Source organism: Bos grunniens, chromosome 7 (assembly GCF_055505025.1).
Source record: "Bos grunniens cultivar Pamir isolate PY7600 chromosome 7, Bosgru_T2T1.0, whole genome shotgun sequence".
In the NCBI taxonomy this organism is placed as follows: domain Eukaryota; kingdom Metazoa; phylum Chordata; class Mammalia; order Artiodactyla; family Bovidae; genus Bos; species Bos grunniens.
In genome coordinates, this window is record NC_141171.1 from 3,338,744 (window position 1) to 3,482,922 (window position 144,179).

General features: G+C 42.8%; 2 protein-coding genes, 1 long non-coding RNA gene and 3 pseudogenes across 7 annotated transcripts; 3 read left to right on the top strand and 3 right to left on the bottom strand.

Annotated features, from left to right (window-relative positions):
- Positions 1-9,529: 9,529 nt before the first annotated feature.
- On the top strand, positions 9,530-10,660 carry LOC147368023 (uncharacterized). Its single transcript, XM_086408051.1, has one exon. It carries the CDS (start codon positions 9,621-9,623, stop codon positions 10,548-10,550), a length of 930 nt encoding a protein of 309 aa, XP_086264177.1. The 5' UTR covers positions 9,530-9,620; the 3' UTR covers positions 10,551-10,660.
- A 3,320-nt stretch (positions 10,661-13,980) lies between these two features.
- Positions 13,981-46,343, bottom strand: LOC147368024 (uncharacterized; annotated as a pseudogene).
- On the bottom strand, positions 45,906-53,191 carry LOC147368025 (uncharacterized; annotated as a pseudogene). Its single transcript, XR_015168483.1, has 2 exons — positions 53,127-53,191; positions 45,906-48,055 (listed from the first exon to the last, which is right to left on the bottom strand). The product of XR_015168483.1 is annotated as an uncharacterized LOC147368025 (transcript).
- A 6,726-nt stretch (positions 53,192-59,917) lies between these two features.
- On the bottom strand, positions 59,918-92,729 carry PRSS38 (serine protease 38). 4 transcript variants are annotated; one of them, XM_086408094.1, is made up of 5 exons: positions 92,518-92,729; positions 92,171-92,333; positions 91,359-91,418; positions 60,915-61,054; positions 59,918-60,442 (listed from the first exon to the last, which is right to left on the bottom strand). In XM_086408094.1, the coding sequence occupies exons 1-4, from the start codon at positions 92,696-92,698 to the stop codon at positions 60,916-60,918; spliced, it is 543 nt and encodes a 180-aa protein (XP_086264220.1). In that variant the 5' UTR covers positions 92,699-92,729; the 3' UTR covers positions 59,918-60,442; position 60,915. The 4 variants fall into 4 exon arrangements, with proteins under 4 accessions (XP_086264220.1, XP_086264219.1, XP_086264218.1 ...); XM_086408093.1 differs by having other exon boundaries at positions 91,359-91,630; XM_086408092.1 differs by lacking the exons at positions 59,918-60,442; positions 60,915-61,054 and adding an exon at positions 75,354-79,983 and having other exon boundaries at positions 91,359-91,630.
- LOC147368027 (uncharacterized) lies at positions 59,969-65,837 on the top strand. The gene is made up of 2 exons (XR_015166405.1): positions 59,969-60,106; positions 65,218-65,837. It is a non-coding gene; the product is annotated as an uncharacterized LOC147368027 (long non-coding RNA).
- A 49,876-nt stretch (positions 92,730-142,605) lies between the features above and the next one.
- LOC147368028 (RNA-binding motif, single-stranded-interacting protein 2 pseudogene) lies at positions 142,606-143,589 on the top strand (annotated as a pseudogene).
- The last annotated feature ends 590 nt before the right edge of the window (positions 143,590-144,179 follow it).

Genomic DNA, 144,179 nt, shown 5'->3' on the forward strand with positions numbered 1-144,179 from the left:
CTTGCCCTACTCTGGGTTCTCAACTGGGCAGGAATTGGCGGACAGCTAATCCCTGCACCATGCGGCCACAGGGACCGGAACCTGTGGGGCGCAACCACTCCTGAGCTTCCTCACAGCATGGCGGGGTGGGGAGGGGTCCCGGCAAAGGGAGAGTGAGAGAGCACAGGTCCCAGCCGAAGGCTGCGTCCCCTTCTTGGAGGTCACCCTGAGCGCCCTTCTGTGTCTGAGAGCACTCACACGGTCCTCACTCTCACAAGAGAGCTCCCATTTCCTGGCAGGGAAGTGCAAGGGTCTAGTCCAGTACGCAGAGCTTAAGATACCAAGGTGCTACTGTGGAAAACTCGACGGGCCCGCATGTACAAGGGCGCACTGCACCGGCCTCTTAGTGTCCACACCACAAGAGCCTATTGCCGGCAGCTGCCCTGGCAGTAGAGACCCCACCCCCAGGGTGAGCTCTGCCAGCTTTCCTTGGCCTTTGTGCCCTTCATACTTGTCTTTTCTGTCCCATTCTGTAGCAGGGGCCTTGCAGGCAGTTCTGTTCTCTTGTCCTTGGAGGGTCCTGTCCCAGTATCTTCTTTTGAAGTCCTGGTTCTTTCTTCTTGGCCGTTGTTAGATGTCCTGTGAAAATTCCATCCTTGGTCTGCTGTCTGACTCTCCACCTGGCCCAGCCCCACACTGCCTTGGCTGAAGTTCCGGTTGGCTTTGTTGCCTCTGCCATCCTAGGACCCCAACAGGACTTGGCATGTGTGAAGGGCTGGTGAGCATCTATGGGGCCCACAGCAGCCCAAGTTGCCAAAGTGAGGGGCCCTCCCGGGGGGTGGCATTTACTGTGTATGTTTCTGTGGACTCCCTCCAATGCCCTCCCATAGCCACTTTCTCCTGCCCTCGTGTGCAGGCTTCTGGATTATAGCTGCCTTGCTCACAGACTCCCCTACTCCTGGCCTCCTGAGCCCTGGTGTGCTCAGGAACCTCACAGAGCACCCCCGCCCAAAGTCCGAAGTAGCCTGGGGCAGGCTGACCCCACCTCCCACCCCAGCCTCCTTAATGATGCCTCACACTCAGAGAGGGTCCTCCACCCTGGGCCCCTAACAGGCAGAGGTTGAAGGACACCAGGGTTGGAAGACAGGGCTGCCATGGCCCCAGGGACCGGACTTGTGTCAGGGACATCTCACGAAGGGCTCTATCAGCCTCTAAGCCCCAGGGTCACACCAAGCTAGGGCCTTCTCAGCTCAGGGCCTGAGCCTGGACTCTGCCCATCTACAGCCAGCCCCAGTGGGGAGGCCTGGGGTCCTAGGGGGCAGCCTCTTGAGTCCCACCTGCCCCTGATGGCCACATTCTCCTGCCAGCCTGGCCTGTGTGATTCAGGCCAACTCCCTAACCCTGTTGGGACCCTCAAAGTATGTGAGACCCCAATGTGGGTAGCACCCCAAATTCAGGTTCTGCTGGCCATTGATTGGGAACTCAGGACAACTGGCTGAAACTGACCAGACTGTGCTTGAGGCTCTAGAAGCTGGAGCCTGGTACATATGGGGCCCGTTCAGGAAGGCTTCAGAGGAGGGGTCCCCCGGCCTGGAGAGGCACAGCGTGTACATGGGTGAGTGGACTCAGGAGCGTGTGCTCTGGGCACACGGGGTGGCTGCCCTGTAAACTGGTGGTTCGGGTCTTCACGCTCTCCCAGCCCTAGAGGGAAAGGGCAATCCCTGTTGACTCCAGGACCTGGCTGGCCTGCGTGTCAAGACAGATGATGCTGTGAGATTTGTGCAGGTCCAGGTGTTTTACAGGGCTTTGCTCACAGACTCTGCAACTGCCTTCCTCGCAGACAAGGGAGCTGTCCCAGGGGGATGCCATGGGGAGGATATCTGCAGCTTCCCCAGCACTCACGTCGCCCTGTCTCCCTGCTGCAGCCAGCAGTTGTCATGAGTTCAAGGGCCATGTCTCCCTGTGACAAGGCTACCTGCATTGGTTTGGCCTCCTCTGGTTCCCACAGTGGCTGCAAGCCTTCCTCTGCTGCTCGCCCACAGGGCAGCCCCACCTGCAGCATACCCCGGCACCACCCTGGTCCAAGCTGCAGATTCTCTGGAGTTCAGGGGCATGCCTGACACCACCCTGGTTCTGCTTCCTCAAGAAGGCTCAGCGTCCTGGCTGCCCAGGCTCCCCGTGCACTCAGCACAGCATAGGCGCTGACATGTGTGTTATTTCACCTGCTGGATCCCGGCATTCCAGCGCAGGGCCGGGGAAGGTCATAAAAACGTTGCGGTAACCTATATATTATTTTTATGCTGGTGCTTAACATGGTGACTTTGACACATGTGCGGGAGCCCTGTTGTAAATCAGGCCCCTGGGCCCACAGTGTGCACATGCAGGGCCACCCGCACCTCTCTCATGTGCTCTGACCTGGCGGCTGCCCCTGAGTCTTTGGGCTGACACTTGAGGTCCTTGGGTCGGTCTGGGGTCCATATGCCCGCTGCCTCCACCTTGTCTCTAATAAAGCTTCCCTGAGTTCAGGAGCAGGGAGAGGGGCTCAGCTGGTGACAGACTCCACCAGCTCCAAGCCAGAAATTGAGGGAACGCCCATGCTGCACTTGGCAGCTATGCACACACGTGGGTGCTGGTGTGCATTCTCCTGGGTGTATATGTGAGTGTGTGTGTTCTCCTGGGGGCTGTGCATTCTCCTGGGTGTATATGCGAGTGTGTGTGTTCTCCTGGGGGCTGTGCATTCTCCTGGGTGTATATGTGAGTGTGTGTGTTCTCCTGGGAGCTGTGCATTCTCCTGGGTGTATATGTGAGTGTGTGTGTTCTCCTGGGAGCTGTGCATTCTCCTGGGTGTATATGTGAGTGTGTGTGTTCTCCTGGAGAGGGGAGTGTATTCTCCTGGGTGTATATGTGAGTGTGTGTGTTCTCCTGGAGAGGGGAGTGTATTCTCCTGGGTGTATATGTGAGTGTGTGTGTTCTCCTGGAGAGGGGAGTGTATTCTCCTGGGTGTATATGTGAGTGTGTGTGTTCTCCTGGAGAGGGGAGTGTATTCTCCTGGGTGTATATGTGAGTGTGTGTGTTCTCCTGGAGAGGGGAGTGTATTCTCCTGGGTGTATATGTGAGTGTGTGTGTTCTCCTGGAGAGGGGAGTGTATTCTCCTGGGTGTATATGTGAATGTGTGTGTTCTCCTGGAGGGGGGAGTGTATTCTCCTGGGTGTATATGTGAGTGTGTGTGTTCTCCTGGAGGGGGGAGTGTATTCTTCTGGGTGTATATGTGAATGTGTGTGTTCTCCTGGGGGGCATGTGTTCTCCTGGGTGTTTGTGCATGCATAAAGAGTGTACACACTCTACGTGCATGAGTGTGTGTGCATTCTCCTGGAGGTGTGTGCAAAAGTGTGTGAGTGTGCAAGTGTGTGTGTGCAAGGGTGGTTGAGCAAAGGCATAGCACTTCCATTCACTCTAGGCCAGACTTCACAGTTCTGCATGAGTTGCCCTCTGCCCAGATGGGCCAGGACTACCTCTCCAAGCCTTATGTGGACAAGGCCCCCAGACCCTCAGGGCATCCCCTAGCTCCCAGGGTAATGGCTGCAGGCTTTCCCCTGGACAGACAGATGCGCAGCTGCTCCCCAGAGCTCTGGGGCACTGTATGGAGTCAGGGTCTCCTCACTAGCTCTCTGGGCCTCAGTTTCCCCATCTGTGCACAGGACTGGTGCTGGCATTGGTAGGTGAGGTAAGGGGGATGGGGAGAGAATACCACTCCATTTCTGAGCAAGGAGCCTGGAGAAGCCACAGTGGAGAGGTGGACAGGGCTGGATGTGCAGCTCTGTCAGGAAAAAGGCCCTGTGAATGATTTGGCCTTCCTCATGGGTGGTACATATGGCAGGTCAGGGCCTCGGGCCTTCCTTACCTGGCCCCTGACTGTGGACTCTGTATGCTGCCCTATGATTCACTGCACTGGGCTGAGGCCCCAGGCCCTGAGTGCTGTGGCCCTTCCTGCCCTGGCACCTCCTGTAGGCTCCTGGGAGCCATGGCATCCAGCATTGCGTCCTGAGCCCACTGCCCTGGTTGGGTGTGCCCTCGTCCTCTCTTCCCTCTGCCTGGGAACCAGCTCTCTTGCACCTTTGAGGGGTCCTCATATCACACCGTGGCTATGGTACAGGTGGACAGATATCCCTACCGGCTTTCTGGGGGGTGATCGGGCATAGGACTGGGAGCTCTAGGACCTAGCCGCTCTGTGAGCTGCGTGCCTTGGTGGGCCTGGCACGACCCACCCTGAGGGTGGCAGATCACGCCCATGGACACCTGGAAAACCACCTGGCCGTGGCTTTAGGGCAAATGTGTTCTGGGTGAGCAAGAAACAGCCCCAGACTGAGGGGCCAGCACAATGGCCAACAGTCATCTACTGCCTGTTTTTGGAGTCTGGTCAGCAGTTCTGGCTTGAGCCTCTCACTAGCAGCTGTCTTCCGAGAGGTCTGACTTGTGACTGCTGGGCTGGAGGGCTGGTGGCCAAGGCCTTGGTGTCTCTCCACAGCAGTGATTGAGCAACAGAGTGGCGGTTGTCCCCCGGGCAGGTGTCCAGGGGCCTCGGCAGTGTTCATGTCACCTAGGAGTCGGTTGGTTGCACGACCACCCCTAGCTCAGGTTAAAATAACCCCCAAGGGCATGAGGGCTAGGAGGCCCATCTTGGAGAATGGCTGCTTTCATGAGAGAAAGCTCTTCATTGACTGCTTAGTAAAAGTATCTGGCAACTGACACCGAAGGGATGCCAAGCAGGGTCTGTGACTCGGGGCTAGGCAAGCAGCGGTCTCCTAGAAAAGGTTTCATTCCTTCCTGAGCCCAGGAAGGATGGTTGGAAATCCCAGGCCCAATACTGAGGACAGCATGGAGGGGCTGGGCCCAGGGTAGGAAATGCTGCTGATGCCTCCCGTCGAGAGAGCCCCCGGCTGCACCACAGGGGCCAGGGTCTGCCTGTGTCCCCTCTGTGCCCTCACCCTTGGTAGGTCCTTCCTTTTCCTGCCCTCTCTCCCTTCTGGAGTCACTGACCTTCAACTGGAATGCAAGGGAGGCACCCTGGGGCCTTTGGCCTTGGAAACCAGTCCACAGATTAGGGTGTCCTTGGAGGATTCTTGCCAAGAGGCTCTGAGGACCCTGGGGGGCTCGGGGGAGGGCCCAGGGACAGCCTGGTCCCAGATATTCTCTGAAGGATAGGGGTGAGATCAGAGGTCCTTCTGGAGAATGAAAAGGAGGCGGACAGAAGCCATTCTGGGTAGCAGAATAGCCAGCTCTCTCCATCTCCACCCAGGGGGCAGCAGAGTGGTTGGGATGACGTTTCCAGGAAACCTTAGGTGAGTGTGGCTGAGCCTGCGGCAGGGCAGGAGCTTGCTAGAGCTGAGCTTGGAGGTAATAGAGGGAAGGCAGCTTGCCAGTGCCTTGGGGAGGAGAGTCCAGAGGCAAACAAAGCAGGATGGAGGCGGGGCTCTGAGATCCAGAAGGCAGGCCGAGGCAGGGGCTGTAGGGGGCTTGCTGGTTGGAGGGAGGTGGGAGGCAGGTAGTTCTGGCTTGGAAGCGACCACCTAGGAAGGACCTTTCCTGAGTGGGGGTCCTGGGGAGGGCGTGCTGGCCCTGAGGGTTTGTGGCTTAGGGGGAAAAGGGGGAGAGAAGTGGCTTCTCCCCAGCTGGCAGGAGAGTGGCCAGGACACAGCTGGCCTCAGGGATGCTTGGCTGGGTCCCAGGGTGGCTGGGTGGGTACAGAGAGGAGGAGGTGAGAACAGGCCTCCCGTAGGGGTGCTGAGTGCAGCTCCTTGGGATGTGGGGACACGCAGGTGGTGGGGGGCGCTGAAATGACAAGCTGCTTGCGCAGAGTGCTGGAGAGGAGGCCCTCCGTGCCGGCAGAAGGACAGGACCCCGGGGAGACAGACACACCTGTCAATGCGGCCCTGCTGCTGGGCTGAGGTGGATGGAGAGCTGGCCCTGACCCTCCACCCTCCTGTGCTCTGGTCTGTGGGCATCTAGGTCACGGACATCGGGGCTCTGGACACCTGGGGCCTGGTACCTCTGGGCCTAAGGCAATCTCATCTGTCTAGCTAGTCCAGGCAGCGCTGTGGTTTGGTGGAGGTGACATGTCTCCTGCGCCAGACCCAGTGGGCTGGGCTGGGCCTATTCACACAGGATTGGCTGAGGATGTTTGTGTGGTGGGCATTGGGGGCAGCAGAGATTAGGTCTGCAGAAAAAGCAGAAAACCTTATGAAACAAATTGACAGTAATTTGGAGCAAATGTCTGATGCTGAGGCTCAGATGGGGGGCCCTCCCCAATCTGAGGGAGGCCTCACATTCCCACCACGCCCCACACTACCCTGCAGCAGCCAAGCATCGTCCCATACACCACTATCACCCCACACGGCAAGCCCTGTGCTAGGGGATGGAGACCAGCCTCCTGCTCCACCTAGTCACCCCCACGGGATGCAGGAATGATCCCTGAGCCCCAGTGCCCAAGTGTGACTTGGCGCTCCCAGGCCCCAGGGGGCATCTTGTCAGGGCCCAGGTCGGTGGCCCCACCTTGCTTCTGGATTCCCGGGGCTGTCCTTCACTTTGCCCAAAGTGGAGGGGACCGTGCCACCCCTCCCATCCTACTCAGGTCTGCTCTCCAGCTGACCCAGGCTCTGTGTGCACGCGTCTGGGGGCTTCCAAGGCCGGATGTGAGATCAAGGGGACCCAGGAGAGTCGGGGCAGCTTGCGGCACCGGTGGCCTGGTGAGGGGAGCTGGCCGAGAGCTGTGGCACACACTCACGCATTTTAAAAGGAGACAGGAAGTGGTATCTGCCTCCACGCCACTTCATCTTATTAGAAAGAAAGAGGAGAAAGACAAACTGTGGCTTCTGCAAGGGCCACACAGGTGGCAGGAGGCAGCTGGGGGAAGGGGGATACAGACTGCTCACTGAAAGTAGCCCCCCTGATGATGCTGGCTCCCACCCCTCACAGGGTGGCCCAAGCGTGCAATGAGCACCAATGAGTCCACCGGCCTCAGCCCAGGTCACCACGCTTACTGTCTACCTGCCGCCCCGGGTTTTGGGACTAAAGCCCAGGGGTCTTTGGGGGTGAGTCTTGCCTGCCCTTACCCTCCTGGCATAGTTCTGGTTGAAACCTGACTTGTCATGAGATCTCTTTAAGCCACCACATACCCTCAGTGAAGGCTCTGCTGTAGCCATGGGGCCTGTCAAATAGTGGTTTTGGGGTGGTGCTGACCTCTTCAGGGACCTGCCTCTGACCTCTCACCTCCAGGTCTACCCGGGGGTCAATTTGCCCCTGGAGTCCAGCTCTCTCCTGTCACCACCTCAGACAGACCTTGGTGTACTTTGCCCTGTCTCTTTGGAGCCTACCTACAGGGACCCCAGAAGCCACAGGTCCGGGTGTGTGTGTGAGCGGTTGGAGGCGGTCACAGTGGGAAAGAGCTGGAGGGGGCCACAGCCCAGCCCAGCCTAAGCAGTGGAGGCTCGCAGCTCCCTCCCTGCCACCCCCGGCCTCCCCAGGTGGCACACCCATGGGCCTGATGGCAGGCAGAAAGGGACTGCTCTCCTGGACTGCTGGGAGGAGGAAGGAGGCAGAGACGAGGGGGAAGAATCAGACTTGATGTCCTTCCCTGGGCTGGGCCTGGATTCTGGCTCCCATTCCAGGGACTGTCTGCTCCCGGGTAAGGGATGGGCTCAGGCCACGGCAGTGGGTGGCAACCCAGAGACCCCAGTGGGGCCCAGGGAAAGAGACGGGCTGAGGACCTGGAAAAAACACTCTCACTGAGAACACAAACAGGGCTCACCCTCTGCCAGATGTTCCTGGAAAACGTTTAGGACCTGTATCAACATATGAAATTCCTATCAAACTTTCATTAATCGGAGCCCTTTGCTGTCAGTCCCCACCTGATCCCTCTGGACGTTCCTGGGAGGGGCCTGAGCCTGGGTTACTGGGAGGGCTTGAGGAAGGGCAGGGCTGCCGCTGTCCCACAGTCAAGGCCAGGTTGGCTGCGGCTCCCCAGGCTGCAGCAGCCAGAACCAGGCCCGCTGAGTGACCGAGACCGGAGATGGAGTAACTGTTGTGCTTCCGTGGGTCATGAGCCCACACTTCCCATGCTCAGAGCGGCTCCTCTCCCACCCACCCAACCCAGGACTGCTGTCAGCTGCTTCCAGAGGTTCTGGACTTTGCACAGTGGGGATGCTTTAATGGAGTAGGAGACTCATAAAGAACCAAAAGCCCCACTTAGGACACTTAGGACCTCAGAGCTGGGCTGGCTCCACAGTTAGGGAGAGGGAGGCTTAGGCAGGACTTCTGGAGGGAGGAGGTCCTCAGGAGGGAGTTTCTGGGGAAGGGCTTCCTGGGGAGAAGGGTCCCATGGGGGCTCTAGTCAGCCCCTCCTCTCTAGGACTAAGCCACTGGGACCCCTCAGACCTGGCTATCCACCGGTCTCCACCCCACTTCTTCCCATCCTGCACATGCTCCCTCCCTTTCCAGGCCATCACAGGATGGAAGTTCTATCCTGTTCCTGGAGGGAGAGGGGCTGGGCTCATTTTGTCCTAGGAGAGCATCCCAGAGATCTTCATGGGGTGGGAGGAGATGGGAACCAATGCCGTTATTCCACACGGAAAGATTGGCTGCTTTCTCTTTTTTTTTTAGTTAACTTATTTTTTATTGAAGGATAATTGCTTTACAGAATTTTGCTGTTTTTGAAGACTGTTTTCTTAAAGACTGTATGTATGTATGTATGTATGTGTTTTTGCCAGCTCTGGCCAGGGCCAGGGAGATTGTGTTGCAGGAGAACAGCCCCCGCCCCATCAGGGTCACCCCAGCTGACTCAGAGCTCTCTGAGATGGAGACGGAGGGAAGGAACACTGTGTGGTCCCCTCAGGTTCTGTCCTGGCCCCAGCCTCCAAGTTCCTGAGGCTGGGTCTGTTTTGGGCATTAAGGTAAGTGGAGAGTTGCAGCGGATGGGGAGCATGGGGCGGGTGCAGTGCTGTTTTTGTGATCGGCAGGGCCTGTGTGTGCCTGGGCCCCTGGGGAGGAGAAGCCTGAGAGAGTCCCTCTCACTGAGACCTTGCTGGGTGGGGTGGGGGCACAGAGCAGCCCACGTTTCCTTAACCCCCACAGTGCCTCTCCCTACTTGGGTCTTTTCTTCTGCTCTGGGGGATGTGGGCCAGGCAGAAAGGTAGAGTGCAGCCAGGATTCAAGTTGGGGGCTGGGGGTTATTCAACTGATGCCCCGCTCCCCCCCTCCACATCCGTGCTTTGGGAGTTCCTGAGACTCAGTGGTCAGTGAGACCTTGGACTGTGGATTAGAGGGCCGGCCTGACCAGGACAGAGCTGGGGGTGCAGGACTTAAACTGGGCGTTTAAGTTTGAACTTAAGAAGTTCAAAGAAGTTCTGGGACAGTTAAGGGTAGAAGACTCCCCTGCCCCCCGCCCCCCCCCCCCGCACCCTGCAAACTCCACACACACAGGGGTGGTCGGGGAGTACAGACACAGTATGTTGGTGAAGGGCTCCTGTTGCCCTTTCCACCCATTTCTCTGGGATCAAAGTCTTTCCTCTCACCCTTCTGAAGGCCACAGTAGGGTGTCAGTCCCCAGCACTTATTAAGCACTGACAGTAGGCAGCACCCCAGCAACGATGACCAGGAGGAAGGAGAGTCCTGGTGAGAGAGGTCCTTGCGTGGACCGGTGGGGTCCAAGCCAGCATCCTGGTCTGCATTCCACCTTGTTACTCATTTACAGATGGGGAGAGGGTGCATGCCTTGGGGTGTACAGGCGTTTTTCTGGGACAGACTCCTTCAGCATAAGGGCTGGCAGGACAGCACACCCACAGCAGCAGGCACTGTGCCTGCGGTCTGCACAGAGACTTACATTAAACTTAAATCTGCAGCTCCAGGCCCACCCTGCTCACAGCAACCTCATCCTCTTTGTCCAACATCCCTGGAGCAGGGAGAGCCCGAAACGGAAGGAACCAGAGGAAGACCAGGTGGTGGGGAGGCTCCCAGAGCGGCAGGGAGAGATGAGGGGCTTTGGGATACGGAGAGTCCGCAGAAGAGGGAGGGGTGGGACAAGGGGAGGGGCTTGCGGGGAGTCCTGGGAAGGGGGCCGGGCCAGGAGACCCAGTTTCAGGGGCTGGGGGGAGGGAGGGGCCGTCCCAAGAAGGGATGGGGCGGAGGATCCCGCAAGCCTGGCGGCAATCCCAGCCGCATCGGTGGTCACAGCAGCTGGCCAGGGGCGGGAGTGGGGCTGGCCGCCAGGGTTCAGATGTTCTCTGCGGTACACTGGGATGTGGTGTAGGGGTGGGGCCAAGGACAGTGCCGACCGCCAGCTCAGCCCAGAGCTGCAGACAGGGGCCCTTTGCCTCACAGATCAGGAGGTCCTGGAGACCCTGGGAGGGGAGGGGCTTGCCTGGGACTGGGAGGGCGTGTTCCAGACCCCAAACCCAGCGTCCTGCTTAATCCAGACGGAAAGGGATCCCTCGTTATCGAGGCTGCCGTCCCACACTTCAGATCCTGCCTGGGTGCCGGGAGAACCGGAGACCTTGGTCACTTTCAGGAACTTCAGCTGAACTGGCCTGAGGAACCATCCACTCAGAAGTGATGGGCCCTGCAGGAGATCCAAGTGACCCTTGTCCCAGGAGGGAACTGCCATCCTAGACTGGAAGCACAACCAAAGGGACAGACTGGGGTCTAGGCTGGCTCTCTATGACCCTCCTGTCCCCAGCCAGGGGCAGGAGCAGGCCTGGCCTGGACATTTGTCTCATTGAGTAGGCAGGGAGGGGGGGATGCCTCCCTGTGAAGTGAAAGGCTTGGTCCTGAGCTTGACGGAGCACAGCCTTCTCTCTGACCCAGGTACAGCTGGCCTTCCTAACCGTTGGGCCTGATGGAGGGTCTTCTCAGGCTGTTCTGTGAAGAGGGCTTGTGCTGGACCAGAGGAGACCTTTCTGCTTTTGTCTCCTGCTCTGTCCCCACGCTTTCTTGTCCATCTGCGCAATGGCCCTCCCCAAAGGACACACCTGCCCCAGGGACCTTCCAAACTCTGCCTGGTGCGGACAGGGTCCTCGGCGGACAGGGTCTGGGGAGGGGCCCCAGACGTGGACACTGGCTTTGAACACTGTTCGTAACGCTGAACGTGCTATGATCTTTCTCACAGGTAAGGATACCACTTCATAGAGGATCAAATAGTTTGTTACACCCAGGTCGTGACAAAACCAGCTTCAGGCTCCCTCTGGGTCCTCTCACCTGTGAGGTACAGGGAGGTGGCCGGCAGAGCCACGGCTGTGAGAATGCAGGTGTGTGCAGGTGTGGGGAGAGAGCAAATCTGCCAAGTTGGCGTGTTCAGGCTCTCGCCACATGTTTTGTAAATAATGACTATGTGACAGCTGAGCTCATTTGTAGCACTGCGCATGCGGGTCACGGGGTACTCGCTCCGTCATGGCCTACTTTGTGCTGTAGAGATATGTGAACTCCTCCTAGAAAGTGGTGGCACTCTACTGCTTCAGCACAGCTATGTCCATTGGGTCAACCAGGAGAAGAGAGACTATAGCGTGTCTGCAGCTATGGCTACTGCGTCAGCCAGGAGAGAATGAATGTGTCTGCAATTCCTAGGGCTCCTCAAGTCTCCTTCCAGCCTCTTAACTCAGGCCTTGCCTACCCTGGGTTCAGCAAGCAGTGCATACAGTGTGAACAGCAAGACAATTGGAGTCACGAGCAGGATCAGCAATACAGCCGGTAAGGCTGGCATGTGGGGCTGTGTTACCCCTCAAGCTAAATGCTGAGACACGGCTAGGTCTTGGGGTGGGGGGTGGAGGGGCTATCTGACTTTGGGGATTTAAGGGCCTGAGAGCCTTCTGTTGAGCTGTAAGAATTTCTGACGAGCACAAGTCTTGTTGACCCCTGCCCTAACCCACCCTTGACACTCCTGTGAGGGATTCAGAACCCGGAGGCGAGTGAGGCGTCAGCAGGTCTCACCACCCCATGACTCAAGTGCTCTGCACATGTCCCCATCAGACAGAGAGACAAACAGAGGTTCAGAGGCTGAGCTACCAGCCTGGGCTACAGTGGAGGTGGTGCTGGATAGTGAGGCAAGGCTGGCCTTGGATGCCCTCCCTCTCCTCCCACCTCATAATCCCCCCTGACCCCACTCCTCTGTCAGCATCGCATGCAGCCTTGCAGAAGAGCCTTTAGCCTGCAGTTCTCCTACCCCATCAGTGCAAGGGAAGCCTGCATTTGTCCTGGCATCTGCATGGGTGTTAAACACTTAGACACTATGTGTCCCGCTGGAATTGGACAAGCTTCTGGCCACACCCGAGTGGCCCACCCACCCACAGCTTGGTACCCCTGAGCTGGTCTAGAACCCCAGAACTTTCCCAGTGGCTGTATCTGGAAGGTGTGAGGATGGTGGCCAAGTAGTATTCTGCCTGCAGTGTGCCCAGGACCCTCATCCTGCTCAGGAAGTGTGAGCAGGACACAAGACTACCTGGCCCTTTGGTTTGTCTGGTTTCACTTTTTGGGGTTGGTATGTCTCATGAGGACTCATGCTGGACCTGAGTGGAAGAGGTAGCCTAACTTAGCCATCAGGGACCAGACCGTCCTGGAGAGACCTGTGTAGCTCCACTTTGAGACTGAGGCCAGGCCCTCCACCCACGCTGTCCGAGCAGCTCCCAACCCTGAGTTGGCCCCTGACCTCCGACCTGTCCAATCTGGACCTGGGCAGCCTCTGCTTCCCCTAGTGCCTAGATCCCACACAGGGACGGGAGCTTGTTCCGATGACCCTCCTCCCTGCCCCATTCTGTCTTCTGACCCCCTGCTCCAGACTACCCCTGGCCCCCTCCTCTCTCTTCTTTTCTTCCTCTCTCTGTTTCTTCCTTCCTCCCTTTTCCCTCTCCTCACCTTTTTTCTCCTGCCATTCTTTTTTCTTCTGCCCCGCCTCCCTCCTTCCTCACCTCCCTCTTCCTCCCTTCTCCTCTTGTCCTATTTTCCATGCCCTTCTCTTGCCCTGGCCCAGGGCCTAGGACCCTCTTGCATGGTTGAGGGCTCAGACAACAGAGTCCCTCACCCTCACTGTGGAGTGCCCCCACCGACCCTAAGTCTTACTGCACACCTACACGTGGGGTGCACAGATGCCTGCTGCAGAGAAGCAAGTTGATATGGGAGACTCGGGGGATGTCCCTCATCCCAGCATGCCCAGGCACGGGAGGATAGCCCACTCTCGGCCCAGACTCTCATGTCCCTTGGAGACTGGGGATAAATCAACTTCCATGGCTCATCCTTGAGTAGCCTTCAGAATCTTTGGCTAATGTTAGAAACTACTTTATATACAGTATGTTTTGAAAATGTCCAGGAAAAGGGATGTTGGTCAATGTTTAAAGGCCACGTGACAAGCCCCTGCTTCATGAGCCTCTATTTCTCCCCACAGCTGAGCCCGCTCCAGGATCTGACAGCGGTGCTGCCTCCCTGAGGGGCGTGGCCACCCACCCAGGGACCCCACTGACAGGTGTCCTGCCCTCTCTCCTGGACGCAGGCCTGCCAGACCACCTCCAGCTTCAGGACTGGGAAGGGCCAGGAGTGCACACTGGCTCCGCCCACTTTGGCCCCGCCCACACCATGGAAGCGCCCGGCCCCAAGCCTAGTCCTGTCGGCAATTCAGAGAGAGCCCGCCCACCAGGGCCCCATCCGTGACCTGGCCCCTCCCCAGCCTGGCCAGCCCGCAGAGAGCCCTGTAGACTCACTGCAGACTCGCTGGAAGCAGGAGTGGGTGTTGTGAGCACCAGCTGTGGGTGAGGACGGAGCTGCTGTACATGGCAGGTACGGGGGTCCACTTACTGCCTCGATGACCTGGTCTTGAGTCTGTGGGGCACACAAGTGCTGATGTTGGGGCGCACATGGGGTAGGGGAGGCGTTTTTCGTAAGCATGCAGCATTCATGAATGTCCGCCTTATAAAGAGACCTCAGCATCCTAGGCCCCTCGGGTCTTCAGAGACCGGTGTGCGTCTGCTCTCACTGGGATTGGCAAGGAGGCCGAGGGGATGACAGGCGGACAGGCTGCACCTGCTCCTCGTACACTTGCTTGTCGAGCCCGTCGGAGCCTCCAGGACGGCTGCCCATCGCCTGGGGACTCCTAGGCTGGGGTGGGTGGGTAAGATGGACAGGATGCGGAAATACCAAGCTCACCAGCAGGCAGCCAGCAGACGAGGAGCAGGGGCCCAAGAGAGGCTCACACCCAGGAGGACGGTGCCGCGGCCACGGGGGAAGGTCCCTGAGGGGCCCCTGCTCCTGGGAAGGCTCCGGCCGTGCGTCCTAACTGTCTTGGCCGTGTGCGTGATTTATGACATGATTTTGTGATATGCAGGTTTTGCACGTTTTGATTCCCGGCTACATTTTTTTGTGATGGTTGTAGCTGCTGCTGTAAATAGTGTTTCTCTAGTATTTTCTGTTTGCTGCTGAATAGAATCCAAATGACTTCTTATATGGTCTCAAATCCATGCACCTTACTAAATTTCTTTAGAAACTCTCCAAAGACATAGGGACTGAAAAAATTATCTTGTGATATTACCTTCTGATTGAATTGTTTTGCAGAGACCTTGGCCTATATGACACATGGTGTTGGAAATTGTTTCTTATGGCTTAAGAGATGGGGAATTTTTATGGAGGCTGCCAGCACCTGGGAAGTTTTGCTGCTGCTGCTGCAGCAAGAGGGCATCTGCTCCCCGGGCAAGCTTACGTGATGCCTTTTCCATCAGTATTGGTCTTCTCTGCTATGAGTTCTCTCAGAGTCAGATATTCCTTTTTCTTGGACATCTGGCCAATATTTGCCTGATGTATCTCTCCCTGTGTTCTTGCTTTCAACTTCTCTGCGTTCCATTGTTATATTGTTTTGCCTGAAAACAGCATAGAACTGGGAGTTATAGTTTTTTGTTTTAACCCAATATGATCCTGTCTTTTAGATGTTAAGAACGGCCCAGTATTTACGTGAATATTGATATATCTGGATTTGTTTCTTTCAATTTGTCTTCATTTCCACTTTAATTAGTTCTTTTCTACTTTCTTGCCTTAATGGAGATTTTTGTTTTGATACTCCCTCCCACCTTTATTGATTTTTCTCTATACAGGCTTGAAATTTATACATGCTGATTCTAGTCCTTTGGTGCTGCCTCTTGAGCTGTTTAACCTGACTATTAAGTTAACAGAGACTTAAATATTTGATTACCTCCAAGGCAATAAAAGTACATTAGAATGTTTTAGCTCCAGTCATAGCTTTTCCAACTTAGTATTACTGAGTGTTTTAGTTCTTTAACCTCACAAATTAGATGTTGTTTTATTGTCTTATGGACAGAGGTTGTTTGGATTCGTCCACGTATTACTGTTGCGTTTGTTGATCATTTCTTCTTACACACTGGACTGTCCTTCCAGGATTATTTTCCTTCTTCTCAAAGCACATACTTGAATTCCTTGAGAGCCAACTCTGGTGTTAAATTCCCTCCGTTTCCCTGAAGTCATTTTATTTTCCCTTTGTCCTTGAGGAGTAGATTTGCTCAATACACAATTCTGTGTTTGCATTAATTTTCTTTCAAAACTTTGTAGCTGTTATTCTCATGAGCTGAATCTATTGCTGCAAAACCAATTACATCAAAACTTAGCTGTGCCACGTCGTGGTAGGTCGCTTCAGTCGTGTCCAACTCTGTATGACGCTATGGACTGGGCTTCTCTGTTCACGGGATTCTCTAGGCAAGAATACTGCAGTGGGTGGCCATGCCCTCCTCTAGGGGATCTTCCTGACCCAGGAATCGAACCGGAGTCTCTTATGTCTCCTGCATTGGCAGGCCGGGGTCTTTACCACTAGCACCATCTGGGAAGCCCTAAAACTTAGTTGCTTAACACAAAAATAATTTTCCATGGTTTCTGTAGATCAGGAATCTGGGAGTAGCTTAGCTGTTCTGTTCTGCCTTAAGATCTGTTGTGAAGTTGGATATTGTTTGAAGGCCTGGAGATCTGCTAGAAGCATGGCTGTTGGTTAAAGGCCTCAGTTTCTCTCCATAAGAACCTCTCCATAGGTCTTCTAAGTGTTCTCCTTCCAGGGTGGTTGACTTTCTCCAGAAGTTGCAGTCCAAGAGATTGAGGTGGAAGTACGAATGCTCTTCAAGTTTTAGCTTTGGAAGTCGCACATCATCACTTCCTCAATATCCTTTTGGTTACAGAGCCAACCCTATTCAGTGTGGCTGCTGCAGGCAAAGTCGCTTCAGTCACTGAGACTCTTTGCAACCCTATGGGTCATAGCTCTCCAGGCTCCTCTGTCCATGGGATTCTCCCGGCAAGAATACTGGAGTGGGTTGCCATTTCCTCCTCCAGGGGATCTTCCCGACCCAGGGATGGAACCCGAATCTTTTACATCTCCTGCATTATGGGTGGGTTCATTACCCTAGTGCCACCTGGGAAGCCATTCAGTGTGGGAGAGGCTACAGAAAGGCACAAGTGAAGTGAGGGCTCAGTTCAGTTCAGTCACTCAGTCGTGTCCGACTCTTTGCGACCCCATGAATCGCAGCATGCCAGGCCTCCCTGTTCATCACCAACTCCCAGAGTTCACTCAAACTCGTGTCCACTGAGTCAGTGATGCCATCCAGCCATCTCATCCTCTGTTGTCCCCTTCTCCTCCTGCCCCCAATCCCTCCCAGCATCAGTCTTTTCCAATGAGTCAACTCTTCACATGAGGTGGCCAAAGTACTGGAGTTTCAGCTTTAGCATCATTCCTTCCAAAGAACACCCAGGGCTGATCTCCTTCAGAATGGACTGGTTGGATCTCCTTGCAGTCCAAGGGACTCTCAAGAGTCTTCTCCAACACCACAGTTCAAAAGCATCAATTCTTCAGCGCTCAGCTGTCTTCACAGATTCCCAAATAAATCCTTAATCACTTTCTCTTAAGAGATTCCAGGTAGACACAGATTAGATCCTCCCACTGTATCCCTTTGTGCCGCTTAATCTCTTTTTTGTGTTTTCCACCTTCTCTTCTCTGCTGCATTCTGGGTAAATTCACTGAATATGCCTTCTGCTTCCTGACTTCTCTCTTCAATTGTGTTTAATCTGCTGCTGAACCCAGCTACTGTGTGCACATTTCTTTAAAATTTCAGTGATTATATTTAACTTTTTAGAAGTTACATTAAAATATTCTTTTTAATATAAATTTATTTATTTTAATTGAAGGTTAATTACTTTACAATATTGTATTGGTTTTGCCATACATCAACATGAATCCGCCACAGGTTTACACGTGTTCCCCATCCTGAACCTCCCCTCACCTCCCTCCCCGTACTGTTAATTCCTGAAGGTTTGCTTTTATACTGTGCAATTGCATCCTTTATTTTTCATTTTAAAAAAACATTTCACTTGAAAAAATAACATCCGTACAGAAAATTTCACAAAACGAGATTGTACAGCTGAAAGTTATCATAAAATAAATGCCTTTATGGTGAGAACATCACCCAGATCAAGAAATAGAATGCATCTTGCAGCCCAAAAGTATCCTTATGCTTCTAATAAGTCTCTCTTTCTTCCTCCTTGTAACTTTCTGTAGGCAACCACTATTCCAACTTTATAATTTTATTTGCTTTTTTAAACACCTACATTCTTAAACACCATAGTTTTATGCCTGTTTTCTGAACTTCATGTAACTGGAACTACACAGTACATGTTTTGTTGTGTTCAGCTTCTTTTATCCAATATTAGAGCTGTGAGAGTCATGCGTATTGTTGCTTGTTGTAATTTATTTTCATTGCTGCATTGTATTCTATTGTGTGAATACACCACTCTTAAAAATACCTTCTTCTGTTGCTGAATGTGTTTTTTTCCCTGTTTGGGTCGACTGTGAATAATGAGGCTATGTTTTGCCAAATGTTTTACTTTCATTTCAGGTTCAAAGGATTCATTAACCAAAAAAACAACTCATTACAAACAAACAATTTCAATATTTAATATACAATCATCTAACTTAATTTTAGTATACAGTCATTAAAAGAAAAGAGAAATAGAATCAATAGAGAAGAGTAATAGCACATACATCACCGAATTGGGCAGATCAACACCCAGACTTAAAACAGCATGCTGGGAGTTGTGTGTGTGTGTGTGTGTGTGTGTGTGTGTGTGCACGCACGTGTGCATGTGCTTAGTCAGTCGTGTCTGACTCTTTTGTGACCCCATGGACTATAGGCTGCCAGGCTTCTCTTTCCATGGAATTTTCCAGACAAGAATACTGGAATTGGTTGTCATTTCCTTCTCCAAGGGATCATCCTGAACCAGGGACCCAACCCACATCTCTTGTGTCTCCTGCAATGGCAGGCAGATTTTTACCACTGTGCCTCATGGGAAATCCAGCACGCTGGGAAGTCCCTCAGTAACAGCACTCTGGAGTCCTGATTGGGAGAAGGCCCTGGGTAGTGTGTCCACTCCATGGGTGAGACTTCAAATTGCAGTGCTGGGGGCTCCCACTTATAATCCCAAGCAGCAAACTGACACCATTAGTTTGTGTGCAAAAATGCAGCTCTGGTTTTACTAACATTTTACAAGGCTGTCTGTTTTTATGTTGTGAGTCATATGATTTTGCTAAACCCTGGGTGCAGTTGGCCAGACCTCCAGGGGCTCAAGAATGCCAAGACCCACACCTGAATAGGTGTGCTTGTGGGCAGACACGGAATCCGGGCAATGTCCACACAGGCCAGAAGCAAGATCAGAGGTCTGCTCTTCTGCTTCTGAAGCCTGAACAAGACTTTCTCCATTTTAATTTCCCTAACCGGCCATGAACATAATTTATTTGTATTTCTTGTTGTACGTGTGCATGCATTTCTTTGGGGGTATTAACCTAAAAATGGATTGCTGAGTCAAAGGATGGAGGCATATTCAACTTTAGCAGATAGTGCCAAACAATTGAACCAATTTAAATTTTTTCTAGAGTGCACAAGAATTTTCATTGTTCCACGTGGCTAGTTTTTTTTTTTTTTTAATATTAGGTATTGTGGTGGATATGGAGTTGTATCTCATTATTATTTAAGCTTGTATTTCCCTTATGAGTAATGAATTGGTTATTTAAATATCCTCTTTCAAGAAGTGTCTATTCAAGTATTACCCATTTCTCTATTGGGTTATCTTTTTCTTGATTTTTTGGAAGCTCTTCATATTTGTCAGTTTTGTGAGTAATATTTTCTTAAACTTGATGGTCTCTCACTGATTCAGTGTGTGGGTGCTCAGTTGCATCCAACTCTTTTCAGCCTCGTGGACTGTAGCCTGCCAGGCTCCTCTGTCCATGGGCCTTCCCAGGCAAGAATACTGGAGTGGACTGCATTTCCTTCTCTAGGGGATCTTCCCAACCCAGGGATTGAGTCTCTTGTGTCTCCTGCACTGGCAGGTAGATTCTTTACCACTGGGCCACCTGAGAAGTCCTGGGCCACCTGAAGAGTGTCTTCTGATGTCTTCAGTAGCGTCTTCTGATGAAAAGAAAATTTTAATTACAATGTTCAAAATTTCATATTTTCCCTCATGGTTAATGCTTTGTGTGTGTGCATGTGGGTGTGTGTGCTTAGTCACTCAGATGTGTCTAACTCTTTGTGACCCCATGGACTGTATCCTGCCAGATTCCTCTGTCCATGGGATTTCCTAGCCAAGTATACTGGAGTGGGTTGCCATTCCCTTCTCCAGGGGATCTTCCTGACCCAGGGATTGACCTCGGGTCTCCTGCACTGCAGGCAGATCTTCACTGTCTGAGCCACCAGAGAAGCAGTAGTAGTATAGGAGGAGGAGAAAGCTAAGCCAGGATATGTTCTGCACTGAAGCCCAGAGAGAAGTCCTTGTACGAGAACTGGTGGCAGAGTTGCTGCAACCTTAAGACAAAGGGCTGGCCATCCTGGTCAGATCCTCCATGGTCCCAGGCTCAGGTCAGCCTTGCAATGGGGGTGGTGCTAGCTTCCCAGACCAGGCACTCCCACTTGGACAAGGATAACCCTCTTGAGAAGAGCAGCTGTTAACTGCTCCAGCCAACACTCACAGCAGCTGGCTGTGGGCACACCAGCTGCTACAGAGGATCTGGGAGAAAACCAAGGGAATCTACCACATCCTCACTGCTCTTATTAAATCCGCTCTATCTGGCTAGCTTCCTTGAGATTTTGTTGGTCACACGTTCTTAGGAAATGTTGAAAAGGACAGTTAGTGGGATACACCATGCTCCTGCTGCTGCAGTAGGTCCTAAGCCTGAAGATACTCCTCATCCTCAACCTCCCCATTCGATGTCCTACTGACATTTGCTAGCCTTTGTGGTTTGCCTGGGGGCAAGGGATAACTCAGATTCTCATCCTTAAAGAGTATGAGACACTCCTCAGGCTATAGTGACTTCATTTGCCACTTACAATCACAACTAGGCATTTGAAGAGCAAAGGACACCCCTGGGGATTGCCTGGGTCTAAAACATATTCTTTCTGACCCTGCCTCCATTATGTAGCCCCAGCCCAACTCCTCAGGATGATCAAGGTTCATTAGCCCTGTCAGCAGAGGTACTCAATTTGGTGGAAGCTATCACTTGAAATCTAGTGGGACTCTTACTGCACTCCCTGGTAGAATTCTCTTTTTTCAAAACCTAAGATCTCTGCACCATAGAGCAGACATTGATTTAAAGTACATGCCACCTGTAAAAGAGTCGGTGGGAATTTGCTGTATGGCTCTGGGAACTCAAACTGGGGCTCTATGACAACCTAGAGATGCGGGATGGGGTAGGAGGTGGGAGGGAGTTTCAAGAGGGAGGGGACATATGTACACCAATGGCTGATTCATGTTGATGAATGGCAGAGACCAATACAATGTTGTAAAACATTATACATATATATATAATTATATATATATATACATTATACATATATACATATACATTATATATACATATATATACAACATTATATATATAATGTAAAAAATTATCCTTCAATTAAAAAAAATAAATTTTAAAAAATAAAGTACATGCCACATTCTGAGACATAATGCCCCGTCCTTGCAGAGTTTTTACATCTAAGCTGGTACCTCATCTGTATCTTTTGGAGGCCAGTCAAAGACAGCTTCTGACTGGTGGGAGAGGTGGTGGGTTCTTTGGTCATGTTTTAAAGGGGACACTTTGGTGAGAGTCTGTGGGATCCTGTGGAGGTAAATCAGACATTGGTGAGCTGAGATTTGTGTTGGCTGAACCACTGCAAGTTGGAAAGGCAAAGTCAGTCCCGGTCAGAATGAAACCTGTCCAGCTGCGGGCAGTGTGGGCCTGAGTTGGCTGGCTGGTTTCTTTAGGAGGTTGTGCAGGGTCTCAGCTTTGGTCTCCCGCTGGCCTCCATGAGCTCCCTGCCCAGCACTTGATGGTGGTTGACTCTTCTGCAGTGGCTGCGCTCAGGTGGCTTCAGCATGTGACAGAAAAATCTCACAGTTTTGTGCCCTCTCCCCAGAACTCCTGCTTCCTACACTCCCAATTTGCTCCTTACCTAACTTAACCATTTGCTGCTCATATTTAGCTGGATTTCCTGCTGCCTCCATGGGTCCCTTATACTTTTATCTTGGGCCGCAAGGTAGATGGTCTTAGGAGGAGGTCCATGCATTAGGAGGTACCCATCACCACTGTTTTCAGGGTTTTCTCTGGGTGCAGCAGCCAACCCATCTTGATTTTCCCTTCTTTGTCAGCTAGTCTTAAGGGCCCCCAGCAGGCCAGGAGGGCTGAGGAAATGCTTCTGCATGACAGCCGGACGTGGCTTAAAGAACCCAGCTAACTGTTCTTTCAGCTTACTGCCCCTTCTGGACCTGCCTGATGGTGATTAGCAGGGCCCATCTAACCTTATGACTTGGAGGGCTGGCAGTACTCAGCTTGTCATGGACAGTCCGGGCCATGTGGCCACTCAGATTCCATGGTCGGATGCTTGCTTTCTGCCAGTGTCTGGTGCGTGTCAGGAACTGCAAAATCGGTGGATGGGAAGAGTGTGCCCTGAACCTCCCAACTGGAGCTGATCAGATGTTCCTCACAGTGTCTTTCTGCACCTCATACCTCTCTGGTGCCATGGGATCTGGTGAGCTCCATGATCCAATTGGTAAGCCTGGTCATACTACAGCTGGGACCTGACATAAAACCATTTCCTGTCTGGGCTTCATGTGGTGTAGTCTCCCCAAGTGCAGAGCGTGCTGCCTCCAACAACCAGAGGGACATTGTGTTTCCTTCTTGGTGGGAGGAGGTGTGAGGTGCAGTGTTTTACCCTTCAGTTTGGAAGAGAAACACCAGTAAGTCCCAGTGGGGCCTTATATCCCATTCCAATGGGGAAAGTGTCTGAATCTCTTTAGGATTTACTGCCCGCCCCACGCCTGCAGAGTGTCTTTCCAAGGATCCAATACGCTTGGCTTTAGGGAACTTGAAGAGTGACCACCAGCTGGACATGGAGAAGAACCTGACTTGTTATTGGTCCCTGTACACTCCTTCTCCATAGGGAAGGCTGCATGGCACTTCAGGTCTCTAGCTGTCAGAGCGAACTTGGACCCTGTGTTCCACATCCTTGAAAGATCTGGGTGTTCTCCTTTTCCCAAGATATAACTACTCTGTAAATGGTCATACATCCTGTTGGGAAAGACTGGAGGAGTCACTACTGTACATGCTTGTCAAAGTATGCAAGGGCCTTCATAGGACACACGTTCTGGGTCTGAACACTGGCTTAGACCTGGAAGCAAGGGCAGAGATTAAGCTTTCCACTGGGATAGCTGCCTCATCCTTCTTCTCATTCTGATTTTTTTTTTTTTGGTGTGTAAGCTATCTATAGTGCCTCAGAAACACCAAGTTCTTACCAAGTTCATCTCCATAGACACTTGAGGGTCAGAGCCCCTAGGCTGCCATTCTGACCTTGCTGCCCATGATGGTACTTGTTCATCCTGCTTCTGATAGTCATGCATTGCCCTGACCTCCTTTTCCCAGGGCCCAACATCCCCATGGTTACCAGAGAGCCCAGTTTGGGAACAGAATCTCCTACATTTGGCTCTGCCCACAGAGGAGGGGGCTTTCTGGGTGGCTTTAGTGGTAAAGAATCCACCTGCCAGTGCAGGAGACATAAGAGACATGGGTTCGATCCCTGGGTTAAGATCTCCTGGAGGAGGGTATGGCAACCTACTCCAGTGTTCTTGCCTGGAGAACCCCATGGACAGAGGAGCCTGGCGGGCTACAGTCCACGGGGTCACAAAGAGCTGGACACAAGTACAGTAATTTAGCACGCACACATGTGTGCCACAGTGGAGAGCTCTCTGGGACACACCCTAGGCCCTTGATACATGCCCTGTTTTCGAAGTCCTCCTGTAGAATGTGGCAGCTAGTGGTTTCTCATTTCATATAACTGACATATTCTAGCATGCCCACTTCTGTAAAAAGGACATTGGAATTTTGATGGGCATTTCATTTAATCTGTAGATCACTTTGGGTAGTTTTGGATTCTCCTGGGAATATTTTCTTAATAAGCTGCCTGTGCAACAATTCTCATCTCAGGGTCTACTCCTGGGGAGACTGGCCTAAAACAAGCTATTTCACTGATTTTATTTATTTTTATTGAGGTAGAATTCACATAACATAAAATTAACCAGTAACCATTTTGAAGTGTACAATTAGTGGCATTAATGGCAACCCACTCTAGTACTCTTGCCTGGAAAATCTCATGGGCAGAGGAGCCTGGTAGGCTGCAGTCCATGGGGTCGCTAAGAGTCGGACATGACTGAGCGACTTCACTTTCACTTTTCACTTCCATGCATTGGAGAAGGAAATGGCAACCCACTTCAGTGCTCTTGCCTGGAGAATCCCAGGGACGGGGGGGCCTAGTGGGCTGCCGTCTATGGGGTCACACAGAGTCGGACATGACTGAGGTGACTTAGCAGCAGTACATGCATACAAACTACATCCTTTATACATTTGTGTGCCCATTATAATAGATTTATAATTACTGTTTTATGCACATGTCTTTTCAATCGCATAGGAAAATAAGAGGAGTCACAGCTGTAAGCCAGTAATGATGGCCTCTATGTTCACCTGTGCGGTTACAATGGACAGTGCCCTTGTTTTCTGCACAGCCTCAAACGACTGTCCAGCGTCCTTCCGTTGTGACTTCAAGTGGAGCATTTCTTATAGGCCAAGTCTACTCATAACAGACTTCCTCACCTTTAGCTAATCTGGGAATATCTTTTTTCCTTCATTTTGAAGGATAATTTTGCCTCTATGGAATATTTTGTTGACACTATTGGTATTTAAATTTCAGTGACTATGTATGTTTAATTCCCCAAATTATATTTTCTGCCATCTGTGTTTACTTCAGAATATCCTGTCCTTGCAGCCTAGGTTGCTTCTCCATCCTCTTATCTCTCTGAATATATTAAATATACTAATGAAAGTCCTTCTAGGAACTGCTCTATTAAAAATTTCTATTGGAGTATAGTTGACTTACGATGTTGCGCTAGTTTCAGCTGCACAGCAAAATGAATCAGTTACATGTACATATGCATTTACACACATCCACTGTGTTTTAGACTCTTTTCTCATATAGGCCATTATAGGATACTGAGTAGAGTTCCCTGTGCTGTAGAGTAGGTCCTTCGGTTCAGTTCAGTTCAGTCCAGTCGCTCAGTCGTGTCCGACTCTTTGCGACCCCATGAATTGCAGCACACCAGGCCTCCCTGTCCATCACCAACTCCCGGAGTTCACCCAGACTCACGTCCATTGAGTCGTTGATGCCATCTAGCCATCTCATCCTCTGTCGTCCCCTTCTCCTCCTGCCCCCAATCCCTCCCAGCATCAGAGTCTTTTCCAATGAGTCAACTCTTCGCATGAGGTGGCCAAAGTACTGGAGTTTCAGCTTTAGCATCATTCCTTCCAAAGAACACCCAGGGCTGATCTCCTTCAGAATGGACTGGTTGGATCTCCTTGCAGTCCAAAGGAGTAGGTCCTTACTAGCTATATATTTTATATATAGTAGTATGTATGTATATCAATCCCAGTCTCCCAATTTACCCGTCCCCCCCACCCCCTGGTAATCATAACTTTGTATTTTACATCTGTAACTCTATTTCTGTTTTATAGGCAAGTTAATTTGTAGTCTTTTAAATATTTTACATATAAGTGATATGATATTTGTCTTTCTATGTCTGACCTCACTTAGTGTAACAATCTCTAGTGCGTGCCATGGGTGTGTGCTAAGTTGTTTCAGTCGTGTCCAACTCTGTGCAACCCTATGGACTGTATGTAGCCCGCCAGGCTCCTCTGTCCATGGGATTCTCCAGGCAAGAATACTGGAGTGGGCTGCCGTGTCCTCCTCCAGGAGATCTTCCCAACCCAGGGTTCGAACCCATATCTCTAATATCTCCTGCATTTGCAGGTGGGTTCTTGACCACTAGCGCCACCTGGGAAGGCCCTAGGCCCATTCATGTTGCTGCAAATGGTGTTATTTTTGAATTTTTTATTGCTGAGTAATATTCCATTGTATATACATACCGTATCTTCTTTATCCAAGAAATCGGTCTATTATTCCTTTTCTTTCAACCTAAGTTCTGTTAGATTTACCTTCTTTATGCTATTTCCCAACTGATTTTTGTTTGCATACATATCAAGTTTGTTTTTCTTATTATGTCTGTCTCTGTGTGTTGAATAGTAAAGAGTGGTTTCCACCTATACTCTAGCTACCATCTCGAGGCAGAGGGTTCTCCAAGCTCATTCCTCTGCTCTCCCAGGAAGCCACGGTCTGAGTTGCTTAGACGCCCGCCCATCTTGGTCTCCTCAGGTCTTTCCATTGTGTTCAATGGAAGCGTTGAATACAAACAGACCCTAAGTAGGAAGACTACAGGTATGACCAAGGAGCCTAGACTGGTGAACAAAAAAGGGTGGTGGTTAGGCGTCCCCTGGGAGCTGACCAAAGGCGGGATGGGGCAGACCAGGCTGTGGGGAGCAGCTCACTGTCCACTGTGCATTCAGCTGCCTACTAACTCACAAAGGCTCCAGAAGCCAGAGTTGAAATCCTCCTACATGCAGGTGTGTGGTATCCCTGACACTGGTCTGCAGAACAGGGGGCTCCTCAGAGTGTCGCCCTTGAGGGTCCCCTCCCACAACCCTTGCTGGGACAGGCGTGCACACACGCAGGACCCCTACCCAAAGGGGCCGGCAGGGAGCGGCCCCGCACGCAGTCTGAGATCTGCACGTGCTGCCACTCGTGGATGCCAGGTACTCTGCTCACCAGTCCTTGTCCCACAAGCACCCCTGCAGCTGCTCCTGCAGGGCCTGTCTGGGCATGAAGCTGTGCCCTGAGTCCCTAGAGCCAGGCCTTCTAGGCCCCTGTGATCTGTGCACGCTTGGACTCCCTCTGAAAGCTTCCCATGCTCAAACAAGTGAAATGTTGGAAACTGCTGGATTCAATGTTTTTGCCACTGGAGTTCAGCAACTCCAAGTCAGGTGTTGCTCACTTCGTAACTGCCTGCAGAAGGTCATTCTCACACAGACAAATTGGGAGGTAGGAGCTTACTCCCAGGCTGACTGTGAAAGGTCCCCTGGGCAGTGGGATTGCTCAGTGGGTTGTGACCGAGAAAGCAGCCTCTTATCTTACACTGTTGGTTCTTGGAGGAAGCCTGAGGTGTGAGCTGAGCTGGCAGGGGACTGCCCGGTGCTGGGCCGATGCCCGGCCTCTGCAGCCAGGCCTCCCTGAGTGCACGGTGTGGTTTAGGTGGACGCACTGTGATGTCTGAATCATGATTTCCTGTTAAACTTTATCAAAGGTGTTCAAAATGCTCCCACGTCTTTTCTTTTTTGTTCTTTCTATGTTAAATAATAGTTATGGTTTTTCTACTGTACAACTATCATTGCCTTTGAAGAAGTAATAACAAAATGAAGAGCAAACAAAGGAAATAAAGTCCCTTTATTTTCAGAGAATTGATGACCTAACTCAGAAACCTAAGAAGAATCTACAGACAAATATTGCAACAGTTGGAGTTAATCAGATTTAATAGTTTGGAGATCAATATACAGATTAATTGGGACTTCCCAGATGGTGCTCGGAGAAGGCAATGGCACCCCACTCCAGTACTCTTGCCTGGAAAATCCCACGGATGGAGGAGCCTGGTAGGCTGCAGTCCATAGGGTCATGAAGAGTCGGATATGACTGAGTGACTTGACTTTCACTTTTCACTTTCAAGCATTGGAGAAGGAAATGGCAACCCACTCCAGTGTTCTTGCCTGGAGAATCCCAGAGACGGGGGAGCCTGGTAGGCTGCCGTCCATTGGGTCGCATAGAGTCAGACATGAATGAAGTGACTTAGCAGCAGCAGCAGCAGCAGCAGGTGGTGGGGCTAGTGGTAAGAAACCCATCTGGCAATGCAGGACAGCTAAGTGACATGGGTTTGATCCCTGGGTCAGGAAGGTCCTCTAGAGGGCATGGCAAGCCACTCCATTATTCTTGCCTGGAGAATCTCATGGACAGAGGAGCCTAGAGGGCTACAGTCCATAGGGTCGCAAAGAGTCAGACACGACTGAAGAGACTTAGCATGCATGCATACATACAGAATAATTACACTTCTCTCTTAAAGAGCAAGCAGCTAGCTGAGACTTTCAAAGGCAGCCACTGAGGGACTTTGTGCTCTTCAGAGGCCTTGTCAGACCAGGGGTCAAAAGTTGATTCCAAAGCCCACCGAAGGATGGCCCTACTTGGGTAGGGGGTGTGCCTGGCAACTGCACACCCAGGAGCTGGTGGCAGTGTGGTGCTATGGCATCACTATGAGCACAAGAGGCAAGAGCACAAAAAAGCCACAGCCCATGTGCCTGCCTTCCCTGCACTCTCATTTGTAAGAAAATTGCATGATCAGTACCTAATGTGGCCTATAACAATTAAAAATGGCCTGTCCTGGAACAGACGCACAGGCAACCTGACATGAAACCATACACCAAGACAGGCACCCAGGGAACAGCAGAAATTTAAGGTAGATGCAGGGAGGAAGCTGCTGGCCCACGCCACCATGGCCCCTGCCCGTTAATGGTGAGAAGCAGCAGAGCTCTGGATGGACGCGTTGGGCCTGAATACCACTGAGACCAAGGAGGTCTCCACAGGAGGGAGTCTCCCTGCCAGGCCTCTCAGGACTGCAGCTGTGCAGGCAGCAGGCTTAGTGGACAGCTGAGATGCTCTGCAAAAAGAATAAATGTTTCACAGTCTTTTGGTGTTGGGGAAACAAAGGCCAGTCAGTGGGAGGGGTACTGGAGAGAGCCCTGGTGGGGTGAGTTGAGGACCAGGAAGAACTTTCCAAGGGCCTTTGCCAGTTCTGGGCACCCTATCAGCCAGGCTGTGGCTTGGCTGCAAGTGGCTGGAAAAGAGGGCCCAGCAGAGTCCTGGCAATTTGTTGGGTTGGGTGAGAAGCTAGAAGAGCTGCGAAGACAGTTCCCTGAATAGGAGAAATTCTGAAATTTCAGACAGCAGATTAAGGTCCAAGACAAAAATCTCAAGACTAACTAATTTTCCAGCTGTAGGCCTTTGGGGGAACATAGGATTTCTCTGAAGTTCCTGGAGCTGTGACCAGACTGCACAGAGCTTTGATCCCGGTAGCTCCCCATGGTCATCAAACCATGCCTGCTGTTGCCCAGCAGAGCAGACCAAAAGACCTGTAGCTTCCAACGTGCTTATGCAGAGGAATCTGGCATTCAAGCAAAATTTACTAGGCAGTGAGAGAGAGGATCAAGTACCCTCACTTCAGAGGGAAAACAGACAGTGGATAGTCTTGCCTTTGCAAAGCATTCCAGAGTGTGAGGAAGAAGCCTGTGTTGCTAGAAGCCTCTCATTTCTCCTGCCCCCGAGGTCTGGGTGTCTCTTTTGCCTGAGTGCTTCTCAGGGGCCTCTAGTGCCAGGGAATGTGTCCATTTATGGGGGGCTGTGCTTACAGGTCCAGTTGCCAAATACTGGGAGACTCAGACATCAGCCATCCCCTTGAACACTGGGAGGATGTCCCTGCTTCATTCCTTTTCTCTTTAGGACTTCTGTCCTGTAGGGTGGGCAGGCCCACCTCATCTTGGTCATTTATCTATGCATTTCTTTATGGCCATTTATTGCCACACCAGTCCCCTTAACCCACTCCTGAAGCAATTATTTTCATATTTTCAAGGTACATTTTTATTGAAATGTAACAATGTGTAAATTGTTATTCTGTGATGATGATAAAGTTAGATGTGATTCACATATAAAATTAACCATTAACCATTTAAAAGTGAACAATTCAGGGGCATTAAGTACATTCGCACTATTGTGCAAAACCCATCTAATTGCAGATGTTTTCATCACTTCAAAAGCAAAACCATACCCATCACCAGTTGCACTGGGATGCCACCTCATCCCCGCCCTAGGCAACCACTAATTTGCCTTGTCTATTTGGATTTAGCTCATGTGGCCATTTCACATAAAAGATATCACACAGTATGCATCCTCTTGTGACTGTCTTCTCTCACTTCACATGGTTTTATTTTAAATTTATTTATTTTTGATTGAAGGATTATTGCTTTACAGTGTTGTGTTGGTTTCTACCACACATCGACATGAATCATCCATAGGTATCTATCAGTTCAGTTCAGTTCGGTTGCTCAGTCGTGTCCGACACTATGCGACCCATGAGTTGCAGCACACCAGGCCTCCCTGTCCCATCACCAAGTTCCAGAGTTCACTCAAACTCATGTCTATTGAGTTAGTGATGCCATCCAGCCATCTCATCCTCTATCGTCCCCTTCTCCTCCTGCCCCGAATCCCTCCCAGCATCAGGGTCTTTTCCAATGAGTCAACTCTTCACATGAGGTGGCCAAAGTACTGGAGTTTCAGCTTTAGCATCAGTCCTTCCAAAGAAATCCCAGGGCTGATCTCCTTCAGAATGGATTGGTTGGATCTCCTTGCAGTCCAAGGGACTCTCAAGAGTCTTCTCCAACATCACAGTTTAAAAGCATCAATTCTTTGGTGCTCAGCTTTCTTCACAGTCCAACTCTCACATCCATACATGGCCACTGGAAAAACTATAGCCTTGACCAGACAGACCTTTGTTGGCAAAGTAATGTCTCTGCTTTTGAATATGCTATCTAGGTTGGTCATAACTTTCCTTCCAAGGAGTAAGCATCTTTTAATTTCATGGCTGCAATCACCATCTGCAGTAATTCTGGAGCCCCCCAAAAATAAAGTCTGACACTGTTTCCACTCTTTCCCCATCTATTTCCCATGAAGTGATGGGACTGGATGCCATGATCTTCATTTTCTGAATGTTGAGCTTTAGGCCAACTTTTTCACTCTCCTCTTTCACTTTAATCAAGAGGCCTTTTAGTTCCTCTTCACTTTCTGCCATAAGGGTGGTGTCATCTGCCTATCTGAGGTTACTGATACTTCTCCCAGCAATCTTGATTCCAACTTGTGCTTCTTCCAGCCCAGCGTTTCTCATGATGCACTCTGCATATAAGTTAAATAAGCAGGGTGACAATATACAGCCTTGATGTACTCCTTTTCCTATTGAACCAGTCTGTTGTTCCATGTCCAGTTCTAATTGTTGCTTCCTGACCTGCATATAGGTTTCTCAAGAGGCAGGTCAGGTGGTCTGGTATTCCCATCTCTTTCAGAATTTTCCACAGTTTATTGTGATCCACACAGTCAAAGGCTTTGGCATAGTCAATAAAGCAGAAATAGATGTTTTTCTGGAACTCTCTTGCTTTTTCGATGATGCAGCGGATGTTGGCAATTTGATCTCTGGTTCCTCTGCCTTTTCTAAAACCAACTTGAACATCAGGAAGTTCACAGTTCATGTATTACTGAAGCCTGGCTTGGAGAGTTTTAAGCATTACTTTGTAGTGTGTGAGATGAGCACAATTGTGTGGTAGTTTGAGCATTCTTTGGCATTGGCTTTCTTTGGGATTGGAATGAAATCTGACCTTTTCCAGTCCTGTGGCCACTGCTGACTTTTCCAAATTTGCTTGCATATTGAGTGCAGCACTTTTACAGCATCATCTTTCAGGATTTGAAATAGCTCCACTGGAATTCCATCACCTCCACTAGCTTTCTTCGTAGTGATGCTTTCTAAGGCCCACTTGACTTCACATTCCAGGATGTCTGGCTCTAGGTCAGTGATCACACCATCGTGATTATCTGGGTCGTGAAGATCTTTTTTGTACAGTTCTTCTGTGTATTCTTGCCACGTCTTCTTAATATCTTCTGCTTCTGTTATGTCCATACCATTTCTGTCCTTTATTGAGTCCATCTTTGCATGAAATATTCCGTAGGTATCTCTAATTTTCTTGAAGAGATCTCTAGTCTTTCCCATTCTGTTGTTTTCCTCTATTTCTCTCCATTGATAGCTGAGGAAAGCTTTCTTCTCTCTCCTTGCTAGTCTTTGGAACTCTGCATTCAGATGCTTATATCTTTCCTTTTCTCCTTTGCTTTTCGCTTCTCTTCTTTTCACAGCTATTTGTAAGGCCTCCTGAGACGACCATTTTGCTTTTTTGCATTTCTTTTTCTTGGGGATGGTCTTAATCCCTGTCTCCTGTACAATGTCACAAACCTCTGTCTGTAGTTCATCAGGCACTCTATCTATCAGATCTAGTCCCTTAAATCTATTTCTCACTTCCACTGTATAATCATAAGGGATTTGATTTAGGTCATACCTGAATGGTCTGGTGCTTTTCCCTACTTTCTTCAATTTAAGTCTGAATGTGGCAATAAGGAGCTCATGATCTGAGCCACAGTCAGCTCCCGGTCTTGTTTTTGCTGACTGTATAGAGCTTCTACATCTTTGGCTGCAAAGAATATAATCAATCTGATTTCAGTGTTGACCATCTGGTGATGTCCATGTGTAGAGTCGTCTCTTGTGTTGTTGGAAGAGGGTGTTTGCTATGATCAATGCGTTATCCTGGCAAAACTCTATTAGCCTTTGCCCTGCTTCATTCCATACTCCAGGGCCAAATTTGCCTGTTACCCCAGGTGTTTCCTGACTTCCTACTTTTGCATTCCAGTCCCCTATAATGAAAAGGACATCTTTTTTGGATGTTAGTTCTAAAAGGTCTTGTAGGTCTTCATAGAACCGTTCAACTTCAGCTTCTTCAGCATTACTGATTGGGGCATAGGCTTGCATAGGCTTGCATTACTGTGATGTTGAATGGTTTGCCTTGGAAACGAACAGAGATCATTCTGTCGTTTTTGAGATTGCATCCAAGTACTGCATTTCGGATTCTTTTGTTGACCATGATGGCTACTCCATTTCTTCTAAGGGATTCCTGCCCACAGTAATAGATATAATGGTAATCAGAGTTAAATTCACCCATTCCAGTCCTTTTTAGTTCGCTGATTCCTAGAATGTTGATGTTCACTCTTGCCATCTCCTGTTTGACCACTTCCAATTTGCCTTGATTCATGGACCTAACATTCCAGGTTCCTATGCAATATTGCTCTTTACAGCATCAGCCCTTACTTCTATCACCAGTCACATCCACAACTGGGTATTGTTTTTGCTTTGGCTCCATCCCTTCATTCTTTCTGGAGTTATTTCTCCACTGATCTCCAGTAGCATATTGGGTACCTACCAACCTGGGGAGTTCCTCTTTCAGTATCCTATCATTTTGCCTTTTCATACTGTTCATGGGGTTCTCAAGGCAAGAATACTGAAGTAGTTTGTCATTCCCTTCTCCAGTGGACCACATTCTGTCAGACCTCTCCACCATGACCCGTCCATCTTGGGTGTCCCCACATGGCATGGCTTATTTCATTGAGTTTCATTGAGTCAGACAAGGCTGTGGTCCATGTGATCAGATTGGCTAGTTGTCTGTGACTGTAGTTTCAGTCTGTCTGTCCTGTGATGCCCTCTCACAACACCTACCATCTTACTTGGGTTTCTCTTACCTTAGTCATGGGGTATCTCTTCACGGCTGCTCCAGCAAAGCACAGCCACTGCTCCTTACCTTGGACGAGGGGTATCTCCTCAGGGCCTCCCCTCCTGACCTTGAACATGGAGTAGTTCCTCTGGGCCCTCCTGTGCCCGCACAGCCACCGCCCCTTGGACGTGTGGTCGCTCCTCTCGGCTGCCACCCCTGAGCTCAGGCGTGTGGTAGCTCCTCTCGGCCGCCACCCCTGGCCTTGGACGTGGGGTAGCTTGTCTTGGCCGCTCCTGTGCCGTCGCAGCCTGGCACTCTGTGTCGCCACCCCTGACCTTGGGCAAGGGGTAGCTCCTCTTGGCCACGCTTCTGCGCAGTCCATCACAGCTGGCATTCCATCGCCATAGGTATCTATATCTATCTATCTATCTAGATGTTACCCCACCTTGAACCTCCCTCCCACCTCTCCCCATCCCACCCCTCTAGGTTGTCACAGAGCACTGGATTTGAGCTCCCTGCATCATATGGCAAATTCCCACTGGCTATCTATTTTTCATATGGTAATAGATATGCTTCAGTGCTACTCTCCTAATTCATCCCGTCCTCTCCTTCCCTCATTGTATCCACAAATTTGCTCACTATGTCTGCATTTCCATTGCTGCCCTGCATATAGGCTCATCAATACTATCTTTCTAGATTCCATATATATGTGTTAATATATGATATTTATTTTCTCTTTCCAACTTACTTCACTCTGTATAATAGGCTCATCCACTTCATTAGAAGTGACTCAAATGTGTTCCCTTTTATGGCTGAGTAATATTCCATTGTATGTATGTACCATAGCTTTTTTATCCATTCATCTGTTGATGGACATCTAGGTCACTTCCACGTCCTAGTTATTGTAAATAGTACTGCAGTGAACCTTGGGTACATGTGTGTCTTTCAATTATGGTTTCCTCAGGGGATATGCCCAGTGCTGGGATTGCTGGATAATATGGTAGTTATATTGTTAGTTGCTCATAATAGTCTTATGATCCTTTGTATTTCTTTATAGTAATAACTTCTCCTCTTTCATTTCTAAATTTATTGATTTGAGTCTTCTCCCTTTTTTCTTGATGAGTCTGGCTAGTGAGTGGTCTATTGATTTTGTTTATCTTATCAAAGAACCAGCTTTTAGTTTTATTGATCTTTTCTATTGTTTTATTCATTTCTTCTTCATTTATTTCTGCTCTGATCATTATGATTTTTTTCCTTCTACAAACTTTGGGGTTTTTTGTTCTTCTTTTTCTAGTTGCTTTAGGCATAAGGGTAGGTTGTTTATATGATTTATTTCTCATTTCTTCAGATAGGATTGTATTGATATAAGCTGCCCTCTTAGAACCACTTTTGCCACATCCCAAAAGTTTTGGGTCATGTTTTCATTGTCATTTGTTTTTACATATTTTTTAATTTCCTTTTTGATGTCTTCACTGACCTGTTGGTTATTTAGAAATGTATTATTTAGCCACATGTGTTTGTGCTTATTACAATTTTTTCCCCTGTAGTTGATATTTAGTCTCATAGCATTGTGCTCAGAAAAGATGCTTGATATGATTTCAATATTCTTAATTCAATATTCTGTGGCTTGATTTGTGATCCAAGATGTGGTCTATCCTGGAGAATTTTCTGTGTGCAGGTTCGGAAAGGTATATTCTGCTGTTTGGGGATGGAATATCCTGAAGATATCAGTTAGGTCTATCTGGCCTAGTGTGTGATTTAAGGCCTGTGTTTCCTTATTAATTTTCTGTCCAAATGATCTTTCTGTTGGTGTAAGTGTGGTGTTAAATACCCATACTATTATTGTGTAACTGTTAATTTCCCCTTTTATGGTTGTTGTTGCTCAGTTGCTCAGTTGTGTCTGACTCTTTGTGACCCTATGGACTGAAGCATGTCAGGCCTCCCTGTCCTTCACCATCTCCCGCAGCTTGCTAAAACTCATGTCCATTGAATCAGTGATGCCATCCAATCATCTCATCCTCTGTCATCCCCTTCTCCTCCTGCCTTCAATTTTTCCCAGGATTAGGATCTTTTCAGAGTTGGCTCTTTGTATCAGGTGGCCAAACCCATGGCCTGCAAGGAGATCCAACCAGTCCATTCTAAAGAAGATCAGTCCTGGGTGTTCATTGGAAGGACTGATGTTGAAGCTGAAACTCCAATACTTATGCCACCTGATGAGAAGAGCTGACTCATTTGAAAAGACCCTGATGCTGGGAAAGATTGAGGGCAGGAGGAGAAGGGGATGACAGAGGATGAGATGGTTGGATGGCATCACCAAATCGATGGACATGGATTTGGGTGGACTCCAGGGGTTGGTGATGGACAGGGAGGCCTGGCGTCCTGCAGTTCATGGAGTCAGGCACGACTGAGCAACTGAACTGAACTGAACTCATGTGGGTCTTTTCTTCTCTTGTGTTTCTTGCTAGAGAATTTCCTTCAGCATGTGTTGTAAGCCTGGTTTGGTGGTGCTGAATTCCCTTACTTTTGTTTGTCTATAAAGCTTTTGATTTCAACATCAAATCTGAATGAGATCCTAGCTGGGTAGAGTAATCTTGGTTGTAGATTTTTATCTTTCATCTCTTTAAGTATATCCTGCCACTCCCTTCTGGCCTGCAGTTTCTGTTGAAAAGTCAGCTGTTAATCTTACAGGGATTCCTTTGTATGTTATTTTTCACTTTTCCCTTTCTGCTTTTAATATTTTTTCTTTGTGTTTAATTTTTTTAGTTCGATTAATATGTCTTGCTGTATTTCTCTTTGGGTTTATCCTGTATGGAACTCTCTGGGCTTCCTGGACTTGGGTGGCTATTTCCTTTCCCATGTTAGGGAGGTAATCCCCTCAAATATTTTCCTCACATTCTTTCTTTTACTATTCTTCTCCTGGACCCCTATAATTCGAATATTGGTGCATTTACTATTGTCCCACATGTCTCTGAGAGTGTCCTCAATTTTCTTCATTCTTTTTTCTCTATTTTGCTTCTCAGCAATTATTTCTGTCATTCTATCTTCCAGCTCAATTATCCATCCTTCTGCCTCAGTTATTCTGCTATTTGTTCCTTCTAGAGCATTTTTAATTTCAGTGATTGTGTTGTTCTTCAGTTCGTTTTTTATTTATTTCTAACAGGTCTTTGTTAAATGTGTTAAATTTCTTGCATTTTCTCCACTCTATTTTTGATATTTTGAAACTTCTTTACTATCATTACTGTAAATTTTTTTCCAATAGGTTGCCTATTTCCTCTTCATTTAGCTGGTCTTGTAGTTTTTTACCTTACTCCTTCATCTGTAACATAATTTTTGTCATTTCACTTTTGTCTGGATGGACTGTGTTCCTGTCTTGTTAGTTGTTTGGCCTGAGGATTCCAAGAGTGGAATTTGTGTGAAGTTGGGTAGAGCTGTGTTTTGGTGTTGCAGTGTGGACTTCTGGGATACCATACTTTGATTAACATTCCTTGGGACCTGACATTCTCTGTTACTCCAGCAGTTTGGATTCAGTGCTCCTGCCTCAGGGGCTCAGACCTGATCTCTGGCTCATGGACCGGGATCCCAAATGCCATGGGTTGTAGGGGAAAAAAAGAAAAAATAGAGTGAGAAGAAAAAAGAAAAGGAGAATAATAGCAGAGAATAAAAAATAACCCCTGGCCACCCCCAGGGCTTCTCCTGTCAGCCTGTCCACAGGATAATGCCCACCAGCATCTTGTGAGCATCCTAGGTGTGGGGAGACACAGACTCTATGTTTTCCCTCACCACCGTCTTAGTTCTGATAATGCCCACCAGCACCTTGTGAGCATCCTAGGTGTGGGGAGCAGACTCTGTGTCTTCCCTCACCACCGTCTTGGTTCTGCCCCTTAACATGTGTTTAAAGTCCACCCATGTTGCAGCGTGTATTAGAGTTCTGTTCCTTTTTATGGCTGAATGATATTTCATTGTGTGAATGAACCACATTTTGTTTACTCATAGTTAATGGACATTTGGATTGTTTCCACCTTTTGGCTATTTCTCAGTGCTGTTGTGAACATTTTTGTACAAACATTTGAATAGCTGTTTTAATTTCTCTTGGGTACATACCCAGGAGTGGAATGCTGGTCATATGGTATAACTGCATGCTTAACTCTTTACGAATGACCAGACAGTTCACCTCAGCCACTGAGCTTGTGCACATGCATTTTTAGTTTATATAAACAGTTTATGCTTTAGCTTTCTTTCTGTTTTATTGATACTTTTTTCTCCAAAGTTGCAATGTGTAAGGTCACCTGTGGTGTTACATGTACCCCCTAGATCCCGATTTCTTTTGCCTCACAGCTCTCTCCATGGTAAAGTCACCACATTTCACCTACCTAATGGTGGGCAGCCAGCAGTTGCCACCCCCATGTCCTAGTTCCCAAACTGCAGTGATTCAGATACTCCTCTGTGTCTTTCAGGATCTCTGGGGGAAGGAGATACAAAAAGAGATTTGTTGGGTCCTGGAATGTGTATATATCCACCTCAAGGAGCAGCGCTTGTGTGAATTGGCAGGCCAGTGACAGTGAACATTCCTAACAGCAGTGGTTGGTGAGCATCTGAGCATCTGCCGGTATACTGCACCTTGTCAGGCTCCTTTATATGTAAATTGAGCCTTCAGGCCTCAGTCCATTTTCTACTGGAGTTGTTGCCTTTTCCAATTTGCAAGATTTCACTACGTATTTATTCACCTGTTTGTTTTAGAAATTTAAGACTTCTTACAGCCTTCCAGCTGTCCATTAACCCTGTCCAAGTGATTATTTTTGCCCAGTGGGTTTGTGCTTTGAAGCTCTTGTATCTCCATACAGATTTTTAAAATATTTGTTATAGCTCTTTTTAAAAAGCCATTGGTAGTTTGAGAGGGAAGGCACTTATTCTGTAGATTATCTTGGATAGTATGGTCATTTTAACAGCATTACTTCTTCTAATCCAAAAACATGATTTATATTTATATTTCTTTGTGTTATTTTCAATTTCTTTCATCAGCATCTTAGACTTTTAAAGTACAGGTCTTTTGCTTCCGTCAGTTCAGTTCAGTCGCTCAGTCGTGTCTGACTCTTTGCGACCCCATGAATCGCAGCATGCCAGGCCTCCCTGTCCATCACCAACTCCTGGAGTTCACTCAGACTCACGTCCATCGAGTCAGTGATGCCATCCAGCCATCTCATCCTCTGTCGTCCCCTTCTCCTCTTGCCCCCAATCCCTCCCAGCATCAGAGTCTTTTCCAATGAGTCAACTCTTCGCATGAGGTGGCCAAAGTACTGGAGTTTCAGCTTTAGCATCAATCATTCCAATGAACACCTAGGACTGATCTCCTTTAGAAAGGACTGGTTGGATCTCCTTGCAGTCCAAGGGACTCTCAAGAGTCTTCTCCAACACCACAGTTCAAAAGCATCAATTCTTCAGTGCTCAGCTTTCTTCACAGTCCAACTCTCACATCCATACATGACCACTGGAAAAACCATAGCCTTGACTAGACGAACCTTTGTTGGCAAAGTAATGTCTCTGCTTTTGAATATGCTATCTAGGTTGGTCATAACTTTCCTTCCAAGGAGTAAGCGTCTTTTAATTTCATGGCTGCAATCACCGTCTGTAGTGATTTTGGAGCCTCAAAATATAAAGTCTGACACTGTTTCCACTGTTTTCCCATCTATTTCCCATGAAGTGATGGGACAAGATGCCATGATCTTCCTTTTCTGAATGGTGAGCTTTAAGCCAGCTTTTTCACTCTCCACTTTCACTTTCATCAACAGGCTTTTTAGTTCCTCTTCACTTTCTGCCATAAGGGTGGTGTCATCTGCATATCTGAGGTTATTGATATTTCTCCCGACAATCCTGATTCCAGCTTGTGCTTCTTCCAGCCCACCATTTCTCATGATGTACTCTGCATATAAGTTTAATAAGCAGGGTGACAATATACAGCCTTGACATACTCCTTTTGCTATTTGGAAGCAGTCTGTCATTCCATTTCCAGTTCTAACTGTTGCTTCCAGATCTGCATATAGGTTTCTCAAGAGGCAGATCATGTGGTCTGCTTTCCCGTCTCTTTCAGAATTTTCCACAGTTTATTTGATCCACACAGTCAAAGGCTTTGGCATAGTCAATAAAGCAGAAATAGATGTTTTTCTGGAACTCTCTTGCTTTTTTGATGATCCAGCGGATGTAGGCAATTTGATCTCTGGTTCCTCTGTATTTTCTAAAACCAGCTTGAACATCTGGAAATTCACAGTTCACGTATTGCTGAAGCCTGGCTTGGAGAATTTTGAGCATTACTTTACTAGCATGTGAGATGAGTGCAATTGTGTGGTAGTTTGAGCATTCTTTGGCATTGCCTTTCTTTGGGATTGGAATGAAAACTGACCTTTTCCAGTCCTGTGGCCACTGCTGATTTTTCCAAATTTGCTGGCATATTGGGTGCAGCACTTTCACAGCATCATCTTTCAGGTTTTGGAATAGCTCAACTGGATTTCCGTCACCTCCACTAGCTTTGTTCATAGTGATGCTTTCTAAGGCCCACTTAGAACCATTCAACTTCAGCTTTTTCAGTGTTACTGGCTGGGGCATAGGCTTGCGATTACTGTGATATTGAATGGTTTGCCTTGGTAATGAACAGAGATCATTCTGTCGTTTTTGAGATTGCATCCATGTGCTGCATTTTGGACTCTTTTGTTGACCATGATGGCTACTCCATTTCTTCTAAGGGATTCCTGCCCATAGTAGTAGGTATAATGGTCATCTGAGTTAAATTCACCCATTCCAGTCCATCTTGTTTGCCGATTCCTAGAATGTCGATGTTCACTCTTGCCATCTCCTGTTTGACCACTTCCAATTTGCCTTGATTCATGGACCTAACATTCCAGGTTCCTATGCAATATTGCTCTTTACAGCATCGGACCTCGCTTCTGTCACCAGTCACATCCACAACTGGGTATTGTTTTTGCTTTGGCTCCATCCCTTCATTCTTTCTGGAGTTATTTCTCCACTGATCTCCAGTAGCATATTGGGCACTTACCGACCTGGGGAGTTCCTCTTTCAGTATCCTATCATTTTGCCTTTTCATACTGTTCATAGGGTTCTCAAGGCAAGAATACTGAAGTGGTTTGCCATTCCCTTCTCCAGTGGACCACATTCTGTCAGACCTCTCCACCATCACCCGTCTGTCTTGCTGGCCCCACATGGCAGGGCTTACTTTCATTGAGTTAGACAAGGCTTTGGTCCATGTGATCAGATTCGCTAGTTTTCTGTGATTATGGATTCAGTGTGTCTGCCCTCTGATGCCCTCTCGCAACACCTACCGTCTTACTTGGGTTTCTCCTTCCTTGGTTGTGGTGTCTCTCTTCACAGCTGTTCCAGCAAAGCGCAGCTGCTGCTCCTTACCTTGGACAAGATGTATCTCCTCACGGCTGCCCCTCCTTTTTATTTTTAATTTATTAATTTTTTGGAGGCTAATTACAATATTGTATTGGTTTTGCCATACATTGACATGAATCTGCCACGGATGTACATGTGTTCCCCGTCCTGAACCCCCCTCCCACCTCCCTCCCTATCCCATCCCTCTGGGTCATCCCAGTGCACCAGCCCCAAGTACCCTGTATCATGCATTGAATCTAGACTGGCTATCTGTTTCACATATGATAATATACATGTTTCAGTGCCATTCTCCCAAACCATCCCACCCTCGCCCTTTCCCACAGAGTCCAAAAGACTGTTCTATACATCTGTGTCTCTTTTGCTGTCTCGCTTACAGGGTTATCGTTACCATCTTTCTAAATTCCATATATATGCGTTAGTATACTATATTGGTGTTTTTCTTTCTGGCGTACTTCACTCTGTATAAAAGGCTCCAGTTTCATCCACCTCATTATAACTGTTTTAAATGTATTCTTTTTAATGGCTGACTAATATTCCGTTGTGTATATGTACCACCGCTTTCTTATCCATTCGTCTGCTGATGGACATCTAGGTTGCTTCCAATTGGCTATTCCAATTGGTTGCTTCCATCTGGGCTATTATAAACAGTGCTGTGATGAACATTGGGGTACACGTGTCTCTTTCAATTCTGGTTTCCTCGGTGTGTATGCCCAGCAGTGGGTTGCTGGGTCATATGACGGCCGCCCCTCCTGACCTTGAACTTTGAGTAGCTCCTCTCGGCCTTCCTGTGCCTGTGTAGCCACTACTCTTGGACAAGGGGTAGCTCCTCTTGGCCGCTGCCCTTGACCTCGGACGTGGGGTAGGTGGCTCAGACAGTAAAGCGTCTGCCTACAATGCAGGAGACCTGGGTTCGATCCCTGTGTTGGGAAGATCCCCTGGAGAAGGAAATGGCAACCCACACCAGCATTCTTGCCTCGAAAATCCCACGGACAGAGGAGCCTAGTAGGCTACAGTCCATGGGGTCGCAAAGAGTTGGACACAACTGAGCGACTTCATTTCACTTTTAAATTCAGACACTTGTTTTTCTCTCCGGTGTGCATTCTGGTGTGATGTACTTTTTTTTTTCCAGACAAATTCTTTACTATGAAATAGATTTCATTTTCTATGTTTTCCTTAACATGATACAACATAGCATGTTCATGGGAAACTGCCTTTGAATCCAAGATATCTGTGCTCTATTTTACTGTTTTATAAGCTGTTTCACTCTCCTACAGGCAGGCTCTGTGAGACCAGATATATCTACTTACAATTTTACCAGATAGTCTCAACTTTAAGATGAGGGGACTTGACCTCATCCTAAATATCATCCAAATTCTTCCTGCTCTGTGAAAATTTTCCTAGTAATGGTATTCAAAACTTTTTTCTCTTTTACTTTTACCAGAGTCTTTATTGTAATTAATACACATTTTAAATTACCTATAATTGGGTTAATTACATGAACGTATATTTTCCTTCAGCAATTTATGAAATTTGGGTAGCTCATACTCCCAATAGGTAGCATTAGAGTTATACAACACATATTTGATAAATCTGTGGAATGTTCATTCATTCTGGGTATGAATGCACTACGTAAAAATAAAATTAAAATTAAACATATCTTTAAAGAAGAATTTAACACTCAAATGATTGACAATTTTTCAAAAATATTTGTTGTTTTGTTGTTTGGTCGTTAAGTCATGTCTGATTCTTTTTCGACTCCATGGCCTATAGCCTGAGAGGTTTCTCTGTCCATAGAATTTCCCAGGCAAGAATACTGGAGTGGGTTGCCATTTCCTTCTCCAAGGTGTGATGTACTCTTAAGAGCTGCCTTATGCTTTCAATTTTTCACCATAAGGATAATGTTTGCCATGGGTTTGTCATACATAGCTTTTATTATGTTGAGGTATGTTCCTTCTATTCCTGCTTTCTGGAGGGTTTTTATAAAATTGAAAGCATTCCCCCTAAAGTCAGGAACAAGAAAAGGGTGCGCACTCTCACCACTACTATTCAACATAGTTTTGGAAGTTTTGGCCACAGCAGTCAGAGCAGAAAAAGGAATCCAGATTGGAAAAGAAAAAGCAAAACTCTCACTGTTTGCAGATGACATGATCCTCTACATAGAAAACCCTAAAGACTCCACCAGAAGATTACTAGAGCTAATCAATGAATATAGTAAAGTTGCAGGATATAAAATTAACACACAGAAATCCCTCACATTACAATACACTAACAATGAGAAAACAGAAAGAGAAATAAAGGAAACAAGCCCATTCACCATTGCAATGAAAAGAATAAAATACTTAGGAATAGATCTACCTAAAGAAACAAAAGATCTATATATAGAAAACTAGAAAACACTGGTGAAAGAAATCAAAGAGAACACAAATAGATGGAGAAATATACCATGTTTATGGATTGAAAGAATCAATATAGTGAAAATGAGTATACTACCCAAAGCAATCTATAGATTCAATGCAATTCCTATCAAGACACCAATGGTATTTTTTACAGAACTAGAACAAATAATTTCTCAATTTGTACGGAAATACAAAAAACCGAATAGCCAAAGCAATCTTGAGAAAGAAGAATGGAACTGGAGGAATCAACCTGCTTGACTTCAGTCTCTACTACAAAGCTACAGTCATCAAGACAGTATGGTACTGGCACAAAGACAGAAATATAGATCATTGGAACAAAATAGAAAGCCAAGAGATAAATCCATGCACCTATGGACACCTTATCTTTAACAAAGGAGGCAATAATATACAATGGAGAAAAGACAATCTCTTTAACAAGTGGTGCTGGGAAAACTGGTCAACCACTTGTAAAAGAATGAAACTAGAACACTTTCTAATACCATACACAAAAATAAACTCAAAATGGATTAAAGATCTAAATGTAAGACCAGAAACTATAAAACTCCTAGAGGAAAACATAGGCAAAGTACTCTCTGACATAAATCACAGCAGGATCCTCTATGACCCACCTCCTAGAATATTGGAAATAAAAGCAAAAATAAACAAATGGGACCTAATTAAACTTAAAAGGTTTTGCACAACAAAGGAAACTATAAGCAAGGTGAAAAGACAGCCTTCAGAATGGGAGAAAATAATAGCAAACGAAGCAACAGACAAAGAACTAATCTCAAAAATATATAAGCAACTCCTGCAGCTCAATTCCAGAAAAATAAACGACCCAATCAAAAAATGGGCCAAAGAACTAAACAGACATTTCTCCAAAGACATATAGATGGCTAACAAACACATGAAAATATGCTCAACATCACTCATTATCAGAGAAATGCAAGTCAAAACCACAATTAGGTACCATTTCATGCCAGCCAGAACGGCTGGTATCCAAAAGTTTACAAGCAATAAATGCTGGAGAGGGTGTGGAGAAAAAGGAACCCTCTTACACTGTTGGTGGGAATGCAAACTAGTACAGCCACTATGGAGAACAGTGTAGAGATTCCTTAAAAAAACTGGAAATAGAACTGCCTTATGACCCAGCAATCCCACTGCTGGGCATACACACCAAGGAAACCAGGATTGAAAGAGACACGTGTACCCCAATGTTTATTGCAGCACTGTTTATAATAGCCAGGACATGGAAACAACCTAGATGTCCATCAGCAGACGAATGGATAAGAAAGCAGTGGTACATATACACAATGGAATATTACTCAGCCATTAAAAAGAATGCATTTGAATCAGAATGCACCTCATCAGTTCTAATGAGGTGGATGAAACTGGAGCCTATTATACAGAGTGAAGGAAGCCAGAAAGAAAAACACCAGTACAGTATACTAATGCATATATGTGGAATTTAGAAAGATGGTGATGATAACCCTATATGCAAGACAGCAAAAGAGACACAGATGTATAGAACAGTCTTTTGGACTCTGTGAGAGACGGTGAGGGTGGGATGGTTTGGGAGAATGGCATTGAAACATGTATATTATCATATGTGAGATGAATCACTAGTCCAGGTTTGATACATGAGACAGGGTGCTCGGAGCTGGTGCACTGGGATGACCCAGAGGGATGGGATGGGGAGGAAGGTGGGAGGGGGGTTCAGGATGGGGAACACATGTACACCTGTGGCGGATTCATGTCAATGTTTGGCAAAACCAATACAATATTCTAAAGTAATTAGCCTCCAATTAAAAGAAATAAATTTATATATATATATATATATTTTTAAAAGAGCTGCCTTATGGACAAAGGTTTTCCCACATTCATATCATTCATAAGGTCTCTCCCCTGTATGAATTCTCAGGTATACTCCAAGAGTTGAATTTTGGGCAAAAGCTTTCCCACATTCATTACACTCATAGGGTTTCTCTTCTGTGTGAATTCTCTGGTGTGCACTAAAGCGTGACTTCTTGGAGAAAGTCTTCCCACACTCACTACATTTGTAGGATTTTACACCTGTGTGAATTCTCTGATGTAATCTGAGGGTTGAATTATGTGCAAAAGTTTTCCTCCATATATTACATTAGTAAGATTTCTCCCCATGTGACTTCTCTGATGTGCACTAACATATGACTTTTGAGAAAAAGATTTGCCACATTCATTACATTCATAAGATTTCTCCTCTGTATGAGTCCTCAGATGTACTCTGAGGTGGATGTCTTGGAGAAAGTTTTTCCAAATATATTACATTCATACACTTACTCCATTTTGTGAATTCTCTGATGTGCCCTGAGGGCTTAATTATCTGCAAAGTTTTCCCACATTCCTCACATTTATAAAGTTTCTTTCCTGTGTGAGTTTTCTGATGTGCACAGAGGAATGCTTTCTCCTCTGGGAGAAAGTTTTCCCACATTCATGACATTCATAAGGTTTTTGCCCTTGTAAATTCTCTCATGTCCACTGAGGTATGATTTCTGAGAGGTTTCCCACATTCACAGCATTCATAGGGATTCTCACCTGTGTTAATCCTCTGATGCGTACTGAGGTGTGTCTTCTGGGCAAAGTTTTCTGAAATTCATTACATTTGTAGAGTTTCACCTTAGTGTGAATTTTCTGAAGTGCTCTTATTAGGGGAAGCACACTGACGGAAGGGCTTCCATGGTGGCTCAGATGGTAAAGAATCTGCCTGCAACTACCCAAAGCAATTTATAGATTCAGTGCAATCCCTATCAAGCTACCAACAGTATTCTTCACAGAGCTAGAACAAATAATTTCACAATTTGTATGGAAATACAAAAAACCTCGAATAGCCAAAGCGATTTTGAGAAAGAAAAATGGAACTGGAGGAATCAACCTACCTGACTTCAGGCTCTACTACAAAGCCACAGTTATCAAGACAGTATGGTACTGGCACAAAGACAGAAATATAGATCAATGGAACAAAATAGAAAGCCCAGAGATAAATCCACGCACATATGGACACCTTATCTTTGACAAAGGAGGCAAGAATATACAATGGATTAAAGACAATCTCTTTAACAAGTGGTGCTGGGAAATCTGGTCAACCACTTGTAAAAGAATGAAACTAGAACACTTTAAAAAAAAAAAAAAAGAATAGTGGAGTAGTTTGCCATTTCCTCCTCCAGGGGATCTTCAAATCAGCATCTTTTGCATCATAGGCAGATTACTGCTGAGTCATTGGGGAAGCCCCAAATAGTTCTCAACTGACAAATATTTCTTTTCCTTTTTTTGCAATTACAAAAAATGTAGCAGGAAATGCATCATTTTGTTCCTGTAGAAACATGTTCCTGTAGAAAAATTATTAGAAGGCAAACTGCTGAGGGAAAGTGTGTGTGCATTTTTAATATTAATAGATTCTAGAAAATTGCCGTCTTGAGCCGCTGTACTGATGAGCAGTCTCCCCTGATCAGCTTTCAGGCTCAAGGCCTTGGGTCTGCCTACCTCTCTCCTAACTGGGGGCCTGGGCCACAGGTCACCAAGTCTCCGAGCCTCAACGTCCCCTCCTGTTGCATGCAGGTGCCATCAGCTCCCGCTCTGCCAGCAGGGTGACTCCTCTGAGCTCTTGTAATCCTTCTAGTTCGATTACTGTCGTATGGCCATATTTCAGGCATTTTTTGAGTAATATAATATGAAATGTTAGTAAAGTGCGACTTTAGGTGCAGAATTTGACATAGGGAGTTTCCTCAAATTGAAACCCTCTAAGAGACCCAGCCGGAAGCTGGAGGCTAAACCAACCCAGAGCTGCATTCACACCATGGCCAGGAGAGGAGGCAAGTGAGTGGTGAGCACTGGACATTTCACACACACAGGCCTCAACCAGGACAAACAAGTTGCAACATTGTTTCCCTTGGGACACCCCTGCAAAAAAAAAAAAAAAGAATCTGCCTGCAATGCAGGAGACCCGGGTTTGATCCCTGGGTTAGGAAGATCCTCTGGAGGAGGGTATGGCTACCCACTCCAATATTCTTGAATGGAGAATTCCATGGACAGAGTAGCCTGATGGGCTACAATCCATAGGGTTGTATAGAGTTGGACACGACTGAAGTGCCTTAGCACAGCACAGCACAGCACTGACTGAAACCATCCACCCTGGCCAGACACCATAGTAACCATTTGTGTGAGTTATTTTATGACAGGAGGTCCTAGTAAGGAACATGGAACTAACAAGCCACCACCAACCAGAAAAATTGGGGAAAGATCAAAAGGAGATGCCACGTGTCCTACCACCTCCCAGAATCCTTCTCATTGGCATCCATCTTGGCTGCACAATGCATGTGCCACCAGGAAGGACTCTGAGTCAGAGTGATTGGCCAAAGAAAGCCCAGAAACTAATCCCATCACCATAAAACCTGAAACTGTGAGCCACGTGCAGAGCAGTTCTCCTGAGTTCCTTACCCTCCTGCTCTCTGCCTGGCCGCCCCTTTCTAATAAAGTCTCTTGCTTTGTCAGCACGTGTGTCTCCTTGGACCATTCATTTCTGAGTGTTAGAAAAGAGCCCATCCTTGGCCCCTGGAAGGGGGTCTCCCCTCCTGCAACACTCTGAAGTTTGAATTATGGGCAAAAGTTTTCTTATATTCACTACATTCATATGGTTTCTCACCTGTGTGAATTCTCTGATGTGCTTTGAGGACTGAGTTATCAGCAAAAGTTTTACCACCTTCATTACATTTATAGAGATTGACCCCCATATGGGTTCTGGAATAATGAATAGGATGTGAATTTGAACAAAAGGATTTCCCATATTTCTCACATTCAGAAGGTTTTACACCTGAGTGGGTCCTCTGATGTTGAATGAGGTGTTCTTTCTGATAAATGAATTTCCCACATTCGATAAGTTCAAATGACTTCTCTCCTATGGCAAATTGCTGATGTACATTGAGGGATGAGTTTTGATGGGAGGATTTCTCATATTTATCACTTTGGTAGAATTTCTCTTCTTTGTGAGTTCTCTGATGTATTGTAGGGTCTAATTTCTGGTAGAAGGCATTTGTAAATCTATTATAAACACAGAATTTATCTTTAGTTTGTGTCTTCTGGTGTACTGTATGGGCTGAACTCTGGCTCAAGTTCTTCACACTTAGTGCTTTCAAAAGCACTTTGTTCTATAACAGTTCTCTGAGGGTGAGTGAGGGGTAAATTCCTACTGAAGTTATTCCCATTTTCATTACATTAATAGTGTGTCATAGCCATGTGATCTTCATTGTATTCCACAATGGAGGTTTTGTCGTAGGATTTACCACATTCGTTAAGATCAAAACATTTCTCCTTTGTGCCAGTTCTCATGCAGTTAAAAAGAGTTGCTGTACCAGTCCTCTGTGACAACCTAGAGGGGTGGGATGGGAAGATATGTGGGAGGGGGATTCAAGAGGGATGTGACATACATATATACCTAATGCTAATTCATGTTGATGTATGGTAAAAACCATCACAATATTGTAAAGTAATTATCCTCTAATTTTTAAAACAGTTGCTTTATCACAGTTTTCCCTAAATTCATTATCCTTACAGGATTCCTCTCCTGTTAGCAACCTCTTAGCTGTAATACAGACAATCTTATTATGTAAAACTTTTCCATATTCATTACATTCAAAAGATTGCTTCAGGGTTTGAAATTTATGATCATCTTTCACATATCTGAGAGCTTTCACATTTTTATCATATCTGTAAGAGCTCTCCCATATGAGTTTTCTCATGCTGAATATCCAGCTGCAAATTTTCACATACATTTATGTTGTCAGTCTTCTGTCATGAATAGTTCCTATTACCAATAATTCAGAAACAACTGGAAAGTTCGTATTACATGTGCCACTTTTTGTTGTTGTTGTTCAGTTGCTTAGCCATGTCCAGCTCTTTGCGACCCCATGGACAGCAGCACACCAGACTTCCCTGTCCTTCACTATCCCACGGAGTTTGCTCAAACTCAAGTCCTTTGAGTCGATGATGCCATCCAACCATCTCATCCTCTGTTATCCCCTTCTCCTGCCCTCAATCTTCACCAGCATCAGGGTTTTCTAAAGAGTCGGCTCTTCACATCAGGTGGCCAAAGTATTGGAGCTTGTTTTGGCATCAGTCCTTCCAATGAATGTTCAGGGTTGATTTCCTTTAGGACTGACTGCTTTGATCTCTTTGCAGTCCAAGGGACTCTCAAGAGTCTTCTCCAGCACCACAATTCAAAGGCATTCATTCTTCAGCATTCAGCCTTCTTAATTGCCCAACTCTCACGTCCATACATGACTACTGGAAAAACCATAGCTTGGACTATACAGACCTTTGTCAGCAAAATGATGTCTCTGATTCTTAATACACTGTCGAGGTTTGTCATAGCTTTTCTTCCATGGAGCAAGCATATTTTAATTTCATGGCTGTAGTCACTGTCTGTAGTGATTTTGGAGCCCAAGAAAATAAAATCTATCACTGTTTCCATCTTTTCCCATCTATTTGCCATAAAGTGATGAAACTGGATGCCATGATCTTAGTTTTTTGAATGTTGAGTTTTAAGCCAGCTTTTCCACTCTCCTCTTTCATCTTCATCAAGAGGGTCTTTAGTTACTCTTGGATTTCTGCCATTAGGGTGGTATTATCTACCAACCTGTATTTTGAAAAGCAGAGATATTACTTTGCCAACAAAGGTCCATCTAGTCAAGGCTATGGTTTTTCCAGTGGTCATGTATGGATGTGAGAGTTGGACTGTGAAGAAAGCTGAGTGCCGAAGAATTGATGCTTTTGAACTGTGGTGTTGGAGAACTCTTGAGAGTCCCTTGGACTGCAAGGAGATCCAACCAATCCATACTAAAGGAGATCAGTCCTCGGTGTTCATTGGAAGGACTGATGCTGAAGCTGAAACTCCAATACTTTGGCCATCTCATGCGAAGAGTTGACTCATTGGAAAAGACCCTGATGCTGGGAGGGATTCGGGGGCAGGAGGAGAAGGGGATGACAGAGGATGAGATGGCTGGCTGGCATCACCGACTCAATGGACATGAGTTTGAGTGAACTGCAGGAGTTGGTGATGGACAGGGAGGCCTGACATGCTGTGATTCATGGGGTCGCAAGGAGTTGGAGACGACTGAGCAACTGAACTGAACTGAACTGATTTGCTTATTTACATACTTTGGCCACCTGATGCAAAGAGCTGACTCATTAGAAAATACCCTGATGCTGGCAAAGACTGAAGGCAGGAGGAGAAAGAGATGACAGGGGATGAGATGATTGGATGGCATCACTGACTCAATGGATGTGAATTTGAGCAAGCTCTGGGAGATGGTGGAGGACAGGGAAGCCTGATGTGCTGCCATCCATGGGGTTGCAAAGAGTTGGACATGACTGAGCGACTGAACAATAAAACTTTAATACCTGAGGTTACTGATATTTCTCCTGGCAATCTTGATTCCAGCTTGTGTTTCACCCAGCCTGACGTTTCACATGATATATACTGCATATAGTTAAATAAGCAGCGTGATAATTATATAGCCTTGATGTACTCCTTTCCAAATTTTGAAGTAGTCCATTGTTCCATGTACGGTTTTGACTATTGCTTTTTTGACCTGAATGCAGGTTTCTCAGGGGGCAGGCAAGGTGGTCTGGTATTCTCATCTCTTTAAAAATTTTCCGACCCAGAGGGATGGTACGGGGAGGGAGGAGGGAGGGCGGTTAGGGATGGGGAACACGTGTATACCTGTGGCAGATTCATGTTGATGTATGACAAAACCAATACAATATTGTAAAGTAATTAACCTCCAATTAAAATAAATAAATTTATTTAAAAATTTTTTTCCACAGTTTGTTTTGATCCACACAGTCAAAGGCTTCAGTGTAGTCAATGAAGCAGAAATATATATATTTTTGGAATTCCTTTGATTTTTTTATGATCCAGTGGATGTTAGTAATTTGATCTTTGGTTCCTCTGACTTTTCTAAACCCAGCTGTACATCTGGAAGTTCTTGGTTTACATACTGTTGAAGCCTAGCTTGAAGGATTTTGAGCATTACCTTGCTAGTATGGAAATGAGCACAATTGTACGGTAGTTTCAACATTATTTGCCATTGCCCTTCTTTGGACTTGGAATGAAACTGACCTTTCCCAGTCCTCTGGCCACTGCTGAGTTTTCCAAATTTGCTGGCATGTTGAGTGCAGCACTTTCATAGCATCATCTTTTAGGGTTTGAAATAGCTCAGCTGAAATTCCATCACCTTCAAGAATTGTTGGTTGTAATGCTTCCTAAGGCCCACCTGACTTCACACTCCAGGATGTCTGGCTGTAAGTGAGTGATCACATCATTGTGATTATCTGGGTCATTAAGATCTTTTTTGTATAGTTTTTCTGTGTATTCTTGATACCTGTTTTTAATATCTGCTTCTGTTAGATACTGCTTCTTTAATACTGTTTCTGTCCTTTATTGTGCCCACCTTTGCATGAAATGTTCCCTTGGTATCTCTAATTTTCTTGAAGAGATTTCTAGTCTTTCCTGTTCTATTGTTTCCCTCTGTTTCTTTCCATTGTACACTTAAGAAGGCATTCTTATCTCTCCTTGCTATTCTTCGGAACTCTGCATTCAAATGGGTATATCTTTTCTTTTCTCCTTCGCCTTTAGCTTCTCTTCTTTTCTCAGCTATTTGTAAGGCTTCATCAGACAACCATTTTGCCTTTTTGCAGTTTTTTCCCATTGGGGATGGTCTTGATCCCTGCCTCCTGTACAATGTCACAAACCTCTGTCCATAGTTCTTCAGGCATTCTGTCTATCAGGTCTAATACCTTGAATCTATTTGTCATTTCCACTGTATAATCGTAAGGGATTTTATTTAGGTCATACCTGAATGGTCTAGTGGTTTTCCGTACTTTCTTCAATTTAAGTCTGAGTTTGGCAATAAGGAGCCTATGGTCTGAGCCACAGTCAGCGCCAGGTCTTGTTTTTGCTGACTGTATAGAGCTTCTCCATCTTTGGCTGCAACAAATATAATCAGTCTGATTTTGGTGTTGACCATCTGGTGACGTCTGTGTGTAGAGTCATCGCCTGTGTTGTTGGAAGAGGGTATTTGATATGATCAGCACGTTCATTGGCAAAACTCTGTTAGCCTTTGCTCTGCTTAATTTTGTAATCCAAGGCCAGACTTGCCTGTTACTCCAAGTATATCTTGACTTTCTACTTTTGCCTTCCAGTCCCCTATGATGAAAAGGACATCTTTTTTTTCTTTCTTTCTTTCTTTTGGTGTTATTTCTAGAAGGTCTTGTAGGTCTTCATAGAACCATTCAACTTCATCTTCTTCAGCATTAGTGGTTGGGGCATAGACTTGGATTACTGTGATATTGAATGGTTTGCCTTGGAAACAAACCGAGATCATTCTGTTGTTTTTGAGATTGCACCCAAGTACTACATTTTGGACTCTTGTTGACTATGAGGGCTATTCCATTTAAGGGATTCTTGCCCACAGTAATAGATACAATTATCTACTAATATCTATATAATTATCTACTACTGTGGGCAAGAATCCCTTAAAGAAATGGTCATCTTAATTAAATTCACCCATTCCTGTCTTATTTTAGTTCACTGATTCCTAAAATGTCGATGTTCACTCTTACCATCCCCTGTTTGACGACTTTCAATTTACCTTGATTCATGGACATACCATTTCAGGTTCCTATGCAATATTCTTCTTTACAGCATTGGACTTTACTTTCACCACTAGACACATCTGGGCATCATTTCTGCTTTGGCTCAGCCTCTTCATTCCTTCTGGAGCTATTTCTCTGCTCTTCTCTAGTAGCATAACCTACTGACCTGGGGAGGTTCATATTTCAGTGTCATATCTTTTTGCCTTTTCATACAGTTCATGGCATTCTCAAGGCAAGAATACTAAAGTGGTTTTCCATTCCCTTCTCCAGTGAACCACATTTTGTTAGAACTCTTCGCCATGACCCGTCTGTCTTGGGTGGCCCTACACGGCATGGCTCATAGCCTTACACAAGGCTGTGATCCATGTGATCATTTGGGTTAGTTTTCTGTAAATGTGGTTTTCATTCTGTCTGCCCTCTGATTGATGAGGATAAGAGGCTTGTGCAAGCTTCCAGATGGGAGGGACTGGCTGTGGGGAAAACTGGGTCTTACTCTGGAGGGCAGAACCATGCTCAGTAAATCTTTAATCCAATTAAAGCTTTTAGCAGCTAGTTGCAATTTTAGTGTTCTTGCAAGAGAAGATGAGCGCACATCCTTCTGCTCCACCATCTTGCTGGTAGTATGGAGCTCCCTAAAGCCATTTTTAAACACTGGTTGAAACTTCTAGATGTATGTTCTGTTTGATTCTCTGTAAATATTATTGAGATCATGCCTGAAAAACAAATTCTCTCACATTAACTGTGTTGATGAACTTGTACTCACAGCGTAAGAACGTGGGACTTACCCAAGGTCAACAAATTCATCAAAACAGCCCGCTGTGCCCACCCTGCTGGCCCTTTCCCTACGCATTGTCACCTTCACTTCTGCTTCTTCAGTTGGTTATTAGAGTGTCCTGGTTCTCATAAACTGCTTCATCTTTTCTGTTGTTATTTTCATTCTTTGTCAATTGGTTCTCATAACTGTTACCCTTATTTCCTTCATGATTTTGACATGAGTTTTGTTTTCATTTGGATATAGTAAGACAAGTTTTGTCTCTAAGAACTTTTGTGTGTGTGTGATTTGCAGTTTTGGCTTCTTTTTTTTTTCTTGGTTATTGTTTGACTGGGTTACTCCCTGCTGTCATTATTTGAATTTTAGTTTGATCAATAATACTGAGAAATGTACAAATTAATCTGCTATTAAGGCCTCCATAAGAGCAATTCAAAATGCAGTTTAAGTTGCCACTTTGTTCTCCTGAGTGGTGGTCTCTGATGCACTGATATATGTGTGTGGGGGTTGTGTCATTGGAGCACTTACTTTTCCAGGCAGTTTGGTTGCATCTGCAGCCATCATGTGTGCTGTTTCACCAGGAACCAGAAAACTTTGCTAAGGCAGATTAGGAAGAGGAACTGAGGCATGAAGATCAGCTTGGATGCATGAAGCACTCAGCTTCCATTGGCCACTTTACCATGTAAGCTTTCTGCCTGATTGACACAGAGACTTGGGTAAGTTGTGTTTCATCAATTTCCATTCCAACAGAAGATGTTTGGTATGTTTACTACTGCACATGCTGCGTTATTAACTCTATTCCTGACAGGGTAGAGCTTCCATCTTGACCTGTGTAGTGAAAACTTAACTCTCACTTGCAGACTAGCTTGTGTCCTACATACAGGGCCTGAGTATTCCTGGCAGCATTGCTGTACCCAGATGGCTAGCAATTACTTACCTCTTTACAGAAGGATGTATACAATGTAAATAAGAATACATCCTTAGCTGAATCCCCAGTGGCCCCGGATGAGAATGAAGGAGACACAGGGAAAGATATCAAATGAAGTTAAGAGTTTATCTTAACATATTGCTGTTAAAATACTCGTGTTACAGATCATAATGATGGGAATGCATCACTCTGGCCCTGAGTGCAGCTTTGTCTCAGCTTCATGCCAAAACACAAGGCCAATGACAGCAGAGACTAATTGCTTTGGTGCCTCTTGTCACTCCAAGGCCCTGACAGTGCTTGGTTCACAGCAGTGCCCAACAAATACTTTGTGACTGGTACCTGGAATGAATACGGGTATGTTTTGTACTAAAGAATTCTGGTGTTCAGCTGTGTGAAGAGAGCAAACTGGTCAAGATGGAGTGTTCAGGCTCTCTTGCCCCACGTTTTGTAAATAATGACTATGTAACAGCTGAGATCATTTGTAGCACTGCACATGCGCGTCAGGAGGTGCTCACTAGATCATGAGCTACTTTGTGTTGTAGGGATATATGAGCTTCACTTAGAAAGTGGCGGCACTTTATTGCTGCCTCACGGCTGTGTCTGCTGGATCAGCCACAAGAGGAGAGAATATAGCACATATAGTGCTATGGCTGCTGCGTCAGCCAGGAGAGAATAAACACGTCTGCAGTCCCTATGGTTCCTCGACTCTTCTTCCTGCCTCTTAGCTAGCGCCTTGCCTACCCTAGGGTTCACTGAACCCTAGGTTCAGTGAACAGTGCAAACTGGATGATCAGCAATATAATTGGTGTAGTGGGCAGGATACCCAGCAGGTAGGGGAGCCTGAGGCTCCACTCGATGGAGGAAGCCAGTGGCCACCATATAGCGTGTGGTACCATGTGGCTGCGATTCTCTCAGCCTGGGATCTGGTGGAAGACTGGGAGGTGGTGGACAGTTCACTGCACAGCATTGAAAAGGTGTTACAGGCGGTGAGTTCCCATTTGCCAAACAAGGCTGCACAGACTGCCTGGCACTGTGGGGTGGATTTTCCTGACCGCCCTGAAGGCGAATATGGACAGTGCTCTCAGTGATGCTGTGCTGGTGCGCGATGTGTGGAGATGCTCGGCAGGACTAGAGCAATGTATATTGGCGTTAGAGCAAGAACACCGTGGCTCTGATGAATCCAGCATCTCTGACAGCGAGGCAGTAAGTGACACTGATGATGAAAGTTAATGAGACTGTGGGTTCCCACTTGGCAGTGAGGCCCATTCATGTACAGCAGAAAGTGAAGCATGAGCACCTCATGTGGCCTGGGGGAGGCATCCTCAAGGGGCCCCCAGGGTGACTGAGTTCACGACAGTTAAACCATATACTCAGGCAGAGTTGGTCCACTTGGGTAAGCAGTTTTGACAAGAGCCAGGGGAACCTTGGCAGCTTGGCTTTTGTGACTCTGGGACACAGGGGTGGGCCCGGCACCTGTCGGGGGTTTTGTGGGTCCTTACTGAGAGAGGTAGAGGGATGGCTTGCAAGATGCCATTTTGAAAATGTAAAGACCCTGAAGGGGGCCTGAACTGGCAGGGGTCCCAAATGGGTTATGCGGATGCAAATATGGGCTGATTTGTGCGAAGGCATAGTGTAAAGGCTGTGTCCTGGGATGTAGGTTTAGTAGAACAGTACACTGTAAAGGCTGTGTTCTAAGATGTGGTACTAATTCTGATTCTCTTGCAGATTTAGAACAGTGTGAAAGCATTTGGAATCATGTGGGTGGGCTGTGATTGCCACAAAGATCCCCTCCTTGAAGGGGTGGGCCCAGTGCCTGTGGGCGATTTTGCGGGTCCTTAATATAAAAGCTCCACAGAGGCAGAGTTGTCCCTGTGGAGGCTTTCCTGAAGTCTCACATAGACAGACAGTGGACTGGACTTGGCCGTGGAAGATAAAGGCACTGCACATGTGGTGGGTGGCCCTTCTAGCCCCGTGAGGGCAAGAGCTGCAACACGAGTTCCAGGTGATACCTGGCCTTGGGTTTTGCTATGTCTTGGGGATGCAACTGTTTGTTGTTGTAGCTACTGCTGTTGCAAGATATAAATCCAAGGGTCAGTGTTACTCTGCAAGGGAGTATCACAGAAGATGGACTGGGCACTGAATGTGAAGCAAGAGACCCTGAGGGGGAGACAGCAAATTGGTATGTTCAGGCTCTCTCACCCCATGTTTTGTAAATATTGACTATGTAACAGCTGAGATGATTTTTAGTGCCACGCATGCGCGTAAGGAGGTGCTAACTTGGTCGTGAGCTACTTTGTGTTGTAGGGATATATGAGCTTCACTTAGAAAGTGGCGGCACCTTACTGCTGTCTCACAGCTGGCTGTTGGATCAGCCACAACAGAAGAGAATATAGTGTGTGTACTGTTATGACTGCTGCATCAGCCAGGAGAGAATAAATCTGTCTACAGTTCTGTGGCTCCTTGAGTCCTCTTCCTGCCTCTTAGCTTGTGCCTTACCTACCCTGGGTTCAATGAACAGTGTGTACAGTGAGATACAGTGAGACAACTGGCATCACCAGCAGAATCAGCAATACATCAGCCCTTCCAAAATTGCTGGGAAAAAAGTCTACTTGGTCAGGGTGTATACTGTTTCTAAGACCAACTTTATATGACCATGTCAAATCGCACTTTTGAAAATTTAAACATCTTCAGTGATTTAAAGTGACACATTTCCCATACACTGATTTTCCAACAATGTTATTGTTGTTTAGTCACTAAGTCGTGTCCAGCTCTTTGTGACCCCATGGACTGCAGCAGCATATATTTGGGCTCAATTCTGAGTGTTTTATCCACTGTGTGTATGCACAGACACAAATTGTCAAGTTTATGGAATATTATTATTGTAGCATCTTTTCAGTTCAGTTCAGTCACTCAGTCGTGTCTGACTCTTTGCGACCCCATGAATTGCAGCATGCCAGGCCTCCCTGTCCATCACCAACTCCTGGAGTTCACTCAAACTCACGTCCATTGAGCCGGTGATGCCATCTAGCCATCTCATCCTCTGTCATCCCCTTCTCCTCCTGCCCCCAATCCCTCCTAGCATCAGGGTCTTTTCCAATGAGTCAACTCTTCACATGAGGTGGCCAAAGTACTGGAGTTTCAGCTTTAGCATCAGTCCTTCCAAAGAACACCCAGGGCTGATCTCCTTTAGAATGGACTGGTTGGATCTCCTTGCAGTCCAAGGGACTCTCAAGAGTCTTCTCCATCACCACAGTTCAAAAGCATCAATTCTTCGGTGCTCAGCTTTCTTCACAGTCCAACTCTCACATCCATACATGACTACCGGAAAAACCATAGCCTTGACTAGACAAGCCTTTGTTGGCAAAGTAATGTCTCTCTTTTGAATATGCTATCTAGGTTGGTCATAACTTTTCTTCCAAGAAGTAAGCATCTTTTAATTTCATGGCTGCAGTCACCATCTGCAGTGATTTTGGAGCCCCCAGAAATAAAGTCTGACACTGTTTCCACTGTTTCCCCATCTATTTCCCATGAAGTAATGGGACCAGATGCCATGATCTTAGTTTTCTGAATGTTGAGCTTTAAGCCAACTTTTTCACTCTCCTCTTCCACTTTCATCAACAGGCTTTTTAGTTCCTCTTCATTTTCTGCCGTAAGGGTGGTGTCATCTGCATATCTGAGCATCTTTGGGGGATAGTTTAATTTCTGCTGGCTTAGTCCCGACCATGACTTGAATTTAGTTTTATTCCTGGGTTTCTCACCTATCTGTGTTTTGCTATAAACTTTGAAATCAATTTATCTAACTCCAGAAAAGAAAAACACATTTTGAGTTGTCTGTTCAAGAATCTAGGATATCTTATCATTCATCCAAATCTACTTTTTATTTTTGTGTATGATATTTTGGTTTTTATTCCCCCCCCCCCCCCAGGAATATTTTAAGGATTTCCTCATATGAATTTTCACGTTTTTTGTTAAGGTCATAGTTATCTTATCTCTTTCATTGCTATTATAATTGGTGTTTTGTCTTTCATCGTGTATCTTAAAATGGGAATATAGACTGATTTTGTCATGTTTTATCTAATGACCTTACTGAGCTTTCTATTTGTGGTAGTTTCATAGTTTTCTCTTGGGTGTTCCAGATATCCTCTAAGTCTTCTTTTTAAAGAAATTCAGTTTTATATCATTTTTAATTTTTATTTATTTTTTTAAAATGTATTTATTTTTGCTGCATGGCATGTGGAATCTTTGTTCCCCACCAGAGACTGAACTCCCGCCCCCTGCATTGAAAGAACAGAGTCTTAACCACCGGACCACCAGGGAAGTCCTTCTAAGTTTTAAAATAGGAGATAGATTAAAAGGCCCTTTTCCATTTCCCTGGATGATTCTCTAGTGTGGCTGTGGTGGTCAATCTTCCAATATGGTATTAAGGAGCAAGGGATAAAGGAACAACCTTTCTGTGACCCTAATTTCAGCATAAAGGCGCTCATTCCCTCACTGAGGAAAGTGCTAGCTTTTAGGCTGATGTGTATATATGTATATATATATATATATATATGTATATCTTACTGAACTTCCCTGGTGGCTCAGACACTAAACAATCTGCTTGTAATGCAGGAGACCTGTGTTCAATCCCTGGGTCAGGATGAATCCTTGGAGTAGGAAATGGCGACCTACTCCAGTATTCTTGCCTGGAAAATTCCATGGACATAGAAGCCTGTTGGGCTACAGTCCATGGGGGCACAAAGAGTTAGACACGACTGAGCGACTAATACACTATATATCTTATTATCCATCGGTTCCTTTTTTTAAAGTTGGAAATGGATTTTGAATGTGTTAAACATTTTTTCATTAATTTTATTCTCCTTAGAAAAGCAATAATATTGTGAATTATATCTATGGGTTTTCTAATAATTATCTTTGCATTACTGGAATAATTCCTACATGATTATAATGAATTACTTAAAAAATAATGTTGAATTCTGTTAATATTTCATCAGGATTTTTGTTAATTGATAGGTTGCATTGTCTTAGTTTTTTTGTGTGTGATTAGTTTTTGTCTTCACAACACTCTCCTCCTTTGTCTGTGTCTGGAACAGAATGGACAGCACTGGGACAATCCTGTGGTTAAAGGCCTGATGTGATTCCCAAGGAAGCCATCTCAGCTAAGGCCTTTCACTAGGATAGAGTTTTTTTTTTTTTTTCTTAAATTTCCCCATTTCTTCTTTGGAATTTGATCTCTAGCCTTCAGTCTGTACTGGGATCAGTTTCAGTAAATTAGTTATTTCCTAAAAAGTGATACCTTTCATTTGACTTTATTTACATAGAGTTGTATAATATCTCTTAAGATTTCTTAAATTTTTTATGTTCAGTGGATATATCCCCCTTGTCATTTCTTACTTTGTGTATTTTTAGTTTCACATCATATCTTGATTAAATTCATGATGTCCTTTCCTACTTTTTGTTTTTTTGTTAAAATTGGTATTTCTAAAATGTTAATTTTAGTGTTTTCTGTTGTTTGGCTTTTTCTGTTGTTTGGCTTTTGATTTCTGCTTTTACCTTTTTAAGTTTCCTTTGCATGCCTACTCTCAGCTCATGTTTTCCATTTTCCAAATTAGATGTTTAAGTATTTAATACTCTGATATTGATAGGTCTGTTTTTAAGATGATGACTTTCCCTCTGCCCCAGCTTTGGTCACACCCTGGATTCTATATCCAGACACCAGTGTTTACATGGTTGTCCTCTCTAGACATGCTGTAGTTTGGTTTATCCTTCTCTCACCCTTCTGCCCATCATTCTGACAGGGCAGGGTGATGAACATACTCTGCATGTGAAAGGGAGGCTGTACTCTGTGTCGAAAGATAAATATAGGATTTCTGGGACACTTGCTTTGTAAACATTTAATATCTTCTCAAATCTTAGGTGCCCGGAGCACTCAACAAATGTACTCTGCCCTCCCGTGAACCGCCACCCTTCTGTGATGAGACCAGCCTCTGCCTTCCTGGGCGTGGCCCTCGTCAGTCTCCTCCCGGACCTTGCATGTGAGCTTGGCTGATGGCCCTCAGTTTGCTCAGGTGGGTGAGGGCTTGAGGGGCTGGAGCTGGGCAGGGATGGAGGCATGCAGCCGCGAGGAAGCTGGGTGAGGGTTTTGGTTCTTACAGCATTGACGGGGCAGCCAATGAGGTCATAAGGACACTGATGATGGCCCCCAGAGTAGAGGAGAGGGCAGGGAGTGGCTGAAGAGGTAGGGGTGTGTTTTCTATGTGATGATGAATCCATTTTGAGAAAAAGGAGACTCGGGCAAAAACTGTCGGATACATAGGGTATGCGCAACCCTGCCCCCAGCTCACTACTCCAATTTGCACCCAGGTGCGGTCGAATTCACAGACAAGCGGGCCCCCAGAATCACCCTGGAAAAAAGAGGAGTTTCTTGTGAACTGGGAGTTTGGGGCCTCCTGCATGCGGGCGGCCCAATGCCAACACTGTGGGATAGACCCAGGCTCCCGCCACTCATGCAGCCCCACCTCGTCAGTGGGAAGGCCCTGCTGCAGGCAAGCAGTGTTCACTACACTGTCCCGCAAGTAGAGGGTAGGTGCTGTGGGATGACAGTCAGCATGGCCCCTGGGAAAACGTGGAGCCCTGGGCTGCTCTGGCCAGCACTGGGGTTCACAGGGCCTGACCGAGGCCTGCGCTGCATTTGCACATAAGCCACCCTGTGGTCTCCCGCTCAACCCATGGCTGCATGGAGATGTACTTCTGAGCCCCATAGGAACAAGGCTGTTGGGGACCATTGACCCACCCAGCAGAAGTGCTCCTAGCTTAAAGCATATAGAACATCTGAAATCCCTGGGCTTAGCCTCCCATTCCCACAGTGGGTCGCACCTCACATGCAGTCTTCATGTCCTTGAAGTTTCCGGCACACAGCATGTCCGGCAGAATGTCTGTTTGTCCATAGAGCAGTCGACACAAGTGGAATGGGACCAGAGGCAGCTGTACCTCCTGCAGCTTGTTTGAAGTGTCGCCTGTCAAAAGCAGTGCAGGCCCAGTGAACGGTCTTCTCACTCCTTTTCCCCAGGGCACACACTGGAGCTCCCCCAAGGCTTAGTGGGCTCACACCAGAACTCCTTCTCTTGCTCCCACCCTCCATGTGGCTCCCTTTTCTGCAATGGAGACCGAGGCTTTTGTCAGTAGAGTTTAAATATGTGCCACGTGACATTTCCTGAGAGAGATGTAAGAGCCAAGACTTGGTTCATCCCATTACATCCCCATTGTCGCAGCTCAAGTGCAAACAGCTCCATCAGCTGAGAGTGAATGGATGACAGAATGTGAGCAAGAAGTGAAGTGAAGTCGCTCAGTCGTGCCCGACTCTCTGCGACCCCATGGATAGTAGCCTGCCCCAAGCTCCTCCATCCATGGGATTTTCACCGCAAGAGTACTGGAGTGGGTTGCTATTTCGGCAAGAGTACTGGAGTGGGTTGCTATTTCCTTCTCCAGGGAATCTTCCCAACCCAGGGATTGAACCCAGGTCTCTCACATTGTAGACAGACGCTTTACCATCTGAGTCACCAGGGAAGTAAGTTTTGTGGATTGTTATCCCATGTGTCCTTGTCTCTGCCAATGGATATGGTAATTGGTCCTAGGAAACCTGTACTTGCCTGACCAATGCATAAGTGATCCTGTTCTGCCTAGAAAGGGGTCATTCTCACAGGTTAAAGACAGGTCTGAGTGGGTATTGGGGGGGGAGGGGCATCTATTTGGGGATAGTGTAGTCTGTGCCAGAGGGGAATTAGTTTTAGAGTAAACAAATGTGTACCTCAAAGGAAGATGATGGGAAGTAGAATGTCAGCAGTGTTTGTGGTTTCTATTGAGTGCACTGGCAAGGCAGTATCAGGAGAGAAGCCATGGAAAAATTAGATGGTTAATAGAAGGAATAAAAAAACTCAAGGTTGGTGATCCTGGAGAAGCAATGTAGTAAAATACAGTTGGAAAATACTTTTAACTACTAAGCCAGCTAAAAATCTATCTGAGGCCTTTCACTGTGCCCACATTGGGGTAACTGGGAGTGAACTTGCCTCTACCATCAGCTAGCAGTAAACATATTTACCTAGGAGGCAATTATTTCCCATTCAACATGGGGCAGGGCACAGCTGTGGCCCCTGAGAAAACAGAACAGATGAGGTAAGGTCTGTAAGGGCCTCATCATCCTTCTTGGAGCACATTCCAGGCTGTAACATGAAGAGGCGCACAGGCAGCTGGAGTCTGCAAAGGTGGATGCCAGAATCAGGGTACGCCAGAGCGAAAGACCCCTGGGGGAGCACAGGAGGCCTTAGTGCCTGCAGTCTGCCATTGGACCCTGAGCCATGGGTACACAGTACACAATTCTACAGGAAGGGCAGAGTAGCCAGATGAGACTTGATAGTTCCCAGAGCTCACACGGGTCTAGAAGGCTGAGTTGTAACCAGTTAAGAGTGAAAAGCCTTGTGGAGCACCTGAGACATTGAATAAAGACAGTGTAGAGGTAGAAGAAAACATCCTAGTCATGTTTACACAGACACCAAGGCCCACGTGGAACCAGGTGGACAGAGATCCAGAATGATGAGCTCTGAAAATGACTAGCACAGTACAGAGGAAGAGGTGTAACACAAAGTGGAAGGGAGAAGTCAGCCAGCTATAATTTCAATGAGCTATGCAATTGTGGGCCAGGATGCCAGTTCAGAATGCTGAGAAATCAGACAAGAGGAGGATTGCACTCACTGGTAGGTCTTTCTCCTAGGCCTTCACTAGCAGCTCATGCAATATACTTGGGGCAGAGCAAGGGACCACAGAGAGAACATCTCAGTGTAGGTGTTCAGAAGATTACCACCTACCACTGGGGACCTGAAAGAACACATTTTGCTTACCTCTCACATATGGAGCAAAGGCCTCCTACCAGTAGTGTGTGGTGGGAGGCACCACATACTCCTGTCCTCAGGGCCTGGTACAGGTGCACTATTCTGGAGGAAGAGCAGAACAGTCCCACATCCCTGGAAAATCCCAGATGCCAAGACCAACAGCAGAAGCCACAACCCAGTTCAAGTTCTCACTAGCCTGAATCAGACCTTCCACATCCTAACGGTTTAGCAGAAGAGGAATGCCTGTTTTGGGGTACAGAGACTTTAGTCTTAAGTGTTCTTCTTTAATATCTGGCATTCAACCAAAAATGAAAAGATACACGCACACACATACACACACAGGTATGGGGGGAGGGGAAATAAAACACTGGACCCACTGTCAAGAGATGTAACATTGAACAGAATCAGACCCAGAGATGATTGAAACATTGAAAGTATCTGAAAGGAACTTTAAAGTAGCTACGATTAATACGTTAAAGAAATTAAGAAGTAATCAAGCATGAAAAAAAATGAAGAATTTTAAAGCAGAGATATGGAAACTATTAAAAAACAATCAATTGGGAATGCCAGAAATACACACTATCAGAAATTTTAAAATTTCTTCAACAGGTGTTTCAGCAGACTGGACAAAAATGAGGAAAGAATCAGCAAATGTGAAGATAGGTCAATAGCTATTATCCATGCTAAAATACAAAAGAAAAAGAGTGGAGAATAAAGCAAAACCTTAAGAGATGTAGGAAAATAGCAGTGTAACATATGTGGAATTAGTCCCAGAAGAAGAGAGTGTAGGGCATAAGAAATATGTGGAGATATAAAGGACAAGAATTTTCCAAGATTAAAGACTATAATAATCACAGATTCAAGAATTTCAGAGAACCCCACACCAGAATAAAACAAGCAAACATCATAGTCAGTGGAATTCCCTGATGGTCCAGTGGTTGAGACACCTCCACCGCAGGGGGCATGGGTTCGATCCTTGATTAGGAAACTAGGATCCCGCTGGCCATATAGTGCAGCAAAAGAAAAGGGAGGAAGGAGGAATGATCACAGTCAAATGGCTGCAAAATGAAGTCAAGGAAAATCCTAAGGCAGTGAGAGTGGGAAATATTTAACACAGAGGATCAAGGATAAGAGTTACAAGTTTTTCATTAAAAACTATGCAAGTCAGAAGACAATGAATCAGACTATTGCAAAACAAAATTAAACTAGAAAACTGTCTACCCAGAAGTCTATATCTAGGGAAATTATCTGTAAAAATGAAGGTAAAATAAAGACTTGTAGTCCAACAAACAGACCTGTAGCTCATAGTCGTGCTGAAGAGAGTGTCAAATTGTACACACACTTTGGAAAATCCTTTGCAGTTTCTCAAAACTACATGAATAAGTAATCTCACTGTCATGTAAGCACCCAAGAGCAATGAGAGCACATGTGCATACAGACAGTTGTAAAAGAATGTTCATAAGAGTTTTATTCACAGGACCCCAAAACTGAAACAACACAAATGTCAGTCAACAGAAGAATAGACAAATAAACTTTGGTATTTATGTGATGAAAAGGCAAAAAGATATGACACTGAAAATGAACTCCCCAGGTCGATAAGGTGCCCAATATGCTACTGGAAAACAGTGGACAAATAGCTCCAGAAAGAATGAAGAGGCTGAGCCAAAGTGAAAACAGTGCCCAGCTGTAGATATGACTGGTGAGGGAAGTAAAGTCTGATGCTGTAAAGAACAATATTGCATAGGAACCCGGAATGTTAGGTCCATGAATCAAGGTAAGTTGGAAGTGGTAAAACAGGAGATGGCAAGAGTGAACACTGACATTTTTAGGAATCAGTGAAATAAAATGGACTGGAATGAGTGAATTTAATTCAGATGACCATTATATCTATTACTGTGAGTAAGAATCCCTTAGAAGAAATGGAGTAGCCCTCATAGTCAACAAAAGAGTCCAAAATGCAGTTCTTGGGTGCAATCTCAAAAACTACAGAATGGTCTCTGTTTGTCTCCAAGGCAACCCATTCAATATCACAGTAATCGAAGTCTATGCCCCAGCCACTAATGCCAAGGAAGGTGAAGTTGAACGGTTCTATGATGACCTACAAGACCTCCTAGAACTAACAACAAAAGGGGTGAGATGGGGAGGGAGATAGGAGGGAGGTTCAAAAGGGAGAGGATATATGTATACCTATGGCTGATTCATGTTGAGGTTTGACAGAAAACAGCAGAATTCTGTAAAGCAATTAATCTTCAATAAAATAATAAAATTTTAAAAAGATTTCCTTTTCATCATAGGGAACTGGAATGCAAAAGTAGGAAGTCAAGGTAAATTTGGAGTAACAGCCAAATTTGACCTTGGAGAACAAAATCAAGCAGAGCAAAGGCTAACAGAGTATTGCCAAGAGAACATGCTGGTCACAGCAAAAACCCTCTTCCAACAACACAAGGGATGACTATACACATGGATATCACCAGATGGTCAATACCAAAATCAGATGGATTACATCCTTTGCAGCCGAAGATAGAGAAGCTATATATACAGTCAGCAAAAACAAGACCAGGAGCTAACTGTGGCTCAGATCATGAACTCCTTATTGCAAATTTCAGGCGAAATTGAAGAAAGTAGGGAAAACCACTAAGCCATTCAGGTATGAACTAAATCAAATGCTTTACAATTATACAGGGGAAATGACAAGTAGATTCAAGGGATTCGATCTGATAGACAGAATGCCTGAAGAACTATGGACAGGGGTGTGTAAATTTATACAGGAGGTGGTGATCAAACTGAGGAAAAGGCAAAAAAGCCAAAATGGTTGTCTGAGGAGGCCTTACAAACAGTTGAGAAAAGAAGAGAAGCTAAAGGCAAAGGAGAAAAGGAAAGATATACCCATTTGAATACAGAGTTCCAAAGAATAGCAAGGAGAGATAAGAAAGCCTTCTCAGTGATCAATGCAAAGAAAGAGAAAAACAATAGAATGGGAAGACGAGAGCTCTCTTCAAGAAAATTAGAGATACCAAGGGAACATTTCATGCAAAGATGGGCACAATAAAGGACAGAAATGGTATAGACCTAACAGAATCAGAAGATATTAAGAAGAGGTGGCAAGAATACACAGAAGAACTATACAAAAAAGATCTTCATGACCCAGATAACCATGATGGTGTGATCACTCACCTAGAGCCAGACATCCTGGAATGTGAAGTCAAGTGGGCCTTAGGAAGCATCACTATGAACAAAGCTAGTGGAGGTGATGGAATTCCAGTTGAGCTATTTCAGTCCTAAAAGATGATGTTGTGAAAGTGCTGCACTCAATATGCCAGCAAATTTGGAAAACTCAGCAGTGGCCACAGGACTGGAAAAGGTCAGTTTTCATTCCAATCCCAAAGAAAAGCAGTGCCAAAGAATGCTCAAACTACTGCACAATTGCACTCATCTCATATTCAAAAGCAGAGACATTACTTTGCCAACAAAGGTCTGTCTCGTCAAGGCTGTGGTTTTTCCTCTGGTCATGTATGGATGTGAGAGTTGGACTGTAAATAAGGCTGAGTGCTGAAGAATTGATGCTTTTGAACTGTAGTGATGGAGAAGACTCTTGAGAGTCCCTTGGACTGCAAGGAGATCCAACCAGTCCATTGTGAAGGAGATCAGCCCTGGGATTTCTTTGGAAGGAATGATGCTAAAGCTGAAACTCCAGTACTTTTGGCCACCTCATGTGAAGAGTTGACTCACTGGAAAAGACTCTGATGCTGGGAGGGATTGGGGGCAAGCGGAGAAGGGAACAACCCAGGATGAGATGGCTGGATGGCATCACTGACTCGATGGACGTGAGTCTCAGTGAACTCCGGGAGTTGATGATGGACAGGGAGGCCTGGAGTGCTGCGATTCATGGGGTCGCAAAGAGTTGGACATGACTGAGTGACTGATCTGATCTGATCACACACTAGTGAAGTAATGCTCAAATTCTTGAAGCTAGGCTTCAACAGTATGTGAACTTCCAGATGTTCAAGCTGGTTTTAGAAAAGGCAGAGGAACCAGAGATCAAATTGCCAAGATTCATTGGATCATTGAAAAAGCAAGAGAATTCCAGAAAAATATCTGCTTCATTGACTAGCAAAAGCTTTTTACTGTGAATCACAATAAACTGGAAAATTCTTACAGAGATGGGAATACCAGACCACCTTACTTGCCTCCTGAGAAATTTGTATGCAGGTCAAGAAGCAATAGTTAGAACTGGACATGGAACAACAGACTGGTTCCAAATTGGAAAGGAGTATGTCAAGGCTATATATTGTCATCCTGCTTATTTAACTTATATGCAGAGTACATCATGCAAAATGCCAGGCTGGATTACACACAAGCTGGAATCAAGATTTCCAGTAGAGATATAATTAACTTTAGATATTCAGATGACACCACCCTCATGGCAGAAAGCAAAAAGGAGATAAAGAGCCTCTTCATGAAAGTGAAAGAAGAGAGTGAAAAAGTTGGCTTAAAACTAAACATTCAAAGAACTACGATCATGGCATCCAGTCCCATCACTTCATGGCAAATAGATGAGGAAACAATGGAAATAATGACTGACTTTATCTTCTTGGGCTCCAAAATCACTGCAGATGGTGACTGCAGCCATGAAATTAAAAGATGCTTGCTCCTTGGAAGAAAAACTATGACAAACATACTATATTAAAAACAGGAACATTACTTTGCTGACAAAGGTCCGTCTAGTCAAAGCTATGGTTTTTCCAGTAGTCATGTATGGATGTGAGAGTTGGACTATAAAGAAAGCTAAGCGCTAAAGAATTGATGCTTTTGAACTGTGATGTTGGAGAAGACTCTTGAGAATCCCTTGGATTGCAAGGAGATCAAACCAGTCAATCCTAAAGGAAATCAATCCTGAATATTCATTGGAAGGACTGATGCTGAAGCTGTAATACTTTCCAATACTTTGGCCACCTGATGGGAAGAACTGACTCTTTGGAAAAGACCCTGATGCTGGGAAAGATTGAAGGCAGGAGTAGAAGGGGATGACAGAGGACAAGATGGTTGGATGGTATCTCTGACTAAATGGACACGAGTTTGAGCAAGCTCTGGGAGATGGTGAAGGACACGGAAGCCTGGCATGCTGTAGTCCACAGGGTTGCAAATAGTTGGACATGACTGAGTGACTGAACTGAACTGAATATTCCTCAAAATAAAAAGGAACTGAAGATACAAGCAAAACACGAATAATTCTTACAGACTATATTAAGTAAAAGAGTATTCCATTTATATATAAAGTCCAAAAACATAAAACTAATGGGTAAATCACAGAAATCACAACAAAAGCTACCCTAGAAGAAAGAGCTTGGCTGCAAAGCAGTAAGAGAGCTTTTTGAGGTGATAAAAATGTTAAATGTATTGATTTGATAGTCTCAAGAATGTTTTATATAGAAACAAATAATTTTAAAAGTTAGAAAAATGATCAGAGAAGCTCTCTGAAGAATATTCAGTGATGAGCTGAGTAAGTGGAAACAGTGTGGTCTTATGAGCTGAGTGTCGGAGACATCTTTCTTGGGTAATGTTCAGGAATTTGCTGGTGTGGAATATAAGAGGGAAATAACTAAGAAATATGCTCAAACTACCGCACAATTGCACTCATCTCACATGCTAGTAAAGTAATACTCAAAATTCTCCAAGCCAGGCTTCAGCAATACATGAACCGTGAACTTCCAGATATTCAAGCTGGTTTTAGAAAAGGCAGAGTTACCAGAGATCAAATTGCCAACATCCGCTGCATCATCAAAAAAGCAAGAGAGTTCCAGAAAAACATCTATTTCTGCTTTATTGACTATGCCAAAGCCTTTGACTGTGTGGACCACAATAAACTGTAGAAAATTCTGAAAGAGATGGGAATACCAGACCACCTGACCTGCCTCTTGAGAAACCTATATGCAGGTCAGGAAGCAACAGTTAGAACTGGACATGGAACAACAGACTGGTTCCAAATAGGAAAAGGAGTATGTCAAGGCTGTATATTGTCACCCTGCTTATTTAACTTCTATGCAGAGTACATCATGAGAAACGCTGGGCTGGAAGAAGCACAAGCTGGAATCAAGATTGCCGGGAGAAATATCAACAATCTCAGATATGCAGATGCCACCACCCTTATGGCAGAAAATGAAGAGGAATTAAAGAGCCTCTTGATGAAAGTGAAAGAGGAGAATGAAAAAGTTGGCTTAAAGCTCACCATTCAGAAAACTAAGATCATGGCATCCGGTCCCATCACTTCATGGGAAATAGATGGGGAAACAGTGGAAACAGTGTCAGACTTTATTTTTGGGGGCTCCAAAATCACTGCAGATGGTGATTGCAGCCATGAAATTAAAAGACGCTTACTCCTTGGAAGGAAAGTTATGACCAACCTAGATAGCATATTCAAAAGCAGAGACATTACTTTGCCAACAAAGGTCTGTCTCGTCAAGGCTATGGTTTTTCCAGTAGTCATGTATGGATGTGAGAGTTGGACTGTGAAGAAAGCTGAGCACTGAAGAATTGATGCTTTTGAACTGTGGTGTTGGAGAAGACTCTTGAGAGTCCCTTGGACTGCTAGGAGATCCAACCAGTCCATTCTAAAGGAGATCAGTCCTGGGTGTTCTTTGGAAGGACTGATGCTAAAGCTGAAACTCCAATACTTTGGCCACGTCATGTGAAGAGTTGACTCATTGGAAAAGATTCTGATGCTGGGAGGGATTGGGGGCAGGAGGAGAAGGGAACAACAGAGGATGAGATGGCTGGATGGCATCACTGACTCGATGGACTTGAGTCTGGGTGAACTCCAGGAGTTGGTGATGGACAGGGAGGCCTGGCGTGCTACGATTCATGGGGTCGCAAAGAGTTGGACACGACTGAGCAACTGAACTGATCTGAATGGAGTTGTACTATGTTAAGTGTTTATCTGCTTAACAATAAAGTATAAATTGAAGGGAAATGAATTGCATTAATGAATTCAATTTTCCATACTCTCCTACATATACATCCTTTGCTCTGTGTCTTTGCAGTTACTCCCATCAAGAGGTGTAATGTATATTCTCAGTCCTTGGATCTGAATTTTGCCACATGACATGCTTTGTCAATGGGATTCGAGCAGACTTGCTGCAAGCAGAGACTTCAAAAGATGTGTTTCTCCACCACTGCCTGTGAATGTTTCCTGGTCAACCTGCTGGACAGTGAAAGATGCATGAATCAGAGTTCAGCACTCCAGCTCCATCTGTCACACGTCAGCCCACAGAGACAGTTATCAGATACACAGGCATGCTCAGCCACAACCAGCAGGACCACACAGCTCAAGACTTGTACTTGTGAAAGTGTTGCCAGTCTGGACTAAAAGGTAGCATGATGTTCAAAATGTCAAAGACTCTGGGCCCCAGGAGAGATTGGTAAATTTTCTCAATGTGGCATTTTTCAAGGCCCTTTTAAGAAGTAGCCAAGGTGGAGGAGGATGTCTCAGAGAACAGTTTCAAAGAACAGTGCCATGGAAATTCAAAATCTTAGCAGTTTTATTGTAGAAGTTTAGCAGAATTTAGAAGTTGTAGCAGTTTCATTGTAGAAGTCAGGGAGCTAATTCTAAAATTCATATGAAAGTGCAAAGGACTCAGCATTCCCATGATAATTTTGAAGAAGAGAAACACTGTGGAAGATGTGTAAGACCAGACTCATCATAAAGCTCTGGTAAGTAAGGCCTGTTGTACTGGAGAGATCCACGTGGCAGAAGAGTAAGTCTGGAAGTAGGCCCCACACATGGGCACAAGACGTTTGACAAAGCTGCCAATATAGGTCAGTGGGGAAAGGATATGATTCTTTACAAATGGCGCTAGAGCAAGATGCAGAAGCAGAAGATATTCAGAAGAGGTGGCAAGAATACACAGAAGAACTATACAAAAAAGATCTTAGTGACCCAAATGACCAGGATGCTGTGATCACTGACCTAGAGCCAGACATCCTGGAGTGCAAAGTCAAGTGGGCCTTAGGAAGCATCACTAAGAACAAAGCTAGTAGAGATAAAGGAATTCCAGCTGAGCTATTTCAAATCCTAAAAGATGATGCTGTGAAAGTGCTGCACTCAATATGCCAGCAAATTTGGAAAACTCAGCAGTGACCAGGCCACAGGACTGGAAGAGATCAGTTTTCATTCCAATCCCAAAGAAAGGCAATGCCAAAGAATTTTGAAACTACCATGCAATTGCACTCATTTCACATGCTAGCAAAGTAATGCTCAAACTTCTCCAAGCTAGGCTTCAGCAGTACATGAATTGAGAACTTTCAGATGTATAAGCTGGATTTAGAAAAGGAAGAGGAACCAGAGATCAAATTACCAACATCCGTTGGATCATCAACAAAGCAAGAGAGTCCAGAAAAACATCTTCTTCTCCTTTATTGACTATGCCAAAGCCTTTGACTGTGTGGATCACAACAAGCTGTGGAAAATTCTTCAAGAGATGGGAATACCAGACCACCTGACCTGCCTCCTGAGAAATCTGTATACAGGTCAAGAAGCAACAGTTAGAACTGGACATGGAACAACAGACTGGTTCCAAATTGGGAAAGGAGTATGTCGAGGCTGTATATTGTCATCCTGCTTATTTAACTTATATGAAAAGTACATCATGAGAAATGCTGGGCTGGATGAAACACAAGCTGGAATCAAGTTGCTGGCAGAAATATCAGTAACTTCAGATACGCAGATGACACCACCCTTATGGCAGAAAGTGAAGAGGAACTGAAGAGCCTCTTGAAAGTGAAAGAAGAGTGAAAAAGCTGGCTTAAAACTCAGCATTCAAAAAACTAAGATCGTGGCATCTGGTCCCATCACTTCATGGCAAATAGATGGGGAAACGATGGAAACAGTGACAGACTTTATTTTCTTGGGTTCCAAAGTCACTGCAGATGATGACTGCAGTCATGAAATTAAAAAACGCATGCTCTGTAGAAGAAAAGCTGTGACCAACCTAGGCAACATATTAAAAAGCAGAGATATTACTTTGTTGACAAAGGTCTGTCTAGTCAAAGCTATGGTTTTTCCAGTAGTCATGTATGGACGTGAGAGTAGGACTATAAAGAAAGCTGAGCACCAAAGAATTGATATTTTGAATTGTGGTGTTTTAGAAGACTTTTGAGAGACCCTTGGACTACAAGGAAATCAAACTAGTCAGTCCTAAAGGAAATCAGTCATGAATATTCATTGGAAGGACTGATGCTGAAGCTGAAGCTCCAATACTTTGACCACCTGATGGGAAGAACTAATTCATTGGAAGATACACTGGGAAATATTTTAGGCAGGAGAAGGGACGACAGAGGTTGAGATGGCTGGATGGCATCACCGACTCAATGGACATGAGTTTGAGCAAGCTTCGGGAGTTGGTGATGGACAGGGAAGCCTGGCATGCTGCAATCCGTAGGGTCGCAAAGAGTCTGACACAACTGAGCAACTGAACTGAACTGAATCCTAGATGACTTCACTAATGAATTATATCAAACATTTAAAGAAGAAACAATAGGAATACTACAAAACCCAATATTACCCCAATACCACAGGCAGACAAAAATCACAATACAGCCAATATCTTTCGTAAATATACATGTAAAAATCTTAAACAAATTATTGGTAAGTTGATTCTGCTGCTAAGTCACTTCAGTCGTGTCCGACTCTGTGTGACCCCACAGACGGCAGCCCACCAGGCTCCCCCGTCCCTGGGATTCTCCAGGCAAGAACACCGGAGTGGGTTGCCATTTCCTTCTCCAATGCATGAAAGTGAAAAGTGAAAGTGAAGTCGCTCGGTCGTGTCTGACTTTTAGCAACCCCATGGACTGCAACCCACCAGGCTCCTCCATCCATAGGATTTTCCAGGCAAGAGTACTGGAGTGGGGTGCCCTTGCCTTCTCCAAGTTGATTCTAATGACCTATAAAAATGATTATACACAATAACCAAAAGGAATTAATCGTAGGAATGCAAAGTTCATTTAACATCCCCAAATTAATACATACAGTAACCTTATTAATAAAAGGCAAAAGCCACATGAGCATAGATAATAAAAGGCATTTAAAAAAATCTGACATCTGTTCATGATAAACTCTCAACAAACCAGGAATAAAAGGAACTTTACTCATTGGTAAAGAGCTTCTACAAAAATTCCACATCTAATATCATTCTTAATGATAAAAGACTAAATATTTTCCCCCTTAAGATCAGAAACAAGGCAAAGATAGTCACTTTTACCACATGTTTAACACTGTATTGCAGGTTGTAGCCAGTGCGATGAGTAAAAAATTCTTACTTTCTTCTGAAAAGTTATCATTAAAACATCTTTGTTAAAGACAAAATAACAATTGTATGAAGGAACTAATAATGTCCAAAAACTATTAAAACTAGTTTTCAGAATACAAGATAAATATACAAATGTCAAGTATATTTCAATATATTAATAATAGCAATGAACAATTTAAAACAAAATTACTAAAACAGTTCCATTCACAATAGTTTCAAAAAGAATGAAAATTTTAAGAATAAATTTATCAAAGAATGGGTAACATCTATACAACCAAACACTGTAAAATACTACAGAGCTTAAGATAATCTAAATCAATAGCGATCCACTCAATGTTCATGGATTAGAGGATTCAATATTATTAAGATGGAATTAGTTCCCAAATGTATTTATAGATTTAATGTCATCCCTGTCAAAATCTCAGGAGGTAAGAAACATTGAAAAACAAGCAGAAAGAGTCAGAACCAACTTAATCAGAAATACGGGAAAACAAAAGTTCACAGCAATCAAGCAAACCCTGATGCAAGAGAAAGGCAACTTCAAACTCAGGAAAGTTTTGTGGCATTTTTACTTGTCCTTTTCCTACCCCCTTCCCAGTACAGTGGCACCTTTTTACAAAAATTCATTTTATTTTGTCTTTTTAAAACATTTTTAGAGCATATTATTGTCTTGGTTTCTTCTGTACAATAATGTGAATCAGCTATAAAACTATATATCTATAGTTTATATATAGTATAGTTTATATATATAGTTGTACATATAGTTTATATAGTATAAATAAGCTCCCAGAGTTTGCTCCAATTCATATCATTGAGCCAGTGTTGCTATCTAATCATCTCATCCTCTGCCACCCCTTCTCCTTTTGCCTTCAATCTTCCCCAGCATTAGGTCTTTTCCAATGAGTTGGTGCTTCACATCAGGTGGCCAAAATATTGGAGCTTCATGTATACTATAAAATGAAAAAGAACCCCAAAAAACAAATAAAAGAAGACACAGAACAACAGAAAGCCAAAGTAGAAGAAGCAATACATAAAAGAAATTAAAAATATGATTTGAAAATCCCCAAAGCCTAAACAGAAATAATAACAAAAACAGTAACCACAACAACAGGGACGAAAGAAGAAAGCAAAACAAAATAGAACAAAAACCCCAGAACCAACAATGAATTAATCAAAACATAAACATAATAAACGTTTTCTTAGGGTCTCAGCTGCCACTGTCTTTGGCCACACTGTGAGTCACAATCCACCTCAGCCTCCCTAGGAGGCACTCCAGTACTGACGAAGGCTGGTCTCAGTGTCTTTGTCCTGGAATTGCTCTCCAATCCCCACACTCCAGCTCCCAGCACCCGTGCACACCAGTGGACATGCGTCCCAGCCTGGGGTACAGGGTACAGGGCCATGGCATGGATTATCTGTGTGTTTCTCAGTCTGTTCAGACTGTCATAGATCAGCTGGTTCACCCTATGATAGCCTCAAATGCTTCCCTTCTGTCCCAACCAATTTCTCTGGATGCAGGAGTCTCTTCTTTGCTTCAGCTGCCCGACCCCTGGGTGCTGGTCCTGTCCTGCTTGCCCTCCTCCTCCTCCTCCTCCCTTCTTCCTTTCATCCCTACCAAATCATGCATGGATCCACATGATCCTTTCTGGTTGTCAAGGACTCCTTCTGGTATTCAGTCAGTGTTCTGTGACAGTTGTTCTATCTGTAGATGTATTCCTGATGCATCTGTGGAGAGAGATGCATTCCATGTCCACCTACTTCTCCACCATCTTGGTTCCTCCGCAGTGGCACCTTTGAGTAGGGAAACCCACATTCCAAGTACAGGACCCTGGTACTTGATTCCAGAAGGAGCAAAGCAGATCTTTCTTACAAATTATTGTCTGTCTGTCTGAATCTGTCTGAGGGCTACCCGAAGAACTGACATAGACACTCATCCCTGTTTCACCTAGTTCAGAATGCAGGCTCTAAAAGTGGTGGGCACTGCTCAAATACTCTGTAAGCCAAGCGAAACAGTCTATGGAGGTCCAGGGGGAAAGATTATTGTCAAAATATCCAATAAACTGACTAAAATTTGGGAGTAACAGCTCAGGAGAATTTCTTAGAGAAATTAAAACATTCAAAAGCATCCCTGAAGACAAATATATTTATTATTGGAGGCTTGTGGCAAGTTCAAACAGAATGACCTCAATAGAAAGAAAAACTATAGATTTATGAGGTAATATGCCATGAAAAGCTATAGATGTGAGTTTGTATGTGAAGAAGCAAAGGAGAGACTGAATTTGCAGCAGATGACAATGAGCAAATCATTCATGATGTGAGAGCCTCAGAGACCAACTGTCCGCAAAGATTCAGGGCTCTTCTTTAGACAGCAATGACAACAGCAGGAGGGCAATCTCAAAGAGATTTCCAGAGGAAACAGGGCAGCTTGCTCTGTAAGACACGAACTATGAGAAAACAGGTAAACTTATATGGTAGATTTTTAAGTGATAACTTCTGGTAAAAGAAAAAAAATACGTATCGTACCCATCTTGGACTGACTAAACAGTGCTCTGGACTTGGGCCCTGCCAGCCAGACTCAGCATTGCCCAAAGTGTGGGGTTTGGAATGGCCTCACCCTGATTCCCCTGTGTCTTCACACAGTTTGCCAATTAGGAAAACACCATTCTTTTCCTTTGAGCCTATATACCTGTTTACAAATATACTATTATATAAGATAATTTTAGAGGGCAAATATTACATCCTTTTTAAAAAACAGCTGTGATGTTGCTGTCCTTTATTTTCTTCTTTTTTCCATCCTTATCAAGATATAATTGACAAATCATATATATCTTTTTTCATGATGAGACACCAACAGAAAGTCTTTTTTTTTAATTAATTTATTTTAATTGGAGGCTAATTACTTTACAATATTGTAGTGGTTTGGCCATACATTGACATGAATCAGCCATGGGTGTACATATATATCTTAAAGTGTAAAATGTGATAAAATAAAAACATCCCTGTATTTGATGGAATTTAGAAGGCCACACACACACCCAGGGTAAGGCATATGCTAAGAAAAGACATGAGACAGGCCCTTGGGTTTCACAATGAGCTGATCTCTAGGTTCAGTGCAAGCCCGTCTAAGTGTTGAAAAAGTACCATAGTAGAGAGCAAAAACAAGAAGAAGAGGTTTGTTTGCTTTATTGGTTTGTTTTAATTACTGGCATTGAGTAAAACATCTGTCACAGAAGTAGCTGCACAGATTCTAAGGAATGGATACATTAGTGAAGATACATGACAAGGAATACAGCCTTAGCAAAAATTTGGGAAAATCATTAAACAAGCTACTACAGCCTTTGACAGTTAAAAGAAGAAAGAAAGGAAAAGGAAAGCCTTGAAGAGAGAGAGAATTTTATCTTCAGAGTTACATTAAAATACTCAATACCCAACCACACATAATATTTATTATATACTCAAAAGTATAAAACTCAATATTCCAGTTTTCAGCAACAACAAAAATCATACAAAGAAACAGAAATGTACAGTTTATTCAAGGAAACAAAACAAATGGAGAAACTGTCCCTGAGGGCTTAAAACTTTAAAATTCTCAAAGAACTAATGGAAAACATACAAAAAGAATTAAAGTAAATCAGGAAAATGACCAATAAACAAAATGAAACTATCAAAACCATACATTATTGAAAGGTGCCAAACAGAAAAGTCGGCACTGAAACGTCTAACAATTTAAATAAACTTCACTAGAAGTAGAAAACAGCAAATCTTAGCAAGCAGAAGAGAAAATTAGTTAACCTAAATATAGGACAATTGAAATTATTAAAAAAAATTAAGGAACAGAAGAAAAAAAAAACTGAATAGATGCTAAAGGACCTGTGGAACAGTATAAAATCCATCACTACATGTTATTATTGGATACACAGAAGGAGAAGACAGAGAGAAAAAGGCAGAGAGGTAATAGCCTGAAACTTCCCAACTTGGTAGAAGATTTGAATCTACTAATCCAAGAAGTTTAACAAACTCCAAGTAGAATAAAATCAAAGAGGGCCCTTCTGTAGACATACTATAATTAAACTTCCAAAAACTAAAGAGAAACAGAATTTTGAAAGGAGCAAAACAGAAGCAACTTGTCCTCAGTAAGAACAATAGATGCTTCTCATTAAAAACAGAACTACTAAGACTAACTCAGAGGACAATGGGATAACACAAAGAGCTAAATAAAAAACTGTCCACTGAGACTTCTATCTCTGGCAGCAATGTCCTTAAAAAATGAGAACTTAGATATTCTCAGATAGTTAAAAGATAACAGTTTGATACTATTAAATCTTCCCTAAGAGAAATGCTATAAGGAGTTCTGGTGAAAATGAAAGTACAAAGACAGTAACTCAAAACCACATGAAGAAATTTTTAAAAATCCTGGTAAAGGCAAATATTTGGGCAAGTATAAAAATCCTACTGTCATCTTTTTGGTTTGTAATTCCACTTTTTATTTTCTACAGAATTTTAAAGACAAATTCATAAAGTAATTTAAAATACATGTTTGAGGCACACAGTGTACAAAGGTGCGACTTGTACAGTTTCTGTATGCTATTGGGGTTAAACTGGTATCAGTTCAAACTAGCTTGTTATAAATGTGGAATATTAAATGTAATCTCCATGGTAAAAACAAACAAAAACGTCTGAAAATATACACATTAAATGTGAAGGGGTTAAAACAGCTCACTACAAAAAATTAAGCACAAAAGAAATCAGTATTGGAGGAAATAAGGGACAAAAAGATTTAAAACTGAAAAGAAATAGAAATGATGAAAGTAAGTTCTTACTATAAGTAATTAGCATAAATGTAAATGAGTTAAACTCTCCAAAGGACAGAGAGTGGCAGACTTAGTTTTGAAAAATCCAGCTATATGCTGTCTATGAGACTCATTTTAGAGTCAAGGATACAAAAGGATGGAAAATGAAAGGATTAAAAAAAGGATATTTTACACAAATACTAATACCAAAGAAAGTGGGAAGGCTATACTACTTTCAGACAAAATAGACTTCAAGTCAAAACTGTTGTAAGAAACAAATAAAGGCATTATATATTGATAAAAGAATCATTTCATTAAGTTTTCTTTATAATTAATATAGTCATCAAACAAAATATAAAGCAAACATTGGCCGAATTGAAGTGGGGGAACAGACAGTTCCATACTAGTAACTGTAGATCCAATACCACACTTTCAATAACATGTGGAACAAGAACATTATAAGGAAATAGAGGACTTGAACAACATTATAAACCAATTAGACCTGACAGACATTTATATAATGCTTCACCCAACAACAGTGGAATATACATTTTTCTCAAGTAGCCATGGGACAAAGTCCAGAGCAGAATATATAAGTTAGTCATGAAACAAGTCAATACATTTTAAAATATTAAAATCATGTAAACTGTGTTATCTGAACACAGTGGAATGAAGCTGTAAATCAATAACAGATAACTTTTTAAAAATTGAAATTAAACAATACATTCTGGAAAAACCAATAAGTCGAAGAAATCACAAGAGCAAATGCTTAGAGAAGAATGAATGAAAACACAGCATATGAAACTTACAAGATGCAACAAACACAGTGCTCAGAGGGGAATTTAAAAATATAACTCCTTATTAGTGTCCTCTTTGATTTCTTTCACCAGTGTTTTATAGTTTTCTATATATAGGTCTTTAGTTTCTTTAGGTGGATTTATTCCTAAGTATTTTATTCTTTCTGTTGCAATGGTGAATGGAATTGTTTCCTTAATTTCTCTTTCAGTTTTCTCATTATTAGTGTATAGGAATGCAAGGGATTTCTGTGTGTTGATTTTATATCCTGCAACTTTACTATAATTATTGACTAGTTCTAGCAATTTTCTGGTGGAATCTTTAGGGTTTTCTATGTAGAGGATCATGTCATCTGCAAATAGTGAGAGTTTTACTTCTTCTTTTCCAGTTTGGATTCCTTTTATTTCTTTTTCTGCTCTGATTGCTGTGGCCAAAACTTCCAAAACTATGTTGAATAGTAATGGTGAAAGTGGGCACCCTTGTCTTGTTCCTGACTTTAGAGGAAATGCTTTCAATTTTTCACCATTGAGGATAATGTTTGCTGTGGGTTTGTCATATATAGCTTTTATTATGTTGAGGTATGTTCCTTCTATTCCTGCTTTCTGGAGAGTTCTTATCATAAATGGATGTTGAATTTTGTCAAAGGCTTTCTCTGCATCTATTGAGATAATCATATGGTTTTTATTTTTCAATTTGTTAATGTGGTGTATAACATTGATTGATTTGCAGATATTGAAGAATCCTTGCATCCCTGGGATAAAGCCCACTTGGTCATGGTGTATGATCTTTTTAATGTGTTGTTGGATTCTGATTGCTAGAATTTTGTTAAGGATTTTTGCATCTATGTTCATCAGTGATATTGGCCTGTAGTTTTCTTTTTTTGTGGGATCTTTGTCAGGTTTTGGTATTAGGGTGATGGTGGCCTCATAGAATGAGTTTGGAAGTTTACCTTCCTCTGCAATTTTCTGGAAGAGTTTGAGCAGGATAGGTGTTAGATCTTCTCTAAATTTTTGGTAGAATTCAGCTGTGAAGCCGTCTGGACCTGGGCTTTTGTTTGCTGGAAGGTTTTTGATTACAGTTTCAATTTCCGTGCTTGTGATGGGTCTGTTAAGATTTTCTGTTTCTTCCTGGTCCAGTTTTGGAGACACCGATGTATAGATCAGTCTTATGGACTCTGTGGGAGAGGGAGAGGGTGGGGAGATTTGGGAGAATAGCATTGAAACATGTATAATATCATGTATGAAACGAGTCGCCAGTCCAGGTTCGATGCACGGTACTGGATGCTTGGGGCTGGTGCACTGGGACGACCCAGAGGGAGGGTAGGGGAGGGAGGAGGGAGGAGGGTTCAGGATGGGGAACGCGGGTATACCTCTGGCGGATTCATTTCGATATTTGGCAAAACTAATACAATATTGTAAAGTTTAAAAATAAAATAAAATTTAAATATATATATATAACTCCTGTATTAAAAAAGAAGAAAAATCTATCAATAACCTAACCTTGCCCCCTTGTGAAGCTGAGAGAAAGAAAGGCATGATAAACTCAAAGCTAGCAAAGGAAAGAAGTAAAAAATAGAAAGAAAAAAAGTACAATCCATCAAACTGAAGTTTCACTGAAAATATAAACAAAACTGGCAAGCCTTTAGCTAGAGTGATAAAGAAAAAAAGAGAAGATACAAATCATCTAAATTAGAAGTCTAAGTGGAGGAATTTACTATTGGTCTCAGAAAAATAAAAATGAATTATAAGAGAATACTATGAGGAATTATACTTCAACAAATAAGACAACTTCAATGAAAGACAATTCCTAGAAACATGCAAATAGTCTAATCTGACAGAAGAAATAGAAAATTTCAGCAGATTCTTAACAGAAAGATTAGTTCAGTAAAAATGTTTAACAATGAAAATCTAGTACCATATGGATTCATTGGTGAATTCTATCTAACATTTAAAGAATTAACACCCTTCTTATCAAACTTCCCAAAAAGTGCAAGATAAGGGAACACTTTTTAACTCATCCTATAAAGCTGGCATTGCTGCTGTTGCTGCTGCTAAGTCGCTTCAGTCGTGTCCGACTCTGTGCGACCCCATAGACGGCAGCCCACCAGGCTCCCCCATCTCTGGGATTCTCCAGGCAAGAACACTGGAGTGGGCTGCCATTTCCTTCTTATCCTGATACCAAATCCAAAGACATTATAAGAAAAGAAAAAAAAAGATCATATACTTGAAAGTACAGATTTCTGGGCACCTACTCCAGCTCCTCTTACTCTAGTGCTGCTCTCCACTAATACAGTGCTGTGACTGTCAAAGAAATGCACACACAAGGAATGGAGCCATCTTGGACCCAACCTTGGGGCTCTGCTCCAGCACCTTGGGCCCTGACCCTGCTCCTCATGGGGTAATGACTGCCACTGAGGTCAGGAGAATTCCAGGCTCACACCTGGCTCTGATTTGAGCCCCTCCATCTCCAGCCATACTCCCAGCAAGGTGGTAGCCACCAGCACACCCTGCGTGACTCATGCATAATTCAGATCCAAATCCCCTACCAAAGACACTGGACACGTGCAAATTGAATAGGGATGATCTCATAAGAGGATACCCCTTTAAGATGGGAATAGATAAGTGTTTACACCTAATTTCATAGAAACAAAAAAGTTAAAATGAGAAACATAGGAATACATTTCAAATGACAACCGAGGACTAAGACCCTAGAAAAATGCTAATGAAACAGAGATAAATAATTCATCAAATGAGTTCAAAGTAACAGTAATAAGCTAAGTGAACTTGGGAAAAGAATAAACAGAGTGAGAATTTTAACAAGGAACTAGAAAATTTAAAAAGGACCAGTTAGAGCTGAAGAAAACAATAACTAAAATGAAAAATACATGAGAAGGGAATAACATCAGACTAGGTAACACAGAAGAATGTAAGATAGAACTAATGAAATCATCTAATCAGAACAGAAAAATGTTTCAATGCCATTCTCCCAAATCATCCCACCCTCTCCCTCTCATAAATTTTAATGAGGATAGTTTAAGGGACCTCTAAAATAATGTCAAGTACACTAATATTTGCATTTAGGGGTTCCAAAACAAGAAGAGAGAGAAAAGGGTAGAAAGCGAAGCTGATGAAATTACAGCTGAAAAATTCCTGAGGCTGAAGAAGGAAACATTTTTCAGGTATAGGAAGCACAGAGTCCCATATAAGATGAACCCAAAGAGATTCACACTAAGCATACCATAACTAAACTGGCAAAAGGTAAAGATAATGAGAGAATCTTAAAGGCAGCAAAAGAAATACAAATAGTCACATATAAAGGAATTCCCTATAAGGCTAAATGCGGTTGTCTCACACAAATTTTGCAAACCAGAAGGGAGTGGCATGATATATTTATTTAAAGTACTGAAAGTAAGACTTCCCTGGTGGTCCAGTGGCTAAGATTCTGCACTCTGAATGCAGGGGGCTCAGGTTCAGTCCCTGGTCAGGGAACTAGGTCCCACATGCTGCAACCAAGAGTTCTCATGCTACAACTAAGAGTTAGCATACCACGACTAAAAGATCCCACATGCCACAACCGAAGATCCCACATGCTGCAACCAAGACCTGGCACAGCCGAGTAAAAAAGTAAATTAAAACAAATATTCAAAAAAGTACTGAAAGGGAAAACCTTACAACCTAGGATACTCTACCCATCAAGGTGATCACTCAGAACTAAAGAAGAGCTGAAGACTTTTTCAGACAAGCAAAAACTAGAAGAGTTCATCGATACTAAACTGATCTTACAAGAAATGCTAAAGGGTATTTAAATGGAAAAGACTACAAGAAGTAAGAATTTATATGAAAGGGGAAAATATCCCACTAGTAAAGGCAAATATATGTTAATAGCAAAGGCTGTGATCAACCACTTAAGCTAATAGGAAGGTTTAGAAACGAAATTTTTTAAATCAACTATAACGACAGAGCATGAGATGGTTGGATGGCATCACTGACTCGATGGGCATGAGTTTGAGCAAGCTCCTGGAGTTGGTGATGGACAAGGAAGCCTGGCACACCTCGGTCCATGCAGTCACAAACAGTTGGACACAACTGAGTGACTGAACTGAATTGATAACTATAATAAACAAGGAATAGACATGAAGATGTGAAAAACACAAAACACAGGTGAAAGTAGCAAAAAAAAAAAAAAAGCTTATCTTTTAGAATGTGCTTGAATTGAATTGACTATGAGTTTGAACCAGTAAATATAGTCATAGGTCAAAATAAACGGTAACCACAAATCAAAAACCTACAATAGACACACAAAAACTAAAGAGAAAAGAATACTAAAGAAAACCGTCAAACCACAAGGGAAGAGACCAAAAAAAAAATAATAACAGAGAAGAACTAAAAAACAATAAAACAAGTAAGAAAATGACAAAAAGCACATACCTATCAATAATCACTTTAAATATCAATACACTAATGTTCCCATCAAAAGACAGAAAGGGGCTAATTGGATGAAAAAACAAGACTCATCTATATTTAGCCTACAAGAAACTCACTTCAGAGCTAAAGACACACAGAGACTGAAAGTGAGGGGATGGAAAAAGTTCTTCCACACAAATGGAACCAAAAAGAATGCTGGGGTGGCAGTGCTGACAACAGAAAAAGAAGACTTTAAATAAAAGTCTATGACAAAAGAGCAAGAAGTCTTTGACAAGAAGACCATTATACCGTAAAGGGATCAATACAAGAAGAGGATATACTGTTTGTTAACATTCATACACCTAATATGTGTGTGTATCAGTTGCTGAATTGTGTCTTAACTCTGTGACCCCATAGACTGTAGCCCCTCAGGCTCTTCTGTCCACGGAATTCTCCAGGCAAGAAAACTGGAGTGGGTACCCATTCTCTTCTCCAGGGGATCTTCCCAAACCAGGAATCGAACCTGGGTCTCCGGCATCACAGGTGGACTCTACTGTCTGAGCCACCAGGGAAGCCCATGCACCCAATATAGTACTGTGCTGTTTCTGGATGGAATGTTCTATAGATAGCCATTATGTCCATCTGGTCTAATGTGTCATTTAAAGGCCATTGTTTCTTTATTGATATCTGTCTGATTGTAACTGGGGTATTATAGTCCCCTACTATTATTTTATCATTGCCAATTTCTCCCTTTCAGTCTGTTAGTATTTGTTTTATAGATTTAGTTTAACAAATTTAAGAGGATAGAAATTATATCAAACCTCTTTTCTGACCATAAAGGTATGAAACTAGAAATCAATTACAGGAAGAAAAATAGTAAAAACACAAATGCATGGAGACTAAACAACATGCAATTAAAAAGCAATGGGTAAATGAAGAAAGCAAAGATGAAATCAGAAAATACCTCAGAACAACTAAAAACAAAAACAGTTTTTCAAGATCATGGTATGCAGCAGAAGTAAATGTAAGAGGGAAATTTATACCTGTAGAAACAAGAAAAATCTCAAACTACATATCATCTAAAGGAATTAGAAAAAGAAGAAAAACAAAACCCAAAGTCATCAGAAGAAAGGAAATAATAAAGGCCAGAATAGAAAATAATAAAATATAGACAAAAATAGAAAAGATCAATGAAACCAAGAGCTATTTCTTTGAAATGATAAAGAAAATTAATAAGTGTTTAACCAGGTTCAACAGGGAAAAAAAGAAAGAGGGCCCAAGTAAACAAAATGAAAGAGGAAAAATTACAAATGCTATCACAGAGATACAAAAAAATTAAAACAGAACACTATGAAAGTTATATGCCAACAAATTGGACACCCTAGGAAAAAAATGGACAATTTACAAAAAACATGCAACCTTCCAAGACTGAATCAGGAAGAAATAGAAAATCTGAAGAGACTGATCACTAGTAGTGAAACTGAATTCCCAGTGAAACTGGGAGTGAAAACTCCCAGGAGGCAAAAGTCAAAGACTGAACAGTTTCACAGCTGAAAAGTTAATACCTATTGTTCTCCAACTATTCAAAAAAATTGAAGAGGAGGAAACACTATTGAATTCATTCTACAAGGCCACCATTTTCCTTATATCAAAACCAAAGACATTATAAAAATGAAAATTACTGGACAATATCCTGAGGAATATAGATACAAAAATCCTCAGTGTGTTAGCCAACTGAATTTAACAGTATATAAAACATGTCAAACCATGATCAAAAGAAATTAATTACAGGGATGCAAGGATGGTTCAATATCTGCAGATGGTTCAATATCAATGTGATATACCACATTAACAAGTGCTAAGTCACTTCAGTCATGTCCGACTGTTTGCAACCCCATGGACTGTAGCCTGCCAGGTTCCTCTGTCCATGGGAATTCTCCAGGCAAGAATACTGGAGTAGGTTGCCATGTCCTCCTACCACATTAACAAAAGGAAGGATAAAAAGCACAAGATCACCTCAATAGACACAGAAAAAGCATTTTACAAAATTCAAATTCCATTTATGATAAAAACTCCCTTCAAAGTTAGTATATAGAGGACATATCTCAATATAATAAAGGCTAGTTATGAGAAACCAACAGCTAATGCCATGCTCAATGCTGAAAAGCTGAAAGTTTCACCTCTAAAATCAGGAATAGTCTTATGGATGCCCAATCTTTCCTCTTTTGTTTGACATAGTATAGGAAGTCCTATGGAAAAGATTTAAGGCAGGAGGAGAAGGGGATGACAGAGGACGAGATGGTTGGATGGCATCACCAACTCGATGGACATGAGTTTGAGCAAGCTCGGGGAGTTGGTGATGGACAGGGAAGCCTGGCATGCTGCAGTCCATGGGGTCACAAAGAGTCTGATGCGACTGAACTGACTGACCAGAAGTCCTAGTCACAGAGGCCAACAAGAAAAAGAAATAAAAAGTATCCAAACTGGAAGGGAAGAAGTAAAACTGTCACTATTTCAGATGACATGATATATACAAAACCCTAATGTCTCTGGGGAAACAGTGTCAGACTTTATTTTTGGGGGCTCCAAAATCACTGTAGATGGTGATTGCAGCCATGAAATTAAAAGGCGCTTACTCCTTGGAAGGAAAGTTATGACCAACCTAGATAGCATATTAAAAAGCAGAGACATTACTTTGCCAACAAAGGTCCATCTAGTCAAGGCTATGGTTTTGCCAGTGGTCATGTATGGATGTGAAAGTTGGACTGTGAAGAAAGCTGAGTGCCGAAGAGTTGATGCTTTTGAACTGTGGTGTTGAAGAAGACTCTTGAGAGTCCCTTGGACTGCAAGGAGATCCAACCAGTCCATTCTAAAGGAGATAAGTCCTGGGTGTTCACTGGAAGTACTGTTGTTGAAGCTGAAACTCCAATCCTCTGGCCACTTCATGCGAACGGTTGACTCATTGGAAAAGACCCTAATGCTGGGAAAGATTGAAGGCAGGAGGAGAAGGGGATGACAGAGAAAGAGATGGTTGGATGGCATCACCAAGACAATGGACATGGGTTTGGGTGAAAACTGGGAGTTGGTGATGGACAGGGAGGCCTGGCATGCTGCGATTCATGGGGTCGCAAAGAGTCGGACATGACTGAGAGGCTGAACTGAACTGAAGTGAACTGAATGTAAGTTTCCATGTTACTCTCTCCATACATCTCACCCTCTCCTCCCCTCTAAAAGAATTCAGAATAATGATAGTAAAGATGATCAAAAACCTTGAAAATAGAATGGAGAACATGTAAGAATCAATTAACAAAGACCTAGTGGACGGAGGAGCCTGGTAGGCTGCAGTCCATGGGGTCGCTGAGGGTCAGACACGACTGAGCGACTTCACTTTCACTTTTCACTTTCATGCATTGGAGAAGAAAATGGCAACCCACTCCAGTGTTCTTGCCTGGAGAATCCCAGGGACGGGGGAGCCTGGTGGGCTGCCATCCATTGGGTTGCAGAGTCAGACACAACTGAAGCGACTTAGCAGCAGCAGCAGAAGAATTAAAGAATAAACATACAAACAACACAATTACTGAAATTAAAAACACTCTAGAAGGAATCAATAGCAGAATATCTGAAGCAGAAGAATGGATCAGTGAGCTGGAAGATAAAATGGTGGAAATAATTGCTGAAGAGCAGAATAAAGTAAAAAGAATGAAAAGAACTGAGGATAGCCTCAGAGATCCCTGGGACAAGATTAAACGCACCAGCATGACAGGGAACCCACAATGAGAAGAGACAGAAAAGGGGGCAGAGAACATATCTGAAGATATAATCACTGAAAAATTTCCTAACCTGGGAAAGGAAAGAGACATCAAGTCCAGGGGGCACAGAGAGTTGGCCCACACGGGATCAACCAAAAAGGACCACACGAAGACACACTGTGATTAAAATGGCAAAAATTAAAGATAAAGAGAGAATATTGAAAGCATCAAGGGAAAAGCAACAAGGTACATACAGGGAACTCCCATAAGGTTATCAGTTGACTTTTCAGCAGAAACTCTGCAGGCCAGAAGGGAATGGCATGATTAACTTAAAGGGATGCAAGGGAAAAACCTACAACCAAGAATAATCTACCTAGCAAGGTTTTCATTCAGATTTGATGAAGAGACTGAAAGTTTTACAGATGAGAAAAAAAAAAAAAAGAGTTCAGCACCACCAAACCAGCTTTACAAGAAATATTAAAGGGACTTCTCTAAATGAAAAAAAGCCACAACTAGAACATGAGAATTATGAAAGGAAGAAGCTCATTGGTAAAAGCAAATACATAGTGAAGACAGTAAATCAAACACATACAAAGCCAATAAGAAGGTTAAAAGACAAAATGCCAAAATTATATCCACAATAAGTAGTTAAGAAATACATGATCAAAAAGAAGTAAAATATATAAAAACAATAATCTTGAAGAAAGGGGAGTAAATATGCAGTGTTGTTAAAATACATTTGAAAATAAAAGATCAGCAATGTAAAATAATCATGGGTATTATAGAAGAATTATATAAACCTCATGGTAACCACAAAGAAAATCTATAATAGATATACACACAGAAAAAGAAAGGAATCTAAGCATAATGCTACATATAGTCATCAAATCAGGAGGAAATGGAACAAAGGAAAAAGAAAGGAACAAAAAAGAGCTATAAAAGCAATCCCAAACCAATGAACAAAATACCAGTAGTTAATACCTACTTTTAGATATAAATGAACTTAATTATCCAATCAAATGACATAAAATGGATGCAAATATAAGACCCATATATATGTTGCCTACAAGAGACTCACTTCAGATCTAAACTAACCTAAGTGCCCACTAATACATGAGTGGTTGAAGAAGATGTGGTATGTATATATAATGGAATATTAACCAGCCGCAAAAAAGAATGGAATCTTACCATTTGCAACAACATGGATGGATCTAGAGGATATTGTGCTAAATGAAATAAGTCAGACAGAAAGAGACAAATATTGCGTGTGTGTGTGTGTGTGTGTGTGTGTGTGTTGCTTAGTCATGTCTGAGTCTTTGCAACTCCATGGACTGTAGCCCGCCAGGCTCCTCTGTCCATGGAACTCTCCAGGCAAGAATACTGGAGTGGGGTGCCATTTCCTTCTCCAGGGAATCTTCCCAACCCAGTGACTGAACCCAGGTATCCCGCATTGCAGGCAGATTCTTTACCATCTGAGCCACCAAGGAAGCCCAAATATTGTATGATTTCACTTATTTGTGGAATCTAAGGAAAACAAATGAACAGAACAGAGTTATAGATACAGAGAAAAAACAGGTGGTTGCCAGAGGTGAGGGGTTTGGGTAAGGAAAGTAAGGAAAGAAATGGGTGAAGAAGAATAAGAGGTACAAACTTCCAGTTGTAAAATAAATGAGTCACAGGTACGAAATGTACAGTGTGTGGAATAAAATAAAAAATTATGTAATATATTTGTATGGTGACATGTTGTAATTAGACTTATTATGGTGATAATTTTGAGCTGTAGAGAAATACCAAATCACTATGTCATGTAACCGGAACTAACATACCAATTAGACTTCAAAGACAAACTTATAGAAAAAGAGATTAGTTTTGTGATTACCAGTGGCAGGGGAGTGTTGAGGGAGGATGGAATTGGTTGAAGGCGGTCAAAAGTTATAAACTTTCAGCAGTTACAAGATAAATAAGTACTAGGGATGTAATGTGGGCTTCCCAGGTGGGTCAGGGGTGAACTGAGTCGTGTCCGACTCTTTGCAATCCCACGGACTGTAGCCCGTCAGGCTCCTCTGTCCATGGAATTCTCCAGGCAAGAATACTGGAGTGGGTAATCATTCCCTTCCCCAGGGGATCTTCCTGACCTAGGGATTGAACCTGGGTCTCCTACATTGCAGGCAGATCCTTTACACCGCAGATCCTTCACTTTACACTGAAGTGAAGATCCATCACTTCAGTCGTGTCCAACTCTGTGCGACCCCGTAGACGGCAGCCCACCAGGCTCCCCAGTCCCTGGGATTCTCCAGGCAAGAACACTGGAGTGGGTTGCCATTTCCTTCTCCAATGCATGAAAGTGAAAAGTGAAAGTGAAGTCGCTCAGTCGTGTCCAACTCTTAGCGACCCCATGGACTGCAGCCTACCAGGCTCCTCCATCCACGGGATTTTCCAGGCGAGAGTACTGGAGTGGAGTGCCATTGCCTTCTCTGTCCTTTACACTAGGGAAGCCCAATTAACTAGACAGAGGATTTTAAAATAGTGCTTGTCAACACCAGTGTCCATGTGATAGAATGAGCTCCCTTAAATGGTCGTGTCTGACTCTTTGCAACCCTATGGACTGTAGCCTACCAGGCTCCTCCATCCATGGGATTTTTCAGGCAACAGTACTGGAGTGGGTTGCCATTTCCTTTTCCAGGGGATCTTCCCAAACCAGGGATCAAATCCAGGTCTCCCACATTGTAGGCAGACACTACCATCTGAAGCACCAGGGAAGTCCTCTCTAAATGGTGCCACCAGTGTCTAGGTCTGTGGGGTGAGCTCCAGTTGCTTCCTACCTCTCAGGGAGACTCTCCAAGATAAGTAGGTGGATCTGACCCAGGCTCCTTTTAAATTACTACTCTGCTCTAGGTCCTGCAGCATGTGAGATTTTATATGCGCCTTTTAAGGGTGGAGTCTTTATTTCTCACAGCTTTCTGGGTGTCCCAAAAGTAAGGCCTGTTGGCCTCCAAAACCAAATATTCCTGGTATAGGACCCCAGGACAGGGGAGCCCAATTTGAGGTTCAGACCCTTTATTCCTTGGGGAGAAGCTCCATATTTGTAATTATCCTCCTATTTGTGGGTCATCCACCCAAGCGTATAGGTCTTAACTATACTGTGATTTTGCCCTTCCTACCCATGGTTCCCATCTTTAGTTGTAGAAAATCTTCTCTGGTGGATTCCAGTCTTTCTCATCAATATTTGTTTTATCAATGACTGTAATTTATATGTTCCAGTGAGAGGAGGTGTACTCTGCCATCTTGGCTTTATCTCCTTAATTCCAGTCTCTGTCTTTTGATTTGAGAGTTCAACCATTTACATTCAAAGTAATTATTGGTAAGGAGCAACTTGCTTCTGTCATTTTACTACTTACTTTCTACATGCCTTATAGCTTTCTCCTTGCCTCATTTTCTTGCATTCCTGTCTTCTTTGCATTTAGTTGAGTTTTTGCAGTGAAATATTTAAATTCCCTTTTAATTTCCTTTCATGTTTACCATGGGGATTACATTTAACATTCTAAAGTTTTAACATTCTAATTTGAATTTATATCAGTTTAACTTCAATAAGAGTTTTTTTTAATTAAGTAAAGCAGATGTTAAACTTTCTTAAACTGATATAAGATATCAATTTGAAATCTCCAAATCAAGTCACAGATGCAATAGTAAGCTATTAGAAGCATTTCAATTAAAATAAAAAACAAGAAAAAGAGACCTAGCAACATTTCTACTAGAGGTTCTAGTCGTTGCAATAAGACAAGAAAAATTAATTAAGGATAAGATATAGAAAAGGAAGTGATTAAACAAGCTTTATCTGAAGAAAATATATTAAAAAATCTAGAACAATTAAATAATCAACTGACAAACTATTAAAAATTAGTCCTATATGGTGGGTGGAAATATTATCAATACACAGAAATCAACAGCTGTGTCTGATTAGCAAATGCAATTAAAAATAATCTTTTATATAACTGTAGAAATCCTGAAATACAAAGATTTGAACCTAGAAAGAAAGTACAAGGCCTTTATAGATAACTAGAATAACTATTATGTTTTTTCATAGGTTAAAAAAGATTATAAATTTAATTTAAAATTTTAAGAACAACTATGCTGGAAATTTGTGCTCTTGGTATACAAAATATAAGCTTCACACTCAAAGTAGATGTAACTACTTCTCTGTATACAACAAAGCCAGCCAGGAATAAAGCACAACTCCACACTGACAGAAACATATAGTGATTGATGTATAAAGATTCCAGTCCTCAGATACTTACAACCCCTTAATGGATAGAACATTCTCTCTGGTAATGTTATAAAGCCATCATCCCTTCCACAAGCTCCAATAAAGGGTTCCACCCTGCACTTTGTTTTCTTACCTTTTTGGGAGATGGATCCCCATCCTGTAGCCCAGCAAGAAAGGTTCCAAAGAGTCAAGTCTGGGGGTGCAATACAGATGGGAAGCACAGAGTCGGAAAAAACAATGCGGGTTTTCAGCTGCACCAGAGCGATGTCACCTCCAACAGGGTGATACAATTCATATGTGGGGTGTATGATCACCCTATTCACCTCAAACCACTGTGTGTGATTGCCTGCAACATTGAGGTCCACAAGACCCACATACATATCAAAGGCCTCAGTGTTCCTATTCCTGTAGAGACAGAGAACAAAGGTACAGTGGTTCAAGCACCTGACCCATAGGAAGAGGAGCTTCCATGAGCTCACAGGCCCATGGAGTCCTGGAACATGGGGGCCTGGGTATCCAAGCTCTCAGCCAGGATGTGGGAAGTGAGCCGTTCCAGCACAGTAGGGACCTGACTGGCAGAACTGCTCCCAAAGAAGTCCTGACCTGAGTACATGGAGGATTCAAGGACTCACCACTACCTGCTGGATGGTGAGTTTGTCAGATGTACAGTGAGCTGCCAATGAGGATAAGTCTTTCATCACTTCTCACCTTATCATCCTAAGATATGACTCCTCACCTCACCTCTCATCCTATTATTTTGTTCCACACCTATCTGGAAGAGCTGATGGCCCTAAAAGAGTCCTCAGTCCTGTGCAAGAAGCTGTAGTGAATGGAGCTGTGTGCTGGGTCCAACTCTCTCCCTAACTCCAAGAAGTCCCAGTCCTATGTGGTTCATCTTGCAGCCCTAGGCCTCCATGGGAAGGGTACCCATCACCGCCCACTCACCTGTCAAAGCAGTGGGCAGCCGACAGGATCCAGTACTCATCAATGATGGACCCACCACAGATGTGGAAACCTACAAAGTGCACACTGGCCTGCCACGGCCACTTTCCCTCAAGGGCATCCACGCCTCCCAGTATCTTCCCTTGCACATGACGCTGGCCACAGGCTGAAGGAAGAATGACAAAGGGTGTGAGTAGCAGCAGCACCAGGGTGGGCCTGGCCACGTGCAAAGTGAAGGGAGGGAGAGTGGGAGGCCTGGAAAAAGGAAAGGAACGCGGAAAGCTGGGTCTCCACCCTTGGGAGTCGGAAGCCCAGGATTCACCGGATTCACCGCCAGGACCACCACCAACCTGGGCTTGGAGAGGTCCTACCCACATCACGGCTAAACGCGACCTCCTCACTGGCAGGGTGCCTGTGGGCTGTGGCTTCAACCTGGGTGGGAGGCAGGAGAAACAGGAGCAGGAGGAGGCTCGGGGTCGTCGGCCAGGACTCTCCAGGCCCAGTGCGAGGGCCAGTCAGTGCGGTGGCCATGTGGGCGTGTCTCAAGGACGTCAGGGCTGGCGCGCACAAGCTGTGACGCCATAAACACGCGACAGTGCCCAGGCACACGATAGTACGAAGCTGCCACAGCACAAACACCAGCTGTCTCGCTCCTCAGCCGGGAGCCAGCTCTCAGTGGTCCCCCCTCCACACCCCACCTCCCCCACCCCCACCATGGCTGGCTCTCTGTGGTTTCACTCCCTGGAGGGTGCTCAGTTAGACTCTGGGTGGTCTTGCTCCCTGGATGGTGGTGGTCTCTCTCCCTACTTAGCTGCCTGGCTGTTGGTTGATGCAGTGGGAATAGTTCCATCCTGAGTCTCCCAACATCCAGCCAGCAAGCTTAGATTTGGTCACGTCTCAGTTGCAGCATTTCAGAAATGTACAAGCACTTTTCACACCTCTACTTGATCGTATTTGCTAATGTACCATTGAATAAAGCAAGTTATACAGATGTTGGGGAAAAAAGGGTTGGAAAAATGCACTATAGTATTTAAGCCCCCTCTCTGGAAACTTCAGAACTCTGTTGTTGTGACAATACATACACAAATGAACAGGACTATATTCCAACAAACTGTATTTACAGACACTGAAATTGGAATTTTACTTAATTTTTGCATCTCATAAAATATTTTCTTGTTTTAACCCCAAGCAATAAAAGTGTATAAACTGTTCTTAGTTAAGAATGTACAAATGTACATTAGTTCAGATGTACAGAAGTAGGTAGTTTGCCAACCTCTGCTCTGTTTCTTATATTTCTTTTTTTATTTTTTATAGCAGTTTTAGGTTCACAGCCAAAGTAGACAGAAGGTACAGAGGTTGTTAATGGGGAGTCAATGCATGTATCAGCATATAAGGTATTGCAAAATCTCTGTACACTCTATTTCTTGATATTAATCCCTTGTCTTTATATGTATTGCCATAAATTTCTATTTTTTCAGTGTTTCTTGTTCTTTAATATGTTTCAAGTGTGTTCATAATTGTTCAATGGAGAACTTTTATAATGGCTTCTTTAAAATCCTTGCCCAGTAATTCAATAGCTATGTGAGCTTGATGTTGGTGCTCATTAATAGTCTTTTCTTTTTTTTAATTTATTTATTTTAATTGGACACTAATTACTTTACAATATTGTAATGGTTTTTGCCATACATTGACATGAATCAGCCATGGGTGTACATGTGTTCCCCATCCTGACCCCTCCTCCCACCTCCCTCCCCATCCCATCACCCTGGGTCTTCCCAGTGCACCAGCCCTGAGTACCCTGTCTCATGCATCAAACCTGGGCTGGCGATCTGTTTCACATATGATAATATACATGTTTCAATGCTATTCTCTCAAATCATCCCACCCTTGCCTTCTCCCACAGAGTCCAAAAAACAGTTCTTTACATCTGTGTCTCTTTTGCTGTCTTGCATATAGGGTTATCATTACCATCTTTCTAAATTCCATATATATCCATTAATATACTGTATTGGTGTTTTTCTTTCTGACTTACTTCACTCTGTATAATAGGCTCCAATTTCATCCACCTCATTAGAACTGATTCAAATGTATTCTTTTTAATGGCTGAGTAATATTCCATTGTCTATATGTACCACAGCTTTCTTATCCATTCATCTGCCAATGGACATCTAGGTTGCTTCCATGTCCTGGCTATTATAAACAGTGCTGCAATGAACATTGGGGTACACGTGTCTCTTTCAGTTCTGGTTTCCTTGGTGTGTATGCCCAGCAGTGGGATTGCTGGATCATATGGCAGTTCTATTTCCAGTTTTTTAAGGAATCTCCACACTGTTCTCCATAGTGGCTATACTAGTTTGCATTCTCACCAACAGTGTAAGAGGGTTCCTTTTTCTCCGCACCCTCTCCAGCATTTATTGTTTGTAGTCTTTGGATAGTAGCCATTCTGACCGGCTAATAGTCTTTTCTTATTGGAATTGAGAGTTTACTAGTTCTTAGTGTGACAAGGGCTTCCCTGGCGGCACAGATGGTAAAATGTCTGCCTGCAATGCGGGAGACCTGGGTTCAATCCCTGGGTTGGGAGATCCCCTGGAGAAGGAAATGGCAACCCACTCCAGTATTCTTGCCTGGAAAATCCAATGGAGAGAGGAGCCCTGTAGGCTACAGTCCATGGGTTGCAGAGAGTCAGACACAACTGAGTGACTTCAATAGTGTGACAAATAATTTTGGACTGTGTCCTATGCATTTTGAGTATTACTCATGAGATGCTGGTTTCCACTTAAATCTTCTATTTTAGCAGGTTGAAAATCTGTTTAGGTCCAGAATGCACATCCTGGCTCACTCTGGTGAACTGTGGTTCCAACAGCAGTATATCAAGTTTCTGCAGGGCTATTCTTGTTTGTCCACTTGCATGCTTCCAAGATGATGGGATCCCACCTCATAGTCTTCTCAGTGCTGGCCTGAGATGGGGAAGGGTGTTACCTCCTACTACAGGTGAGGAGAGAAGACAGGCTCTACAATGTGTCTGACTTGCATGTCCTAGCCTTCCTGCAAGGGGTTGTGAAGTCAGAGATCATTAGTTCTCAATCAGAGGTGATATTCCAAGAGCACATTTGGTAATATCTGTATATATTTTTGATTATAGGAATTGGGGGAATGTGCTATTGGCATCTGGTGGGTTATACAGGGATACTGCTGTACATCCTATAGTGCATAGTATATCCTTCCAGAGAAAAGGCTTTCCAGCCCCAAATGTCAATAATGCTGGGTATGAGATGTCTTGGCTCACAGGTTTCATGAGGACCACCTTACTAAAGGGAAAAGAGGTTGGAACATAGCCTCTTACCAATGAATTCAGTGTCTGCAATGCCTGTTTGGGAATTGCAGCTCTCCTCATGTTTGCCACAAGAACAGAGTGGTAAAAAGGGTTTTGTCATGGTAAGCAAAACTTTTCTGGACCTTTGGCTTTTCTTAAGGCATGTGTATGTGTGTGATTTCCAGATTGGTATTTCCAGATTCCAGTCCCCAACCTCAAGTTGGATGCATGGGAGGAAACAAAACCCCAGGAAACTCCCCACTGGGTTGTTATTTGAGTCCTTAGGTCCCTAGCTAATTTGCCTCCTTTTGTCCACCTTTCAGAATCTAATGGTAAGTGGCTTGTGGCATTGTGGTCACTTGGAGGAATAAAGTGAAATGTATTCATTTTTTCTAAATTTTAAAGAACTTGAAATCCTTAATGACTTTTGTTTTCTTCTCCCAGCTGCGTTTGTTTCCTATAAATTGCTGTTTTCAACTTGATTGATTTTATGCTTATTTTCTGTGTTTAGAGACTTTCCTTGGATGTCTGGTCTTCTATTTGAAATTATGAGTGTTGGAATAAAAAATGATTGGAAACTCTGGGATGTGGACCTAGCTTGTTTACTTTGAACTTCCTAGGGAGAGAACTGGATGAGTCATGGGAGAGATGCTGATGTCAGTATCTTTAGGACATCTTTCTTGGGCTTGTTAGCTTCTCCAGAGGACCCCAAACTCCTTCTTGAATGGTGGGAGTCTTACTTCAGGGTTCTGGCAGCTCAGGTCAAAGGTGGCATACTCTTCATTAAGTAAGCCATCTCCTAATCCTCCAATTTTGGCATCTAAGGGCCCTGAACTGCCCTGAGACTCCTCAATGTGAATTACTTGTTTTACTCCCAGCAGAAAACAAAACCAGATTTTTGCAATAGTCAGTAAGGTATACTAGCCTAGAGATATGGAATAGGGAGATTTAGGGATACAACTGTCTACAACAGCTTTCCCTCCAATATTCTTTCCTTCCTAGTCAGGTCTAGACACACTGTTTCTTTTTGAGAATTCTGTGTTATAGACCATTATGCTTTTGCCTTTCTTCATAGGCCACTCAATACTTTAAGGTAAATTACTATGTATAGATCCGCCATCCACTTGTCAAAACCTTTTTGACTAAGATATAATATACAAATAGTAAATTGTATCCAATCATGCAAGTCTTGACAAATAAATACAATCCTGTTACCACCACCACCAAGTTGTAAATTCCTTTGTACCCCTCATCCCTACCACCAGTTTCCCTGTGTACCTTTATTGTCAAGCCTTCCTTTTCCCCCAGCCCCTCTAAACCACTAAGCTACTTTTCCATCCCCATAGTTTGGCCTTCTCTAGAATATCATATATGTAGGCTTTCAAGTCTGACTTCCTCTACTTAACATAATGCATTCGAGATTTATCTGTATGATGGCTAGTAAAATCACTGAATCTAGAATTTTCTTTTCTGAAGGGTTTTTAACTGTGAATTCAATTTCTGTAATACATGTAGGACTATTCAGGTGGTTTGCTTCTTCTTGAATGAGTTTTGGTACTTTTTATCTTTTAAGGAAGCTGTCCGTTTCACTTGAATTATTGAATTTATGGCTGTAAAGTTAGTAAACATTTCCTTATTATTCCTTCAATGCCCATAGTAATCACTCATCTTTGTTCCTGATATTGGTATCTTCTAACACATTTTTATTTTATTTTATTTGGCTCTGCTGCACAGCCTGTGGGATCTTAGCTTCCTGACCAGGGATTGAACCCAGGCTTCGTCAGTGAAAGTGCCTAGTCCTAACCACTGGAGCACCCGGAAATTCCTTAATGTTATTATATGCAGGCTATTTGGTTTTTGTATTCTACTTTACTGAATATTCTTTCAGTTTGTGATAGTTTCACATTGGCACTTTTTTTGTTATTGAGTTGTAAGAGTGCTTTATAAATTTCTGATACAAGTCTCATCAGATATATGAGAGATATATCTATCAGATATACAGATATATATATGGTTTGCAAATATCTTCTCACAGTAGGTGGGCTGTGTTTTCCCTGTCTTGAACGTGCTTTATGACACACTAAGATTTTAGTTTTAAAGAAGTCCAACGTCTCTATTTTCTTTTCCCATTTGTGCTTTTTGTGTCATATCTAATAAACCATTGCTTAAACTAATGTCATAAAGATTTATTCCTATGTTTTCTTCAGTCAGTTCAGCTCAGTTGCTCAGTCGTGTCCAACTCTTTGCAGCCTCATGAACCACAGCATGCCAGGCCTCCCTGTCCATCACCAACTCCTGGGGTTGACTCAAACTCACGTCCACTGAGTCGGTGATGCCATCCAACCATCTCATCCTCTGTCGTCCCCTTCTCCTCCTGCCTTCAATCTTTCCCAACATCAGAGTCTTTTCAAATGAGTCAGCTCTTTGCATCAGGTGGCCAAAATATTGGAGTTTCAGCATCAACATCAGTCCTTCCAATGAACACCCAGGACTGATCTCCTTTATGATAGACTGATTGGATCTCCTTGCAGTCCAAGGGACTCTCGAGAGTCTTCTCCAGCACCACAGTTCAAAAGCATCAATTCTTCAGCACTCAACTTTCTTTATAGTCCAATTCTCACATCCATACATGACCACTGGAAAAACCATAGCCTTGACTAGATGGACCTCTGTTGGCAAAGTAGTGTCTCTGCTTTTTAATATGCTATCTAGGTTGGTCATAACTTTTCTTCCAAGGAGTAAGTGTCTTTTCATTTCATGGCTGCAATCACCATCTGCAGTGATTTTGGAGCCCCCCAAAATAAAGTTTGACACTGTTTCCACTGTTTTCCCATCTATTTGCCATGAAGTGATGGGACTGGATGCCATGATCTTCTTTTCTGAATGTTGAGCTTTAAGCCAACTTTTTCACTCTCTTCTTTCACTTTCATCAAGAGGCTCTTTAGTTCTTCTTCACTTTCTGCCATAAGGGTGGTGTCATCTGCATATCCGAGGTTATTGATATTTCTCCTGGCAGTCTTGATTCCAGCTTGTGCTTTATCCAGCCCAGAGTTTCTCATGATGTACTCTGCATATAAGTTAAATAAGCAGGATGACAATATACAGCCTTGACGTACCCTTTTTCCTATTTGGAACCAGTCTGTGTCCAGTTCTAACTGTTGCTTCCTGACCTGCATACACGTTTCTCAAGAGGCAGGTCAGGTGGTCTGCTTTCCCATCTCTTTAAGAATTTTCCACAATTTATTGTGATCCACACAGTTAAAGGCTTTGGCATAGTCAATAAAGCAGAAATAGATGTTTTCTGGAACTCTCTTGCTTTTTCCATGATCCAGTGGATGTTGGCAATTTGATCTCTGGTTCTTCTGCCTTGTCTAAAACCAGCTTGAACATCTGGAAGTTCTCGGTCCACATATTGCTGAAGCCTGGCTTGGAGAATTTTGAGCATTACTTTACTAGCATGTGAGATGAGTGCATTTGTGCAGTAGTTTGAGCATTCTTTGGCATTGCCTTTCTTTGGGAATGGAATGAAAACTGACCTTTTCCAGTCCTGTAGCCACTGTTGAGTTTTCCAAATTTGTTGGCATATTGAGTGCATCACTTTCACAGCATCATCTTTCAGGATTTGAAATAGCTCAACTGGAATTCCATCACCTCCACTAGCTTTGTTCGTAGTGATACTTCCTAAGGCCCACTTGACTTCACATTCCAGGATGTCTGGCTCTAGGTCAGTGATCACACCATCATGATTATCTGGGTCATGAAGATCTTTTTTGTATAGTTCTTCTGTGTATTCTTGCCACCTCTTCTTAATATCTTCTGCTTCTGTTTTTTTTTTTTCTGCTATGTTTTCTTATAAGCAGTTTATCATTTTAACTCTTACATTTAGGTCTGTGATTGATTGTGAGATAAATTTTGTGTTATGATGTGAGGTAGGAGGTCCAACTTTATTTTTTCGCATGGGCTATTGAGTTGTTCCAACATCATTTGTTGAACTGATCTTTTCTCACTGCTTTTCTTGGATCCTTGCTAAAAAAACAATTGACAATAAATGTAAGGAGTTTTCCCCCATATATTTCTATCCTTATGCCAGTTATACACTGTCACAATTACTGTAGTCTTGTAAGTTTGTAATCATGAAAATTTAAGTCCTCTGACTTTATTTTTTCTTTTTCAAGATTGTTTTGACTAGTCTGAGTCATTTTCCATATAAATTTTAGGTTCAGCTTGTTAATTTCTGTAGGAGATTCATCTGAAGTTTTGATAAGGATTCAGTCAATCTGTAGATCAACTTGGAGAGTATTACCATCTATTGTGGGTTGAATTGTATCCCTGGATGAATATGTCCTACACCCGGTATCTCAGAATGTGACTTCTTTTGGAAATAGGGTTATTGCAGCTGTAATTACAGTTAAGATGAGGTCAAACAGGGGTAGGGTGGGACCTTAATTCAATATAACTGTTGTCTTTGTAAGAAGCAGAGAGAGAGGCATGTAGGGGGAAAATAGCCATGTGAACACACAGAGACACACAGAGAGAGCAATGTGAAGATGGATACCGAAACTGGAGCGATGCACCTAAAAGCAAAGGAATGCCAAGCACTGCTGGCAATCACCAAAAACTAGGAAAAACATACGCAAATGATACTCCCTCAGAGACCTCAGTAGGAACCAATTCTATTGACACCTTGATTTCAGACTTCTGGACTCCAGAACCGTGAGGGAATACATTTCAATTGTTTTAAGCCATCAAGCATGTGGTACTTTGTCATGGCAGCTGTAGGAAACTGATGTAGATTTTGGTAATAGAAGTGGATCTGGCAAGGCCAAAGTCTACAGGGAAAGCAGTAGCTTGGAGACTCTGGCAAGAGCTGGAGCTATCATCTTGACTCTGAAATCTGTAGGGGAGGTCCGCAGGCTGGAAACTCAGATAGGATTTCTATGTTATCATCTTGAGGCAGAACTCCTTTTCTAGGAAATCTCAGATTTTTGCTCTTTAGGCCTTCAGTTGACCAGATGATGCCCACTCACATATCAAAGGTAATCTCCTTTATTTAAAGTCAATTGATTATAAATATTAATTATATCTACAAATACCTTCACAGAAACATTTAAACAGCATTTGAAGAAACAATTGGGCATCATAACTTGAATAAGTTGACACATAAAATTAACTGTGACAGTCCTCCCTTGTCAACTTGGCACCCATACACATCCCCGTGTATGCATGCTCAGTCACTTCAGTCCAGTTCAGTTCAGTCACTCAGTCTTTGTGTGTGAGGTCCGACTCTTTGTGACCCCATGAATCGCAGCACGCCAGGCCTCCCTGTCCGTCACCAACTCCCGGAGTTCATTCAGACTCACGTCCATCAAGTCAGTGATGCCATCCAGCCATCTCATCCTCTGTCGTCCCCTTCTCCTCCTGCCCCCAATCCCTCCCAGCATCAGAGTCTTTTCCAATGAGTCAACTCTTCACATGAGGTGGCCAAAGTACTGGAGTTTCAGCTTTAGCATCATTCCTTCCAAAGAAATCCCCGGGCTGATCTCCTTCACAATGGACTGGTTGGATCTCCTTGCAGTCCAAGGGACGCTCAAGAGTCTTCTCCATCAACACAGTTCAAAAGCATCAATTCTTCGGCGCTCAGCTTTCTTCACAGTCCAACTCTCACATCCATACATGACCACTGGAAAAACCATAGCTTTGACTAGACGGACCTCTTTTGGCAAAGTAATGTCTCTGCTTTTGAATATGCTATCTAGGTGGGTCATAACTTTCCTTCCAAGGAGTAAGCATCTTTTAATTTCATGGCTGCAATCACCATCTGCAGTGATTTTGGAGCCCAAAAACATAAAGTCTGACACTGTTTCCATATCTATTTCCCATGAAATGATGGGACCAGATGCCATGATCTTGGTTTTCTGAATGTTGAGCTTTAAGCCAACTTTTTCACTCTCCTCTTTCACCTTCATCAAGAGGCTTTTTAGTTCCTCTTCACTTTCTGTTGTGTCCAACTCTTTGCAACCCTATGGATTGTACCCCACCAGGCTCCTCTGTCCATGGGATTTTTCAGGCAAGAATACTGGAGTGGGTTGCCATCCCCTCCTCCAGGGGATCTTCCCCACCCAGGGGATTGAACCTTCGTCTCCTGTATCTCCTGCATTGGCAGGAGGGTTCTTTACCACCAGTGCCACCTGGGAAGCCCATAAACATCCATTCAGTTCAGTTGCTCAGTCGTGTCCGACTCTTGCAACCCCATGAATCGCAGTACGCCAGGCCTCCCTGTCCATCACCAACACCCGGACTTCACTCAGACTCACGTCCATCGAGTCAGTGATGCCATCCAGCCATCTCATCCTCTGTCGTCCCCTTCTCCTCCTGCCCCCAATCCCTCCCAGCATCAGAGTCTTTTCCTTTTTTTTTTTTAATTTATTTTTTAATTTTATTTTATTTAACTTTACAATATTGTATTGGTTTTGCCATATATCAAAATGAATCTGCCACAGGTATACATGTGTTCCCCATCCTGAACCCTTCTCCCTCCTCCCTCCCCATACCATCCCTCTGGGTCGTCCCAGTGCACCAGCCCCAAGCATCCAGTATCATGCATTGAACCTGGACTAGCGACTCGTTTCATATATGATATTATACATATTTCAATGCCATTCTCCCAAATCGTCCCACCCTCTCCCTCTCCCACAGAGTCCAAAAGACTGTTCTATACATCAGTGTCTCTTTTGCTGTCTTGTATACAGGGTTATTGTTACCATCTTTCTAAATTCCATATATACGCGTTAGTATACTGTATTGGTGTTTTTCTTTCTGGCTTCCTTCACTCTGTATAATAGGCTCCAGTTTCATCCACCTCATTAGAACTGATTCCAATGTATTCTTTTTAATGGCTGAGTAATACTCCATTGTGTATATGTACCACAGCTTTCTTATCCATTTGTCTGCTGATGGACATCTAGGTTGCTTCCATGACCTGGCTATTATAAACAGCGCTGCGATGAACATTGGGGTACACGTGTCTCTTTCAATTTTGGTTTCCTCAGTGTGTATGCCCAGCAGTGGGATTGCTGGATCATAAGGCAGTTCTCTTTCCAGTTTTTTAAGGAATCTCCACATGTCTTGTCTTTCTTGTCTGAGCTGCTCGGACCTGGGAAAGGCACAAAACGCAGGCCCAACCGAATCTGTGCCTCTGAGGACTACCTGAGTGCCTGAACCTGAGTGGCTTAGACCTGGGAGGTGCAAGCAGCCCAGGGCCAGCTGTGGATGGTTCCCGGTGGAGCAACCTAGAGCCTGAGCAGTGTGGGCAGGGAGGCTACATGCGCCGCGAGCAGGGGCAGGCCCAGTGTGGCTGAGGCACTGCAAACACAATGCCAGTCTTATTTATTTGCAGCGTCCCTCCCTCCCCACAGCACGACTGAACAAGTGAGCCTTAAAAAAAAAAAAAAAAAAAAAAGGGTGTCCACCACCGCCCACTCTGTATCAGGGTGGAAATCAGACACTGAAGAGACCAGCAAACAGAAGAAGCTATAACAGAGGGAACTGCTTTGGAGGCGACAGGCAATAGATTAAAACCCCGTGGTTAAGTACCGACTACATAGGAAGGGGCCTATACATCTTGAGAAATATAAGCCAGAACAAGGAACTAGCCGAAAATGAACTGAACCCACAATACCCACAACAACATCAGAGTCTTTTCCAATGAGTCAACTCTTCGCATGAGGTGGCCAAAGTACTGGAGTTTCAACTTTAGCATCATTCCTCCCAAAGAAATTCCAGGGCTGATCTTCAGAATGGACTGGTTGGATCTCCTTGCAGTCCAAGGGACTCTCAAGAGTCTTCTCCATCACCACAGTTCAAAAGCATCAATTCTTTGGTGCTCAGCCTTCTTCACAGTCCAACTCTCACATCCATATTAAACACCCATATTAACTCCCAAATAAAGACAACAGCAAAGTTATACTTCTAACATAATGCATTCATCCTGAGTACAGCTGAAAATTCAGTAACCCTTTTCCCAGGAGAGAATACAAAATCCTTGAGTGATGTTGTCTCTTCTCTTTGGCGTCCTGAAGTGTACACACACACACACACACACACACACACACACATGCACAACAAAATGAGGTAAAAATACTCATAATACCTACAGTCCTAGTTCTGTAAATGGTCACATGGTCCTAGCTGGTGTTTACAACTTCCCTCTTCTACTACACATTCCATATTTCCTTTGCCCTCAGCAGGCACCCTAAGATGGTTATGCTTCTTTACTTCATAGGCCATAGATGACTCAAATGTTCATTCCTGAAGGGTCTGGGCCATTACTAGTCCTACCTGAATTGGATTGTTGTAGTTTTTCATTGATTTTTAATCACAGCATAGTAATACGGAGAGATACTGTAAGAGATTTTCTGGGTTCAGACATAGTCTTCCTTACTGCCATTGTGGAGTACTAGTCCAATTTCCCATAGGTAATCAGGCTGAATCACCCCAGCTAGCACAATAACTCCTCCTTTTGCCTATGGATTCAGAAGCATGAGGAGCAAAAACTAGCTGGGTGGCCATCTTAAATTCCAGTTCAATGGCATCACTGCTGTGTTTCATTATGGAAGCATCCCTCTACACGGAACTAAGACTCGTAGATCAGGATTATGAAACTAATACACAATATTAATAATATTAAATCTGACCCATGAATGTGAGCAACTTTTAATTTATTTAAATCTTTCTTTCAAGATTTCTCCCATCTTACATTTCTCTCATTAAATTTGTTCCTTAATATTTTTTTTTTTTATAGTGGGCTTTTTTTTTTTTTTTGTTCCCCATCCTGAACCCTCCTCCCTCCTCCCTCCCCATACCATCCCTCTGGGTCGTCCCAGTGCACCAGCCCCAAGCATCCAGCATCGTGCATTGAACCTTAATATTTTATTCTTTTCAGTGCAATTGTAAATTGACTTATCTTCCTAATGTCATTTTTGGATTATTTGTTGCTAGTGTACAGAAATACAATTGATTTCTGTCCATTGATCTTATGTCCTACAGCTATTATTGTTACAACATATTTTAGTGGCTTCTTTAGGACTTTTGTATACATAAGATCAATGCAAAGAAATAGAGGAAAACAACAGAATGGGAAAGACTAGATATCTCTTCAAGAAAATTAGAGATACCAAGGGAATATTTCATGCAAAGATGGGCTCAATAAAGGACAGAAATGGCATGGACCTAACAGAAGCAGAAGATATTAAGAAGACGTGGCAAGAATACATGAAAGAACTGTACAAAAAAGATCTTCACGACCCAGATAATCACGATGGTGTGATCACTGACCTAGAGCCAGACATCCTGGAATGTGAAGTCAAGTGGGCCTTAGAAAGCATCACTACGAACAAAGCTAGTGGAGGTGATGGAATTCCAGTTGAGCTATTTCAAATCCTGAAAGATGATGCTGTGAAAGTGCTGCACTCAATATACCAGCAAATTTGGAAAACTCAGCCATGGCCACAGGACTGGAAAAGGTCAGTTTCATTCCAATCCCAAAGAAAGGCAATTCCAAAGATTGCTCAAACTACCGCACAATTGCACTCATCTCACATGCTAGTAAAGTAATGCTCAAAATTCTCCAAGCCAGTCTTCAACAATATGTGAACCATGAACTTCCTGATGTTCAAGCTGGTTTTAGAAAAGGCAGAGGAACCAGAGATCAAATTGCCAACATCCACTGGATCATGGAAAAAGCAAGAGAGTTCCAGAAAAACATCTATTTCTGCTTTATTGACTATGCCAAAGCCTTTGACTGTGTGGATCACAACAAACTGTGGAAAATTCTTCAAGAGATGGGAATACCAGACCACCTGACCTGCCTCTTGAGAAACCTATATGCAGGTCAGGAAGCAACAGTTAGAACTGGAGACGGAACAACAGACTGGTTCCAAATAGGAAAAGGAGTACATCAAGGCTGTATATTGTCACCCTGCTTATTTAACTTATATGCAGGGTACATCATGAGAAACACTGGACTGGAAGAAGCACAAGCTGGAATCAAGATTGCCGGGAGAAATATCAATAACCTCAGATATGTAGATGACACCACCCTTACAGCAGAAAGTGAAGAGGAACTAAAGAGCCTCTTGATGAAAGTGAAAGAAGAGAGTGAAAAAGTTGGCTTAAAGCTCAACATTCAGAAAAGAAGATCATGGCATCCAGTCCCATCACTTCATGGGAAATAGATGGGGAAACAGTGCAAACAGTGTCAGACTGTATTTTTTTGGGCTCCAAAATCACTGCAGCCATGAAATTAAAAGACGCTTACTCCTTGGAAGGAAAGTTATGACCAACCTAGATAGCATATTTAAAAGCAGAGACATTACTTTGCCAACAAAGGTTCGTCTAGTCAAGGCTATGGTTTTTCCTGTGGTCATGTATGGATGTGAGAGTTGGACTGTGAAGAAGGCTGAGCACCGAAGAATTGATGCTTTTGAACTGTGGTGTTGGAGAAGACTCTTGAGAGTCCCTTGGACTACAAGGAGATCCAACAGTCCATTGTGAAGGAGATCAGCCCTGGGATTTCTTTGGAAGGAATGATGCTAAAGCTGAAACTCCAGTACTTTGGCCACCTCATGCAAAGAGTTGACTCATTGGAAAAGACTCTGATGCTGGGAGGGATTGGGGGCAGGAGGAGAAGGGGACGACAGAGGATGAGATGGCTGGATGGCATCACTGGCTTGACGGATATGAGTCTGAGTGAACTCTGGGAGTTGGTGATGGACAGGGAGGCCTGGCGTGCTGGGATTCATAGGGTCGCAAAGAGTCAGACATGACTGAGCGACTGAACTGAACTGAACTGAAGATCATGCTATCTCCAAGAATAGATCATTTTACTTCTTCCTTTCCCATCTGGATTAAAATTTTAATTGTCTTTCATTTCTTTTTTTCATCTTGGGGGAAGCTTCTAGTCTTTCTTCATTAACTGTGGTGTTAGCTGTAAGTTTTTCCTAGATGTCCTTTATCAAGTTGAGAAAATTTCCTTACATTCTTAGTTTGTTGAGATTTTTAAACCATAAAAGGGTGTTGGATTTTGTGAAATACTTTTTCTACGTGTATAAGATAATCCTATGGGTTTTTGGCCTGTATTCTATTAACCTGTTTGTATTATATTAGTTAATTGTTAAATATTTACCTAACCTTGTATTTCCAGGACAAATCTCACTTGGTCATGGTGTATAATCCTGTTAATAAGTTGCTGAATTCAGTTTAATAGCATTTTGTTGAGAATTTTTGTGTCTTCTTGTGATGTTTATATCTGATTTTGATGTGAGAGAAAGTCTAGCCTCAAAGAATGAGTTAATAGGTGTTCTCTCCTCTTTTATGTTAAAGAGTTTGTGAAGCACTGGTGTTGATTTTTTAGAAATTTTTATTGGAGTATAGTTGATTTGCAATTTGTATTTCAGGTGTACAGAAAAGTGAATTAGTTATACATATATCCACTCTTTTTTAGACTCTTTTCCCATATATGCCATTACAGAGTATTGAGTAGGGTTCCCTGTGCTGTTAAGTCCTTGTTAGTTATCTGTTTTATGTATAATAGTGTGTATAAGTCAATCTCAATCTCCCAGTTTGTCTCTATGCCTCTTACCCCTTCACTGATTAAGCTTGTTTTCTACATCTGTAACTCTATTTCTCTTTTGTAAATAAGTTTATTTGTACCCTTTTTTAGATTCCACATGTAAGTGATATCATATATTTCTCTGACTTACTTCACTCAATATGGCAATCTCTAGGTCTATCCATTTTATTAGATATAATAAATAGCTAGAAACAATAAATAGCATTATTGCATTCTTTTTTTAAAAAAATTTATTTTGTATTGGGGTATAGCCAATTAACAATGTTGTGATAGTTTCAGGGGAACAGCGAAGGTACCCAGCCATACAAACTCCCCTCCCATCCAGGCTGCCACATAACATTGAGCAGAGTTCCGTGCGCTATAGAGTGAGTCCTAGGTGGTTACCAATTTTAAATATAGCGTGTGTACCTGTCCATCTCAAGCTCCCTAACTATCCCTTCCTTCCATGCTTCCCCCAGGCAACCACAAATTCATTTTATAAGACTGTGAGTCTCTGTTTTGTAAGTTGATTTGTATCCTCTTTTTAGAGTTCACATATAAGGGATGTCAGATGATATTTCTCCTTCTCTACCTCCTGACTTACTTCACTCAGTATGACAATCTCTAGGTCCATCCATTTTGCTGCAAGTGGCATTATTTCATTCTTTTTATGGCTGAGTAATATTTTATTATATACATGTACCACATCTTCCTTACCCATTCCTCTGTGGATGGATATTTATGTTGCTTTCATGTCCTGTGTATTGTAAATAGTGCTTCAGTGAACATTAGATGCATGCATCTTTTCGAATTATGGTTTTCTCCAGACATATGCCCAGGAGTGGGATTGTTGGATCATATGGCAGCCTTATTTTTAGTTTTTTAAGAAACCTCCATACTGTTGTCCACAGTGGATATCCCAATTTGTATTCCCACCAACTGTGTGTAGGAGAGTTCCCTTTTCTCCACACCCTCGCCAGCATTTATTGTTTACAGATTTTTTTTTTTTTTTGATGATGGTCATTCTGACCAGTGTGAGGTGATGTGATATGACATTGCAGTTTTGATTTGCATTTCTATAACAGGGATGTTAGAGAGATTAGAACATATTTTCATGTGCTTTTTAGCCATATGTATGTCTTCTTTGGAGAAATGTCTATTTAGATCTTTCACCCATTTTTTCATTGGGTTGTTTGTTGCATATATATATATATATATATATATATATATATATATATATATATACATACTAAGCTGCATGAACTGTTTGCATGTTTTGGAGGTTAACCTCTTGTCAATTGCTTCATTTGAGAAAATTTCCCCCCATTCCGAAGGCTGTCTTTTGTTTTGTTTATGGCTTCCTTAGCTGTGCAAAGCTTTTAAGTTTAGTTAGGTCCTACTTGTTTATTTTCATTACTCTAGGTGGTGCATGAAAAAGATCTTGCTGTGATCTATGTCAAAGAGTGCTTGCCTATATTTTCCTCTAACAGTTTTTATAGTATCTAGTCTTACATGTAGGTCTTTAATCCATTTTTAGTATTTTTGTGTATAGTGTTAGGGAGTGTTCTAATTTCATTCTTTTACATGCAGCTGTCTAGTTCTCCCAGCACCACTTCTTAAAGAGATTGTCTTCTCCCCACTGTGTATTATTGCCTCTTTCGTCATAGATTTGGTGACAACAGGTGTGTAGGCTTATCTCTGGGCTTTCTGTCCTGCTCCATTGATCTATATTTCTGTTTTTGTGACACGATCACACTGTTTTGATTACCGTAGCTTTGTAGTATAGTCTGAAGTCAGGGAGCCTGATTCCTCCAGCCCTATTCCTGTTTCTCAAGATGGCTTTGGTTATTCTTGTCTTTTGTGTTTTCACACAAATTGTAAAATTTTTGTTCTAAATCTGTGAAAAATGCCATTGGTAATTTACTAAGGACTGCATTGAATCTATAGATTGCTTTGGTAGTATATTTTCACAGTATTGACTTTTCCAGTCCAAGAACACAGTATATCTCTCCATTTGTTTGTATCATTTTTTATATTTCTTTAATCAGTATCTTTGATGAAGGTGAAGGAGGAGTGTGACAAAGCTGGCTTAAAATTCAACACTCAAAAAACGAAGATCATGGCATTCCATTCTATCACTTCATGGCAAATAGATGGGGAAACAATGGAAACAGACAGATTTTATTTTCTTGGGCTCCAAAATCACTGCAGATGGTGGCTGCAGCCATGAAATTAATAGATGCTTGCTCCTTGGAAGAAAAGTTATGACCAACCAGACAGTGTATTAAAAGGCAGCGTATCAAAAAGCAGAGATATTACTTTGCCAACAAAGGTTCATCTAGTCAAAGCTATGGTTTTTCCAGTAGTCATGTATAGTCATGTATCGATGTGAGAGTTGGACCATAAAGAAGGCTGACTGCAGAAGCATTGATGCTTTTGAGGTATGGTGTTGGAGAAGACTCTTGAGAGTCCCTTGGACTGCTAGGAGATCAAACCAGTCAATCCTAAAGGAAATTGATCCTGAATATTCCATGGGGATCACAAAGATTTGGACATGACTGAGCTGGGAAGGATTGGGGGCAGGAGGAGAAGGGGACGACAGAGGATGAGATGGCTGGATGACATCACCACCTCAATGGACATGAGTTTGAGTGAACTCCAGGAGTTGGTAATGGACAGGGAGGCATGGTGTGCTGCAATTCATGGGGTCGCAAAGAGTCGGACACGACTGAGCGACTGAACTGAACTGAACTGAGCGACTGAACAACAAAAATCAGTATCTTAAAGTTTTCTGAGTACAGGTCTTGGTTTTTATGTCTGACAGAATTTACCACTGAAATCTTTGGGACCTGGACATTTATTCAAAGTGAAAGTGTTTGTTGCTCAGTTGTGTCTGACTCTCTATGAAGTTTCTATTAATTCAGTCTCTTTATTTGTTGCAGATGTATTCATATTTTGTATTGTTTCTTGAGTCAATTTTAAGGAAAAAGAAAAAATTTTAATATAGTATGTACCACACAGTGAAATAACAGTATTTGACAGTATACATGGTAGAACAAAACAATACTGCTTTATATCTGATATTTAATTTTTCAACATTTGGTTCTAGTTTAGTCATTGATATAAATTTTGTTTTATTTTTTTATAATAGCTATTTCTATAAAAATGTGACTTTCTAGTTTAAAAAAAAAAAAAAAAGAGGGAGAACAAAATGGCAGAGGAGTAGATGGACATGGAGTACATCTCTCTCCACAGATAAATCAGGAATACATCTTCAGACACAGAAGTGCACATAGAGCACCAGTTAAGAGCGGACAGGATCTACAGATCCTTGTCCTATAGGAGCCCAAGATCCTATAGGAGTCCAAGATTCCATAGGAGTACCTGACCAGCAGAAAAGAATATATAGACCCATGTAAAACTTGGTATGAGGAAGGAACTTGGGGGAAAAACAGGAGTGTTAGTAGGACTGGACCTGCCCTCGGTGGGTGGGGGAACTGAAGCAGGGGTCCAATCCCCACATCAGGGCAATTGTCTGAGTCAGAGGAGAACCATTTAAGGCTGAGAATGAAACAGCTGATCTGTGGCAGCCTAAATGGAATGAGAATCAGACAGTCCTTGCCACAGCCATACATACTCCAGATGGCGCAGTGGCTGGGAGCTGGAGTTTAGGGATTGTGGAGCAATCCCAGGGCAAGGGCTGCTCTTGACTGCAGAAAGAGTGATGGAGGGGATGTGATGGAGGAGATTGTGGTTAGACATGCCTGTGGAGGAAAGCCAAGGAGCCATGGAAGCAAGGCGATACTGCTGAGTCATGCGTAGGGGATGGAGCCATCACCATAGCCTCTCTCCCCCCACTTGCCAGCACTGGCAGCTGAACAATAGAGAGGCTGGCCCCATCAAATGCCTGATGCACTGAACTACAGAGTAGGACCCCACCCAGGTGCCCCTTTAAGTGCCTGATGCACCGAACAACAGAGAAGGACCCCAGGCAAGGAAGCCCTCTAAGTGCCTGAACAGGCAGAGGTATGGAGAAAGAGTGACCAAAGAGGCCTTTTGATCACCAGCTACAAGAGTTTAAAAAAAAAAAGAAAATACGGCCCTAACTCCTCTGGCGGAGACAGTCTGTGTCCCTGCACACTTGGCGCTGCCAGGGTCCCCGCAAGCCAAGCAGCTTCATGCTCAACTCTCACTGGGGCAGAGCTGCCACAGGCAAAAAAGTCTTGTGCCTATGTGTGCAGGATCACTGGGTCGTGTCCGACTCTGCAACCCTGTGGAGTGTGGCCAGCCAGGCTTCTCTGTCACGGATGGGAGTTCTCCAGGCAAGAGTACTGGAGCGTATTGGCCAATACTGGTTGCCATACCCTTCTAGAGCACTATATTTCCTGCTGCCCTAGCCGCCACCCCCCCCCACCCCCGAGTACCTGGTGCTGCCAGAACCCCTACAACCCAAGCAGCTGCACCACCTCCACACCTGGCCCTCACAGGGGCAAACCCAAGTCCTCCAGGGCAGCCTCAAGAGCAAACCCCAGTGGACAACCCACATGCAGAGGTGGAAATAAAACCACAGCTGAAACCTGGGGGCAGTGTGACTAAGGAAGAAGACCCAAAACCTTCCCACTAGCTGTACAAGCTGCAGGTTAAATCCACACGATCAACTAGGCAGACTCTGTGAATATGGAATATATAAAAGGCCATTGAGAGCTCCCACAAAAGAAAATGCACTAGTTCTGTTAGCTGTGGATATTGGAGGCAAGAACACAGAGGAGGAGGACCAGATCAGAATCTGAGCTGTTCCCACAGCAGGTCAGAGGTCAGCACAGTGTTGGAGGGCATCCCAGGGAGGTGAGGTGGACTGTGACTCCCAGAGAGGGAAAGGACTCTAACAACAGTGACTCAAGAAAAACAGTTGTTATTCTTATGTTTTGACTTGTTCTGTAGATCCTTTTGGATTTTCTTTCTTTTTTTCCCTTCCCCCCACCCCCATTGTAGTTGTTGATTTAATTGGCACTATGAAGTTGAATTAAGCTGTTGAGAATTTTTTCCCTTTTTTCCCCTCAGTCACATTTTCTATTGTTGTTATAAACTTCTGCCTCTATGTTGAGCTTTTGCAGTTCTGGGGAGGTTTTTTTTTTTTTTTTTTCCTCTCTCTGTTTTTTAATTATATTTTTTTAAACCTATTATTATTTTTTCTACATTTATTCCTTTGCTTTTCCTACTGTTCTCTTCTGCTTGCAGTCAATCTTTGATGTATATAAGTCTTCTTTATCTACCTCTATTTAACTTTGCATATCTATTCTTTCTTTCTTTTACTTCTTTCCTTTAATCTCAACGTATTTGTTAGTTTTACTTTCATTGCTTTATTCCCCAGTTGGCACTTTGCTTTAGTTTTGCTTTCCAGTTTGTGCTTTAGTTAGTGTTCTGGTCTATACAGTCAGCAAAAACAAGACCGGGAGCTGACTGTGGCTCAGATCATGAACTCCTTATTGCCAAATTCAGACTTAAATTGAAGAAAGTAGGGAAAACCACCAGACCATTCAGGTATGACCTAAATCAAATCCCTTATGATTATACAGTGGAAGTGAGAAATAGATTTAAGGCCCTAGATCTGATAGACAGAGTACCTGATGAGCTATGGACAGAGGTTCGTGACATTGTACAGGAGACATGGATCAAGACCATCCCCATGGAAAAGAAATGCAAAAAAGCAAAATGGCTGTCTGGGGAGGCCTTACAAATAGCTGTGAAAAAAGAGAAGTGAAAAGCAAAGGAGAAAAGGAAATATATAAGCATATGAATGCAGAGTTCCAAAGAATAGCAAGAAGAGATAAGAAAGCCTTCCTCAGTGATCAATGCAAAGAAATAGAGGAAAACAACAGAATGGGAAAGACTAGAGATCTCTTCAAGAACATTAGAGCTACCAAGGGAACATTTAATGCAAAGATGGGCTCAGTAAAGGACAGAAATGGTATGGACCTAACAGAAGCAGAAGATACTAAGAGATGGCAAGAATACACAGAAGAACTGTAAAAAAAGATCTTCACAGCCCAGATAATCAGATGGTGTGATCACTCACCTAGAGCCAGACATCCTGGAATGCAAAGTCAAGTGGGCCTTAGAAAGCATCACTACGAACAAAGCTAGTGGAAGTGATGGAATTCCAGTTGAGCTATTCCAAATCCTGAAAGATGATGCTGTGAAAGTGCTGCACTCAATATGCCAGCAAATTTGGAAAACTCAGCTGTGGCCACAGGACTGGAAAAGGTCAGTTTTCATTCCAATCCCAAAGAAAGGCAATGCCAAAGAATGCTCAAACTACCGCACAATTGCACTCATCTCACATGCTAGTAAAGTAATGCTCAAAATTCTCCAAGCCAGGCTTCAGCAATACGTGAACTGTGAACTTCCAGATGTTCAAGCTGGTTTTAGAAAAGGCAGAGGAACCAGAGATCAAATTGCCTACATCCGCTGGATCATCAAAAAAGCAAGAGAGTTCCAGAAAAACATCTATTTCTGCTTTATTGACTATGCCAAAGCTTTTGACTGTGTGGATCACAACAAACTGTGGAAAATTGTGAAAGAGATGGGAATACCAGACCACCTGACCTGCCTCTTGAGAAACCTATATGCAGGTCAGGAAACAACAGTTAGAACTGGAGATGGAACAACAGACTGGGTCCAAATAGGAAAAGGAGTACCGCAAGGCTGTATATTGTCACCCTGCTTATTTAACTTATATGCAGGGTACATCATGAGAAACGCTGGACTGGAAGAAGCACGAGCTGGAATCAAGATTGCCAGGAGAAATATCAAAATCTCAGATATGCAGATGATACCACCCTTATGGCAGAAAGTGAAGAGGAACTCAAAAGCCTCTTGATGAAAGTGAAAGTGGAGAGTGAAAAAGTTGGCTTAAAGCTCAACATTCAGAAAACAAAGATCATGGCATCGGGACCCATCACTTCGTGGGAAATAGATGCGGAAACAGTGGAAACCGTGTCAAACTTTATTTTCGGGGGCTCCAAAATCACTGCAGATGGTGACTGCAGCCATGAAGTTAAAAGACGCTTACTCCTTGGAAGGAAAGTTATAACCAACCTAGATAGCATATTCAGAAGCAGAAGCATTACTTTGCCAACAAAGGTCCGTCTAGTCAAGGCTATGGTTTTTCTTGTGGTCATGTATGGATGTGAGAGTTGGACTGTGAAGAAGGCTGAGCGCCAAAGAATTGATGCTTTTGAACTGTGGTATTGGAGAAGACCCTTGAGAGTCCCTTGGACTGCAAGGAGATCCAACCAGTCCATTCTAAAGGAGATCAGCCCTGGGATTTCTTTGGAAGGAATGATGCTAAAGCTGAAACTCCAATACTTTGGCTACCTCACGCGAAGAGTTGACTCATTGGAAAAGACTCTGATGCTGGGAGGGATTGTGGGCAGGAGGAGAAGGGGACGACAGAGGATGAGATGGCTGGATGGCATCACTGACTCGATGGATGCGAGTGGGTGAACTCTGGGAGTTGGTGATGGACAGGGAGGCCTGGCGTGCTGCGATTCATGGGGTCGCAAAGAGTCGGACACGACTGAGTGAGTGAACTGAACTGAACTGATGTATATGTGTATATTCAGTAACACTTTTTATTGTTGTTATAAACCTCTGCCTCTACATTGAGCCTTTGCAGTTCTGTAGAGTTTTCCTTTTCTCTTTTCTTCTTCGTTTTTTTTTTTTTTTTAATAATTTTAACCTATTAATTTTTCTACATTTATTCCTTTGTTTGCCTTTCTACTGTTCTTTTCCCCTTGCAGTTAATCTTTAATGTATATAAATTTTCATCTACCTCTATTTAACTTTGCATATCTATTCTTTCTTTCCTCTTCTCCTCTCCTCTCAACATATTTGTTAGTGTTGTTTTCATTGATTTATTCCCCATTTGGCACCTTGCTTTAGTTTTGTTTTCCAGTTTGTGCTTTAGTTGGTTTTATTCTTAACTGGTAAATATAATTTTTTATTTCCTTTCTTCACCGGGTCAAACTCTTGTACTTTATTTTTGTTGGACTGTTTTAACTTTGGGTGTATATGTATATGTGTGTATTCCATTATTTTAGTTATTTTTTGCCTTATTTTATAACTGCCATTAATGTGGGGTTCATCTTTGGTTTCTCATTTTTGGATATTTGTTTAAATCTCACTTAACGCCATAACAAACCACTTGTGGAATCTTTGTTCCTGACCAGAGATCAACCCCTGAACCTTTGGAGTGGGAGCACTGACTCCAAGCCCTAGACTGCAAGAGAACTAACACTAGGGAGTATCAAATGGAGAGAACTCACACAAAGGAAACCACTGGAATACAAGACCTGGCATCACCCAACCACCAATAACACCCTGTGCAGGATGCGTCATATAAACAACAAACAAAACAAAAATACAAACCCAATCATCAGCAGACAGGATTACCACCGCACTCAGCCTTGCCCACCAGAGGAAAAACAAACAAACAAACAAACAAACAAAAACTCAGTACAAATCTCACCCTATAAGAAGCTTAAACAAACCACTGGACCAACCTTAGGAGGGCAGAAACCAAAAGGAAGAAAGAATTCAACCTTGAAGCCTGAGAAAAGGAGACCTCAAACACAATAAGTTAAAAAAAAATTAATGAAAAGGCAGAGAAATACTACACAAATGAAGGAACAAACTAGAAACACAGAAGTCCAAATAAACAAAGAGGAAATAGCCTAAATACCTGAAAAAGAATTCATAATAATGATAGTAAAGATGATCAAAAACCTTGAAAGCAAAATGGATAAAATGCAAGAATCAATTAACAAGACCTAGAGGAATTAAAGAATAAAAATTCAGAGACAAACAACACAATTACTGAAATTAAAAATACTCTAGAAGGAGTCAATAGCGGAATATCTAAAGCAGCAGAAGAAATCAGTGAGCTGGAAGATAAAATGGTGGAAACAACTTCTGAAGAGCAGAATAAAGTAAAAAGAATGAAAAGAACTGAGGATAGTCTCAGAGACCTCTGGAACAATATCAAACACACCAACATTCGAATTACAGGGGTCCCAGAAGAAGAGAAAAAGAAAGGATATAAGAACAATTTTGAAGAGATTATACTTGAAAATTTCCCCAACGTGGAAAAGGAAATAGTCAATCAAGTCCAAGAGGCACAAAGAGTCCCATACAGGAATAACCCAAGGAGAAACACGCCAAGACAAATACTAATCAAACTAACAAATATTAAACACAAAGAAAGAATATTGAAAGCAACAAAGGAGAAGCAACAAGTAACATACAAGGGAAACGCCATACGCTTAACAGCTGATCTTTCAGCAGAAACTCTGCAGGCCAGAAGGGAATGGCACGATATATTTAAAGTACTGAAAGGGGAAAATCTCCAACCAAGATTACTGTACCCAGCAAGGATTTCATTCAAAACTGATGGAGAAATAAAAAGCTTTTCAGACAAGCAAAAGTTAAGAGACTTCAGTACCACCAAAGCAGATTTACAACAAATGTTAAACGAACTTATATAGTCAAGAAATACAAGAGAAGAAAAAAGATCTACAAAATCAACCCCAAACAATTAAGAAAATGGAAATAGGAGTATATATATATCAATAATTACTTTAAATGTAAATGGATTAAATGCTCCAACCAAAAAACACAGACTGGCTGAATGAGTACAAAAACAAGACCCATATATATGCTGTCTACAACAAACCCACTTCAGACCTAAAGACACATATAGACTGAAAGTGAGAGGATGAAAAAATATATTCCATGCAAATGGGAAGCAAAAAAAAGCTGAAGTAGCAATCCTCATATCAGATAAAATAGGCCTTATAAAAATATTACAACAGATAAGAAAGGACACTACATAATGATCAAGGGATCAATCCAACAGGAAGATGTCACAATTGTATATGTCTATGCGTTCAACATAGGAGCACCTCAATACATAAGATAAACACTAACAGACATAAAAGGAGAAATTGACAGTAACACAATAACAGTAGGAGACTTAAACATCCCACTCACACTAATGGACAGATCATCAAAACAGAAAATTATTAAGGAAACACAAGTCTTAAATGATACATAGATGAGATGGATCTCATTGATATCTTCAGGACATGTCATCCAAATGCAGAAGAATACACCTTCTTTTCAAGTGCACATGGAACATTCTCCAGGATAGACAACATCTTGGGTCTCAAATAAAGCCTCAGTAAATTTTAGAAAATTGAAATCGTATCAAGCATCTTCTCCATCCACAACACTATGAGATTAGGTATCGATTACAAGAAAAAAAAACTGTAAGAAACACAAACACATGGAGATTAAACAATATGTCTCTAAATAACCAACAGTTTGCTGAAGAAATCAAAGGGGAAATCAAAAATTTTCTACAAACAAATGACAATGAAAACATGACAACTCAAAACCTATGGGATGCAGCACAAGCAGTCCTAAGAGGGAAGTTTATAGCAACACAATCCTGCCTCAAGAAACAAGAAAAACATCGAACAGACAACCTAACATTACACCTAAAACAACTGGGAAAAGAAGAAGAACAACAACAACTAACAAAATTAGTAGAAGGAAAGAAATCATAAAGATCCAAGCACAAATAAAAAGAATGAAACAATAGTAAAGAATAATAAAACTAAAAGCTGGTTCTTTGAGATGATAAACAAAATTGACAAAACTTTAGCCAGACTCATAAAGAAAAAAAAGAGAAGAATTAAATCAACAAAATTAGAAATGCAAAAAGAGGGGTTACAACAGACAATGCAGAAATATAAAGGATTATAAGAGACTACTGTGAACAACTATATGGCAATAAAATCGATAACCTGGAAGAAATGGACAGGTTCTTCGAAAAATTCAATCTTCCAAGATTGAATCAGGAAGAAATAGAAATTATGAACAACGGAATTCAGTTCAGTCGTTCAGTCATGTCCAACTCTTTGTGACCCATGAACTGCAGCACGCCAGGCCTCCTTGTTCCTCACCAACTTCCGGAGTTCACCCAAACTCATGTCCATTGAGTCGGTGATGCCATTCAACCATCTCATCCTCTGTCATCCCCTTCTACTCCTGCCCTCAATCTTTCCCAGCATCAGAGTCTTTTCAAATGAGTCAGCCCTTCTCATCAGGTGGCCAAAGTATTGGAGTTTCAGCTTCAACATCAGTCCTTCCAATGAACACCCAGGGCTGATCTCCTTTAGGATGGACTGGTTGGATCTCCTTGCAGTCCAAGGGACTCTCAAGAGTCTTCTCCAACACCACAGTTTAAAAGCATCAATTCTTCGGCCCTCAGCTTTCTTCACAGTCCAACTCTCACATCCATACATGACTACTGGAAAAACCATAGCCTTGACTAGATGGACCTTTGTTGACAAAGTCATATCTCTGCTTTTTAATATGCTATCTAGGTTGGTCATTACTTTCCTTCCAAGGAGTAAGCATCTTTTAATTTCATGGCTGCAATCACTATCTGCCGTGATTTTGGAGCCCAGAAAAATAAAGTCAGCCGTTGTTTCCACTGTTTGCCCATCTATTTGCCATAAAGTGATGGGACCAGATGCCATGATCTTTGTTTTCCGAATGGTGAGCTTTAAGCCAACTTTTTCACTCTCCTCTTTCACTGTCATCAAGAGGCTCTTTAGTTCTTCACTTTCTGCCATAAGAGTGGTGTCATCTGCATATCTGAGGTTATTGATATTTCTCCCTGCAATCTTGCTTCCAGCTTGTGCTTCTTCCAGCCCAGCATTTCTCATGATGTACTCTGCATAGAAGTTAAATAAACAGGGTAACAATATACAGCCTTGATGTACTCCTTTTCCTATTTGGAACCAGTCTGTTGTCCATGTACAGTTCTAACTGTTGCTTCCTGACCTGCATACAAGTTTCTCAAGAGGCAGGTCAGGTGGTCTGGTATTCCCATCTCTTTCAGAATTTCCCACAGTTTATTGTGATCCACACAGTCAAAGGCTTTGGCATAGTCAATAAAGCAGAAATAGATGTTTTTCTGGAACTCTCTTGCTTTTTCCATAATCCAGCAGCTGTTGGCAATTTGATCTCTGGCTCCTCTGCCTTTTCTAAAAGGAGCTTGAACATCTGGAAGTTCATGGTTCATGTATTGCTGAAGCCTGGCTTGGAGAATTTTGAGCATTACTTTACTAGCATGTGAGATGAGTGCATTTGTGCAGTAGTTTGAGAATTCTTTGGCATTGCTTTCTTTAGGGTTGGAATGAAAATTGACCTTTTCTAGTCCCATGGCCACTGCTGAGTTTTCCAAATTTGCTTACATGTTGAGTGCAGCATTTTTACAGCATCATATTTTAGGATTTGAAATAGTTCAACTTGAATTCCATCACTTCCACTAGCTTTGTTCATAGTGATGCTTCCTAAGGCCAACTTGACTTCACACTCCAGGATGTCTTGCTCTAGGTGAGTGATCACACCATCTGATTATCTGGGCCTTGAAGATCTTTTTTGTACAGTTCTTCTGTGTATTCTTGCCGCCTCTTCTTAATAATTTCTGCTTCTGTTAGGTCCATACCATTTCTGTCCTTTATTGAGCCCATCTTTGCAAGAAATGTTCCCTTGGTAACTCTAATTTTGTTGAAGAGATCTCTAGTCTTTCCCAATCCATTGTTTTCCTCTATTTCTTTGCATTGATTGCTGAAGAAGGCTTTCTTATCTCTCCTTGCTATTCTTTGGAACTCTGCATTCAAATGGGTATATCTTTCCTTTTCTCTTTTGCTTTTTGCTTCTCTTTTTTTCACAGCTATTTGTAAGACCTCTCAGACAGCCATTTTGCCTTGAGATGGTCTTGATCCCTGTCTCCTGTAAAATGTCACGAACCTCCATCTATAGTTCATTGAACAACCCAATTACAAGCACTGAAATTGAAGCTGTGATAAAAAATATCTCCCCCGAAACAAAAACCCAGGACCAGATGGCTTTACAGGAGAATTCTGTCAAACATGTAGAGAAGAGCTAATGCCTATCCTTCTAAAACGCCTTCAAAAAATTGCAGAGGAACACTTCCAAACTCATTCTAAGAGGCCACCATTACCCTGATACCAAAACCAGACAAAGACAACACAAGAAAAGAAAACTACAGGCCAATATCACTTGAACATAGATGCAAAAGTCTTCAACAATATTTTAGCAAACAGAATTCAGAAACACATCAAAAAGCTCATAGACCATGATCAAGTTGGGTTTATTCCAGGATTCCAAGGATTCTTCAATATATGCAAATCAATCAATGTGATACACCATATTAACTAATTGAAAGATAAAAACCATATGATTATCTCTATAGATTCAGAAAAAGCCTTTGACAAAATTCAGCACCCATTTATGATTAAAACTCTTCAAAAAATGGACATGGAAGGAATCTACCTCAACATAGTAAAGGCCACATATTATAAGCCTAAAGCAAACATTATTATCAATGGTGAAAAACTGAAAGCATTCCCCATAAGATCAGGAACAAGACAAGGGTGTCCACTTTGACCAGTATTATTCAACATAGTTCTGGAAGTCCTAGCTATAGCAATCAGAGAAGAAAATGAAATAAAAGGAATCCAGATTAGAAAAGAAGAAGTAAAGCTCTCACTGTTTGCAAATGACATGATACTGTATGTAGAAAACCATAAAGATAGTATCAGGAAATTATGAGAGCTAAGGTTGCAGGATACAAAATCAATACACAGAAATCACTTGCATTTCTATATACTAACAATGAAAAATCAGAAAGAGCAATTAAAGAATCAATCTCATTCACCACTGCAACAGAAGCAATTACATATCTAGGAATAAACTTACCTAAGGAGACAAAAGAACTCTACACAGAAAATTATAAGACACTGATGAAATAAATCCAAGACAACATAAACAGATGGAGAGAGAGTCCATGTTTCTGCATAGGAAGAATCAATATTGTGAAAATGACTATACTACCAAATGCAATCTACAGATTCAATGCAATCCCTATCAAATTACCAATGGCATTTTTCACAGAACTAGAACAAAAAATTTCACAATTCATATAGAAACACAAAAGACCCCAAATAGCCAAAGCAGTCTTGAAAAAGAAGAATGGAGCTGGATGAATCAACCTTCCTGACTTCATATTATACTACAAAGCTACAGTTATCAAGACAGTATGGTACTGGCACAAAAACAGAAGTATAGACTAATGGAACAAGATTGAAAGCCCAGAAATAAACCCATGCACCTATGGGTACCTTATTTTTGACAAAGGAGGCAAGAATATACAATGGGGCAAAGACAGCCTCTTCAATAAATGGTGCTGGGAAAACTGGACAGCTACATGAAAAAGAATGAAATTAGAACACTTCCTAACACCATACACAAAGATAAACTCAAAATGGATTAAAGACCTAAATGTAAGAGTAGAAACTATAAAACTCTTAGAGGAAAACATAGGCAGAACACACAATTACATAAATCAAAGCAAGATCCTCTATGACCCACCTCCTACAGTAATGGAAATAAAAACAAAAGTAAACAAGTGGGACCTGATTAAACTTAAAAGCTCTTGCACAGCAAAGGAAACTATAAGCAAAGTGAAAAGACAACCCTCAGAATGGGAGAAAATAATAGCAAATGAAACAACTGACAAAGGGTTCATTTCCAAAATATATAAGCAGCTCATACAATTCAATGCCAGAAAAACAAACAACCCAATCAAAAAGTGGGAAGAAGACCTAAACAGACATTTCTCCAAAGAAGACATAAAGATGGCTAACAAACACATGAAAAGATGCTCAACATTGCTCATTATTAGAGAAATTCAAATCAAAACAACAATGAGATATCACCTCACACCAGTCAGAATGGCCCTCATCAAAAAGTCTACCAACAATAAATGCTGGAGAGGGTATGGAGAAAAGGGAATGCTTTTGCACTGTTGGTGGGAATGTAAATTGATACAGCCACTATGGAAAATGGTATGGAGATTCCTTAAAAAACTAGGAATAAAACCACCATATGACCCAGCAATCCTACTCCTAGGCATATACTCTGAGGAAACCAAAATTGAAAAAGACACATGAATCCCATTGTTCAATGCAGCACTATTTACAATAGCTAGAACACGGAAGCAACCTAGATGTCCATTGACAGAAGAATGGATAAAGAAGTTGTGGTACATAAACACAATGGAATATTACTCAGCCATCAAAAAGGAACGCATTTGAGTCAGTTCTAATGAGGTGGATGAACCTAGAACCTACTATACAGAATGAAGTGAGTCAGAAAGAGAAAGATAAATACCATATTCTAACACGTATATATGGAATCTAGAAAAATGGCACTGAAGATTTATTTACAGGGGAACAGTGGAGAAACAGATATAGAGAGTAGACTTATGGACATGGGGAGAGGGGAGGAGAAGGTGAGATGTATGGATAGAGTAACATGGAAACTTACACTATCATATGTAAAATAGATAGCCAATGGGAATTTGCTGTATGGCTCAGGAAACCTAAACAGGGTCTCTGTATCAACCTAGAGGGGTGGGGTGGGGAGGGGCATGGGAGGGAGGTTCAAAAGGTATATATGTATACCTATTACTGATTCATGTCGAGGTTTCACAGAAAACAGCAAAATTCTGTAAAGCAATTATCCTTCAATAAAAAATAAATTAATTTTTAAAGAAGGAACACATTTGAGTCAGTTCTGATAAGGTGGGTGAACATAGAACCTATTATACATAGTGAAGTGAGTCAGAAAGAGAAAGATAAATATCATATTCTAACACATATATATGGAATCTAGGAAAATGGTTCTGAAGAATTTTCTTACAGGGCAGCAATGTAGAAACAGACATAGAGAATAGATTTATGGACATGGGGAGAGGGGAGGAGAGAGTGAGATGTATGGAAAGAGTAACATGGAAACTTATATTACCATATGTAAAGTAGAGAGCCAATGGGAATCTGCCGTATGGCTCAGGAAACTCAAACAGGGGCTCTGTATCAACCTAGAGGGGTGGGATGGGAAGGAGGTTCAAAAGGGAGGGGATATATGTATACCTGTGGCTGATTCATGTTGAGGTTTTACAGAAAACCACAAAATTCTGTAAAGCGATTATCCTCCAATAAAAAATTTTTTTAAAGAAATTGTTCAATTCATTTACATTATGTCATTTGTTAGTGTGTTGGTTCTTGGTTTCCCTTATAATGCTTTTTATTTCTTTAGGGTTGCTAGTGACGACTCTGCTTTCATTCCTAAGTTTAGTAATTGGTGTTTTCTTCCTTTGTTTTTCTTGGTCAGTCTCACTAAATCACATTGATTCTTTAGAGTTGGTTTCTATATTTAAACTATCAACAAGAACTTAAAGTCAATCTTTCCCAAGTCCTCAGGTTATTTTCTACTGTCTGATGTTGGGCTAATAATTTCATAAAAGGTTATTCAGTGGATTAGTTGCTTTATGAGGAATGCATCTGGGATTTTCCCTTAAGAATATGATAAATATTATGCATCCATAAATTTTCAAGTGTTTTAATGAGAAATACATTGTACATTTAATGTAGTATGATCATTATCCTTATTTCTGTAGTGATGCAATTTCAGTTCTTCTTTCATCCTTTCAAGAAGAAAAAATGCATCTTTGGTTCCCCCTTTTAAGTTGGGAGGGAAGTCAGTGCTGTCATTCCAACATACTTGTGGTGTCATTTAAAAGATTTGCTGCACAGAGCTCCTCTTTTCATTTCAAGATGCATTACTTGGTTCTCACAAAGTTCCAGTGGCTACATATATAGATCCCACTCATGTATATGTAAAGACATCATGGAGTCTTGAGTTTGTGCCCAAACTCAAATGCAGAAATCCTAGGGCCTATAATTTCATAAACCTTTAAGGAATCTATCAATAGCATAGGGGTAATTATCATTCAGAAAAGACAATTCTTTCTCACATCCAATCCCTGGAAATCTTGCATCCCATCAGTGTGCTTCAAGGACCACCACCCTTCAAGGCTTGCCAGACCCAAGCCTGACCTTCAGGGGTGTTTGAAATACTGAACTCTCCCCTTCAGTCCCTCACCTGACCCCCAAGCTGGAGCACCCACTCCTATGAAGAGCCCTGACTCTTTGGACAGTCCATGAGGTTGACAGAAATCAAACAGCAATTTGAAGAAGAAAGCCCACGCTATTAAAAAAGGCAAGGGCAGCAGAGTGATGGGGAAGCAGCTTGAGAAGAAAGGTCTTCAGAAAGGTGGATGAGCCCTTCACATCATGCTAAAGAGACAAGCATTGTCACCAGGTGCTGAATTTGCCCACAGGGCCAATGCCTATATTTTGAGTGGGTTGGATGGAACAGATGGATAGTGAAACATCTCCTGCAGTCATAGGGATCCATTCAATATGGCTGGCAGCATTAATGAAATATAAGAATATGACATATTTCCATTTATCCTTGAGAAATTTGGGCCAGATCTTCATTCCAATTTGTAGCTGTTTTTTGTTTTTTGTTTTTTGTTTTTTTTTTTGTAAGTACAGCATCCTGGGAAGAAAGAAAGAGTTTGCTTTGAGCTGGAAAAAAAATGAGCTTACCTCTTCCACCCCCACATCTCAGTCCCAAGGAATTCATGGCCAAGTGCCCAGTGTGGCTATGCTGGAAAGCAAGCAAGGTCTGTATCTGACCAGCTTATGAGTTGTCTCTTTCCTTAATGTTCCTGCCCTAGAGACATATCTCACCTCTCTTCATAACTGAGCTGAAGAGTCCAGAGGTTATGTTTCTGTGTGCACAGAGTTAACCAATACCATCCTGCAGAGCTGTAAGTCCCACAGGACAAAGGAGAGCTGAGAAAGAGAGGACACTTGTCCTCAGACTAGCAGACGAGGGATGCCCATGGCTGCAGTTCCCACAACCTTGGGTCATTGTGCTCTAATCAATTCTTGTTGCCCTAGGCTGTTGTCACTAGCTTTAGGCCTCAGGATTCTGGTCTTTTCTGCTTTTGCTTCTTTGTCCCAGATAAACTCTTACAGAGGCTTTCCCATAGTCAAGATCAGAGTGTGCAGTCATATTTCTGGGGTCGATGACTAGTGTCCCATACTTAGACACAAAGGCAGTTTCTATTTAGTGAAAGTGGTACCTTAAAGAGCTAGAACATTTGAACACCATTAGCTTTCAACACTCATTTCTCTCACAGACATCCACAGTCCTTGATGACACTCACAGAAGAAGAGACCTTTGTTCTGTCATCTTGGCACATAGAATTGTTACCTTGGATTCTTCCCAGGTAAAGACTCTAAAAACTGCTAAAAAGAGCAACAGGATACAGGTGCATTTCAATTTCCTGGAGAAACTCTGAACTTATGCCTGCTAGAAGAAGGGCTAAGAGCTGCTGAACTAGAGGAACACTCTTTGATTTCTTCAAGCCCCAGTGGAAAACATGAGGCATTAACCAGCAAACCAAAAACATTCATCATTGAGCATGGATGGATGTAAATCACACAAGAGCAACATGCACTCATATACCAAGTCTTAACCATGCATCTGTGCTTCATGGTGGAGACAAAAGTGCTTACATTTTCACTTCTTGAAAATGAAAGTACCAGCAAGTATAGCAATAGTCGTAGCTGAAATCGACAGGGATCAGTGCTGAGGCAGAAAGTCAGGTTAGTAGATCCAAAGCAATGCAAAATAGAATGGTGAGAGCACTTTTTCTTACTCCCAACTTGAGAGGAAATGCCCGAACTTTTCCCCAGTGTCAAATAGAATGACAATAGCATCTTTTCTTATTCTCAGTTTTTGAATGAATTCTTCTAACTTCTCCCCAATGTCAAACTGAATGGTGATAGCATCTTTCCTATCCTTATTTCATAATAAATGCACAAAACTCCTTCCCAATTATAATGATGTTAGAGGCAGGCTTTGCTGTTGGTGGTGGGTTTCTTTCTTTCTTTATTTTTTTTTTTTTAATACTCTTCACCAAGTTAGGAAATTTCCCTTCTGTTTCTACTCTACTAAGATTTTTAATAATGTGTTTATAATGGTGATTATTAAACATCTTTCTATTGAAATAAGCTCTCTCTCTTATTCTATTAATAGAATTGTTGCTCTAATGATAATTTTATTATTTCTATCATTACTTTCCTGCAACAAAGAAACTGAGAAAAGAAGTGGAAGAGAGGAAATAAGTGTATCATATATAGATGATCTGGTTTTCTACATTGAAAAAGTCAGAAGACTCTAAAGACAAATTATTCTTGTAGTAGAAAATTTTAGAAGGGAAAGCTGGAGAAGGGGAGGGTGGGACAAACTGAGAAAGTATCATTAACATATATACAATTATCACGTGTAAAAATAGATGGCCAGTGAGAAGTGCCTACATAACACAGGGAGTACAGCCTGGAACTCTATGGCAACCTAAAGGGTGGGATGGGGAAAGGGGAAGGAGGCTTGCAAGGGAGGGAATATATATATAATTATGACTGATTCGCATTATTGTATGGCAGAAAATAAAACATTGTAAAGCAATTTTCCTTCAATTAAAAAAAGAGGAAAATTTAGCAAATTGGCTAGACTGAAGATCAAATATAAGCTATCATATGTGTATACATAAGCAAAAAGCATCTGGGACACAAATTTTAAAAGATGACAACATTAAGCTAACAACAGAAATATTCAAGTATGTAGGATAAACCAACAAAGGATGAGAAAAATTTAAAATGGTGAGATACCCAATGTTCATGGATATAAATATAATTATCTTCAAGTTAATCTATATAATGAAACTCCAATCAAAATCCTGACATAATTGTAAATGTACATTAAAAACTTGTTTTAAAGTTTATAATTCATGTGGAAGGGTAAAGTCTAAGAAGAATATGGCAGATAAATTTACTCTCAAGATACAAAATCTCATTATGATGTTATAGTAATTAAAATTCAGTAGTGCATATGCTGAGACAAAAAAATGGATTGGTAATGGATAATTGATAATGGAATAGAGCTCAAGATTAAAGCTTTATATATATATATATATATGGACCTTTGATACTTAACTGCAGTGGCATGGGAAATCAACAGGAAGAGGAGCTTTTCAATAAAAGATACTTGGAAAAGAGGCTATCCATAAGAAGAAAAATAAGACAAGAACTCTACCTCACACTTCATACTTTAAAACTTTTAGTTTAAATATGGATATTTCCAATAATTGTAAACAAGGTAATATAGTCCTCTCAATGAACAAAATTAAAAATTTACAACAAAACATTTTCAAAAAGACAGAGGAACCAGAGATCAAGCCAACATTCACTGAATCATGGAGAAAGCAAGGAAGTTCCAGAAAAACATCTACTTCTGCTTCACTGACTATGCTAAAGCCTTTGACTGTGTGGATCACAACAAACTGTGAGAAATTCTTAAAGAGTTGGGAGTACCAGACTACCTTACCTGTTTCCTGAGAAACCTATATGCAGGGTCAAAAAGCAACAGTTAGAACTGGACATGGAAAAACAGACTGGTTCCAAATTGGGAAAGGAGCACATCAAGGCTGTATATTGTCACCCTGCTTATTTAACTTCTATGCAGAATACATCAAGTGAAATGCTGGGGTGGATGAAACACAAGCTGGAATCAAGATTGTTGGGAGAAATATCAATAACCTCAGATACGCAGATGACACAACCCTTATGGCAAAAAGCAAAGAGGAACTAAAGAGGCTCTTGATGAAGGTGAAAGAGGAGAGTGAAAAAGCTGGCTTAAAACTCAACATTCAAAAAACGAAGATGATGGCATCTGGTACCATTAGTTCTTGGCAAATACGGGGAAACAATGGAAACAGTGACAGACTTTATTTTCTTGGCTCCAAAATCACTGCAGATGGTGACTGCAGCCCTGAAATTAAAAGATGCTTGCTCCTTGGAAGGAAAGTTATGACACACCTAGACAGTATATGAAAAAGCAGAGACATCACTTTGTCAGCAAAGGTCCATATAGTCAAAACTATGATTTTTCAAGTAGTCATGTACAAATCTGAGAGTTGGACCATAAAGAAGACTGAATGCTGAAGAATTGTTGCTTTCAAATTGTGGTGCTGGAGAAGACACTTGAGAGTCCCTTGGACAGTAAGGAGATCAAACCAGTCAATCCTAAAGGAACAGTGAATCCTAAAGGAAATCAACCCTGAATATTCATTGGAAAGACTGATGCTAAAGCTTCAGCTTCAATACTTTGGCCACCTGATCCAAAGAGCTGACTCGTTGGAAAAGACAGCGAAGCTAGAAAAGATTGAAGGCAGGAGGAGAAGAGGGTGGCAGAGGATAAAATGGTTAGATACCATCACCCACTCAATAGACATGAATTTGAGCAAACTCTGGGAGATAGTGGAGGACAGAAGAGCCTGGTGTGCTGCAGTTCATGAGGTCACAAAGAGTGGGACATGACTCAGTGACTGAACACCAATGTATTTGTATAACTGAATCACTTAGCTGTACACTTGAAACTAACATTTTATAAATCAACTATATTCTCAGTTCAGTCACTCAGTCATGTCCAACTCTTTGCGACCCCATGAATTGCAGCACACCAGGCCTCCCTGTCCATCACCAACTCCCAGAGTTCACCCAGACTCAAGTCCATGGAGTCAGTGATGCCATCCAGCCATCTCATCCTCTGTCGTCCCCTTCTCCTCTTGCCCCCAATCCCTCCCAGCATCAGAGTCTTTTCCAATGAGTCAACTCTTCGTATGAGGTGGCCAAAGTACTGGAGTTTCAGCTTTAGCATCAGTCCTTCCAAAGAAATCCCAGGGCTGATTCCTTTAGAATGGACTGGTTGGATCTCCTTGCAGTCCAAGTGACTCTTAAGAGTCTTCTCCAACACCACAGTTCAAAAGCATCAATTCTTCGGCGCTCAGCTTTCTTCACAGTCCAACTCTCACATCCATACATGACCACTGGAAAAACCATAGCCTTAACTAGACGGACCTTTGCTGGTAAAGTAATGTCTCTGCTTTTGAATATGCTATCTAGGTTGGTCATAACTTTTCTTCCAAGGAGTAAGCATCTTTTCATTTCATGGCTGCAATCACCATCTGCAGTGATTTTGGAGCCCAAAAAGATAAAGTCTGACACTGTTTCCCCATCTATTTCCCATGAAGTCATGGGACCAGATGCCATGATCTTCTTTTCTGAATGTTGAGCTTTAAGCCAACTTTTTCACTCTCCTCTTTCACCTTCATCAAAAGGCTTTTTAGTTCCTCTTCACTTTCTGCCATAAGGGTGGTGTCATCTGCATATCTGAGGTTATTGATATTTCTCCCGGCAATCTTGATTCCAGCTCGTGCTTCTTCCAGTCCAGCGTTTCTCATGATGTACTCTGCATAGAAGTTAAATAAGCAGGGTGACAATATACAGCCTTGATGTACTCCTTTTCCTATTTGGAACCAGTCTGTTGTTCCATGTCCAGTTCTAACTGTTGCTTCCTGACCTGCATATAGGTTTCTCAGGAGGCAGGTAAGGTGGTCTGGTATTCCCATCTCTTTCAGAATTTTCCACAGTTTATTGTGATCCACACAGTCAAAGGCTTTGGCATAGTCAATAAAGCAGAAATAGGTGTTTTTTCTGGAACTCTCTTGCTTTTTCAATGATCCAGTAGATGTTGGCAATTTGGTCTCTGGTTCCTCTGCCTTTTCTAAAACTGGCTTGAACAACTGGAAGTTCATGGTTCACGTATTGCTGAAGCCTGGCTTGCAGAATTTTGAGCATTACTTTACTAACTATATTCCAGGATAAAATAAAAATTAAATTAAAAAATAAAATGGCGATAAATTATTTTATTAAGTGTCTGGAAATTGGTGATATCGTACAAATTTTAAAAATACAAAATGAAATGTGAAGTCATTAATAATGGAATAGTCTGTTATATATCTGTCATCAGAATTTATAGTAAAGGCTATTTCATGTTCCTATAAATATAAAAATCAATATTAAAATCAGTTCCAGTTCAAGATGGCACAGTAAAAGGATGTGAACTCGTCTCCTCCTGTGAGAGCACCAAAATTGCAACTAGCTGTTGAACAACCATCTACAGGAGGTTGTTCAGAGGACACGGGAACCCACCAAAAAAAGATACCCCATGTCCAAAGACAAAGAAGAAATCACAGTGAGATGGTAGGAGCGGCACAATCACAGTAAAATCAAATCCCATACCTGCCAGCTGGATGACCCACAAACTGGAGAACAATAATACCAAAGAACTTCTTGCACTGTTGTGAAGGTTCTGAACCCTACATCAGGCTTCCCAGCCTGGTGATCTGACAAAGGGATTGGGAATCCCCAGGAAATCTGGCCTTGAGAGCCAGTGGGATTTGATTATAGGACTTCTAGAGGACTGGGGGAAATATAGACTCGTCTTGGAGGGCACAAACCAAATTTTGTGTGCACAAAGACCCAGAAGAAATGATCAATGACCCTATTGGAGACTGGACCAAAAGTAACTGCGTGTTGGAGGGCCTCCTATGGAGGCATGGGTCAGCAGGGGCCCAACACAGGGATGGGGGCACTGACAGCATCAGGCCAGGAAGGTCGCCCTTGGCATAAACTCTCTTGGGGGTCACATTAACCTTACTATAGAGCCCATAGGCCCCAGAGCTGGGTCACCTCAGGCCAAACAAGTACCAGGGAGGGAGTGCAACCCCACCCATCAGCAGATGTGAAAGTGTTAGTCACTTAGTCATGTCCGACTCTTTGTTATCCCATGGACTATAGCCCACCAGGCTCCTCTGTCCTTGGGATTCTCCAGGAAAGAATAGTAGAATGGGTTGCCATTCCTTTCTCAAAGCGGATCTTCTTGACCCAGGGATAGAACCCAGGTCTCCCATATTGCAGGCAGATTCTTTACCATCTGAGCCACCAGGGAAGCCCTCATCAGCAGGTAATTGGATTAAATCTTTACTGTGCAAGGCCCTGCCCACCAGAGAAAGACCCAGTTTTTCTTGTCACCAGTCCCTCCCATCAACAAGCTTACACAGATAGAAGAAGTATAGTCTCACAGTGGCTAAAACAAAAACCATATTACAGTTAATTATGATGAAAAACAGGTAGTTATGTCCCAGATGGAGGGACAAGATTAGAACCCCAGAGGAACAACTAAATGAAGTGGATATAGGCAACATTCCAGAAAAAGAATTCAGAATAATGATAGTGAAGATGATTCAGGATCTCCGAAAAAAAGAGTGGAGGCAAAGATTGAGAATATACAAGAAATGTTTACCAAAGATCTAGAAGAACTAGAGGACAAACAAACAGATGAACAATACACTAGAAGGAATCAATAGAAGAATAACTAAGGCAGAAAAACAGATAAATGACCTGGAGGACAGAATGGTGGAAATTACTGCCACAGAACAGAATATAGAAAAAAAAAAAGAATGAAAAGAAATGAAGACAGTCTAAGAGACCTTTGGGACAACATTAAACACACCAACATTCACATTATATAGGGGTCCCAGAAGGAGAAGAGAGAAAGGACCTGAGAGAATATCTGAAGAGATAATAGCCGAAAACTTCCCAGAAAGGAAATAATCCAAGTCCAGGAAGCACAAAGTCCCAGGCAGGATAAACCCAAGGAGGAATACACCAAGACACATAGTAATCAAACTGACAAAAATTAAGACAGAGATAAAATATTAAAAGCAATAAGGGGAAAACAACAAATAACAAGGGAACTCCCATCAGGCTATCAGCTTATTTCTCAACAGAAACTCTACTAGCCAGAAGGGAATGGCATGATGTATTTAAAGTGATGAAAGAAGGGTACCTGCAACCAAGAATACTCTACCCAGCAAGACTCTCCTTCAGATTTGATGAAGAAATCAAAAGCTTTCCAGACAAGCTAAAGTTAAGAAGATTTAGCACCACTAAACCAGCTTTACAATAAATGCTAAAGGAACACGAGAGAAGAAAACACCTTCAGAAAATAAACAGAAAACAAGAAAACGGTAATAGGATCATCAGTTCAGTTCAGTCGCTCAGTCGTGTCCGACTCTTTGTGATGCCATGGACTGCAGCATGCCAGGCCTCCCTGTCCACTGCCAACTCCCAGAGTTTACTCAAACTCATGTCCATTGAGTCAGTGATGCCATCCAACCATCTCACCTTCTGTCGTCCCCTTCTCCTGCCTTCAATACCAATAATTACCTTAAGTGTAAATGGATTAATTGCACAAACCAAAATACATAGACTGGCTAGGTGGATGAAAACATACACACTTCCACATACCATATCTCTCTGCTTGGCCCCCCAAATTGTATGTAATTATTTTACATTGTTAAGTTAATCTTGTTCCCATTATGGATTGTAATTGGTTTTTTGTCTGACTATTGATTGTGAAAACTGACAAACATCTTTTACTATTGTAATTATGTAACTATAACTCACTTAATAGCTTTGTATCATGATTGGACAAGAGAAAAATTATAGAACTCTATATCACCAGAAGAACAATTTAGTAGAAAAACCTGTAATCATTTTTTTTTTAAGCTTTACATTATTGTATTGGTTTTGCCAAGTGGGATGATTTGGGAGAATGGCATTGAAATACATATAATATCATATATGGAATGAGTCACCAGTCCAGGTTCGATGCACGATACTGGGTGCTTGGGGCTGGTGCACTGGGACGACCCAGAGGGATGGTATGGGGAAGGAGGAGGGAAGAGGGTTAAGCATGGGGAACACATGTAATCACTTTTTAAAATCTATATGCATGTCAGAATTATCTTGAAATCTTTTGAAAAATACAAATGCCCAGGTATTGCTTTTTTTCTGCAGAGCTCCAGATATGTTTCTAATGAGCAGTCATGTTTAAAAACAACTGGACTATATGATGATCTTTTACTTTTATCTAATTTGTTTCACATTTTCTATTTCATATTCAGTGCTCCCATTTCATTTAGTTTCTGTTTTCCAGTTTCTCCATCTCTTCTTTTTTTGATGTTCTTCTCAAGCCTTTATGAAGTGTAATAGAAAAGCTTTTGTATACATATATATAAAAATATGTATAATATATATATTTTAGAAAACAAGAACTTTTGCCTAACTAAAAAAATTATGACATTTTGATTCTACTTCTTTGACTTAGGATGAACAGAATGCTAGATTTCTTTTTATTTTTTAGATTTCTAACTAAAAAATAGATATGCAACAAGCATCAAAGTTTTGCTGTATAGCACAAGAAACTCTATTCAATATCTTCTAATAACCTATGATGGAAAATAATTTCAAAAATAATATATGTGTATTTGTATAACTGAATCACCTTGCTGTGCACCTGAAACATTGTAAGTCAACTATACTTCAATAAAATATATATATATATTTATATATATATATAAAAAGAACCAAACCCAGCAACATATAAAAAGATTGTATATCATGATCAAGTGGGATTTACTCCAGGGTTTTAAGGATGATTCAATATTCACAGTGTGAGTTCAATTAATATGATACATCACGTTAACAAAAGGAAAGATAAAAATCACATGATTATCACAATAGGTGCAAAAAACATACTTGACAAAATTCTACATTCATTCATGATAACAATTCCCATCAAAGCTGGTATAGAGGGAATATGTCTGAATATAATAAAGGGCATTTAAGACAAACTCTTAGCTTATGTCATTCTCAAATGTGAAAAAGTGAAAGTCTTTCCTCTAAGTTCAGAAACAACACAAAGATGCCATGAAATTAAAAGACATTTGTTCCTTGGAAGGAAAGCTATGACAAACCTACACGGTGTATTAAAAAGCAGAGACATCACTTTGTAGACAAAGATACATATAGTCAAAACTATGGTTTTTCCAATAGTCATGAAAACTGTTGGTGACAATGCAAACTAGTACAGCCACTATGGAGAACAGTATGGAGATTCCTTAAAAAGCTGGAAATAGAACTGAAGGCAATGGCACCCCACTCCAGTACTCTTGCCTGGAAAATCCCATGGATGGAGGAGCCTGCCTGGTAGGCTGCAGTCCATGGGGTTGCTAAGAGTCAGACATGACTGACTTTACTTTCACTTTTCACTTTCATGCATTGGAGAAGGAAATGGCAACCCACTCCAGTGTTCTTGCCTGGAGAATCCCAGGGACGGGGGAGCCTGGTGGGCTGCCGTCTATGGGGTCACACAGAGTCGGACACGACTGAAGTCACTTAGCAGCAGCAGCAGCATGACCCACCGATCCCACTGCTGGGCATACACACTGAGGAAACCAGAATTGAAAGAGACACGTGGACCCCAGTGTTCATCGCAGCACTGTTTATAATAGTCAGGACATGGAAGCAACCTAGATGTCCATCAGCAGATGAATGGATAAGAAAGTGGTGGTACATATACACAATGGAGTATTATTCAGCCATTAAAAAGAATGCATTTGAATCAGTTCTAATGAGGTGGATGAAACTGGAGCCTATTATACAGAGTGAAGTAAGCCAGAAAGAAAAACACTAGTACAGTATACTAACGCATATATGGAGAAGGCAATGGCACCCCACTCCAGTACTCTTGCCTGGAAAATCCCATAGATGGAGGAGCCTGGAAGGCTGCAGTCCATGGGGTCGCTGAGGGTCGGACACGACTGAGCGACTTCACTTTCACTTTCATGCACTGGAGAAGGAAATGGCAACCCACTCCAGTGTTCTTGCCTGGAGAATCCCAGGGACGGGGGAGCCTGGTGGGCTGCAGTCTATGGGGTCGCACAGAGTTGGACACGACTGAAGCAGCTTAGCAGCAATAGCAGCAACACATATATATGGAATTTAGAAAGATGGTAACAATAAACCTGTATGCAAGACAGCAAAAGAGACACAGATGTATAGAACAGTCTTTTGGACTCTGTGGGAGAGGGAGAGGATGGGTTGATTTGGGAGAATGGCATTGAAACTTGTATAATATCATATATGAAATGAATCACCAGTCCAGGTTCGATGCATGATACAGGATGCTTGGGGCTGGTGCACTGGGATGACCCAGAGGGATGGTATGGGGAGGGAGGTAGGAGGGGGGTACAGGATGGGGAACACGTGTATACCCATGGCAGATTCATGTTGATGTATGGCAAAACCAATATAATATTGTAAAGCAATTATCCTCCAATTAAATAAATTTATTAAAAAATAAAAATGCAAAAAAAAATAAATAAAACAATAAATGGGACCTAATTAAACTTAAAATCTTTTGAAGAACAAAAGAAACCATCAGCAAAACAAAAACACAACATACTGAATGGGAGAAAATATATGAAAATGACATAACCTTTAAGAGTTAGTATCCAACATATATAAAGAGCTTATCAATATCGAGAAAGTAAAGACTTTAATTTAAAAATTTGGCAGAAGATCTGAACATAAATTTTTCCAAAGAAGATATACAGATGGCCAACAGGTATATGGGGTTCTCAAGGCAAGAATAGTGAAGTGGTTTGCCATTCCCTTCTCCAGTGGACCATGTCTTATCAGAACTCTCCACCATGACCTGTCCATCTTGGGTGGCCCTACATGGCATGGCTCATAGTTTCATTGAGTTAGACAAGGCTGTGGTCCATGTGATCAGATTGGTTTGTTTTCTGTGATTATGGTTTTCATTCTATCTGCCCTCCTATGGATAAGGATAAGAGGCTGATTGGGAGAGACTGACTGAGGGAAAACTGGGTCTTGTTCTGATGGGCGGGGCCGTGTTCAGTAAATCTTCAATCCAATTTTCTGTTGATGGGTGGGGCTGTGTTCCCTCCCTGTTATTTGACCTGAGGCCAAACTATGGTGGAGGTAATGAAGATAATGGGAAGCTCCTTCAAAAGGCCCCATACACACACTGCTGCACTCAGTGCCCCCAACCCTGCAGCAGGCCACCGCCGACCCACACCTCCACCAGAGACTCCTGGACACTCACGGGCAAGTCTGGGTGTCTCTTGTGGGGTCACTGCTCCTTTCTCCTAGGTCCTGGTGCACACAAGGTTTTGTTTGTGCCCTCCAAGAGTCTGTTTCCCCAGTCCTGTGTAAGTTCTGGTGGTTCTATGGTGGGGTTAATGGTGACCTCCTCCAAGAGGGCTTGTGCCATACCCTAGTCTACTGCACCCAGAGCCCCTGCCCCTGCAGCAGTCCACTCCTGACCCACACCTCCACAGAAAATACTCAAACACAGTTCTGTCTCAGTCTCTGTGGGGTTTCTGGGTCCTGGTGCGCACAAGGTTTGTTTGAGCCCTCTGAGCATCTCTGGCTGGTATGGGGTTTGATTCTAACCATGCTTTCACCCCTCCTACTGTCTTGCTGGGGATTCTCCTTTGCCCTTGGACATGGGATATCTTCTCAAAGTCGCTCCAGAGCCAACTTAGCTGCCGCTCCAGTGGCACACAGCTGCTGCTCCAGGGCCTACCTTCTTGCTGGGGCTTCTCTGCAGTTGGACGAGGGGTATCTCCTCAAAGTCATTACAGCACCGCACTGGACCCAGATAACCACGATGATGTGATCACTCACTTAGAACCAGACATCCTGGAATGCGAAGTTAAGTGGGTCGTAGGAAGCATCACTACGAACAAAGCTAGTGGAGGTAATGGAATTCCAGTTGAGCTATTTCAAATCCTAAAAGATGATGTTGTGAAAATGCTGCACTCAATATGCCAGAAAATTTGGAAAACTCATCAGTGGCCACAGGACTGGAAAAGGTCAGTTTTCATTCCAATCCCAAAGAAAGGCAATGTCAAGGAATGTTCAAACTACTGCACAATTGCACTCATCTCACATGCTAGCAAAGTAATGCTCAAAATTCTCCAAGCCAGGCTTCAAGAGTACGTGAACCGTGAACTTCTAGATGTTCAAGCTGAATTTAGAAAAGGCAGAGGAGCCAGAGATCAAATTGCCAACATCTGCTGAATCATTGAAAAAGCAAGAGAGTTCCAGAAAAACATCTATTTCTGTTTTATTGACTATGCCAAAGCCTTTGACTGTGTGGATCACAACAAACTGTGGAAAATTCTTCAAGAGATGGGAATACCAGACCACCTGACCTGCCTCCTGAGAAATCTGTATGCAGGTCAAGAAGCAACAGTTAGAACTGAACATGGAATAACAGACTGGTCCCAAATCTGGAAAGGAGTACATCAAGGCTATATATTGTCAACATGCTCATTTAAATTATATGCAGAATACCTCATGAGAAATGCCAGTCTGGATGAAGCACAAGCTGGAATCAAGTTTCTGGGAGAAATATCAATAACCTCAGGTATGCAGATGACACCACCCTTATTGCAGAAAGTGAAGAAGAACTAAAGAGCCTCTTGATGAAAGTGAAAAAGGAGAGTGAAAATGTTGGCTTAAAGCTCAACATTCAGAAAACGAAGATCATGGCATCTGGTCTCATCAGTTCATGGCAAATAGATGGGGAAACAATGGAAACAGTAACAGATTTAATTTGGGGGGCTCCAAAATCACTGCAGATGGTGACTGTGGCCATGAAATTAAAAGATGCTTGCTCCTTGGAAGGAAAGTTATGACCAACCTAGACAGCATATTAAAAAGCAGAGACATTACTTTGCCAACAAAGGTCCATCTAGTCAAGGCTATGGTTCTTCCAGTGGTCAGGTATGGATGTGAGAGTTGGACTGTAAAGAAAGCTGAGCACTGAAGAACTGATGCTTTTGAACTGTGGTGTTGGAGAAGACTCTTGAGAGTCCTTTGGACTGCAATGAGATCCAAGTGGTCAAACCTAAAGGAAATCAGTCCTGAATATTCATTGGAAGGACTGATGCTGAAGTAGAAACTTCAATACTTTGGCCACCTGATGGGAAGAACTGACTCATTGGAAAAGACACTGATGCTGGGAAAGATTGAGGGCAGGGTAGAAGGGGACGACAGAGGATGAGATGGTTGGATGGCATCACTGACTCAAAGGACATGAGTTTGCACAAGCTCTGGGAGTTCATGATGGACAGGGAAGCCTGGCATGCTACAGTCCATGGGGTCATAGAATCAGACTCGATTGAGCAACAGAACTGAACTGAATAGGTATATATATAAAAAAAGCTTAACATTCCTAATCATCTTAGAAATGTAAAGCAAAACCATAGTGAGGTATCACCTCTCACCTGTCAAAATGCCTATTATCAGAAGTCTGCTGCTGCTGCTGCTAAGTCACTTCAGTCATGTCCGACTCTGTGCGACCCCATAGACAGCAGCCTACCAGGCTCCCCCGTCCCTGGGATTCTCCAGGCAAGAACACTGGAGTGGGTTGCCATTTCCTTCTCCAATGCATGAAAGTGAAAAGTGAAAGTGAAGTCACTCAGTCATGTCCGACTCTCAGCGATCCCACCTCAGCGATCCCATGGACTGCAGCCTTCCAGGCTCCTCCGTCCATGGGATTTTCCAGGCAAGAGTACTGGAGTGGGGTACCATTGCCTTCTCCGATCAGAGTCTACAAATAACAAATATTGGCAAGGATGTGGAGACAAAGAAACTTCAGTACATGTGGTGGAATTGTAAGTTGGTGCATCCACTATGGAAAACAGTATGGAAGTTCCTTAAAAAACTAAATGTAGAACTACCAATGATCCAGTAATTCCACTTTGAGCACATATTCAAAGAAAATAAAAACACTGATTTGGAAAGATTCATGAACACCAATGTTCATAGAATTATTTACATTATCCTAGATAGGTAAGCAATCTAAGTACCCATCAACAGATGAGTGGATAAAGAAGATATGTTTTATACACACACACACACACACACACACACGCACACAATAGACTATTGCTCAGTCATAAAAAAAGAATGAAATTCTGCTATTTGGAACATGGATGGACCTAGATAGTATAATGCTTAGTGAAATAAGTCAGAGAAAGACAAATACTCTATGTTATCACTTATATGTGGAATCTAAAATATAGAGAGCAAACTAGTGATTACTAGTGGTGAGAGGGGAGGGGGACAGCGGAGACAGTTGTATGAGATAAAGTGACACAAACTACCATGTATAGAATAAATGAGTAACAAGGATATATTGTAAAGCACAGAAAATAAAGCCATTAATCTGTAAATACCTTAAGTGGGTGTAATCTTTAAAAATATTGAATCACTATGTTGTACACCAGAAATTAATATATTGGGTTAGCCAAAAAGGTTTGTGAAGGTTTTTTAGTAACATCTTACAGGAAAACCTGAATGAAGCATTTGGCCAATCCAATAATATTGTATTTCAACCATACTTCTCTAAAAATTGAAAAATCCGGGAAAGGAAGTACTCAGCCCTCCACAATTAGTAAGATACAGTGGCCAACAATCCTTTAAAGAAGAAATCTCCAAACTTTTTCTGTGAAGGGCCAGATAAAAAATATTTTAGAGTTTGTGTGTCACGTTGTCTCGGTCACAACAACTCAGTTCTGCCACTGTAGGCAAAAATAGCCTAAAGCAACATTTGAATAAAGAAATTAGCATAGCTGTGTTTCAGTAAAACCTTAAAGTAGAAAGTGAAATGCTAGATAAGACCCACAGGTCATGTTATATTTGCCTCTGTTCTAAGGCAGTGAAATGGCAATAATTAGGCAAATCAGGCAAAAGTTTTTGAATTGTAAAGTTTTCAAAGATTGTACATAAGCTACACTATACTAGATATAAACTATTTTGGAGAGAGAATAAAGGAGAATAATGTAGGAATAGAAGAAACAGTATTCTTTGGTAGGTAATGAAGATATTAATGTCCTCAAAGGGTGCAGATGCTTTGGAATAGAAGATAATAATGTTATTTTGATTATATATAAACATTATTTTTTTCCTAAATGTTTAGATTCTAAAATAATGCTGATAAAACAGCAAAAGTTTCATGCAGAAAATTACAAAACATCAAAAGTATATTTGAAACAAAAGAACAATTATTGAATATTCCATTCTAAGAGTTTCTTTTCTTGCTTCCTCCTTCTCCTCCCTCCCTTCCTTCCTCCCTCCTTCCCTTTCTTCCTCTCTCCCTTCTTTCTTTCCTTTCTTCCTTTCTCTATTTCTGTCTTTTTTCCTTGTTTTAATTAATTTACTCTGTCAGTCCTTCCAAAAAGAACTCATCTGGTATAGATAAGCTAACCTGAATCACATTCCAGACTTTCAAAATACTTTCATAAAATTAAAAGTTATAGCAGGGAAAGGTATGGAATTCCAAATAATTAGCAACTGAAAGCTATTATTCCTGCCAAAGGATTTTAAACACTAAATATTTTTTTTAAATAAAAAAGAAAAACAGACCTGAAAAAATCCAAATACTTGGATCTTCAGTAAGACAAATGTAAATTGTAAAACAAATATCCTTATTATGTTCAAGGGGGTAAAACCAGGCTTGTAAATTTCTACAACAACTGGAAACTATAAATTTGACAGAGATTTAAAAAGAACCAAATAAAACTTCCAAAAATGAAAAACACAAAAATCAAAATTCAGATTTCATTGAAAGTCTTTAACAACAGTGTAGACCCAATGTTAAAAATGAACCAAATTTTGATACATTCTGCTCCAATACTTTGGCCACCTGATGTGAAAAGCCGACTCATTGGGAAAAAACTCTGATGCTGAGAAAGATTGAGGGCCTGAGGAGAAGGGGGTGACAGAGGATGAGATGGTTGGATGGCATCACCAACTCAATGAGCATAAGTTTGAGCAAGCTCCAGGAGATAGGGAAGGACAGAGAAGCCTGGCATGCTGTAGTCTACAGGGTCACAAAGAGTCAGACATGACTGAGTGACTGAACAACAAAAATATTGATGAGCCTTGAAAACATTATGCTGAGTGAAATAAGCAAGATACAAAAGAACAAATACTGTATGATTCCACTCATATGAGCTCCCTATAATAGGCAAATTCATAGGGACAGTAAGTAGAACAGTGGTTACTTAGGGCAAGGGGAGGTAGGAAATAGGGAGTTAGTTTAATGTGGACAGAGTTTCAGTTTGGGAAGATAAAAAGTTCTGGAGATGGATGGTGGTAATGGTTGCACAACACTATGAGTGTATTTAATGCCACTGAACTTTACACTTTAAATGGTTTAAAATGTTAGATTTTAAACTATGTCTATTTCATTATAATAAAATATTTAATCTAATCTTTATGAAGGTAACAAAACTGTATTTCACCAAATGTTTATATGTCTAATATAAAAATCTATTTTCTTTCCAAATTAAAATAATTCTATCCCCTTCTACCTTTAGAGCATGGAAAGGTTGTCTGAACTTGAGGAGCACATGACAGAGGGAAGACAAGAGAGATAGATCTCAGAACAGCTCTCAGAAGGCCCCTGTGCCTTGTTGCTGTGGGGAGCCAGGCCCCCACAAAAGTGTTGTACATGAGAGCTACATGGAAATACACTCCCTTTTCTAGAATAAGTAGGCATAAAGTATCAAAACCAGTTTCCCCATAGGTACTAGCAAGTGTACTGGTGTTGGGCATATTGATGGTGTGCTTGAGGGCAGCTCGAATTCCCCAGGAGAATATCTCTGAGAAGCCAAATGGAGCCCAGAGACCAGTGGAAGTGAATGACCAGCATCCCATTAAAGTAAGAATGTGTCCATGCACATCTGCAAGATGAAAGATGACCAAAGATGAAACATTCCCATGTCAATGCCTTGGCATAACCAAAGTCATCATCCTTCCCAGGACGGGGATAACTCCTGAACTAAATGAGATCTAGTTTTACAAAACAAGAGGTTTGGGCTTGCAAAGCAGCCCAACTGTGAACTCTGGGGAGAGAATACCCATTCTTTTAAAACATAGGTAGAAAATCTCTAAACTAAAAGCCTATAATAGGCTACAAGAAATACCTCAACAAGTTCCAAGTTTTTTATATAATACAGGTCATGAACACTGACTATAATGGCTTAAAGTTCAAAATCAGTAATAAAAAGTGGGGCTCCTCCAAAACATCTTCAAAGCTAGGAAAAAAACCCACAACTTCTAAAGGATTCTTGGGTGAAAGAGAAAGTCACATCATGGTCAATACTTTCCTCTTAAGATCAGAAAGGCAGGGACATCCGTTCTCACCACTCCTATTCAGTGTTGCCCTGGAGTTCCTGGACAGTGTAACAAAAGAGAAAAAGAAATAAAAAAGAGCTTTCTAAAAATAGAAAGTAAGCAGTAAATTCTTTTCTATTTATATGATTTTCTATGTATAAAATTCTCAATAATTTTTCAAAATGCTACTAGGGGCAGAGGGCAGGAAAGCTGAGGCGGGGCAGTTGCAAAGGCCCAGGATATGGCAGCATCAGAATGTTAGAATTCCTAGAGAAGGGGAGAGCAGTACTTCTCTATGATCAGATAAGAGTGAGCCCTGTTCAAGAGGTCTCTTAGTGATCTTTGACATTCTAAGGCCAGAACTAACCTTCAGTACCCCACCTCACATGCAGCTTGGAGGCTGAACAAAGACGGAAGTCTGCAGCATGTGGTGTTGCTCAGGGACAGCTAAAGCAAACATCCCAACCAACCATGTGAACTTCAGCTTGGGCATAAATTTCAGGTTGGTCATATGTGCCATTGTCTCAGCAAATGGCACCACCAAGCAAGAGTACCCCTAACAGCAGCAGTGAGTGAGAGCATTTGTTAATGACCAACAGAGTAAAATCAATCTCTATGTCTGGGGAGAACAGCCAAGAACTAAGGACCAGGACCTAGTCCATGTGAGTCATATGGCAAGATTGTCTCCACTAAGGCCATACTGGGCAAGACCACAAACAAATGCAAAGGCTAAAGCTTTTTGACAGTCCCTCAACAACACAGAAAGCTGTACCAGCACTGAAAGCCAGTGGTGTACAGGCCTAGATGGCAAAGCAACAGGAGCAGGACCCCACAAATTTATACATCTCAAACTTCCCATTGTCGATGGATGAGCAAAAACTGGAGGGAATGCTGAAGCCCTTTGGTCAGTTTATCTCTACTTGAATCATTTGAGACACCAGTGGGACCCGCAGAGGGGTTGGGTTTGCAAGGATGGAATCCACAGAGAAGTGTAGAACTTCTTGGCCATCGGTTTTCATGCACCCATCATCACCCACTTTAGTAGAAAATATATTAAGACACCTTCTGGAGTATCAGCCCCATCTGATCCTTTGATGTACAGATTTGCTGATAGGGGTCCAAAAAATGACAGAACCAAGGAAAGTTGCAAAATGGATGGGCCTGGCTAAGGAATGGAAACATGAGTGGTATGGCTTTGACCTTTGACCCCACCACAGCTCCTCATATTGGGTCTTACATCACCCCCAACAGAAGGCTTGCTTAATCTGTACTGTCCCCATATCTTCCATCTCCTGTGTCTTCATATCAGAGAGTAACTCAGACATCTCCTCCACAAGTACCCAACCTATCTTGAAAGCACCACCAGTCACACCTCATGTAATCTTCAGGTTCAGTTCTGACACCAAGAATGGATCATCCCATTTCTTTCCAGCCCTCCTCCATGATGGGACATTTTACCCAGCAATTGGACTGCCTCTACTTCAGCGTCATGGCCACATATATGCCAACAGCTGTAGTTATACAAGGAACTTACATCTCCCAGTACATCCCTCTGCCTTCTTCTAATTTTTCAATCAAGAGCAGCCAGCAAAATTGAGTGACAGTAGATGTTCCCTCAGACCATAGGGTCTACTTTTTCCAGTTTAACAAGTAACAGTGGATTTCCCACCCCAACTTTGTTGACTATAAATGAATTCTTGGAGATGTTGAGGCTCCAGATTCCAGAGAACTGACTAGGAATACAGCTCCTTGGTGTGTGGGCCCTACTAAGGATGAACACTTGGCCATCAGTTTTCACAAGCCTCAGCCTGGTTAAAGAAACACTGGAGCAATTAGATATCCACAAGGTTTTTCCAGTAGTCATGTATGGATGTGAGAGTTGGACTGCAAAAATAATAATAATAGTAATAATAATAAATAAATGATAAATGGTTAAAAAAAAAAAAAAGAAAGCTGAGGCCTAAAGAATCGATGCTTTTGAACTGTGGTGTTGGAGAAGACTCTTGACAGTCCCTTGGACTGCAAGGAGATCCAACCAGTCCATCCTAA

Coding starts and splice junctions, on each gene's coding strand:
- LOC147368023 (XM_086408051.1), top strand. CDS start 9,621: ATGACCAGGAGGAAGGAGAGTCCTGGTGAGAGAGGTCCTTGCGTGGAC.
- PRSS38 (XM_086408092.1), bottom strand. CDS start 92,698: ATGGCCACCGCACTGACTGGCCCTCGCACTGGGCCTGGAGAGTCCTGG. Junction 91,631..92,170: donor GCTGCCCACTGCTTTGACAG/GTGAGTGGGCGG, acceptor CTGTCTCTACAG/GAATAGGAACACTGAGGCCT. Junction 79,984..91,358: donor GGGATCCATCTCCCAAAAAG/GTAAGAAAACAA, acceptor CCTCTCCCACAG/AGTCCATAAGACTGATCTAT.